This window comes from Anoplophora glabripennis, unplaced genomic scaffold (genome assembly GCF_000390285.2).
Source record: "Anoplophora glabripennis isolate ALB-LARVAE unplaced genomic scaffold, Agla_2.0 scaffold82, whole genome shotgun sequence".
In the NCBI taxonomy this organism is placed as follows: Eukaryota; Metazoa; Arthropoda; class Insecta; order Coleoptera; family Cerambycidae; genus Anoplophora; species Anoplophora glabripennis.
In genome coordinates, this window is record NW_019416227.1 from 814,485 (window position 1) to 954,953 (window position 140,469).

At 33.9% G+C, this 140,469-nt stretch overlaps 9 protein-coding genes across 25 annotated transcripts in view; 6 read left to right on the forward strand and 3 right to left on the reverse strand.

Annotated features, from left to right (window-relative positions):
- Window positions 1-6,152: 6,152 nt before the first annotated feature.
- On the forward strand, window positions 6,153-17,116 carry LOC108903457 (putative inorganic phosphate cotransporter). The gene is made up of 8 exons (XM_018705652.1): window positions 6,153-6,230; window positions 6,366-6,505; window positions 9,623-9,935; window positions 12,736-12,956; window positions 13,081-13,230; window positions 13,291-13,423; window positions 15,892-16,136; window positions 16,782-17,116. Exons 1-8 carry the CDS (start codon window positions 6,170-6,172, stop codon window positions 16,929-16,931), a joined length of 1,413 nt encoding a protein of 470 aa, XP_018561168.1. The 5' UTR covers window positions 6,153-6,169; the 3' UTR covers window positions 16,932-17,116.
- Window positions 17,117-30,057: 12,941 nt separating this feature from the next.
- LOC108903456 (putative inorganic phosphate cotransporter) lies at window positions 30,058-49,602 on the forward strand. Its single transcript, XM_018705651.2, has 8 exons — window positions 30,058-30,280; window positions 39,109-39,248; window positions 39,360-39,672; window positions 43,369-43,586; window positions 44,882-45,031; window positions 45,084-45,216; window positions 48,729-48,973; window positions 49,329-49,602. The coding sequence occupies exons 1-8, from the start codon at window positions 30,217-30,219 to the stop codon at window positions 49,476-49,478; spliced, it is 1,413 nt and encodes a 470-aa protein (XP_018561167.1). The 5' UTR covers window positions 30,058-30,216; the 3' UTR covers window positions 49,479-49,602.
- Window positions 49,603-55,333: 5,731 nt separating this feature from the next.
- Window positions 55,334-61,570, forward strand: LOC108903458 (putative inorganic phosphate cotransporter). Its single transcript, XM_018705653.2, has 8 exons — window positions 55,334-55,691; window positions 55,951-56,090; window positions 58,987-59,299; window positions 59,425-59,642; window positions 59,778-59,927; window positions 59,980-60,112; window positions 61,015-61,259; window positions 61,320-61,570. Exons 1-8 carry the CDS (start codon window positions 55,628-55,630, stop codon window positions 61,464-61,466), a joined length of 1,410 nt encoding a protein of 469 aa, XP_018561169.1. The 5' UTR covers window positions 55,334-55,627; the 3' UTR covers window positions 61,467-61,570.
- A 2,632-nt stretch (window positions 61,571-64,202) lies between these two features.
- On the reverse strand, window positions 64,203-67,536 carry LOC108903487 (phosphatidylinositol-glycan biosynthesis class X protein-like). Its single transcript, XM_018705695.1, has 5 exons — window positions 67,300-67,536; window positions 66,742-66,886; window positions 66,523-66,680; window positions 65,751-65,901; window positions 64,203-64,909 (listed from the first exon to the last, which is right to left on the reverse strand). Exons 1-5 carry the CDS (start codon window positions 67,422-67,424, stop codon window positions 64,775-64,777), a joined length of 714 nt encoding a protein of 237 aa, XP_018561211.1. The 5' UTR covers window positions 67,425-67,536; the 3' UTR covers window positions 64,203-64,774.
- Window positions 67,537-68,022: 486 nt separating this feature from the next.
- On the forward strand, window positions 68,023-73,570 carry LOC108903486 (cytochrome b5-related protein). The gene is made up of 5 exons (XM_018705694.1): window positions 68,023-68,323; window positions 71,776-72,167; window positions 72,228-72,419; window positions 72,687-72,908; window positions 72,976-73,570. The coding sequence occupies exons 1-5, from the start codon at window positions 68,105-68,107 to the stop codon at window positions 73,280-73,282; spliced, it is 1,332 nt and encodes a 443-aa protein (XP_018561210.1). The 5' UTR covers window positions 68,023-68,104; the 3' UTR covers window positions 73,283-73,570.
- Window positions 73,571-76,513: 2,943 nt separating this feature from the next.
- Window positions 76,514-81,157, forward strand: LOC108903429 (cytochrome b5-related protein). The gene is made up of 5 exons (XM_018705602.1): window positions 76,514-76,780; window positions 79,817-80,208; window positions 80,268-80,456; window positions 80,514-80,735; window positions 80,797-81,157. The coding sequence occupies exons 1-5, from the start codon at window positions 76,562-76,564 to the stop codon at window positions 81,095-81,097; spliced, it is 1,323 nt and encodes a 440-aa protein (XP_018561118.1). The 5' UTR covers window positions 76,514-76,561; the 3' UTR covers window positions 81,098-81,157.
- A 1,815-nt stretch (window positions 81,158-82,972) lies between these two features.
- On the forward strand, window positions 82,973-90,527 carry LOC108903447 (cytochrome b5-related protein). 2 transcript variants are annotated; one of them, XM_018705641.1, is made up of 6 exons: window positions 82,973-83,079; window positions 83,812-84,106; window positions 84,834-85,225; window positions 89,035-89,223; window positions 89,642-89,860; window positions 89,945-90,527. In XM_018705641.1, the coding sequence occupies exons 2-6, from the start codon at window positions 83,816-83,818 to the stop codon at window positions 90,255-90,257; spliced, it is 1,404 nt and encodes a 467-aa protein (XP_018561157.1). In that variant the 5' UTR covers window positions 82,973-83,079; window positions 83,812-83,815; the 3' UTR covers window positions 90,258-90,527. The 2 variants fall into 2 exon arrangements, with proteins under 2 accessions (XP_018561157.1, XP_018561156.1); XM_018705640.1 differs by lacking the exon at window positions 82,973-83,079 and adding an exon at window positions 83,735-83,753.
- Window positions 90,528-90,817: 290 nt separating this feature from the next.
- LOC108903445 (myosin heavy chain, muscle) lies at window positions 90,818-111,334 on the reverse strand. 16 transcript variants are annotated; one of them, XM_018705638.1, is made up of 24 exons: window positions 111,049-111,334; window positions 110,646-110,789; window positions 109,431-109,587; window positions 109,340-109,367; window positions 109,052-109,250; window positions 108,932-108,995; window positions 108,778-108,876; window positions 105,937-106,040; window positions 104,825-104,962; window positions 104,497-104,766; window positions 103,091-103,261; window positions 101,815-101,994; window positions 101,609-101,756; window positions 101,300-101,352; window positions 100,363-100,568; window positions 99,793-99,910; window positions 98,876-99,139; window positions 96,865-97,074; window positions 95,364-96,250; window positions 94,779-94,857; window positions 93,362-94,537; window positions 92,394-93,302; window positions 91,909-91,961; window positions 91,175-91,265 (listed from the first exon to the last, which is right to left on the reverse strand). In XM_018705638.1, the coding sequence occupies exons 1-23, from the start codon at window positions 111,253-111,255 to the stop codon at window positions 91,923-91,925; spliced, it is 5,850 nt and encodes a 1,949-aa protein (XP_018561154.1). In that variant the 5' UTR covers window positions 111,256-111,334; the 3' UTR covers window positions 91,175-91,265; window positions 91,909-91,922. The 16 variants fall into 16 exon arrangements, with proteins under 16 accessions (XP_018561155.1, XP_018561152.1, XP_018561144.1 ...); XM_018705639.1 differs by lacking the exons at window positions 91,909-91,961; window positions 99,793-99,910; window positions 101,300-101,352; window positions 110,646-110,789 and adding exons at window positions 99,400-99,517; window positions 101,115-101,164; window positions 110,452-110,595 and having other exon boundaries at window positions 90,818-91,265; XM_018705636.1 differs by lacking the exons at window positions 91,909-91,961; window positions 99,793-99,910; window positions 101,300-101,352; window positions 105,937-106,040 and adding exons at window positions 99,400-99,517; window positions 101,115-101,164; window positions 105,675-105,778 and having other exon boundaries at window positions 90,818-91,265.
- A 24,409-nt stretch (window positions 111,335-135,743) lies between these two features.
- LOC108903430 overlaps window positions 135,744-140,469 on the reverse strand; it is an 11,253-nt gene continuing 6,527 nt past the window's right edge. Inside the window, exons 6-8 of the mRNA XM_018705603.1 lie at window positions 138,929-139,068; window positions 138,642-138,868; window positions 135,744-136,328 (exon numbers count right to left, since the gene is read on the reverse strand). Coding sequence (XP_018561119.1) covers window positions 136,021-136,328; window positions 138,642-138,868; window positions 138,929-139,068 — 675 coding nt within the window. The 3' untranslated portion in view covers window positions 135,744-136,020. The remainder of the gene's footprint in view (window positions 136,329-138,641; window positions 138,869-138,928; window positions 139,069-140,469) is intronic.

Genomic DNA, 140,469 nt, shown 5'->3' on the forward strand with positions numbered 1-140,469 from the left:
TTTTTTTAACACTGTGTGGCAGGTACCGACTGATACTCCCACCATTTGTGATAAAACACGTACAGAAGTTCTTGGCGCATTTTCCATTATTTGTTGGACATTTTCTTTTAATTCTTCAGTCCGCTTTTTAGGTCGGCCGCTTCCTTCTTTTCTTGTTACACTGCCCGTTTCACGAAAAACATTAACACAACGCTGAACTGCACTTTGAAAAATTTTGTACTCAACGCCGGGAAATTGATTTTGAAATTCTATGAAACATTCCTCAATAGAATACTTCCATATTCCATCAATCTTGCGTCCATTTCTAAAGTAGGACTCTATGATAAACACTTTTTGTTCCTGAGAAAACACCATTTTAAACGCTTTTTAAAGCGAAAATATTCAAATTGATAGCGGCGATATAGCGCTTTGACAGATGACGTTTAAGTTCATTTGCTATACGCTACGCCCTACGTCCAAATTTTCAGAACCAGATTGACCACGTTTTTATTTGAACGCTCGTTATAATGGAATATTTAGTCCACAAGTATTTGCAGAATATTATTCAGACTAAAATAAAAAAAATTGAGAAATCTGGACTGATATCAAATAAAACCAAAGTAAGTTAATATTACGATCTTGGTTATGCGTATTACTTTATTTCTCAGTCTCCAATAGTAAATATTTCATATTATTTGTCGTACGATGGTTTTGATTTAATCAGTAACAATTTTTTTGTAGCTTTAGTTGTATCACCTCTTATATATTCCGGAACATCCATTTTATGTCATATCCATAGACTGACGACTATAATCAGTAAACGTCTCAACAACTTTCAGAACCTACTAGATAAGATTTAAAATAGATCAAAGATATTTTTCGTTGAAAAAATCTATTCCCAATATTCCAGACGTAATCTCTTAAAACCGTATCTTGCTCTGAAACTCCAATTATGCCATAAGAATCAGTTTTCGATGGATTATTATTAAAAATTGATGCTGACAGAGCAACTGCATCAGAAACTTCAACCACTTTCTGTTTCTAACCCGAATTTTATTCTCAATACAGACTTCCGACCTCTATCTCCTTTGAAGGAGGCCCAAAATCTGCTAAAATTATCTCAGAAGAAAATCACGCTTTCTTATTTTATTAATACTAACCACTTGATTTGCATGTTTTGGTAAACTTAGAATACAAAGCAGTATATTTTCGATACAACGGAATATGGAATACATTTCAAATGACAAATCTCTGCGTATGTGCCTTACTGTCAGGAATTTCAATGACAACCACACAATCTTTACCTTCAGTATCTAATGTTTAGCAGTTATTCTCTTCTACAAGCTTCCTTGAATGTCTGTTATTAAAATAACCCAAAAAACATAACTAGAGAAGCTAATCTAATGGAAGAAATCGTGAACCACAAAACTAGCCCTAATTCTTTCCCCCAACATGATGTAAAAGTAAATCGGATGCCAGGAACTTGAAATTCCGCAACTCGTTTATTTTTTGGGACACACGTAAATTCACTGGAAACCTCGTTCACCTTAAGTTATTTAGATGCTGTTCTGATAATCTAACAAAATGTTGGGTAAGGCAACAAAGCCCACAATTATTCGAAGAATCCTGCAATCGATTACAAAGTTAATTTCAGTTTTATCCCAAGCGTACAAACTTGAAATTTGCGATCGATCATTGAAGGCTAACGGTAGATTAGTAGGGGATCTGTCCGTGGATGTCATTAGAGTTATTTTAGTTCTTTTCGAAGCGAAGCATTTCAATTATTTATAAAAATAACTCAGACGAGGAATAACCTATAGAAGAAACATCTTTTAACATAAAAGAATAAGCCTCTGTTAAAATAGTTATGAGTTTTCTCCCATTTAATATTTAACATTAACAGATAAGAATTCTAACAGAACGCAAACTAAAATAAAAGTATCTATGTATTACCCAAAAGCATGACGTATTTTTTATATCTATAGAAATACAACGCATAAACTAAAATCTTAAAAATAGGTCGATAAAATCAGTTGAATATATTTATAGCTATAATAATGTCAAATTGTTTGTATATGTATATTCTCTATTATTAAATGTAGATGGAACGTATTTAGCAAACAATGATAGTGCTAAAAATGTCCAGGATTAAACAAAGCTATTTTTTTTATTCATATACTCGTACATGAATAATTACATAAAATTTAAGGTTGCCAATAAATATACAAAACAAAGTAGCATCTACGCTTTTTTAAAGATTTGATTCTTAAAATTAAACGAAAATTTAAGTAATAATGATCAACAACAACCGACCTAGACATTTCCAGACAAGAAATCAAACATTACAAATTATGACAATAAAACACACTTGTTTCTCAACGAAGGTGTTAGGAAATAAATTTGAATTGAATTGAATCGAGTTGTGTTGCGATATTGCAAGGTGCTTGTACTTATGATTTTATCCAAAGTTCGACACAGAAAGTCGGTGTTTGGATTAGTCATATCTACAGAAAATCTATAGTTCGACCACTTCTTGTTTTATTTACTCTTACACGGAAAAATATTCTAGCAAAAAATTGTTGTATAGTTGTAGTATGCTGTGCACTTTCGTATAATTCACAAAAACATGTTTTACTTTTATTGCAGTACAACTTAATATTCTACTGAATTATACTTCTTTCTCCCTTTGTGGTTTAATATGCAGTAGTATAGCATTGTGAAAATATTATTTACTAAAACATTTTTACCACAATGTTGTTTTTCTATTGAAACATTCTTTAAAGAAAATTTTCAAAAAATGTTGAAACACTGGGCAGTAAGATTTCTTTTTTATATCTGTGGTTATTAGTTCCTTCAGTTCTGTCACATAACCCATTGTCCAAAAAATAAGACGAATTTGTTTAGAAAACAAAAAAACTTCAAAGTAACATTAAGGACAGTACTACCAACCTAAAAAATAATTGAAGTTGAATACGATATTTCATGTATGTATAATTTGTTGGTAATTTGCGTCACAAATTCTAGTTAGTAATATCGTCTATATAAAATATAATCGATAATTTTGTAAATTTTTAATATATGCTGTCGAACAGATGCATTTCTGTAGGTGTTTTACAAGTTGGTCTTTAGTGACTGAAATTAATTTTTTTTTAGTCGCCAAAACATGATATAACTAACTATTTATTAATATTTGTATTCCATTACCAAAATTAACACAAGGGGACTTTTCCTTTGTGGAACATCATTCTATTAATATTTGCTACTGTAACACATTCGAATGGGATAAAAAAATGTAGTTGTCAAAACAATTGAAATTGTACGCCACTGAATGAGCTTCTACTGTATTTCCGCAGACAGGCGTTTATTTACTCTGATAATTGGCAATAAATTAATAAACGGCAATCAACGGACACGGTCTCGAAATATGCTTACTTGAACTGAACTAAAAATGCAATTATCTGTACTACTTTTTAACGATTTAAGAAAATCATGCACATAGGATGATCCTGGCATCTAACTGTATTTTCTTTCGAATGAAACAAAGCGTATTCGTTTTGTTTTTCTACTTCTGGTATTCATATATCTCAAATTAACAGTCCCAGAACGGATCCTTGAGGACTCCTAGGAAAATACGAATTAAAAAAATTAACTTATACCTACGTCACATCAAGATATACATATAGTGTTGCATATCTGACATTTTAATACTTATAATAATTGAATATAGGATTAATTAAAAAAATCTACTGAATCAGAAAAACAAAGATTTATTGCTTAACCTATATGTAATATACAGTAATGCAGTTTAATACCCTTGATTTGAGGGCAATAAATACCTTACTCGTCTCCGTTAATACTTAAATAAGAATCAATTCGTCACGAAAATATCTTTCATTAGTCCAAGCACATTGTAATTAAAATTTCTACTCGGCAATACAAAAATTGGTATCGACTATAAATAAAATTTAATACAACTATTTGTTCTTTGCTATACTTTATACAAGATGCCCAAAATCCATAATAATATTTATATTGATCATTAGTTTGATATACTGACGATATAAAAATAATGTAAAAATAATTTTAATATTCATACAATATTTTTAGTTTCAATGTTAGAGTTAATATGCTCCCTGACTATAACAATTCCCAACTAAATCTGGTTTTATACCAGATAGCACGAATATGACGTTTCGCCAGCCTTATCAAACTTTGACTGATTGTTTTCGGTTCATTGTCTTAAAGCTTACCAGCTAAAAATATATGTTTTATTTTCGTAGTCTTCTGCTGACGCGAGTACATTTTTAATCGTTTGACATACTCTAAATACTCGAAATAGGTCGGATTGTTTACGTCAAAAAAAAAACCATTGACCATTCATAGACGAAGCACTTTGTTGTATCTGCTGTTTAGACATCGAAAATAGCTGGATCATTTGTTGGTTGGCGTACTGACGAGAACTAAGAAGTTACAAACCGGTGTATGTCTGGTGGTTTTACCGACGAATGATCCTAGCCCCTACTAGATATCGCTGATATAATTTAATGGTGATCGGGATAGCACCAGTTGTTTTCTGCATTATGACGATAAAGATTTTTCTTTCCCATGAAACAGCAGGTAGCTCTTTGTCAGTTTGGCAGCAGTGACCATTCACGCATTAATTTTATATCTTATTTCGCACTTATAGAAATTTAAATACAACTATAGTTAGTTACTTATATAAATTATTTGTCCAATGTCAATTATAGAACAAAGTTAACAATTAAGTCAACTATGAAAAGTATAGAAAAATGAATATATATGATAAAAAAATATAGGTATATGAAAATAAAGAATATATGCATTGGTCTTAAATTTCAAATAAATTTTAATATAAATTTACATTTGCAGAGAGATGATATTTAAAAAATAATCAAAAGTGTGACATTGTTGATGAAGAAATAAGAATTTATAGCGATAAAACAAACAGTACTATACAGATTTAATTTAAAAAAATTAAAAAAACTAGATCACTTGGTGCAACTTTGTTTAGTGAAAGTGCAGTAAACACTTTTGATGTAGATAATTTTAGTTTATGGGGATTATAGATACACATTTTTATGGTCAAAATTCGATAACAATATATATTAACAAATACAATACAATGCTTAGACAAATAAATAAATTATCGACTGACAAATTTCTGTTTTTGTAGTGTAAGTTCTCAAAAAATCGGTTTTTGTTTAAGAATTTTTGAAGCAATACATTTTCAAAAAATTGTCACAGTTCGCGACATTGTGACTGTATCTCAAGAATTAAGCCGTTGAGGACCCATGGTCATTTTTATCTTAAAATTAGTCAAAAATTTACCCTTTAAATTTTGTACAAGTACTTAATAAACACCCTGTATAGGCTTGTGATATGCAGAAGAATGTATACTACGATGAGCTTGAAAGTCAGTGAAAGTATTGAGCATTGATCAGGATTTCATCATGGTTAGTGCACAAGGTATAAAGCAGGGTTGACGTTCGATCAACCTCTATGGTGGCTCCGTAGAGGTCCCGCAGCGATCTTCGCAGTAGCTTCGGACTTTTTACCTTTCAAGATATTCGAAAGTGAAGCGAAATATCAAGGAGCAAAGATCTAGATCCAGTTTTTTTGTCGATTAAACGAAACTGGAAAGTTTACCAATATAATTTGGCAAATTAATAAGCCAAAAAGAAACACTTATTAACTAACACATATAGAACAAATGAAACACTATTTCATAACGTTTTTGTATTGTTCAACGAATAAACAAATTATTTACTGTTTATCTTGGCAATAACTGCATTGTCTATTAATCTATCAATCAATATTATATTAGCAGAACTAGGGATTTGCCTGTATATTTTTAGCGCAGATCGGCATGATACTACTATTTATGGCCACAATCTAATATTTTTTATGTTAAGTAACTTCCAGAGGACTAAGAAAATTGTCGATCTGTAAATATTTTTCTATAAAAATATGTTATCAGTCTGGGAAGGAAAGAGGGAAGTTACTATTTTTAAATAGCACTCTGATTTACCAGGAGATAATTCCGTTTGGATCTATTTTTAAATGTGAGGGAAATCTATTGATAAGTGATTATAGGTATATATATAAAAGGTATTAACATGAATTAGAAGTCGTTGTATAGTATGTAAGGAGTGGTAAGGCAACAGTCAAGATGAAGCTGGGAAGGTTTGATATTGAAAAGGGCGAAAAACCTGTAGTTAGCGATGGCAAAGGTGAGTTGTGGGCGTAGAGGCGTTGGCCCTATATAAAAAATAAAACGTGGCACAAAAGCAGTGAAAAATTTTAATCGACCATTGACTTCTTCTTCATGCGATTGAAGAAAATTTGAATTTTGGTTTCGTTTTTAGGTCCTACCTTTGGCAAGCGTCACGTGCAGGTGATACTCTTGTTTCTCCTTGTCACATCATCATCCTGTACCAGACTCAACTTGTCTGTAGGATTGGACGCTATGACAGATGGTACTTTCAACGAAAACCCCAATATACCCGTAAGTCTTACATTTTTTTATATAATGTGTTAATTTAAAGGTAGAAATCTTACGAATATTAACGGATAGTCAACCAAAAACTAGACTATTGCGTAATAAAAACTTGCTACTACGTAATGTCTCGAACAATACTACATGGAACAAGTGCTTTTTGTGAAAAAATCTGTTACAATTATTGTAATCGTGGAAAAAATCACTTTCGTATAATTTCACATTAATTGAATTTAATAATTTATATCTATTTCCGTATTTGTAATTGAAAGTAGTACCTATATTGTTAAAATATCTACTAAAACATATTCTATCACCATATGTTTTATTTTTATTTAAAATTCTTCAACATTTTTTTTTTAATTATGAAATAGATTCGATGTAGGCATGCGTAGTCAAAGTTCTTTGTTACACCTATGACTTTTACGCCTTTATTATTATTTTTATTAAACTAGTTAGCTTTAGTGTTAATGTTGTTCTTGGTATCTATTCCGGTTGTGAATAATTTTACCAAACAAATTACAGTAAATGAATTTGCTTGAAGATTCGGAAGATATCGAATACGTTGTCGAAATTTTTTAATTATTAGCACGATGGCAAATTTTGGGACATTATTAGTAATTATGTAACACAATTGTGTGTATATTCAGCAAATTTGTAGTAAACTTAAATACAACACTATTACCGTCCTTATAGAAAAAAAGGTTAGAGGATGGAAGATTATAAGGATATTCAAATATCAAATCTCAATTTCCAACTCAAATTAAAAAAAGTTGCACTGTATTTTGCCGAGATTTTTCTTTAAATTTGTGAGATATAACATAAAAACGCAGCATATCTTTTCATTGAACCATATACGAAAGATCAATATAGAAAAAGTTGATTATCGTACATAAAAACAGTGAAATACAGAGAAAATCTTCATTACTGTAATCAGTAGGGTAATTATGCGTAAAAATTGAATTTCTCTCTTTATAAACAAATATACAACGCAAATACACGGCGAAGTAAAGAGAAACACTATTTTTCCAGTTTATTCGTTACATTTTACGAATTAGTTGAAATATGTAAGATCTGATTTATGGAAAAGCTTTAACAAAGCACTGCGCAATTTTTTTTATAATTTGAGTCACCCTGTACTGTTTGCAATATCTCGATTAGAGAATCAATCTGGCTGACAAACGTTTTTAAATGTCTGCAATCTTTTCTTTTCTCGTATTCGTTTTCCTTATTTTCTATTTTAAATGTTAAAAATTGATCGTAAAGTCTATATAAATCGTAATTTTCAATATTAATAATAAATTTTAAGTATCAAATCGTCATTTTTTGACAAGAATACTTAAATATAGTGACGTTTAGATTTCTACTTCTGCACCTGTTTTACGTTCTCCTTAAAACAAATGATCTATTTTTTAATATGTTTTTTTTTAATTATTTTAATTATAACTATAAACAATAAACTATATCGGCAAATATACAGGGAGTCTCATAATTAGCTGCCAACCCTGAACAGGCCGATTCTATAATAATGTTCCTTTCCTCTCTTTTCCATTTAAAGGATTAATTTTTTTATTATTATTTTTTTTAAAAATTAGATTAAATTTAAAAAAAAAAATTTTTTTAATTACTATGAAATTGACCAAAGTGGGATTAATTCAAGAGCGATTTTCTCAGAAACCGTTAAAGATAACGATTTGAAGCAAGAGTACCTTTTTAACGTAAAATAGTTCGGGAAAACGGAATTTGCTGTTCAATTTGTTAAAAAGTCAAAGATGAAAAAGTTACACACGCAAAGTACCAAGGGCCCCCCCGTACCCACCCCAATGGACCTCGTGGAAATAAATGGATTTAGTCCATCAAATTGCTCATCAAAATTTAGCTGTGTATACCAAATTTCATTCATTTATCACAACGCGATTGAGAGATATTGCAAAAAAATGATTCCTCCCTCCCTGTTCAATGGGTCCCTGTGCCCTTAGGAAGCATTTCCGGACCCATGTTCATATAAACTTTTTTACTTAGTTTTGATCATAGAATCGGCCTGTTCAGGGTTGGCAGCTAATTATGAGACACCCTGTATACAAGAAGTCACGTAAAAATGAACATATTTGATGGAAATTTACATTTCTAGGTATCGTTATTGCTACAAGTACAAAAAGTTATACATTTATTATAATAATATGACATCTCATTTTTTTTAATACTAACCGTAATTTGTAGAGATTAGGCCGTTTTAATTCCTTATTATTTATACGGGGAATCCCAGAATAGTTCTGTCACTTTGGGAACAAAACAATAATTTTAGACAAACTTTCCAATGCGCATACAAAAGTCAACCCAATAGTGTCGCTTAGGTATTAGAGACGTTCTCATTTTTTTCTCTCTAATAAAGTAGTCAATACTTTTTTCACAAACTGACAACTTGTAATGCCTAAGAAATTGGAGATCTTTCTCAAACATCTATCATTTGCTCCAAAAATCAGTGTTTAGTATTTAAAAATATGGTAATAGGTATTGAATTTTCGAAAGGGGGAGAGATGCACTAATCAAATTTGGATAGGACATAGCTAATACGATGAGAAACATCGCTTTAATGTTAAAAATGTTGTCACCGCCGTTCTTGGTGGTGAAAATTCGAAATATTTGGAATTATTCAATTTTCAGGACTGAAAACATACGTGCGTATGTTTACAATAAAATTCATCGAATTAAATTGAACGTTTTTGAAAAATTAAAGTAAGTAGTGACATATCGTTGGATAGTCCTTTTAAACACGAATGGTGTTTGACGTTTCTACTTTAAATGTGTTTAAACGGGCTGTCCAATGATGTGTCCATTTACTATTACTACTATTAAAAAAAATAAGGCTTAAAGCTGAATACAGATAAATTTCTTCTCCACCTTTGTTTTCTGACGTCAACGACGAATCATGTGTTCAACTGTCCGTATTCCACTTATACCTATTAAATAGTACTAACATGGTGTTAACTATTTTCTTTTTCGTTAAATTTCTCTTTAAGCTTTTCACTTTGCAGTTACGTGTCATTGAAGGCGACGGGGTTGTAACCCTCAAAGCCCCCGCTTGTGTACGCCGCTTAAAAATAATAATCGATTTCTTTGTTGCAGACTTACACTTGGGACAACAAGCGAGTCATACTGACTTCGTTCTACTGGGGTTTTGGATTTCTGCAAGTCGTAGGGGCCCAGATGGGCAAAGTCTACGGCACCAAGTGGTTGCTGACAACGGCGATGTGCATCAACTGCATGGCCTTTATAATAATCCCCGTTGTAGCGGAAGTGTTCGGTTCTACGGGGGTGATAGTGTGCAGGGTGACCCAGGGGCTGGCCCAGGGGTTCTTCTTCCCCTCAATTCAGAGCCTCATCGGCCAGTGGATCCCGCCGGCGGAGAGGCTGAGGAGCTGCGTTCTGGCGTTATCTGGTACGTTCCGATTTCCAAAAAAAAAGCGCAATAAATTCGAAATTGCTTTATAACGTGCGTTTAGCGATGCTAATCCTTGATACGAGGCGACGGATCAGAGGGCTTGAACGCGGAAAAACCAAGATTATTTTTAGATATTGAGTCAGTTGCAAAAATTTTCTAGTTTTTTTTTTATTGCTACGTTCAATTCAATATAAATTAACCGGTAGAGGGCACCAAAGTCTTAAAAAAAAAGTTATTTTCAAATAGGTAGCCTAACTTTACCACTATGCCGAAAATTTATCGGAAAAAGTCATATTACAATGTTGCTCATAAAAGCTTAGTTTTCGAGATACAGGGTGTTGAAGTTAAAAGAAATAAATAACATTCTCTTTAATATATTTCGACTACGTCGAGCTAATTTCGTGAAATTTCGTATCCGGCGGTTTTTTGGGACGAGATATTCGAATTTATCGAGGATTTCGTTGTATCATCTAGAGGGCGCCACAAGCGACCAATAGGACGTATTTAAGCTACTAAAACTTTTTGTGTCACGGTGTATCTCACTTTGGGATGGAAAAATCTTTTCCTCCCACTTTTTGCTTAAAAATGGCGTTTAAATTTGTAAATGCATAAAAAAAAATGTTGTTAATAGTTATCTTAAACAAAATACTCCAATTTTTTTGAAACATCGAAAAAAAAAAGATATTGTTAGTAATTTCAAGAGTGCTATAAACATGAAGTTTCAGTTGTTTTGTAGAAAAAAATACCTTGTTTGATTTATATCACTTAAGTAGCTTAGACACACTTATGATAAACTGCTCAATACAATGATGATTAATAAAAGTCCATTGAATTCAGATCGGGACTTCTACGAGATCATAAAATTTTACGGAATTTTTTTATCCGTTGTTTAGATTATGGATGTATTGTATTTAAAGTTGTTTTAATTATGAAATCGTGCTTGGTATTATAACAATGCAAACCGTATTGTTTTCTTGATACTTCTTACAGGGTGTTGCGTTTTTGGAAGCATTTAGAATTCCAAGATTAGATATAACGCAAAGTAGGGTTTTACAATTCCGAATAATTCAACAATACATTCATAATTCAATAATAAAAATAAAATAAAATAAAAATAACAAAACAGTAAAATTTTATAACCTGCCAGATGTCCCGGCATGAATTCAATGGATTTTAGTTAATTATATTAATATAATTATTATATTAATCTGTTTTAGGAGATTATAAATGTCTCCAAGCTATCTAATTAACATAAAATTACATTTCCCTGCTATAGAGACGAAAATTATTTACTGTTAAGAGAGAAAATTTTGTAGAAAATTAATATACAGGGTGGTCCCGAGGTAATGGGCCAAAATTCATGGGTAGATTCCCGAAGCAAAAATATTGCGATTTAGCCAAACTTACCTTAGTCCAAAAGTTGATAGTTAAAGAGATACAGGGTGTTAAATGTAAAATATTATTTCAGTTTTTTTTTATTTATTCTTTAACAAATGCAAATATCCTCACAAAATTTTGGGGATTGGAGTTCGTTGAGTAGAGGAATTGAAATCTGTTCACATTTTGGTTAAAGTTCATAGAGGGCGCTAGCTGCAGTAGATTGAATGTGTTAAAAACGACATAACTTTTTTGTGCTTTAAGGTATCTCATCTTTGGTTACAAATTCTTATTTTCCAACTTTTTTTACACAAAAAAGGTATACTTTATTAAAGTAGCTATCTCGCACCGTTTTCGAGATATTTGGCTTTGAAACTTCCAATGCTGTTGCATTAAATTACAATTAAGTACCTACAGGTATTATTAATTTAGTGGTAAAGTTTCTTAAGTAGGATTTGGACGCAAATCAAATAATTGACGTCTTCCACTTGTCTTATTACTGTCATTTGTATGCTAATTTCTATTAAGTATTATTCGTATCTAATTAAAATCACATCTTAGCTTACAAATTAAATTGTATACTCGTACATAAATGTGAGATAGAATGCCGAGGTTTTCGTTTTTGGAGTTACATGAAATCAGTTGTTTATGGAGAAACTATAAACACTTGAGAAGAACTTTAGTAGCAGGTTTTAAATGCTGCAAAGTCATTTCGCATTAAGGATTTATACTTTAAAATAAGACAATCTTTTAATAAACGTGTTGATAAATGTATTGAAGTTAGAGGTGGACATTTTGAGCAATTATTGTCAAAAAGGCATATTTTTTACTAATGTTTACTATTTTACTGTTCATTACAATTTTTAATTCTAAATAAACCCTTGTTTTTGACATTTCTAAATTATTTTAATTATTTCAACTATTAGCATTGGAAGTTTCAAAGCCAAATATCTCGGAAACGGTGCGAGACAGCTACTTTCATAAAGTCTACCTTTTTTGTGTAAAAAAAGTTGGAAAATAAGAATTTGATACCAAAGATGAGATACCTTAAAGTACAAAAAAGTTATGTCGTTTCCAACACCTTCAATCTACGGCAGCTGGCGCCCTCTATGAACTATAACCAAAATGTGAACAAATTTCAATTCCTCTATCCAAAGAACCCCAAACCCCAAAATTTTGTGTAGATATTTGCATTTATTAAGAAATAAATGGAAATAAACTAAAATAATATTTTACATTTAACACCCTGTATCTCTTTAACTATCAACTTTTGGACTAAGGTAAGTTCGGCTAAATCGCAATATTTTTGCTTCGGGAATCTACCCATGAATTTTGGCCCATTACCTCGGGACCACCCTGTATGTATTATAAACACCGTATAAGCAAAAAACATGTTTTCATTGTTTCGCTTTCATTTCAGGCACCCCCTTCAGTAACATTGTCACGATTTTGTTAACCTCTTACGTTTCTACCACATCACTGGGTTGGCCCGTCACTTTTTACTTTTTCGGACTGTTGGGATTTACATGGGTCTTCCTATGGGTATTATTCGGATATAACAGTCCAGCAGAACACATCAGCATCACTGAAGAAGAGAAAACGTTCATAGAAACTTCGCTGGGCATGAATGAAAACGCCAAGGTACGCATTAATATAAAAAAAAATTGGCATATGGGATCTTTTCTCCCTTTTTGCCAATTTTAACAAGTTTCTGAAGTCGCTTTGTAGTTTAAAATGAAACCTAACTACTTTTTTCATATTCCAGTACATAAGCACCCCCTGGAGGCGCATATTCACATCCCTTCCAGTATGGGCCACGGTTATGGCGTATCTGGGGCAAACCTGGGGCGCCATCATCATACAGAGCGAGATACCCACTTACATGAGTGAAATAATGAAAATGGATATAGCGTCGGTAAGTTATCGCACTCGAATCACAAGGGTTCTAGAAACTAACGTTCGATTTTTTTTTCAGAATAGTCTACTGGCTTCTGCTCCCTACATAGCCACGTTTTTTATGTGCTTCGTATTTTGCTTCATCGCTAACCACCTCATCGTCAATAAATACGTGACGAAGCTGTTCGCCAGAAAATTATTCACCACGATCGGTAAGTGTCGCGTCTTTTTTATAGCGTTTCGTTTCAGTGTAGAGAAAATACGGGAAGAGTCGTTTCATTTGTCTCTTGAATGTGTGTTTAAAAAAAACAGGGTACTATGTCGCTGGATCACTAGACACTTCCAAAACTAACGCGTAAGCTGTTTGGTAGTATACGAGCATAATTAAGTTTTTAAATCAAAGATAAATATAAAATAATCACTCCATCTATATCACTAATTCAGATAATTTGTGGTTAAATATATATTTTGAACAGCATCAAATTGTACAGATAAATCTGATTTAGATCTATCGAATGATTTATATTTTTAATGATTTATTGGTTGTTTCAGTGACAGGTACTAGGAGAAATAATAATAATAAAAGTTTGGGAAGTTTAATTATTGATATTTCAGGAATTGGAAAGATACAATAACAGTTGCAATAAATAGATAAATATATGATGAATTCTCGGAAATTTTAAGATGTACAGGATGATCTGTAATTCTCTTTTTTATTGCGTATTGCTTCCAAATGTAGATAGATGTAAAAAGTACAAATCCAGCGATAAACAGGGTGTTTAGCAAGTACTTGTACAAACCTCAATGTTCTATGGTTTTAATTGTAATGAATCAGATATATGTATAAGTCTGTTTGGAAATGAAAGAGAGTAATAAAACCCCGAGATAAGAACCGGCCATGGGCGTGGTAATATTTCGTTTCAGGTAATTATCGGGTAACACTAATGCTAACAAAAATGACAGGGATTGGAAAATCGACTATCTACAGACTTTTAAAGGAAACAAAAAATGAACAAGATACTGTAAATCCCCCAAAATCATCTACAGGGAGGTCAAAAGTCGTTATAGATGATTTCTTCAAAAATGTCATTCGCAGAAAAGTACACTCATTTTATTTTAAAAAAGAAATACCAACGCTAAACAAAATTTTAAGTGAACTTTCAGAGGACAACGATTTGCCAAAAATCAGTAGAAGCAAATTATGGGCCGTCTTACGAGAGTTGAATTTTTGCTGGGAAAAGCAGAACAGGAAGTCAGTTCTTATCGATAAAGATGAAATTATTTGTTGGCGAAGATCCTACTTAAGATCAATTAGAAAATTCCGTGACGAAGGGAGGAATATTTATTATCTAGACGAAACTTGGGTCAACGAGGGATATACTGTAACAAAAGTATGGCAAGATAAAAATGTAAAAAGTTTTCGACAAGCATTTTTGGATGGACTTTCAACAGGGTTCAAGGCACCTTCAGGTAAAGGGCGAAGATTAATAGTGACACATATAGGTAGTGCCAGTGGTTTTGTAGATGGCGGTTTACTTTTATTTGAATCTAAAAATACAGGTGACTATCACGAAGACATGAACGCAGATGTTTTCGAAGAGTATTTTACACAGATGTTGGATCTTATTCCTCCGGGGTCTGTAATTGTCATGGATAATGCCAGTTACCATTCACGGCAGACCGAGCGGACGCCTACGACTGCTTGGAGGAAAGCCGATATAATTCAATGGTTATCCGGAAAAAACATTTCTTTTGAAACAAATATGGTGAAAAAGGAACTTTTGACACTTGTCAATCTTAATAAAGATCAGAAAAAATATGTTATCGATGAAATGGCAACAAATCGCCAAATAACGGTACTACGGTTACCACCTTATCACTGTGAACTTAACCCAATCGAATTAGTCTGGGCGCAGGTAAAAGGAGATGTAGCGCGAAATAATACGACGTTTAAATTAAGTGACGTGAAAATTTTGTTAAAAAATTCCTTGGAACGAGTAACTGCAGATAACTGGCAAAGATGTATACATCATGTACAAAAAGAAGAGGAGAAAATGTGGGAACTCGATAATTTAATTGACGTTACTGTGGAACCTATCGTTATCAATCTAGGAGACGAAGATAATTCATCAGAATATTCAGAGGATGAATTTTAATATACCTACTTTTTTATTTTCTTTATTGTACATTTATACAACACTACATTTACTCACCATAATTTGAATTTTCAAAATACATATATTTTTGTGTGGAATAAAAGTCTATTCATTAAATTTAAATAAATATTTTGATAATAATATTGAATAATTTTATTTGAATTACTAAAAACCCTCTTAACCCGGTTATGATGCTTAAAGTAGCCTCATGTTTTGAAATGCTGTTTTTATATTGTTTACTTATAAGAGAAATGGACCGAGAAATTGAAGCGGCATAGACAAAGACGGATTGTCGGGGATTAAATTTTAGCTATCTGCTACAATTTACCCGGTCACAAAAAGTTTTCTTAAAAGTACACCTCATCTATATCGATAATACATAATATAAAAATATTGAATATAAGCACCAGTACTACATTTATTTATGATTTGCATACATAATAAGCTTTTATTACTCTTTCATTTCTAAACAGACTATAGTTAATATATTTGCAAATTACTTAAGAACTGTTTTTTTTTTTCAGGAATGGCAGTGCCTGCTCTTGTTGTAATAGTACTGGGGTACCTTCCAGAAGACGCCAAGATCTGGGCATACGCTCTACTCATTATAGCAGCTGGTGCCAGCTCTGCAATGTACAGCGGACATTCGGCCAACGTTTTCGACTTAACCCCGACTTTTCCAGGTATCATAAAAGGGTTTTCTAACAGCATTTCCAACGTGTTCAACATTCTGCCGCAGTTCACCGTGGAAATCATAGTTAGAGACGAGGTGATTATTCTTATTTTTTTTCAATAAAAAGTAGACATCAGAACGTAGCACAGTATTTGCGGTATATCTTCATTTGGTCTGTCCTTGAAATCATCAGTTTCACTGCCTAAAAAGTTATATCCAAAGCGGTACTTGAAAGTAGATCTATATTTTCAAATAGTTCGAATGATCCTTTTTTCTTAAGTGTTTGATGTAGCAATGTTTTTTCTATATTTGGAGTCATAACAACTTACGATTTAGAATATAAAACGCAATCTATATCAGATTATGTCGATGATTGACCATTATTTAAAGCTACTATTTCCGATTGATAATATGTATTTACCAAGATAAATTTTAAAATAAATACATATGTTCTTGACAATGGAGTGAATCAATGAGTCATTAGTATTTGTTTAATCCAATACACTGTAATAAATTTTATAGTTCAGATAAATTGGCCTAGAAATCGGAGATCACAGAACTGGTTCTAATTTATATGTCAATTTTGGCGACTTAATAATTATTCAGTTTTATCAACTTAAGTTATGTACATTCTAGAAAATTGTTACTTGCTTTTATTTGCAATATGTAAACAATTTATACTAACTTTTACCAAGGATTGGTGTAGAGAATGAAGTTATTCATAGTTTTTTTTTGTTGCAGACCGACCAGAACAACTGGAGCATAATATTCCTGATGTCCACAGCCCTCTACATAAGCACAAACCTATTTTATTTCATATTCGCAAGCGGCGATCTTCGGACTTGGGACCCTCTCAGTAAAAAGGAGAAGGAAAAAGTTCCAGAAAAGTAGCAACTTTGAATAAATATACTCAGTACCTGAACAATTTTTTACTGTGTTGTCTTTGGTAACGAATGTGTTCTGTGAGGTTAGGTAGCAGTAGTCTTCTCATATTTAAATCAAATAATAGCAACAAGAAACATGTAACTCAAAATAATCTGTGATAGAAATGTGATTGGTTTTGAATAAATATTTTTGTTTTTGACACGTGTATGCTTTTACTAACCGAATATAAAACACATTAACACAATCAGATGCAAATCACAATCGTAATCTTTCACTGAAACAATTGACATTCGTGCCTACTACTAACTTTCTGATAAAATAATAAAATAAAATACAAACGGCGTAGAAGGAATAGAATTAGGGCGAATCTAGTGTCTAAGAATTAGTAAAGTCCCTAGATCCATAAAAATTAACTGAAAGATCATATGAAAGGAGATTTGTAAATTGTGATGTATGACGTGATGTTTTGGTGGCACCATCTATAAATGGGAAGCCCAACTAAAATCTCAAAACATTGTCCTTCTTTTGTTTAATAACTGAGACAGAGAATAATAGTTTCATACGTTATAAATTTAATAGAAATGGCGTGCTAATTTAACAAAAACAATTAAAAATTCTAATAAAAAGTACATGAGATGTTTGCAAAATTAATTGTATAGTTCTTCTAACTTTCACTGTAGAAGTGTATTATTCAATAATAAAACAGTACGCGTTTTTATGCAACACCCCATTCTTTTCATTTATTTTCCAGTTTCAGTGTATTAGGCAACCTGTAATACAAATGAATGTAATGTAAGTTGCCTTGTCTATCACAAAATGCAAAATTACACAGCGTTCATAGAACATATCTAACGCAATATACATGTATAGATGACTAGAATATATTATGAATATACACAAGGGTCTACTCCAGTTTTTCTCTAAAATGTGAAATTTAACATACCTATTTTATTTAAACTGTTGTATTATTATTATTAAAAATATATTTTTCTTTCATCCCTTTTGGAAGCTCAGAAGATCATCCGTATTATTCAAGCTCTACTGTCAGATACTGTTAGTATCTAAAGTGATGATTAATAAAAGTCAAGTCTACAAGTATCTACATAACACATAATCTAATCTGCTTAAAAAAAATTAAAAAACAAGGTGATTTCTTTGATAATCAAGTACCTATTTCCAGTTAATTAAATTGAATTTGACAAAAAGTTTGTTCGGATGCCCAAGATCATAATATATCATTGATATTATAGAGGGTGTCCCAAAATTCACGCACGAAGTAATTTTGAAAGAAAATACAGGTTATTAATTAAAAATGTTAATATGTTTATTTATTCGTAAAGGGACGCAAAATACCCATAAACTTTAAGAGCTAGCATAAGAGTGGCCTCCCAGATTGCCAGATCTAACATCATTAGACATTTTTCTTAAAGTCGTAAATTTATGCAACACGGCCGACTCACTTGAAAAGCTTCATCAGCGAATTGTTGAAGAATGTCGCCAGACAACGCCCGAAATGTTTCGAAATATTCGTTTAATAATTTAAACATTTAACAACAACATTCTTTCATTCGTTGCTATTTTGTTGCTTTAAGAGATGATTTTATTGCCATATTCAAACCAAAATTTAAAATGTTGTATGTCGTCGTGAGAAAAATTGAAAAAGCTTTAAAATGAGGTGTCACAACATAGGGTGCCATTTAAAATTTAAGGGTATCTTACTCCCCTGCCAAAGGGGTAGTTTTCAAGACACCAAAACTTATGCCCCCTTGAAAAGAAAATCGACGTTTTATTTACGATATTTTCAAAGTTTTAATCGAAACAAAATGATAAGTTGTCGATTTAATTTAATTAAAGGGTGATTCAGTTCGAGGTTTCAATTTAAATATGGCAACACGGGTTTCCTGGCAACAATAAAGAGTTGATTTTTGACATGTGTCATTAGTAAATATTGACATTTATGATTATGGAGCGGTATTCCATAGAAGAACGTATTTTGATTGTTAAAACCTATTTTCGAAATGGAGAAAATTCACGAAAAACACGATTCGTGCATTGCGAGGTTACTTCGGTAATAATCTTTGTTGATTGGGTATTGCAGCATCACCAAATTGATTTTCAACTCCACGGATACGTAAACAAACAGTATTATCGAATTTGGGGTTCTAAAAATCCGCAAGCCATTAAGGAACACCAAATGCATCCACGAAAAGTTACAGATTGGTGCGCATTTTGGGTCGGCGGACTGATAGGGCCGTACTTTTTTGAAAATGATCGCGGTGATGCGGTAACAGTTAACGGTGAACGTTATCGGGACATGCTACGGAATTTTTTTTTGGCATGAATCGTAGAACATTGATGCGGAAGACGTGAGTGGTTCCAACAAGACGGTGCATGCCACGCAGCACCAGAAACGTTGCAATTGTTGCACACAAAATTTCCCAACCGCGTTATTTCTCGTTTCGGCGATCAAAATTGGCCACCAAGGTCATGTGATATCACGCCATTGGATTTTTTTCTTTGGGGTTATGTGAAACAAAAAGTTTATGCCAATAATCCCAGAACAACTCCAGAGCTAAAGGACGAGATTCGCCGCGTTATTCGTGAGCTTCCACAGGACTTATGCCGAAGAACAATGGACAATTTTATCAAGAGGGCGGAAGTCTGCCAGGCTGCTCGTGGCGGTCATTTAGCCGATATCATTTTTCATGTTTAATGTCAATGTCTAAGTATTATAACAAAATAAAAATATCAGCAGTTTTTCAAAAAACAACGGGTTTTATCTAACTGAATCACCCTTTATTATACTACCTTGCAATGATGCTAGTTGGCTAAAAAAAGTATTCATCTATTAAAATAACAGCATGTCGTGATATGTGACATAAATAATGAAACACTTAACACTTGTAATAATACGAAATATGTTATGTTTCTAAAAGCCCTTTTATTTATAATCTTAATGTTTTTTATGTATCCAAACTCTGATCCTATCATTTAATGGACATTAATGGAATTACTTGATTGAAAAGTACACATAATGTGAATAAAATATTTACAGATTAATAGCATCAACAAGATAAACTGATATATCTGGGATTTTTTAAATAGAATGTTGGGATCCGATTACAAAATAATTAAAAGCTAAATCTTTACTAACAAAATGAACACTTCTCACTTGGCCATAAGGTGAAGTTAGTACCAAATATAATTTGCCACTATACAGGGTGATTCATTAACAATGGGAAAGTCGAAAGCTGAAGATACTACACGTGAAATGGTGACCATTGGCGCAAACATGCCTTATCCGAAAGTTAATAGTTTCGGAAATACAGGGTGTTGAAAGTTAAAATTTTAAATCGTTTTTTTGCGATTATTCTGAAAATATGTAGGTTAGGAACTTGAAAATTTGTGAAACTATATTTTTTTAGGCGACGAATAAGATGCGTGTTGTAATTTCAGCATTGCTCATAGAGGGCGCCACTTACGACCAATTTTACCGAAAATTTAGTTAATAACTTTTTACCCTGTATGTCTAACATGAAACTTGATTCAAAACCTGAAAGAGCAATCATTTTTCCATTAATTATGTATTCTTGTTTCATTTCGGTATCTCGATCCGTTTTCGAGAAAAATCGATTTAACGAACACTATGTTTTGATAATACGAGAAATTAAAAGCGAAACAAACCAAGTGTTTCTTCGTGTTATTACAACAATTAACAATAAAACAAATAAAATACGTAATTATGATTTAAAGTAATTGTTCGAAGAATCCACCGTTGACACTGATACACTTTACACGTTTTCTGAGAGATCTTCGAGTTTGAAACAACATATTGGGATTGCGTCTGACTTCGTTGGCAGCGATTTGTATTCTTTGCCACAACTCTTCACACGAGCCAATAGATTCTTTGTAAACTATATCTTTCATTCGAGACCAAATAGAAAAATCAAGAGGATTGAAGTCCGGACTTCTGGATGGCCAAGCAAAAATGCTTACATGGCCAATCCAGCGATTTGGAAAAACTGCATCTAAATATGCACGCACTGGCCAAGAAAAATGCGGTGGAGCTCCGTCGTGCATGAACCACATGTCTCTTCTTAAATAAAGTGGAACTTCTTCAAGCCGTGGAAGCATTTTTACTTGGCCACCCAGAAGTCCGGACTTCAATCCTCTTCATTTTTCTATTTGGAAGAATCTATTGGTTCGTGTGAAGAGTTGTGGCAAAGAATACAAATCGCTGCCAACGAAGTCAAACGCAATCCCAATATGTTGTTTCAAACTCGAAGATCTCTCAGAAAACGTTGTGTAAAGTGTGTAAATGTCAACGGTGGATTCTTCGAACACTGACTTTAAATCATTATTACGAATTTCATTTGTTTTATTGTTAATTGTTGTAATAACACGAAGAAACACTTGGTTTGTTTCGCTTTTAATTTCTCGTATTATCAAAACATAGTGTTCGTTAAATCGATTTTTCTCGAAAACGGATCGAGATACCGAAATGAAACAAGAATACATAATTAATGGAAAAATGATTGCTCTTTCAGGTTTTGAATCAAGTTTCATGTTAGACATACAGGGTAAAAAGTTATTAACTAAATTTTCGGTAAAATTGGTCGTAAGTGGCGCCCTCTATGAGCAATGCTGAAATTACAACACGCATCTTATTCGTCGCCTAAAAAAATATAGTTTCACAAATTTTCAAGTTCCTAACCTACATATTTTCAGAATAATCGCAAAAAAACGATTTAAAATTTTAACTTTCAACACCCTGTATTTCCGAAACTATCAAATTTCGGATAAGGCATGTTTGCGCTAACGGTCACCATTTCAGCTTTCGATTTTCCCATTGTTAATGAATCACCCTGTATACTTGATTACTTGTTAGTAAATACCTTTTTGAAGCAATATGAATAAATAATTTTGTGGTTTGTAATTTGTTATCAAAATGCAGCACGTCAATATTATGATTCAAATATGGATATCCGTACCTAATTAGTTTTGTTTCATGTAATGGGTTTTTTTACAAATTCTATTGGAAGCCGGAAATCAAGCTTAAAACCCCACAATATCAGGCTTTTCTTATTTCTTCAAGAAAATCATTAAAAAAATGATGCCATTAAGTTATTTTATTAAACATTAGTGTTTTCTTTTCAGATCTAGACAGGACGCTATTAATTGATGTGATTAGATAAAGCCAATGGGATAAATTGAGGTGATAAGACTAATGAAATTTACCCTCCCATTAAATTAAATGACTCTGTACAAGTTAATCTCGGTATAGGAAAAAATTACACTTATTTTGCAGATTTTAAGTGCTTGAAAACAATACATTACGCAAACGCCTCTAAAGTGGATTCTATAAATCGAAATGATTATTAGCCATTAAGCTGTTAATTAACGGGGATTGTTCGCTTTAAATCTACCGGGTGGACCTAAAGTTATGTGACACAAATTAAAATTGTGCTAGTTGGTAGTTCAAATTTGATGTCATAAAATTTTTAGTAATGTGTTGCTGTCTTTAAATTTTAAAAAATGGAGGCAAATTTCGTAAAAGCGGATTCTTCTAATTTGCCAGAAGCAGTTTATGCCAGTTTAGGATTTTTTTGTGCCATTTGAACAAAAACAGTTGACTATAGCAATTCTAACATATGTTACCATGGAGACGATGTAACAATGTCATTTGATAGAGTTTGAGCGGCCATTTAAAAATATATAGGGTTTGTTATAGCTATTTGATAAAACAAAAGAGATACGAGGCCGCGAATATCAAACTGAATCACCCGGTATATAATTCTAATTTTTTGCAGAGAAATTGCAATATCTTTCCGTTAAGCAAATAAAAAAAAATTGCTGAATGAGTCATTTCCGTTTCTTGCACCATTCCATGAACATGTCATACTGGCGGTTGTATTTTTCGACTGATTTTTGTGGTAGAATTTCGAAACACAATTCAATAACAAGTGACTTCATTGTTTTCGTCAGTAGTGACATAAAATTATAATGTAAATAATGAAAAAAAAAATATATTAAACGGTTATTTAAAACAAAATTCAGTTTTGAGAAATTGAATACCACTACCAAAATTCATCTTTCATTATCGTAGATTTGAGCATCGAATACCACGACCACATAGTCGGAGACTTATATTTTAGTGACGAAATAACGTACATATAGCGATTTACTAACGTATTGATAATAATTTGATTTTGTAAAAAATACGCCAAGAAAACTTCTTCCGAGTTTCTCAATCTACAGGCTCTTCATTTACAGATTGACTTGTGAGATCATAATATCTTCAAGTGAAACAATTAACTGCACTTGTGTCACAAATCGATCAATTTTGTCTAGACTTTCAAGGCCAACCGAAACTACGACAGTGACTTAAAATTTATCTTCGTTTTCATAGGCGATTGTTTCAAAACAAAATTATTTCGATCTGGTAGTTTAGGCCCCTAAGATTTTGTTAATATTAAAGTCGTATAAAAACAATTACCAAATAATTTCACCTTGACGATAAAAATAACCAAAAAATGTATCGTAGCTTCCTCTTTGATTTCGTTATCAGGCAAAATATTTCTGGAGATGGTATCTCGTTTATCTCCAACTATTTTTCCTCTTAGCGTCGAAACTGCATTTCGAACAAACGACACGTGTTTTTTTTGTAGGAATAAATAATTTTTATTGTCACGAACAAAGAGACACGTTTTTTGAGATTGCACACTCCACTCAATAACTTTGCCTTGAAAATATAGGTAATACGCATTTTGTCTACAGGAACATACAACAAAATTATGATCCAGAATAGTTATTTTTGTATCTAGAACCCGAAATGGTACTTTTGCGTACAATAATCGAAAACTGCAATAAATTAAGACAATAATTGTGTTACATAGAACAATTTAATGTATATTTGAAACCGTTTTTATTTTGTAACCAGTGGCGGCTCGTAGATCCAGAAATAGGGAAGTCAATCGTTGTTTATTGCTAAAACACTTAACCTTTCTTGCCTCGTGTTTCTTAAAAAAAATTTTACCCTTGGAAAGTTAGAAAATTTTTAAAAGGTTCACACAGAAAACAGCTCACAATAAACAGCTGCAGTGTAACAAGTGCTCTGTAGTCTGTACTTTTACATCACTATAATAAAAATCGTTCTCTTTTATAAAGTACGTTTGTTTACTGTTGACTATGTCGACTAATTTAAGGCTGAATATTCCATTTTAATTAATTTGAAAATGTCTTGAGGAAATATTTTTCTTTTTTAAATCAATCTGCGTGAAATAATCGTGATTACTGAAGACAGGCCTGTGTTTAATATCTAATGAAATCTTAAGTTTTCGTTTTACATTTGTTGTTTATGCATCAGTGTTGCCTTTTATCTGTGTATTCTGTGCAGATAAACAATAAGGCCGTATCTTCGTTCAAACACACAACAATTAGATGCGTCTAATAAAATTTATGGTATTCAACATAATGACCAAGTAATCACAGAATTATCCGTATCTGAAACATTAAAAGTGAAACATGCATATGATTAATAGGTGCAAGGCCTCTTCCGGACAGTATGGCAAAAAAAATCAGTGAGTTAGCGATAGTTACAATGTGCGTAAGGTCTGGGGAAAATGTTCGTAAAAAATGACGGTAAATATAATTTTTTCTTGTATTGAGTGCAAATGTGTGTTACTGAGGTAGTTTTTGTTGTGAATTCTTGCGTTTTTTTATCTCAACTCAGAGCTGTTAAATAGACTAAAGGTATTTTTCAGTGGAGATTTAAAATTTTTGAAAAAAAACGGAAAAATTGGAAAAAATGAACATTTAAGAAGAAACTATTTAAAAAAATACTTGTCTTTCCACGTAGGTACGTTTTGCTGGAATAAATATTAGTGAGCACGAAAATGACAAATTTTAACAAAATTGATCACCCTGTGTTCTAGAAATTAGTGAAAAATTATTGGAGGGTTATAAAACGTAAAAATAATAACATGACATTTTTTGCTATGGTCATTTTTTTCAATCAAATTTTAGCGATACCTTTTCCAAAAAGCAATGTATTTCACAGAAATTTGGTATAAATTAAATGAAACAAAATTATATGAAGGTAATTGATATAATTGAGCTCATTTGTTTGCTGGCACTCTGTATATTGAGGAAGTTTTATGATAATCAATCACGTTGTTCTGAAAATTTTTCAGCGATACATGAGTATATTCTTAAATGAAATTTAACATTCATATACAAGACACACTTTAACGAAACTTAACCTCAAGAATTATGTCATAAGACTTCAGAAAAATGGAAATAACGCCCTCTAGCAAATGTTGCCTGTACCAAATTTCCATTGTTTTTCGGAATACATATGGTTAAGTAAACAACAAAAATGAACAGAATATCAGTTTCCTATTAATAAATAACATTTAATGTGGGCTATCATGTTGATTAACTAAATTTCATTACAACAGAAAAAGAAATCGAGATGAAGATACTTATAATTATATATTCCCATTTCTCAATGATTATTTTTTACTCAATATGCATAAATGCCAAAAATTGCAACAGAAACTTGGCAACATCACACGAGTATACTTAGTTTATTACTTGTCAGTTGGCAGTCCCTGTCATGTATATAGGGTGTTCTAAAAGTCCGTCAGGAAACTCAGGAAGATGATTCTACGGATTAAAATAAGAGCAGTATGTAATGCAATTTTATTTTAATTTGTTAATTGTTTCATTAAGCATCGCTAGACACCTAGAACTCAAAATTAGTTTTGTTCATAACTTTTTTTTCTTGCTAGACATCATTGAAATTTAAACATTATTGAAAAAGAGAAACAATATCAGAAAAAATTATGTACTCTTTGTTCAAGCCGCTAAATGTAACTGTTTACCAGGAAATCGCTAATAACATGTTATTAAACATCAAATTATTGATAATTCTTTCTGTAATTAATCAAGTTGCCATGCTTCAAATAAATATCATTAGTAATTTTGGTGTTGCAAATTGTCATAAAAATTGTTTAAAGCAGGTATGTTTGATTTTTCACCATAATAATTTTTTTCGGCTCTGTAATAACGTTGTGGAAAAATAAGTCGAGGATAATGAATTTATTAATAAAATTTTATTTACTAACGAAGTTGATTTTACAAGAGATGGTATTACAGCATGGCAACTTGATTAATTGCAGAAAGAATTACCAAAATTTGATGTTTAATAAAATTTTAATAGCGATTAATAGCGATTTCCTGCTAAACGGTAACCGTTTAGCAGGAAATTAACTTGAATTAAGAGTACATAATTTTTTCTATTATTTTTTTTTCAACAAGGTTTACATTTCTGTGATGTCTAGCAAGAGAAAAAAGTTATAAACAAAACAACACATACTGTGATCACGAAGTGGTTCGCGTGGAAAAGTTTAAATATGATTTAGTTACATGCATAAATAAGTAGCATACTACTATGACGCACTTCTGAGAATAAAAAACTTCCTTATAAGACAAGGGTTTAAAACGATTGCATTTATGAAAGTATAATACAATCTGATATACAAGGTGCGGCATTAGTGCATCGAAGTACGATATCTCCGTTATTATAGAGGATATCAAAAAAAGTTATTCACAAAAATTGTAACCAAATTAAAACTGCACATTTTAAAATTATTTTCGTATATACAGAGTGTTACGTATTACCAGGGTGAACCAAATATACTATTTTTTAAATGAGACCCTACATATTAATTCAAATTTTGATTAAGCTCATCTCTCCCATGCTTCCAATATTGGGTTTAATTATGTTATACAGGGTATTTCAAAAGTTATGGTCAATTGTATACGAGAATCATTTCCATTTAAGCGTCCTCTATACCCTAAATAAAACAACTTCACAATAATTTTTTGCAGGAGTAACATTTTAATATTGGTACAGTTTTACTAGAAAGTGCTATTTCTTTATTATTGCAACAGTTGGATATAGGGCGAGCCAAAACTCGAATACATAATTTTCTCAATTTTTTTAAATGAATCGCCCTGTATTTTATTTTAAAAACTGAAAATACACTTTATGCTCTTTCATTTTTAAAAAGCATTCCCTATAGCTAAAATCGTTAATTTCTGAGATATGTACCACTTAATAACAAAAAGAGAGTTTTTAAAAATTCTTATTATAACAAGTTGGCCGTGGGCAAATGACAGTGTGACGAATTGTTATAAAACATTACAAAATATCCGTTGTTAAGACGAAATTTTTATAATATTAACCAATTTGTTATAATATGATATATAGTGGAAAATTTTAAACTATCACAACCGAAAAGTCATTTATCATTAGTAAAGAAATAATTTTAAAAAATTTCAAATNCTATTAATAAATAACATTTAATGTGGGCTATCATGTTGATTAACTAAATTTCATTACAACAGAAAAAGAAATCGAGATGAAGATACTTATAATTATATATTCCCATTTCTCAATGATTATTTTTTACTCAATATGCATAAATGCCAAAAGTTGCAACAGAAACTTGGCCACATCGCACGAGTATACTGAGTTTATTACTTGTCAGTTGGCAGTCCCTATCATGTATATAGGGTGCTCTAAAAGTCCGTCAGGAAACTCAGGGAGATGATTCTACGGATTAAAATAAGAGCAGTATGTAATGCAATTTTTTTTTAATTTCAAAATTTGATGTTTAATAAAATTTTAATAGCGATTAATAGCGATTTCCTGCTAAACGGTTACATTTATCAACTTGAATTAAGAGTACATAATTTTTTCTATTATTATTTTTTTTCAATAAGGTTTACATTTCTGTGATGTCTAACAAGAGAAAAAAGTTATAAACAAAACAATGCAAACTGTGATCACTAAGTGGTTCGCGTGGAAAAGTTTAAATATGATTTAGTTACATGCATAAATAAGTAGCATACTACTAGGACGCACTTCTGTGAATAAAAATCTTCTTTATAAGACAAGGGTTTAAAACGATTGCATTTATGAAAGTATAATACAATCTGATATACAAGGTGCGGCATTAGTGCATCGAAGTACGATATCTCCGTTATTATAGAGGATATCAGAAAAAGTTAGTTACAAGTCTAAGTACAAGGCTGTGACGGTTGGGAAATATTTTTGAATAACTGGTACAAAATGTGTACTACCAAGACCTGGAGGAATAAAAAACGGCGGTACATTTTATGCACCACTGAGACTGAAAGAGTTAAATGCCTTTTTTTTATAATATTTCATGATAACTTTAATAATTTTACCTGAAACTGGAGAAAAAAGTGTAATTATAACATTTTAACTTTGAATAATTTTTATAGTAGATTTATCAAAAAATGTTAAGGGACATTTTCTGTAGAACGTTCAATTCCCTACAAGAATAAGATTCGGTCATTTAAATCCGTCTATTGGTTTTTAAGATATAAAATTCTGAATTTGAAGAATAATTTTCCCATGTTATTTAAATGGTAAATAGATAATCGCGATGCGCGCCCTCTGAATATTTATAATAATCCGGTCAAAATAGACATTTCAAATAACAAAAATTCCGACAGAGCTAAATTTTGATGGAGACCTTGGGTACACCATTAGGAATAAAGTGTCAAAAGTCCCCATCGATCCCATATGTGCTAAAAAAGTTATTCGGGGTCAAAAGTTGGATTTTTTTTCGAAAACGGTAAGTTTTATCAAAAAAGTAGTCCAGACCCAGTCCCCGGTAGGCCTATTCCACGAACAGTTAAGGCGAAATTTTCAAGGACAATACTCTTTTCACTGCATGATGATTATTGATATTGATATTGGTTATTGACTTTAACTGTAGTTCTGATTTCTTTTGATATTTTCATCTGATTCATCAATTCATCCAAAGTATTATCTGTTAATTTCCAATCCTAGTCTTATGGGTTCAGTTGATTGCCTAGGCATGTTTGAACTTGATAGTATACTCGATACAAGTGTTGATCAGCAGAAGCCGATGTTGGAGGAAGACAAGATAGTTGTACTTGTTTCTTGTTTCGTGTATTTTTTACAAAAGTTTTTACAATAGAGTAGCCAGATGTTATTCAAGGCCATGCGGGTAGAGGAGATAGGCATCTTTACTTGTATTAAGTGTCTGACTATGTATATACGTGGCATATAATATGTGCATATCGTGTAGAACGTGATTCCTTCAACTTTTAGAATCTCAGGAATGGTGATTCTTAGAAAAAAAGATAAGGACCATTTTTGTAGATAATTTTAAGATCTATAATTTTTGTCTGGACTACTTTTTTGATAAAACTTGCCGTTTTCGAAAAAAATCCAACCTTTGACCCCGAATAACTTTTTTAGCACACATGGAATCGGTGGGGACTTTTGACACTTTATTTCTAATGGTGTACCCAAGGTCTCCACCAAAATTTAGCTCTGTCGGAATTTTCGTTATTTGACCGTTATTTTTATGACTAATTTGACCGGACTATATTAAGTTCCGATTTTTACAGGCATCTCTTCTCACCTACCTGAATCTATTTCAGAGGGAATTTAAAAAAAAAATAGTCGATTTTTTTTATCAGACTAGAATATTCAAATTTTTGGCATTAATTAAAACTAAAAAACCAATAGACAAATAATTCGAGAATAATTCACAATATATCTCAATACGAAGTTCGCTGCATTTTTTCGTACCAAACGAACCCCCTTAATACACTGATTCTTTATCTTTTTAGCTAAAACATTTCATGGGAAGTGATTTTATCCATTTTTTGATGTAATACTAAACAGAACCATAGCCTATTGTTCAAAGACAGTCCGTTTTATTTTCTAAAATATCCCTCCAATTCGTTTTTTCTATGGAAATACCCTTACCTTCATCACCGAATCGTCACGGGATTTTAACTGAATAACAGAATATTCATTGCTCAACAGAAAAATTGCAAATTTGCATTCTGTTATCAGTGACATGCAACCGAAAAAGGTGAAGATTTCTGCGAACCTCCCAACCGTCTTCGGGAGTCCCTATTAGCGAACTAAAGGTTTCGGACATCGTATATATAGGTATAAACACGATGTACGCGCGCATATATCGATATATTAATTCGCGTTTATCACCGTTATCAATTAAAGAAATTGTTGTAATAAAACAATTGAAGTGCTGACGAGATCCGCCTATAAAAAGTGATTTAATGTAAACAAAATTATTACATTCTGTAGGTAACCCCTGGCGCGGGCGACATTGCCGGTAATGTTCGAAGAAATGTCAGATATTTCCACGGGATACCTTTGTCGTTGCTAATTTGCCTCAGCCGAAGGGTCAGTATGACTAATTTCAAGGTTCTGTGTTGTGCCAAAGGTGAATCTCCCGAGAAAAAGGTTAACAAGGGTAAGCCGATTTTTTTTGTTATATTTCAACAAATCCGTTCGCGTCGAACAGTGTCGGGCTATTAAGGAATCAAATAGATAGGAGAGGAATGTGTGCGGTTTCATCATCAGGCGACGTGTTTTGGTAAACTGTTGGCAAAAAATTTATGGGGATTAATCTTCAGCGGATTTATTCACTTTGAAGCGATTCTATTTGCCAAACAGAAATTCTAAGCTACCGAATATCTCGTACGTAACACTTTTGGTAGGCGATTTTGTCAAATATGATGTACAAAGCGAAAATAATAAAAATAATTTTTGTACCACTTAGGTAGATGTGTGAAATATGACACAATGTTATTTAGTTTATCGCTATTAAGAAGAAAATACATTTATACTTCCTCGAATGAAAATAAATCAATTTAAATCAAGTTAATTTGATATAATGTTGCTTTCTTAAAAAGTCAGCTTTGTATTTTTTTTATATTTCAGTGAAATTCAGTACGGGCAGTTGAATATAAGCTTATCACTTGCCTAAAGTTTGGAGGTCGCCAAGAATATATAATAATTTTTAAAAACGGTATTTTAGTAAACATTTAATTTTTTAATGTAAAAAAATAGTATGTTTATTTCATGTTGCTAAAATGTATTTCAATTTGAGTATTTTGGGCTTCTGTTACCACATTACTGTTTTTTTTTTTATTTTTAAAATGTTCTTTCAAATATTTCCCAATTACCTTGGGATATTGAAAAAAATTTGTCATAAGTTATAACCCAAACAAATTTTATTTAAACTATAATTATATCAATTAAAGTTGAAATAAAATGCAAACAGTATTCAAATCCAGTCAACCAACGAATCTGGATACACTGTTAAATATGATTACTATTTCTTATCTCTTTATACAGTAGAGTACAAAATGTAAAATGTATCAAATAGTGAAAGATACGAAAAAATTCTTGATAAAATGTTTTGCTTGTTTAGAAAATACGAATACCATAACGAACTTCAATTTTGTTGCACAGGGTGGGCAAAAACACAAAAATGTTACTTTGTATAAGAGTAAACATTCTTTATTTTGACAATATATGAAAAAAGGCATTCTTGCTTGAAAAATGAACAAGAGTCACGTTATCAAAAATATAATTTTTTATACAGGGAACAAAGTACAAAACAAATACGTCCTATTCAAGAGTAATTTTTAAATAAAACGAACATAATTACAACATCAATTAAGATAAATAAATAAATAAAGCAATACGATGAAGATGTTAAATTTCAAAAACACCACCCTCATATTGAACACATTTTTCTAATGTCTAATCTAATATATATGAAGGAATTTCTAATTTCTTCCTGGGATATTGAACGGACAGCCTGGGTAATTCTGCCTTTTAGCATTTCAATATTATTTGGTATTGGAGTAACAATAGAAACATATCGGCCATGTTTAAGTCAGGGTTCCCTAGGGGCCACAAAATTGGACTAATTCTACCAATCCATCTTGGACCATGTGTTGCGTGGTTGGGCAACTAATAAGATGTTCTTAGTAGAAGTATGTATTTGGTAAAACTTAATAAGTAGTTACTATGGGAGCGTACAGATTATTGTTGGTTAACTTTGCAAGTGCACTAGTCGAATTCAGATAAACTGAACTGATGTGTGTGCCAGTACTGTCAGTTACCAGTACTGAAAATAGTACCTGATTTTTAATTACGGTCTTCTATTGTGACTGTTTATTGCAGTATCTGTTATTGGTTCTAAGGCGGCTTATGCGTTCTTAAGTACGGTCGCCTATTGTAGCTGTTTTTTACAGTATTTGTCGTCGACTCTAAGGCTTAATATTTGCCAATACTATTAAGCCATTCTGGACAACCATCCTGTTGAAAATATATTTTTTGGTGAATATTTAAGCATTTCTAAGTACGATATTCTATTGCAGGTGTTATTGTAAAATTTTGGGCCTATAATCCTATGGACATATATCGCGCACCACACATTCACTTTTGTAAAATATTGTCTTCGGGTCATTATTCTAAATTCAGGGTTTTCTGGAGACCAGTACCTGTCATGCTGGGATGCCACAGTTCCATTAGTAGAAAATGTACATTCATCAGAACACAATAAATTTATAAAAATCAATATTTCCTCTTAAAATTTTGTCTTCTACCCACAAACAAAAATCTAGTCATTTCACTTGATCTCCATCTTCCAATGTTTGATTAAAGTGTGGTTTGAACGGAAATATTTTTCTTTTCTTTCAAAATCTTCTGAATATAACTTTTTTCCACAACTTCTGACGAATTGACAAAGCTGAGTGTGCGGGTGCATTGTCATCGCCACAACTCTAGTTTCTTTTTGTGTCAATGTCGTAACCGTAAACCCAATTCTCGTCTCCCGTTATGATTCTTTGAATGAATGTTTCATCGTCATTAGATCGTTCAAGGAATTGTCGACAAAAGTGCACACGATTTTATTATTGTTGTTCAGTTTCAAACGAGGAACAAATGCTGCAATTTTTCAGTAAAATTTTCATGGCATGGATCAACAGAGATGCTAACCTCTTTTGACAGTCAATTTACACGCACCAGATCTTTAACTTTCTTTAACGTAGGAGTCGTCAGTTAAGTCGAAGGCTTTCCTGGTCGAGGACCATCTTCAGATGACTGACGACGATCCAGAGCATCATCTCCGTAAGCTTAGTCTATTCATTTTTTTTTAAATCAAGTTTGTTGCATCGAAGAAATGTTTTTATCAAAAAACGACAAGAACGTTTACAGATTTTCTTTACGATCGTTCGTTTCCGAGTAACTAATTATCAGAGCCAAAAAGGCCATTTTTGCTTTGAACGACGAATCATCGTACAAAGCTCGAATTAAAGAGGATGAATCAAACTAAAAGAGCTGATAAGTTCGAAAAGTAACCTACAGGATTTTGAATATCACCGAAAACTTCAGGATTTTTTTTATCATTTAATTTTTCTGATTAGTTTATGTTACATAAATACTAAATTGAAATTTGACTAAATGCGTCGAACTTATTACCATATCTTCGCCCAACAATAAAGTGGATATAAGATGTAATCTAAAGCTTTTACTATAAAATTACGACTGTGATTTTTATTGTTACTAATCCCTTCGCTTACGATTTAACGTTATTACAATTAAAAACTATAAATCTCGTTTAGCCGTTTATTGTTTATACGACCCAGACGTCTACAGGAGGGGAAATTAACAGGGGAAGTTGTGAAATAAAATAATAATAATAAATGAAATTGCCTGAGACAATTACTATCAGATAAAAAGTATGTTGTAGTTGCGCATTTTATTATCTGGTCTTGTACATCACAAACGACTTTTGCAAAATTAAAAGGAAATCGAAGAGGATTATTATAAACAAAGTATTGCTAGTCATGTATTATAAAGATTAGCAACATACATTTATTTGTTTTATTTATTTATTATCGAAATATACCCAAAGTTGTAAAAATTTAGTTAGCGGAATATGTAAAAAAATATATATATAAATGGAAATATAAGAAGAAATCTTGGATATTGGTTTATTGTGAGATAAAATATAAACCGTTCTTTCTTTTGTTATTCTATACATTTCTGAGTCATTGCGATAAGGGCCAATCCCGTATCTCAGTCCAAAGTGTGACTAACTGAAACCTCTTACTTTTTTAAATACAATGGAATGTTTTCCCGCGATTATAATTATTTCTCGAGTTTCTCGAGTGCTCAAATTCAAACAAATTTCCATCTAATTTTTTTCAGGATATTCATACAAATATATCAAATATCTGACATGCTCTTTCACAGTTGCGGTTACAGATATAATAAATTCCGATCATATTAAGCTTATCTTCATTTTAAGCATTTGCCAAAACGGAAACGTTTTTCAACATTTACTGTAATCTTTTAAAGTATAATATTCATTTGGAGTTTTGGTTATTCATATGCATGTTTAAGAATTAATTTGTCATAATGCAATTAAAATTGTAATAATGTTTTAATTTTGACGGACAACTTATCGAATTATGTACCTACAGGTATGACCCAGTGATGGAGAATAATGTTTTATTGTAACGTGTGATGGTAGATAAATAGTTTAAATAACTAGGTGGATTTCACAGGGTCTAACGACACTTATAGTGTACGATAATTCAATAAATAAAGAAATCTAAATAAAAAAATTACATAAATTTGGAACGAATACACTGAAGATGAATTTTTCGAGACAAAACGTCTGAATCTGGTTCGGCTGAGGCAGCAGTACAGTATTGGGGGTCAAGAAGCCTTGCAAAAAATTTAATAAAATTTCCAGATTCGTATTTAAAAAAATGAAGTTGATGATGGTCTTGGAGAGACGAAACGTTACATATAAAAATTGATTATGCCATTCGAGAGAGAGCAAAAGGTTGTCACGAGAAAGTGTTCTTCTTTTTTCAATATCACCTCAAACAAGGTTGAAATTAAACAAAAACGGATTTCCAAAAGTTCGGTTTTTTTCAAATATTTCGAAAACTAATCATGTAAGCCTTGATTTTTTAGAGGCATAATGTTGGTTCTCTGATTATGCAACTTTGCCCCCATTTAAGCTACTTCGTATCTCTTACTGTTTCCGAGATCCCTGTAGTGAAAAGCGAATTTGTAAAAACCTGTATATGATTTTTCGCGTTTTTTTGACCAAAAACTGCCAATATCTCCATGAAGACGGATGTTTTCGAAATAATGTTTCAAATAAAACTCGTTCAAAATTAAATTTCCTACCAAATTGTCCTTATGATAAATTTCAATTTTCCCAATAATTTTCCGGTATTTTTTTTAAAAGAAGTACAGATGTGAAAATATGTATAATGTTTTGGAGCCAAAGTAATGGTCAATTCATTTTTAAATAACAAAACAAACAAATAAAAGTGAAGCGTACATTTCGAACTGATTTTGCACTTTTTAATATTTTTCAGAAATATGTATTTTCTTTGAATTTTTTTGCGACAGCGATGAAGCAGTTTTACACAAGAAACGTAGATATGGAAGCCCATAAAAAATTGTTAAAAATAATAAATAAAAAAATTGTTTTTTAATTATGAATAAATGAAGAAAAATTATATTGATATAAATTTATATTTTATTATTCTTTTGCAGTTCCAGAAAATTCCCTTTCTATTGTCATCAAATTTAAATTTTCAATTTCATTATATTACAAATTTTTATTCAAACATATTTTTCTGGAAATATTAAAAAGCGCATAATTAAGTCGTAATGTACAGGGTGGGCAAATAAGCGAGGTAAGCGGCTGTATCTCAGAAACTAATGATCGTAGAGAGCTACGGTAAAAAATTTTATAGGTAAAGTGGGCAAGGGAAAATGCTGGAAATTATTTTCAAGTTTCCAAGATGGCCGCCAGTGGGCGTTTCCACCATCTTGAATTACATAAAGTTACGTTTCTCGCGATTTTCCCCAATGAATGTAACAAAAAAGTATTTGCGTTTTAATGTTAACTTAAAGTCGAATATTTTTTGTAAAAACAATTTTTCTCTATCTTTCGAAATAAAGTGGTGGGGGGTATTTGAATGTTGTTTTAAATAAATGCCTGTAACTTCGAAACGGCTTAATGGATTTGGATAAATTTGGTATCATTGAAAAGAGCATTTCTTGGGCTTTTAGGTTTCTCGTAATCATGACAGTTGCGACCTACACGGCCGCCGATAGAGGGCGTTATTCGATATTATAACCAAAATATTGGATTTTCTCAAAAAATTTAAATGCGATGATATGACTTTTTTTAGACTAGAAAATAGACAAATGACCAACCAATAAGCCTGCGCAAACCGCATCTTAATATCTTTTTCCTAACTCAAATTATTAAAAAAAATACTAAACCAGGAAAATTCATATATCCCCATTTAAAAATGCATCGGTTGCTTTCGATAAGAAGGCAAGTAGTAGGCCATGGACACGACAATCGCCTAACAAAAATATTGCCAAGTAACGTCAAACTTTTGTCACACGCAGCCTAATATTGTTGATTGCGTATAATTTGAGTACTTTTTAATCAAAATGCCTCTCACAAATAATGAAGCCGTTGACATGATTGCGATTTATTTCGAGTGTTTTCAAAATGCAGCTATAGCTGCAAGACAGTACGCGGCACGGTATCCAGATCGCCGTCATTACGGGAGAAGAATGTTTCCGCGCTTGGTACAGCGATTACGCGATACTGGAAGTTTTCGTCGTCCTAAACGTCGCAGGCGTCGCAATGGAAGGACCGAAGAAAACATTATCAATGTCTTGGCTTACATAGAATTTGATAGACATGTAGGAACTAGAACATTGTCTCTAGACTTGGGAATAGCACGAACAACTGTTAGAAATATTTTGAAAGATTATAGGTAAATAATTTTATCTTATTCCAAGTATCTTAGCACATACTCTCAAATACACAATTCAGTGTTATTCTGATTATATTATTTTTACGCATATGTTGTTTTTTACTTTTAGATTACATCCTTACCACATAGTTTTGCACCAGGCGCTAAATGAACAAGATTTCGATAATAGATTAAATTATTGTCAATGGATGCTAGGCATGCTTGAGGAAAACAGAAATTTCTTAACGGAAATTCTCTGGACCGACGAGGCTACCTTTAGTAGTGATGGTAGAGTAAACCGTCATAATATGCATTATTGGTCCGCTGAAAATCCGCATTGGTTAAGAGAAGTGCAGCACCAGGGACGCTGGAGCCTAAATGTGTGGTGCGGTATCATTGGGGACAGAATTATTGGACCTTATTTTTTTGATCAAGCTTTAACTGGTAACCGCTTCTTAGAGTTTTTGATCAACGACTTGCCAATTTTGTTGGAAGATGTGCCACTCGAAACTAGGAGAACTATGTTTCTGCAATTAGATGGTTGTCCGGCACATTATTCAATTAATGTCCGAAACCATATTAACGGGACCTTTCGAGAACGCTGGATAGGAAGGGGAAGCCTATTTCCTTGGCCGGCAAGATCTCCGGACTTGACATGTCTTGATTTTTACTTGTGGGGACGCTTAAAAGACATTGTTTTTCAAACTCCACCAACAACACGAATGGATATGGAAAACAGAATTCGAAACTCAATTCGTCAACTATCAGCGGTAGAAATCGAGGCTGCGGTTCTGTCGACTCAAGAAAGACTGGAACAATGTGTGGAATATGACGGAAGGCAATTTGAACACAGAAGGCATTAATCTTTTTTCAAAATCGGTCCTTTTCAGGACCACAACTTTATTTAAAAGGAAAATCGCTTATAAATACGAAAACGTGCGACTTAAAATCACAGCACTAAATAAACTGACATTTCTTGTGAATATTTTAGAGAGGAGTTTGTCTTTTATTTCCATGGCCTACTACTTGCCTTCTTATCGAAAGCAACCGATGCATTTTTAAATGGGGATATATGAATTTTCCTGGTTTAGTATTTTTTTTTAATAATTTGAGTTAGGAAAAAGATATTAAGATGCGGTTTGCGCAGGCTTATTGGTTGGTCATTTGTCTATTTTCTAGTCTAAAAAAAGTCATATCATCGCATTTAAATTTTTTGAGAAAATCCAATATTTTGGTTATAATATCGAATAACGCCCTCTATCGGCGGCCGTGTAGGTCGCAACTGTCATGATTACGAGAAACCTAAAAGCCCAAGAAATGCTCTTTTCAATGATACCAAATTTATCCAAATCCATTAAGCCGTTTCGAAGTTACAGGCATTTATTTAAAACAACATTCAAATACCCCCCACCACTTTATTTCGAAAGATAGAGAAAAATTGTTTTTACAAAAAATGTTCGACTTTAAGTTAACATTAAAACGCAAATACTTTTTTGTTACATTCATTGGGGAAAATCGCGAGAAACGTAACTTTATGTAATTCAAGATGGTGGAAACGCCCACTGGCGGCCATCTTGGAAACTTGAAAATAATTTCCAGCATTTTCCCTTGCCCACTTTACCTATAAAATTTTTTACCGTAGCTCTCTACGATCACTAGTTTCTGAGATACAGCCGCTTACCTCGCTTATTTGCCCACCCTGTACACTCTTAAAAACCCATAAAATGATATGTTTGATGCTCATAAATATTCAAACCTCGGAAAACTATGTAAGATTTTCCAAAAATTTTCAGCAATTTTCTTTTCTCAAATTTTTGTTATTTAAAAATAAATTGACCGTTATTTTGGCTCCAAAACATAATTTCAACATAATCAGTACTTCATTTAAAACATATACGGAAAAACTATTGGAAAAATCGAAATTTTTCGTAGGAGCAATTTTGTAGGAAATTTAATTTTGAACAACTTTTATTTGAAACTTTTTTCGAAAACATGCATCTTCATTGAGATATTGGCAGTTTTTGGTCAAAAAACGCGAAATTCATGTCTATATCTCAAAACTCTGTATGTTGCTGGTTATTGCGTGTGTGACACATGTTTCCTGACCTCAGAACCTACACTTTTCTATAAAAAAACCTTAGAGTAAAAATTTCATTTTCTCCTTATTTTCCTGGAATACAACTGACAACGCTGGCAGTGCTGTGATAAAAATTACCATGCTAATTCCGGTAGCAACGTAAATAGGAATTAAAGAGCAGTTTAAAAAAATACTACAACTCGACTATTTCTATGATAAAAAAATCAGATTCGTATTCAGGGTAACACATAGGTACTATTATCCGAAAGAAACTGACCCTCGCGTAAGTATACACCCTGTATAACAATCAATTTTACAGAATCATAACGACATAAAGTAATCCTCAAATGTCACACACACTGAAGCAAAATCGTTTCTAAATTAAATTTTAACTTCCAGGGCCCACCTTTGGTTGCAGACACTTCCAAATGATACTATATTTCTTACTGATGACCTACACCTACTGCATGCGAACAGTATTATCCGTGGCAATAGTGGCTATGAACGACAACAGTACATCTATTAACAGCAACGTGCCCGTAAGTATATTTCGAAATGACTTAAAGCGTTCCGTACACTTCCAGTTTTTCGCCCCGACTTAACCGCAAGTTTGCGCGATTGAACATAATGTACACCACGTACGTTTCCAGACCTACAACTGGGACAACCAGAGCGTGGTTCTGTCCGCCTTCTTCTGGGGCTACGTGATGCTGCAGATCCCCGCCGGCCAGCTCGGTAAGAAGTTCGGGGCCAAGTGGATGTTGGTGTGCTGCATAACGGTGGACTCCGTGGCCTGCTTATCGATCCCAGTGATCGCCGAATATTTCGGCGCTACAGGGGTGATGGTCTGCAGGTTCTTCCAGGGATTGTCGCAGGGCTGCATTTCGCCGCTGCTCCATACGCTGTTGGGGTATTGGGCGCCACCCTGCGAGAGGTCCGTCATAGGGACGTTTTCCTACGCAGGTACTGGTTTTGTTTATTTTGAAAAGCTAAAAAAATTGGTACGGAATGCCACGATCGGGTAAACAGTGATCAAGGACGTGCTGATGCAAAACTATTGGTAAAAACACAATAAAAGGACAATCCTCGACTGACACGGTTAACAGACCTAAAAGAAATACAATGGATTAATATCTGGGGTTCGTGGTGGCCAATGTATGGGTCCTCTTGTACCAATCCAGCCGTCTTCAAATGTAGCATTCAAATAATTTATGTTTGTTTGGGCATCATGTGGAGGTGCACCGAAGGAGGTGAAGGATAATATGGATATAGTTAATTAACTTAATTCCGTTGTACCGATATTTTATACCGTTCCTTTATAAACGCATTTGCTTCGGTAATTAAATGTCTTTTCGTTACCGTCGTGTTCCTCAATTCATTATCAATATTTATTTTTTGCTCCCTAATTCGCGAATAATTTGATAACAAAAAAAGATATCGAACCCTTTTTGGCGTTAAAATGTAGCTATTTTTATGCTCTTCGAACAAATCTATCAAAAATTTTATCCTGCTCTTTAAAAAAAACGTGAAACAACTTAAACTTGGATAAATAGCACCAATAAATAAACAACACTCTAGTTACAAATTTCAAACTTATACTATATTCATCAATTGTTTGTGCTAAATTCATTTATGTAGAGGAAACTATAGCACTGCATTTAAAACTTTTGAGAAAAATCCATAAAACGGCATTATAAGTTTCCATATTGAGGTAAATGACTTTTACCACGAGATAAAGCATGAAAAGACCTTTCCAACGAGGTATAGCACTATGGGCTTTTGATGAGCCAAAAAATACATTTTTCTGATCAGACATTAGGGGCTTCCCCCACCCTTTCTGTCGAGAGACAGAACATAATGTCAATAACAAAAGTTATGCGCAATAAATTCGGCTATCCATATTTGTACTATTTAATATACCTGAATAGGAAACATTTCTGAGAAAAATTCAGCTCTATGTTTTGGTACGTAGATTGCGCCCCCTAGCGGCCGAGCTACGAACTTGAGAACTATTTTCAGCGATTTCTCTTGGTCGATTTATTAATCAAAATTTTTTTCCCGAAGCTGTAGGACCTATACTTTCTCTAACATCGTACCTCACCGACTTTAATGGGACACCCTGTACAATTCAATCAATGTTAACCAATAGTCGCAATCATTTTCAGTAAATTGAATAAAAATTTTCAGATTACGATACGTTTATTTTTGTTGAGAAGCAGGTAGCTAGTCTCTCATCTTATTCAAACCCCTTCAGTGTCATAGTTTCTATTAATCAGTTAGCTTGAACGTTTATCTCTCTCGATTTTTATCAAGTTAGTATCTGTTTATGGCATGTTCTTATCGGTAGGCTGCCTTGACTTTTTACGAAATATTGATTTTAATTTTCATATTTTATGTTATGGTCATATATCGCTTGTAGGAATAAGAAAGGATCAATGACCTTATTTCAAATATTTCATATTTGTAAAGCAGTAAATAATACATTAACTGTAGTTTTATCACCAGATACTGTCAGATAATGTACGCGTAAATGTTATTCAGAATGAACAAGGTTCAGGAACAAATAAAAATCTCACATCCACGTGTATACATATAAAATCAATCACTTTTTATTTACAAAAAAAAATCGAGTAAAACTATATTTAGAAACAACAGCGTATAGTCCGGTCAAATTAGTCATAAAAATTGTGGTCAAATAACGAAAATTCCGACAGAGCTAAATTTTGGTGGAGACCTTGGGTACACCATTAGAAATAAAGTGTCAAAAGTCCCCACCGATCCCATGTGTGCTAAAAAACTTATTCGGGGTCAAAGGTCAAAATTTGAGGTTTTTTGGATTTTTTTCGAAAGTAAGTAAGTTTTATCAAAAAAGTATCCCTGACAAAAATTATAGATATGAAAATTATCTACAAAACTGGTCCTTATACTTTTTTTTCTAAGATCCACCATTCCTGAGATATCGCGATTCTAAAAGGAGTCGCGTTCTACATGATATGCACATATATGCCACGTATATACATAGTCAGGCACTTAACACATGTAAAAATGCCTATTTGTGTCTCTTGTATGTATAAACTATACTATTCTGAGAATATACACTCAAAAGAAACTCAGTCCCTTTGACAAAATGACGCAGATGTCCTTATAATTGAAACAGCTATAGAACAATTTAATGCAACAAATACAACTATTGTAGTTGGTGAAAATGTTGATTTGTTAATACTACTCACTGCAAGGACTCCAATTGATAAAATTATGTACTTTTTAAAACCTGGAAAGGCTCAACAGCGAACATAAATATATTCTTCAAAAAGTTTATCTGCTTATCCAAAATGCCAAAACCATATCTTATTTTTACATGCGATAATCGGCTGCGATACTACATCAGCAATGTTCAGAAGGGGTAAATCATCAGTATTAAAATTATTTGGAAAAAAAAGATTTGATTGATTGCAGAAATTGATTCTTCACGTCAAACAATAATCACAAAAGGAATTCGTTTTCTCCTTGCTGTTAAGGAGCTCCAAAAAAAATTGATTGTATAGATAAATATAGATATTTAACTTCTGTAAAAAATACACGAAACAAGAAACAAGTACAACTATCTTGTCTTCCTCCAACATCAGCTTCTGCTAATCAACACTTGTATCGAGTATACTATCAACTTCAGACATGATTAGGCAATCAACTGAACCTAGAAGACTGGGGTTGGAAATTAACAGATAATACTTTGGAACCGATTCAAACTTTACTTCCACCTGCTCTGGAAAAACTCCTAAACACTATTTTTTGCAATTGCAAAAAAGGTTGTAGTGCTAAATGTGGCTGTAGAAGAGTAGGGTTACTGTGTTCTTCAGCGTGTACTAATTGCCAAAGCCAGTCTTGCTCAAATGTCCAATTGAATACAACAGACGAAGATTCATGTGATTTCGATGAAGAGACAGCTGATTCATCTTCATTTGAACAATTTATGAACATCCAGCAAGAAGATGAATAAGAAGAAGAAGAAATCGAAGAAGACATGACTGTTGAAGTCGACTTTGAAGAGTATGAATCACATTAAAATATCAAAAGAAATCAGAACTTCAGTTAAAGTCAATAACCAATATCAATATCAATAATCATCATACAGTTAAAACAGTATTGTCCCTGAAAATTCCGTCATAACAGTTCGTGGAGTAGGCCTACCGGGGAAACCACGTTAAAAAACGCTCCAAAGTACACTACCTCACAGGTGGTGTAGAAATGTGTGCATATCATATAGAACGTGACTCCTTCAACTATTAGAATCGCGATATCTCAGGAATGGTGATTCTTAAAAAAAAGTATAAGGACCATTTTTGTAGATAATTTTAAGATCTATAATTTTTGCCAGGGTTACTTTTTTGATAAAACTTACCGTTTTCGAAAAAAATCCAAAAACCTCAAATTTTGACCTTTGACCCCAAATAACTTTTTTAGCACACATGGGATTGATGGGGACTTTTGACACTTTATTTCTAATGGTGTACCCAAGGTCTCCACCAAAATTTAGCTCTGTCGGAATTTTCGTTATTTGAAATGTCTATTTTGACCGGGCTAGTAGTAGTCTTTTTATCTACTACGTTAGAATATATGGAAAATTGTATATTCAAAATTTTATACTATCCATTTTCACAGGTTCTGTTTTTGGAAACATCCTGTCACTACCAGTGACAGGCTTCATATGTTCCACTTGGGTAGGTTGGCCTGTCGCTTTCTACCTATTCGGAGCGTTAGGGTTGAAATGGGTTATTCTTTGGATACTATTCGGTGTCGATAGACCAGGATGCCACAAAACTATAACCTCATATGAGAAGATGTACATTGAGAGCAGTCTAGGCCACGAGGAACACAAGGTATTAAGGTTAAAGTTAAAGAAAAAGTTAAATGTTTTGTTAAAGACGTTCTATGAATTTATAAAATCGGAAAAGTGTTGTTTTTATAAAAACAAAATCAGTGTCACAGCTTTGCATATACATGTTTTTTGAACAATAGATGCTTGTAACCTTGAACAACTGACAAGTACCAGTTGAATCACATTTCACAATAACCTATTTGAGAGATACAGATCGGTAATTAATTGAATAAAAATTATACGAATATTTCAGATAACGAGCTACTCATAACGTAACTAGTGTTTGTTATTTTGAAAACATTAGAGATATCTACCGGGCGCGGGATGTGCAAAAGTGCATAAAAATGAATTGTGCGCCTCAAGGTTATTCCACCTATAAATCCTCTATTTACGATTTGAGTCGATATTATAGTTCATCACGTGTATAAACAATGATTATAATGTAAAAATTATCAAAAATTGAGTTTCTTAGCTGTATTAAAAAGCTCTCTCCAACAGGAGTTTTTGCTTTTGTTTATACTTATAGGTTTTCAAAAAACGCTTCATTTGAGACCTGCTAAATTAAAAACCATTAACAATTTGTTTAAATAATTGCAAAAATCCAGCGAAATTTGAATTTACTATAAATAGAAGAAAAGAGCATAAATCGTCTCTAAACTGCAGTAAAAGTTGTATTTTGTTGCGCTTAAGAAACCCTGAAAATTTGGTAAAAAAATATTTATTTGTTTACGAGTTTTTTCATTTGTTTATTAGAAATAGCATTTTTTCAGTTGCAAAAACGCGGTTGTTAGCGTTATAATACAGCTAACAAACTTCATTTTTGGTCATTTTTACATATAATCATTGTTAGAACAATGATCTTGTTATTTTAAACCGATACTTTTTGGAAATATTATTTCTTTTTGCCTAAACTAACGATTAAATCAAGTTTCAATCTGAAACGAATTTTTGTACAGTTTTTTTTCATTTACTGGGCTAATGACTTCCCAAGATAATTAGATCGGAAATGCAGTGAACAAGACGAAGGAATCCAAATCTGTTCACTGCATTTCCACTCTCATACGGTTATGGGGCTGTGGGGTTCTTGGGTTTATGAGGTTCCGGTGATTATAGCGTTACTTAGTTCCAAGGTTAGTCAACCATCTATATCACGATCATTTGAAATCCGTCGTCCTGTTCCACTCCATTTCCAGTTTCATAGGGTTTTCGAAATTAAAAATGTCAAATTCATTTAATTTTGGAAACTTTGGGGAAATATCCTGTGCAGTGCACTCGACACATGACATTTTTTTGTAGGTGCATCGCACGCCTTGGAAGGCCATCTTAACGTCCCCGCCATTTTGGGCCGTCACTTTCGCTTTTATGGGTGCCAACTGGGGTAGTTCGGTGTTACTGACACAAACTCCCACGTACCTCAACAAGATTTTAAAATACGACATAAAATCAGTAAGAACGTGAACCGAAACGCCGAGGCAGTTTTTAAGTCATTAAATTTCAGAACAGCCTGTTGTCCGCCGCCCCTTACGTCATGATGATGATGTGCTCTCTGATGTTTAGCCCCATCTGCGACATGCTGATCAACAGGGAGATATTGTCCAGAGGAGCCGCCAGGAAGATATTTAACAGTATAGGTGAATATTAGTAATACGCCAGCCCTTCTGCCGCATTAATGCATTATACGAGATCAGTTCTAGATTGCAACGGATTCACTACTTATCTTTGTTATCTGATACGGCTAATTTTAAAATTATATTCAAGGTTTCGTGACGTTTATTTAGAAGAAATAGTTGAAAAGTAGTGTAGTAATCAAATTATCTGTTTAAATTCCAATTTACGTGCCACAGATTAAAAAAATGTAACAAATAAGTTTCCACTGTTTAGCGATCTTGATTAGTTATCCAAGTCAAGGTTTTAGTGAGTTAAAGATCAATAAATAAAATATCACTATATTTTAAACCAGTGCCAACGTTTCGGTGTTATTTTACACCATCCTCAGGGCTCGAAATTTGAAGTGTCTTTTGTCCAACTTAACTGTTCTAAATATTAAGAAAATGGTATCTAGATACTTATACCTATGTGTACTTATAATTCATGGAACAAATTCAATGCGGTTTTCTTTCACAGTATAAATTGTTATAATGTCTTAGGTACTGTTCAGCAGAATGACAGTAGAAAAATTCATTCAGGAATGTTCGTTGTTTAAAGTGCATAAATGTCATTAAGAATAAATAAAAGGATTAAACTCGATAATTCTTTAATACAGTTAAAACAAAAGGTGATGATAACAATAACTAAACTTAAAAAATAAGGCAAACGCTTTCACACTACATACATATTACATCTATTCTCTATATACAGGGTCGGAAAGTCCCCATGGTTCATCGGCCGTTACGTGAGAGCGATAAAGAAAGTCATAGAAATCCGTGCGATAGAGAAAGATGGCTATAATAAAGGCGTCTAATAGTCACCGCCCATTTCGCCCTTCCACAAATAAGATCCACTTCTTATTTCTATTTGCCGATTCAATAATTTCGCTGCGCCTCGTCTATTAAATACCAGCCGCGGCATTAAATTTTGTGCTTAGTGTCTAGTTAAACAAATAACTATTAGAGTTAAGAGAATATAAAAAAATATATATTGAAATATACAGGGTGTATCTAAATAACACCGAAAAAATTCAAGGGGCGATTCTCCGATGAAAATTAATAGGGGTCTTTGGTATAAAATTTTTTGAAAAAACCCTCCCCTGAAAAGTTACGCCCCTCCTAAAATTACAAAAAAAAATTGTTTTTCTTTTTTATCTTCCACGTACATCAAGCTAAAGAAACCAAACTTGGTGAACATTATCTGTCAATAAAACTACACTTTTTGAATTTTTTTCAACCCTGAACTATTTTTGTAAGGGGTTGAAATAATCAACCCCTATGACATTTTTTCTTATAATTTTTTTTTCGATAAAATTTTTTCCTTTTAAAAAATATGTCTAAAAAACCCCATTCATTTACTAACTTTTTGATCTCTTCAAGTTTCTTCGAAAAGTTAAGGATTTATGACAAAAAAAAATAAATGTATTGTAATGTATTTTTAAAAAGATGAGCTGTTTAACGCGAGTGTATTTTGCCGAAAGATCTAGTGGCCTGTTCTTTACAATGGAATCCGTAGAAACAAATGTCAATGTCATTTATTGTCATATTAAATAACATTTTATTAAAAAACACTCAACCAAATAGTTGACCTATGATTCTACTAGGCTAAGAAGTTTGGAACTTAGACTAAAAGTGAACAAATGATGAATAATGTTATAACAGTAACAAAAAATAAAAATCTGTCGGATATTGACAATACAATCTACAAAAAATGTTGAAAATGATTGCCTTCAGCTTCAATACAAGCATCTACTCTTGTTCTCATAGAATTGCGTATGCGTTCAAATATTCCTGGTGAATTTTTTATCGTTTCACACCCTGCTACAATGCGGTTTCGCAAATCATTGATATCTTCAACTGGCCTTGAGTAGATCAAAGATTTCAGATATCCCCATATGCAAAAATCCAAAGGATTAAGGTCAGGGGAGCGGGCTGGCCAATTTACATATCCTCCTCGACCTATCCATCGATTGGCATACACCTCATCCAAGTGACGTCTTGCACGTATACTAAAGTGGGCTGGTGCACCGTCGTGCATAAACCATAAACGTTGCCTAATTTGAATGGGAACTTCTTCAAGAATAATAGGTAATTCTTCGAGAAGATGACAATATGAGTCACCATCTAATCGTCGTGGAAGAAAATAGGGACCAATTAAATGATCGTCGATAATTCCGAGCCACACATTTAATGAAAATTGATACTGATGATTTCCTTCAAAAAAGTCATGAGGATTTTCCTCAGCCCAAATATGATTGTTACGAAAATTTCTAATACAGTCTCTTGAGAAATTCGCCTCGTCAGTAAATAAAATATTTCTTAAGAACTGCGGCGCTTGGCCGATCATATTAATAAGCCATTGACAAAAAACCACACGTGGTAAAAAATCTCGAATCAGTAACGACTGCACCCGTTGGAGATGATAGGGATATAACTGTTGTTCTTTTAAAATTCTAAAAACTACCGAATGGCTTACATTTAGGACACGAGCTATTTTCCTGGTACTAGTTTCTGGGGATTCCTCAATTAAATTAAGTACGGCTTCATCGACAGCTTCAGTTCTAACTTCTCGGCTACGGCCACAGTCATGACTTCTCTTTTCAAATTTTCCAAGTTCCCGCAAGCGTTGGTGAATATTTGTGAACGTAGTATGGTGGGGTAATCTACGCTCTGGGTACTGTTCAGCATAAAGTCTTTGCGCTTCCAATGCATTACCGTTAGCATACCCATATGTAAAATGCATATCTGCCATTTCTAAATTCGAATAGTTAACCATATTTTCGGTTTATTAACTAATATTTTCTACACAAAATCATGAAACTTGTGAAATAGTAAGAAACAGTAACAATAAATGACATTGACATTTGTTTCTACGGATTCCATTGTAAAGAACAGGCCACTAGATCTTTCGGCAAAATACACTCGCGTTAAACAGCTCATCTTTTTAAAAATACATTACAATACATTTTTTTTTTTTTGTCATAAATCCTTAACTTTTCGAAGAAACTTGAAGAGATCAAAAAGTTAGTAAATGAATGGGGTTTTTTAGACATATTTTTTAAAAGGAAAAAATTTTATCGAAAAAAAAATTATAAGAAAAAATGTCATAGGGGTTGATTATTTCAACCCCTTACAAAAATAGTTCAGGGTTGAAAAAAATTCAAAAAGTGTAGTTTTATTGACAGATAATGTTCACCAAGTTTGGTTTCTTTAGCTTGATGTACATGGAAGATAAAAAAGAAAAACAATTTTTTTTTGTAATTTTAGGAGGGGCGTAACTTTTCAGGGAAGGGTTTTTTCAAAAAATTTTATACCAAAGACCCCTATTAATTTTCATCGGAGAATCGCCCCTTGAATTTTTTCGGTGTTATTTAGATACACCCTGTATATGCTATATGCAGAAAATAAACAAATTAAGTGGAACCAACACCCTTGTTTGTTTCCCTGTGTCCTCCCATTTTTAAATACACCCCATTAACGAATGTCATTCATTCCAGGCACCCTTTGCCCCGCTGTGAGTCTCACCCTTGTGGGATTCATCCCTCAGGACGAAGCAGGAATTGCGGTGACCCTCCTGATCCTAACGGGCGGCCTCAGCGCCGGAGGTTTCTGCAGTTTTCAAGTAAACCACATGGACCTGTCGCCCAACCATTCTGGCGTCCTCATGGGTCTATCCAACGGATCCACCAGTATTTTTTCCATCATATCGCCCCTTATCGTCCAGTACATTGTCACCGATCAGGTAAAAATAACAACGAGCCACTAGTTAGATATACAGGGTGTTCAACCTTTTCTGCACTAATGGCAATTATTAATTTTGATTGTGTACAGTCTGTTTAGGATAAGTTTGCAATGACGCCACAGTGTGAAATGGTAAAGCGTTGCCAGATTGTAAATTTCAGCATATTTAAGAAAATTTATTTATGATAGTTTTCAAATGAATATGTTTTTTTAATGATTGACATTAATTTAAAATCGATATAAACTGAATAACATTTTAACTAACTGTTATTGATTGTTGTGGCACTCGGATGTATAACATTTTTAGGCGATTTTTAATATTCTTGGGTTCAGCGTTGATAGGTTTGCTTTTTCAGACGAACCAATCGATGTGGAGGACCATATTCGTCACAGCGGCCTGCGTCTACGCGGCAACGGATATTTTCTACGTCGTTTTCGGTTCCGGCGAGGTCCAGTCGTGGAATGAGGCGAAGGAAAAGGACGATAAAGACTGCACGAAAGCGTGATGAAAAGAAATGTTGCGTAAATACTCAGCCCAAGTGTGAATATTTTGTATATAGTCAATTTCTGTCGCGTTGAATTGTTGTATATAGTGTATTTTAATAATAAATGTTTTTATTTTAACAATTACTTATTCATTGTTTCAATCCGTGAAGAAATGAGAATGGAAATTTAAAAAAAATGAGGATGAATGTCCATTTCGTTCCCTAGATAGACAAGGCGAAAACCTCGAATTCGTGGGAGAAATTTTCCGACTCGATTTTTTTGCATATTCAGATTCGAGAGATGTTCCTTATCATGAATAAGATGATGCCGGCCGGAAGCGCTTTATTAACAATTAAAAAACAAGGCTTTAGAATAAAGCGAGGCCCAAAAACTCTTCGGCATCTTGTAGGGGGGTGTTTAAACTTTAATTTAGGTACCTGGCAACATCAAAAATAACAATTTTTAACCCGGAAATCGGCCGTTGAAAATTAATCATTTTCGCATTTTTAGCAACTTAAATTGTTTATAACTTTAAAGCTATCAATTTAAGAGGCATAGTGAATAGGAACTTTTTTGTTTATAATGTGCCAAAAAATCTTCTTCCGAAGTGAAAAAAACAATGTTTACAATTTGTTTAAAAAAAGTTTGTTTAAACAAACAGGCACCAGATTTCCGGCCGGCATCATCTTCATTCATGATAAGGAACATCTCACGAATCTGAATATGCAAAAAATCGAGTCGGAAAATTTCTCCCACGAATGCGAGGTTTTCGCCTTGTTTAAGATGTGACGCCAACAGATTTTTTAAAGGGATTATGCTAACGAAAGACGAAAGGCAAAGTAGGAAGAGCAAATTGGAGGTACTTGTTGTTGCTTTTTGCCCTAAGCCAAATGCAATGACAACGATGTACGGCGAATGTCAGTTTCCAAGCTTTTACCGAGTTTGTCTTATTGCCTGAGTAGACAGAAAAAAGTAGTAGTAAGATATCCCAGGGATAATTTATGAGAAACATTGAACAACGAAAATAATCAAATTTTAATTCCGCATCAAGATAAACCGCCGTATAGTAAATTTGGCCCAAATATCTGCTGCGTCGAAAAATATTGAGAAAACACGATTTTCTTTTCATCTTTGACCACCTGTATGTTTGTTATACAGGGTGTTCCAATTAAAACTTTCCATCTGGAAAATATCGGAATTAAAAAACAAAAAAGAAACTGAGACACGTCGATTTTCTTTTCAAGGGGGACATGTGATGGCGTAAGTTTTGGTGTCTTGGAAACTACTCCTTAGGCCAACAGGAGCGTAAAATACCCTTAAACTTTAAATAGCACCCTATGTTGAGTGACATCTCGTTTTAAAGCTTTTCGGGCATTGTCTGACGACATTCTTCAACAATAGGCCCCTTGCACATGTTGGATTTTTTATATTAATTCACATATTTAAATATAGCCTTATTTAAAATTATTAATTATAAAATATTTTGTGAAAAATTCTTCTACTCGAAAATTGACTAAATCGTACGTTGAAATTTGGAGATGAGCATCCTGTAGGGGCGTGTCGTAGAACGAGTTGCTATTGGTGCGACGTACATTAGAAAACGATGTCCTATTACTTCTTAAAAACATTTATTATTTTTAGTTTACATACGATACGATAACGATACTGATGTGCTGTTTTATTTATTAACTGGTTTCCATTCTATTATGTAGATATACCTAAATATGCACCTATGTAGCAAAATAATTAAGTCTGTGTAGGTATAATATTTAATTTTTTCGACGTTTAGTTCAAGTGAGCTTTCCTCGGGTAGCATAATATTATTTACTACCTAAATAATATTTTGAATCTAAATTTGTTATTTTAAATAATCATGATTAGTTTTTAGTTTTTTAAAAATTCTTAAGAATATTTGTAACATGACCGAACAAGGTTATGCTAAAGCCCACTCAGATAATTTACCGAATGATGATTGTGGAGTTTTTTCGAAAAGCATTTTATTTTATTCGGCAGAAATAAGGGGAATAAAAGCAAACAGTTATGAAAATGTGATTTATAGATATCCACATAAATTTATTTTAAAATACATTTTTTCTGGCGTTTTTACTGATGTATTTTCACACATCGGTACAATGGGTGAATCGTACATCTACGGAGATTTTTGGCTTTTTGGCTTTCAAATATCACTAGAAATGAAAATTTTTCTATGCTCTCCTAATTGATGGATTCGAATTTTTCAAAAAGCGTTTGAAAGCTTGAGAGCCCTTCTATAAATGATTAAATTTTCAAGTATCTAAGGGCCTTGGTTTTTGCTCTGAAAAATTTTGAATATTTGCAAATTTTTTTTTCAAAATCTGGATTGCAAAATTATTATGCAGAATCTATCTAACCGACTTTGATGAAATTTGGTGTGATGATTCTACATAACATGAAGTTTTCTTGAGCCAAGTATGAAATTCCCAACCCAATTTAAAGACCTCAAAAAAATTCCCTAAACGGTAATGTTTTTTAACCCCATATTTGGCGATTTTTTCGATTTTTACAAAAATAATCATGATTCATTCTATTTGTAACTAGTCATATTTTGTAAAAAATTTAATTACAAACATTTTTTTCCTCTTCCATTTTCGCCTAAAATGAACTCTTGAAAAGATACATAATTAATTAGGAAGAAAAATATGACATTTTTCGATTTTTTTTTAACATATTGTGCCGCCAAAAGTTAAGCCCACGTTTTTTTATGCCCATAGAAAAATTTTCATAAGTTTAACTTCACAAATTTACAGTGTATACAGGGTGATTCAGTCATAATGTCATTAATTTTAACCACGTATTCGGAAGGCTTAATCAAGACAGAAAATCGGAAAAAAAAATTTTTACTCGACTTTTAAAAATGAAGGAAATCAACCCATAACTCCCGCTACGAGGGCTGCCCTGCCGATGCCCGGATGCTCGGAAAATTTTGTAACGTAATGTCACGAACAGTTGTCGGCTAAAGGAACAGCGTTGCCAAGTTCAGGTTCAAGCTCGCCAGGTTAGTATTTGACATATAACCGACCACTTCGTACACTCGATGCACCTGGGCGACTACAGCTACTACGAAAACATAGCCGGTATTTTAGATTTTAAATTAAATTTGTTGATACGATTTTCCTTTGATAAAAGACCGACAACTTTTTGCTACTACACTCGTATTAGTCTAGGGGCTAGGGGCCAGATAGGTTTCCGTAGCCAAACAGAATTCCACGGCTGCAAATAACTTATTTTTAAGTATTTTGACTTCTCGAAACCAAAAAACTTGGTGGCAAAGCCTGAAAGTGGTCAGTTTAATTGTTGTTAACAAATTGAATGTTTAAATGGCTGTAAAAAGTTTATTTTTATAGCTAGTACAATTTTTTATCTGTTAATTATTACGTTTTCTCACAACAAACATATATTTTTTTGAAAATTAAAAAAAGATTAACTTTAACCAAAGTTATTGCAAATTTAGTGCAAATATATTACATTTTCCGTCTCTGCGCGCACCAATTTTACCATATCTCTGGTTCAATTGGACGGATTGAGACGCACATCTCATTTTAAAACTTAAACTTTATTTTACAAGATAGGTAAGTTCCATTGATTAATTAATTTATTTAAAAATTAATGGCAGCTTAGAAAGTTGTGGAATTTCAACGAAAATGTTGGCTTTATTGGTTTATAAAACTTTTTTTGTTATTCAATTTTTATGAAAAGCCAAAAAAGTTACCGGTTATTGTTCCTCGCATCCTAACAATGATTTCATGCCTTGCTTGATTGTTAGAATGCAAAGAACAATATCCGGTAACTTTTTTGGCTTTTCGTCGAAGTTGAATAATAAAAAAAACCTTATAAACAATTAAAACCGGCATTTTCGTTGAAATTTCACAACTTTCTAAGATGCCATTAATTATTAAATAAATTAATAAATAAATGGAACTTAGAACCAGATATGGTAAAATTAGTGCGCACGGAGACGGAAAATGTAAGAAATTTGCACTAAATTTGCAATAACTTTGGTTAAAGTTAATTTTTTTTAATTTCCAAAAAAATACATATTTGTTATGAGAAAACGTAACTATTAGCGAATAAATTGTACTAGCTATAAAAATAAACTTTTTACAGCCATTTAAACATTTAATTTGTTGATAACAATTAAACTGACCACTTTCAGGCTTTGCGACCAAGTTTCTTTGGATTCAAGAGGTCAAATATTTAAGAATAAGTTGTTTGCACATCGGGCTCCTGGACTATATGGTGCACGTGTGCAAATTAAAACTGGGTTAAAAGGTTACTGAACCACAGGTTACCCTAGGTCGGAAACACGACGTACCGAGTTGTTTATTTGTCTCCGTCCCATTGTTTTTTTATGGAATATACAAGTCTCTCTTCTAATTGCAGTCAATATTTAAATACTGCATACAATTTATCCTCTCTTTATAATTTATCTAGTGAGTGTTGGTTTTTTATGACATTATTTCTGTAACGAAATTGAAATGGTTATGAAATGAAATTTAAATTATTTGAACTTTTGGGGTTTTGTAACTTCAATATTAAATCTTATTTAAAGTGAAACAGCTAATTTCTTTGCAGCCATAATAGTCACATTTGGTCAGATGAAACACACTACTACCCGCACACTACTCGTCGGTGGTATAGCTTTCAGAGGAGATTCGGTGTCAATGTCAATGGCGATCGTTTAATTGGGCCGCATTTTCTACCTGAACATCTGAATGGGCCGCGTTACTAATTTTTAGTAGAATTGTTTGAAAACCTTCCCCTTCGGGCTTACAGCAAATGTTGTTAAAATATTAAAATTATGATGCTAATAAAAACTGATTTTTGGCAAGGCATGCTCAGACCTCGAGGTTCTTGCTGGGCAACAATAACAATTTAATATGTTGATTGCATAAATAAAAAATAATTTATAGCATTTTAAATTATTATTGGCTGACGTGAGCAAAACCGTTTATTTATTGTCTTTATATGAGCGAAAATATATAAATATGGCAACGTTGCATCTAGGGCGCGTTGTTCATAGGTTCATATCGTAGCCGTGCATAATATTGTGACGTCAGCCGGTCAGTAACAGCCTGAAAAGGGGGTTAAATAATGATTTGAAAATATTTTTTTTCAGCTTAAATATGCATTTAAATTTTTTTTTAATCACGCCATCGTATTATACTCATTTTTCTCTATCTGCTCTTAAAATTAATGACATTATGACTGAATCACCCTGTATAAGGTATCATACTGCTTATTGACACCACTCCACACATTTAATAACCAAAGCAGTCAGCTGCACTGTCGAAACGCGTTATTGTATATGTCGCGCTTGCCATTTACTTACCGATGACGTCAACGTATCGACATCCCAGTCCATGGCGTTTGCGCGCGAAGCGAACCGATTAAATTAATTAAATTAAAAAATAAATTAATATAACAAAACCTTTACACATCGTTTGTAGTATTCAGTGTAGATACAAAAACTATTAAAATATTTTTTTCTGCAAGATGCCTATTCGCCGACGAAGCTCCTCATTTAATTGGAACACCCTGTATTTTGCACTAACAATAAGACAAGTTGCGTTAGATCGAGCTGTTCTGACTCTAGGTAACAAAACATTCGTAACAAAACCCCCTGTATATTTCATTTAAACCATACAATTTTACATTAAAAACATAAAAGTCTCCCAATCAATGTTACACAGCGATAATATTTTCGTTTGGAACACATTTTATGCTAAGTAACAACAACAATAACATGTATACACAATTATTTGTTGAATTACAACAATTTAGCTCATAACCTTCAACGAGACACGTTAAATATTCACGGAACCTTGTTTGCGCGAAACAAAGTCCGATTTATTGTTGAATTTAAAAACAAGAAACCACTGAATTAAAATGTTATGAATATTTGCGGGTAGATAAATATTCGTAACTGTCTATTTAGTGTTGTTTGATAATTCTCAAAAGTAACAATCGTTCATAACTCGCAGTCGTGGGCATTGTAATGAACGTAATCGGAATCTTATCGTACCTACCGGGCTATGTCTGAGCGTTTATCTATTTATTAAGTTTAGTGCGTGTTGGATTACAAGCGACAATTTATTAAAATGCGAATACCTGTCGCAGTTCGTATTGTAAAATGGATGTGTTGAGTTTGTTGTGCTGCCGAAACGGCGAGGCGGACCAAGACCTACACGCAACCGGTAAGCTCATGCGATATTAAGAAATATTTTAGGTGTTTGGACTAACATTTTTATACAAGATAACTCCAAGTAAAAATTTCACGCTTTCAGACAAGTTCACACAAACAAAACAGTATTATTATCTGTTCAAGGCAGTGATTGTTTACTACAGCTCTTGTTTTGTTAAATAGACTAAAAGGTAGAAAACAACTTTGGAAAATTGTATAATCATTGTGTCGACTAAATTTGTTTCTGTAGTGTTTAATTTCTGTCATTTTAGGGCAAAAACTTGGATACCGCCACGTGCAGATGGCGCTGTACTTTTTACTTATGACTTACACCTACTGTATGCGATCTGTACTCTCTGTCGCCATTGTGGCTATGAACAGCAACTCTACAACCCCTAACCCCGACATACCGGTATGTATATCGCTTTATTTAACTTTTTAACCGATATGGCGAAGCAACTTGCGCATTTTTTAAAAATAATGATAATAGTCCGTAGACCAGCATATGAACATCTCCCAATTTGTACATCATTATTTGTGTATTAATTATAAAAGTGTTGGTTACCGTAACATCATTTAAAAGTACAACCGTTTCCGCGGGAGAACTGTGACGTCACACCGTGCGTGGTAAGTTGTGTCATATCCTAACCTAATCTAACATAAGCATTGCAAGCCGCCGGTCCAATAAATATTTCCATATGTGCTCATTCTATACTCTTGGTTTTCAATTTTAAAAAACTTTTACATTTTTTGAAGATAAAAAAAATTACTTTGAAAAACTGAAATCATATATTAAATATGTAGCTATCGATTTGCTGCTGAATCATAGAACTGAAAGCTAGGAATTTTTTTAAATAAAAACTAATTAATTAAATAAAATAGTTTGGTTGTTACATATTAAAGTAAAACTAAGAAAACAGGTGTTTACCTATTTGTTTTTACTCATAGTACACTCATTGAAGCTTTTCACCTCCGAAATATTTGAAACTGAACAGATCTACTTGAAATTTGGCAGATAGTTAGAGAAAAAGTCACGGAACAATAGTGACATAGCGCCGATTGACGCTTCCAGCCTGTTGGGGGTGGAATTTTTTTCAAAAATAATGCTGGAAATCGATAGAGAATCAAATTTTGAGCAAAAAATATTCGAAGAATTTTTTCGAGAAATCAATAGTTTTTTAGTTATTCACTCAAGAATTTGAGTGAAAAAAAAACACTGTCTCAAAGTATTTTTCGCGAATAACCCAAAAACTACGCAATTTATTTAAAAAAGTGTAATGAACAAAAATGTAGCTTATAAATAAACAAAGAAAATCGATTTTTAAAGTGTTGTACGTCCTATACAAAGCGAAATATGGTTAGTGGAAGGGGACTTGTTTTGGGGGGAATGCTCGAATCGATGTATTCAACGTCAAATAACGAAAAAAAGATTAATTTTACGTGTATAACGCTCCTGCAGTTTTTTGTAGTACTCAAAAAGACCTTCAAAATGAGCACTTATAAAAGTTAATTAGAGCAAAATTGAAGGAGTTATCGTCAAAAACAGATGGGTTGCTCATATTTTTTAAGGAAAAATGAGCAGTAAACGCGGTACCATTTCCATCAGAATTAAAATTAATCGTAGACCATTTACAATTAGTTTAGATTTAGTGTTTTTCATACGATCCTGAAGTTAGACCGGTTTAGAATGCGTATTTTTTGAATAATGCACGGTAAAAGTTGAAAACGTATTTTCCATTATTCAAAAAAAATTGCCTTACCTATATAATAACTCTGAAACTATGAAATATACGTAAAAAATGATAGACAACAAATATGTAGCTTTTTTTCAACAAATATTTTGCTTTTTTATTCCTATAGCATAAAAAATAAAGGAGATATCACCGGTTGAAGTATCCATTTTAGTGAAAAAACGACCTGTCTCGAGCCCTTCCATCCATTCCCTTTAAAAAATGAAGGACTTAAAAGGTTTTATATGCAAACGATCTTACAACTCTTGAAATTATCTTTAAAATACTTTTCTGTAGGATACTATAGCTTCAAATTTAACCGAGTTATGGTAAAAAAACCAATGACATTTTTTCGGAGCAAAATAGGCTTTCTCATTTTTATATATTTATACCTATATTATATTATACAAAAATAAGTAAAAAAATTTAGTGTGATTATTGGCGTAGCAATTTTTTTTGATAGATTATATTTAAAAATCGATTATAATAAAAATATTTTACATTAATATGGGTAAATGGGTAGTTTATAAGAGTTGAAAATGGCAACAGTAAAATATTCTTTCATAAACAATATAAGGGAATTTTTATTTTAAATTATTGCACAATTATTGCAATCCAAGATTTAAAACGTAATTTTTTATCATTTTTTTTAGCACAAGGATGATTTATATGGGTTGAAGAGTGTTATGAGATACAAATTCTTTCATAAGCAATGAGGGAATTTTTATTTTAAATAATTGCACCGTTAAAGCATTCCAAGGTTTTAAAAAGTAATTTTTTATAATTTTTGCCAATACAGGGGTGGTTTTTAGGGGTTGAAAGGGAACATTTTTTTTATTAGCTATAAGGTAACTTTTATTTTAAATAATTGCACAATTTAATCATTCTAAGTCTTTAAAAAGTAATTTGTTATCATTATTTTTTGCATAGGGGTAGTTTTTAAGGGTTAAATGAAGGGTCGAAAAGATCAAATATATCATAAAACATGTTCGAGAACATAGAACATTATTTAATTTTTGTGCTTGAACAAGATTTTTATCAATAAAATGCTTAAAACTTAATTTTTTTCACTTAGGGGTAGTTTTTACCCCTAAAAAACAAAAAGCGTCAATCGGGCTTGTGTCACTTTTGAACTTGAGCCCAAGATGGGCCTTATTCTAAATTTTCATGCAAATCCATGCAGTTTCAAAGAATTCGGAGGTTACAGCTGATTTTCAGCTTCAATGACTGAACTTTCTTAAGATCAAAGCAGTAATTGGCGACCCTCATATTATCCACAAATTGTCCATTTGGGATATTATAATTCTTTCTTCAACATTATTGTTAATTAATAAAGTTTACAGAAACCGCAAAATACTGCTTACTAGCATAAAAGAAATGATATATAGGTTAGTAAATGCGAATGCAACATCAACATGTGACGTGTCGATGTCGATAGAACGGTGTGACGTGAAAATCGTCCTGCTTGTCGCGTTTGAATTTTGTACTAATATTTTAGCTTATTATAAAAACACAAGACCTTCACCTTTTATATTTCTATGGGAACAGTTTAACTATACTGTTAAGAATTTATTTTAGATATACCACTGGGACAACCAAAGCGTGGTACTGTCGGCCTTCTTCTGGGGATACGCCGTTCTGCAACTCCCGTCGGCTCAGCTAGGCAAGAGGTTCGGCGTGAAATGGCTTCTGGTTGGGTGCACCATGACCAACGCCGGGTTCTGCATTTTGATACCGCTCTTCGCGGAATACTGCGGCTCGGTGGGCGTCATAATATCGAGGTTCTTCCAAGGATTAGCGCAAGGATGTATACCCTCTTTGCTTCACAACTTGCTGGGACACTGGGCGCCTCCTAGCGAGAGGTCTGTGATCGGAACCATTTCGTATTCAGGTAAGAAAAAAGGGTTATTTTATGCAACTAATTTGTACTTTTACCATCAACACTTTTATGAACTAGCACAGTCTTCTATCAAAATGTCACTAATAATTTGCATAATTTTCCAAAGTTCTTTCTAGGCGCTGTATTCGGGAATATTCTGGCTTTATCCACAACTGGCCTAATTAGTTCGAGTTGGGTGGGTTGGCCCTTCGCCTTTTACTTGTTCGGAGCGCTAGGGGTGAAGTGGGCGCTGCTTTGGATCCTCTTCGGTGCCGATAGACCGGGTCTACATAAGAATATATCGGCTGCAGAGAGGACTTACATAGAAACCAGTCTAGCTTATCAAGATCGCAGGGTAATTGTTTCATTTTCTATGCCCTAGGTGACGCTAACTTTCTGTGCTCTCTGTCTAAAGCAGATTTTTTCAAAATTAATTTGGAAAATCTTGATATGTTCGACTTCATTAGGATTTACAACAGGTAATTTTTAGGTAATTCCAACTCCGTGGAAAGCCATCCTGACATCCCTGCCCTTTTGGGCCATCACACTGTCCTTTGTAGGGGCCAATTGGGGCAGCTCGGTGCTGATGACTGAAATCCCTACCTACCTGGACAAGATTTTGGACTACGACATCAAGTCGGTAAGAAACGGAGGCGATTTTCGTATATACATTTTCTAAATGCAATTTTCAGGACAGTATTCTGTCGGCAGCACCTTACGTGGCTATGTGGATTTGTTCCGTGATATTCAGTCCCATCTGTGATATGTTAATAAACAGAGAGATCGTCTCTAGAGGCGGTGCTAGGAAGATATTCAGCAGCATCGGTAAGACGAGAAAAAAACAAAAGTATATTCCCTTTAATTATTATTTATTTGTTGCATTTCCAGTTACTCATTTTATTAGATCGGGTATTTTTTCCACAGTAAAAAGGAAGAAACATAACCTATTACACCAAAAAATGGAGATTGAAGGGTTGATTTTTATAAAATTTGTTTCAAGTAATTGGAAATATCTCACATTGAGAAAGGAGGCAACAAATGGGCTCAGTCAGTCATATTTTTGTAATTCGTTTCTATATTTTCCATAAGCACAAATCTCCGTAAATATGTGTTGAAAGTCGATGGCTTTAATATTAACCACCATCAATTATTTTGAATTTGTGAAATATTTGAAACAGTTCAGGCCATTTGCAGAGCATATGTGACGTCACACCACTCGACTTGTTCGATCCGATAGCTCAATGCATTATTAGCTGTTGTCGCAAGCTATTTCAAATTCCTCAGATCTTATTTTGACACCCATATTACTTAATATTGGAGATAGCGGCGATTCTATGGAAATTCGTATCGTTTTGTGATTTATTTTTGTCAATGTTTAAAGTTTTATTAACTGGAATATCGATAAATAGGTTAATTATATCAAAATTCGCCCTTACATGATTTATATTAAAACTATTAGATACAAGTTTTTCCAAGTTATTCATTTTCGCCATCGCACTAAATGACGTCACGAATTAGTGTGTCAACAAACATTTTGGGCGCCGAACTTTAAAAATTAATTATTTAACTTACAACCTCTAAGAGATTTCTAAGGCTATAGTGTACTATATTGTGGATTTAATAATTGTTTTATTCATTGTTCAAATGACTAAACATTTGACTTTATTAATTTTGTAATGAAAGTTTATCCAATCAAACAAAAATGTCAGACTGTTTTCTGCTTTCAGGAACTATGATTCCCGCAGTGAGTCTAGGCCTGGTAGGCTTCATGCCAAAAGACCGCCCGGGGCTCTCGGTAGCCCTTCTTATAATAAACGGGGGGATATCCGCCGGAGGCCTATGCGGATTTCAAGTCAACCACCTGGACTTGTCGCCGAACCATTCCGGCATCCTCATGGGGCTCACCAACGGGTTTTCTAGCATCTTTTCCATCATATCTCCGTTGATAGTGCAATACATAGTTACCGATAAGGTAATCCGGTTGACTTTAATCTCCTGATACCATCTTTCAATAAATTTAATACTGTTTCAGACCAATCTGTTATCGTGGAGGATAATATTTATCATAACCGCGAGCATTTACGCGGTCGCGAATGTTTTTTATTGCATATTCGGCTCTGGGGAGGTACAGGCGTGGAATGATGTGGAAGAGGACGAGGAAGAAGTTCCTATTTTATGAAGGTCTGGTATAGTTTCAAAATGGAGGACGGGTATGAGATTTGCGAGATCCCCAAATGAGATTATTTGTTATAAACAAAAAAATAAATAAAAATAACACAAGAATTCAATGTGTGGTCGACGAATCCAAAGTAAATACGACGGAGTTGGCTCTGGTTCAAGGTTATTTGAAGGTCAACTCTTATTTTTTATGGTTAATAACGAGCGTTCAAATAAATACGTGGTCAAGTTGGTTCTGAAAATTTGGACGTAGGGCGTAGCGTATAGCAAATGAACTTAAACGTCATCTGTCAAAGCGCTATATCGCCGCTATCAATTTGAATATTTTCGTTTTAAAAAGCGTTTAAAATGGTGTTTTCTCAAGAACAAAAAGTGTTTATCATAGAGTCCTACTTTAGAAATGGACGCAAGATTGATGGAATATGGAAGTATTCTATTGAGGAATGTTTCATAGAATTTCAAAATCAATTTCCCGGCGTTGTTGAGTACAAAATTTTTCAAAGTGCAGTTCAGCGTTGTGTTAATGTTTTTCGTGAAACGGGCAGTGTAACAAGAAAAGAAGGAAGCGGCCGACCTAAAAAGCGGACTGAAGAATTAAAAGAAAATGTCCAACAAATAATGGAAAATGCGCCAAGAACTTCTGTACGTGTTTTATCACAAATGGTGGGAGTATCAGTCGGTACCTGCCACACAGTGTTAAAAAAAGATTTGCGTTTGTTCTCCTATCGTTTAACTTGTCAGCAAGAACTTCATGAAGTTGATTTTCCGCGACGGGCTGTATTTTGTGAATGGTTTTTAAACAACTACGGTGAACTTCATAATATCACCTTTTTTTCTGATGAAGCCTGGTTTCATTTAAGTGGTTACGTAAACTCACAGAATATGAGAATGTGGTCTTCTGAAAAACCAGATAACTTTTTTGTCGAGGGCCCTCTACACGCTCAAAAAATTGGAGTTTGGTGTGCTCTCAATCGAAGGAGGATTTATGGACCTATTTTTTTTAATGGTACTCTTACTGCGCAAAGGTATAGAGAAGAAATTATCGCTCCTTTTGTTAACCAGCTGGAAGAAAACGAAATTACAAACTTTTACTTTCAACAAGATGGCGCAAGGGCACATACGGCAGGCGAGACGATGAATATGTTGAGGGAAGTTTTCCAAAATCGACTAATAAGTCTCAATGCTGAACATGAATTTCCACCGAGGTCATGTGATATTACGCCGTGTGATTTCTTTTTGTGGCCTTACCTTAAAAACACTATTTTTGAACTGCCTATTCCTGATTTAAACCATCTGCAGGCTCGACTTATAGACAAGATTCGTGAAATTAACAATACCCCGAGCATCTTAGAAAATGTCTTTAATTCTTTGAGGAACAGGTGTGAAAAGTGCTTGGAACAAGGAGGGGGACACTTTCAGCAGCTGCTTTAATTTATTGTTATAACAAGGAGGGGGACACTTTCCGCAGCTCCTTTAATTGTTTGTTATTGTTATCACGATTATTCTTTAAAATAAAGTTATATAGTCATTAACGTTATTGAAACTGACAGCTGCTATACAGCTCGTTGAGAAATGAGGTTAAGTTGGTCGCTATAAGCTACTCCCTACGTCCAATGTGTCAGAGCCAACTTCGACCACGTTTTTATTTGAACGCTCGTTACAATTTCTGACCCCGGATATTGAAGGAGAGGAAATTTTACGTTCGGAGATGTAATTGAGACATTTTTTAATTTTTAAGGTCGGATGAAGGTCAAATAGACCTCTCGAACTTCTCAGTGTACTATCTCGTGAGGATAACAAGATATTGGGAAAATAATCTGTATAAAATTTGCTTGGGTCACCAGGAACCACCATCTGTTGACCTTGAATTTGACTTTGAAGGTCATTCGATAGAAATCACTAGAACTGCCTCTAAAACAGTGAGATGATTTTTGTATCCATGAGATCTGGGTTTCATGATTTTGAAGGCATAAAAATGTCAACGATATATGTATTTCTTATTCGAGAATTTGGTGCTATATACTCTCAGTTTGTAGCTTTAGAATAATTGGTTCCACATATTTCAAATCTTGCTACCTCAAAATATACTGGAAATGTGACACTTCCCTGAAAGGGAACGTGTGGTACGACCCATTCTACAGTATATATATCTCGCTATCCTAAAGAGATAAACAACCTGCGAAGTTCAAGAGATTTGACTTTCGAGTGACCTTGAAATGAAAAAATAACAATCACGTCTCCGTCTAAGGATTAAAAGGCTTAACATGAGGTATTATGGGTTATACAATAGAAAACCATAGATTTTTATTTAATATTTATTTTGTACAATATATACTATACTGCAAATATACCTATAACATTGCAAAATGAGAAAACAGCAAAGTATATACAGGGTGTCCCAGAATATGTGGGCAATCTCTCGGATCTGTACAGAGGACGTTAAAATAACATAAACATAAAAATTTTCCCCAGAGGGCCCCCCTGCAGATTTTCAGGACCCTAAAGGACGGTCCTGAAAATCGATTTTTTTAATAACTTTTAAAATACTTTGTGTAATTTAATTATTTTTTAATACGATGGATAACAGACCAAACTCTTTAAAAATTGACCCATGAAAACAATTTGACTTATTTGGTTTGCCAGAGATGGACTAGCTATATCACAATAATGTCAATTTTTTTACACGGTTTACAATAAAGGCACAAAAATAATATTTTTAGATAGCTTGAACCTTAAACTAAAACACTCTTGGTTGATATCGATAAAATGAACTGTTTTCGAGAAGAAACTATTTTGTTTATATAATTTTTATTACATCCGTCAAGAGAAATAAACCGCTGAAATTTGCATTCTTTCTGTGCCTATCTAAAAAAATGCCACTTTTATTTATGTTGTTTTTCCTAAAAATAATTTAATTACACGATTATTAAAAAAAATCGATTTTCAAGGATGTCCTTTAGGGGCCTGTAACTTGTCATGTTAGTTTAACGTCCCCTGTATAAATCCGAGAGATTGCCCACATATTTTGGGACACTCCATATGTATAACAAAAAAATTCAAATGTGCATTTGTGACGTAATTAAGTGAAAATTATATAAGAATTTTTTTTAATAAATTAATTTCGTGACTAATTATGCAAAAAATTGCTTGAAATGGTTATGAGCAATTTCAAATTTGGTTACATTAAAACCGGTCAGCCAGAAATTTGTCACCTTATCACAGAAACTGAATTGATTCGACTAGAACAATTACTGACACGAAATTCCACAATTCCCTCAAACGAAACAGGAAAAAAATTCCTCACAGCCTTTAAATATGTGTCATAGACAAAATAGACAAAACATAAATGCACCCTGCACATCCCAGCAGGAGCGTAACAATGGATACCAAAGGATAATCGTCCAGGTCTCCAACTGGTACGAACAGTTCTACATCATCGAATAGCTGCAAAAATATTTCGTTTTAGCATTAATTAAATTTTTCCAAAAATTTTGTAGATAACTTAATTTTGGAGTAAAATGGTCAAAACTTAAAAGATAGGTATATGTATTTTTCAAAAAATATGTTGGATTTTTTACTAAAGTCTCAGTAAAGGTCAGGAGGTGTTTAGTTTCCAATATACAGGGTGTTCAAGCAATTCATCATAACATTTTTTTGAATATATCCAAAACACCGAAAGGCAAACAAATTTACAGAATAAAAAAATGTCTTATTTAATTGTTGCCCAATAATGAACACTCATTTGTTCTCGGCATTGTGTAATTTACGTAAACAATGCATGAGATGGTTTTTGTAAAAAACAAATACATTTTTTTGGTTTTAAGTGAAAAAAATGTCATTAAAGAAAATTAGGTGCTACACTTTTTCCAACTTGTGTCTATAAAAACTTTTTCCTTATTCTCAGGAGTTCTATTACTGGGTTTGTTTTATGTAACCGGGACACCCTGTATATAATAAAAACAGAAATAGGAATATTACCGGAACAATTTAGTGACACTCAGTGGCACCATTTCGTAAATAAAACTGACTACATCTAGATTTAAACAAAAATCCAGAAAATTTTTTAAAAATCCCTAATATCCCGGGATCTCCAGATTTTCCTTGTTTCCCAGATTGGTGTACACCCTGCTTATATAAAAATTGGTTTCACACAAGCAATTCAACACTAATGCTGCAATTTTAGATTATAACAGCAATTGCAATGGCTATGAACGAGTGACAGGGTCTTGGTATAAACATAGCACAGTCTTATACGTGAGAAATGTCTAAAACTACTGAGACTTACCGCTTGATAAGTAAAATTCTTCCACACACACAACCTCGTAGCAGTTTCGTCACACGGGGCCTCTACTTTTAAACCCTTTCCGCAGATTCTGTCGAGAGAATCTGGACACCAAGAAAGAAGACTTGGTTTTTTCAAAGGAACTTTTCCAAAGCTATAAACGAAATAGAAATGTTTACAAAGATATAAAGGTAAAAGTACTGCAATTACAGCGAAATTGTAAGAATTACATAATACCATCGTTAGGCTTTAAATTTTGGAATAGCTTTCGTTAAGGTCAAGCTGTATGTTTTCCTAACAACTATGTTACTTTTTATTATTAATTTTTTATTAGATACAATTTATAAAAATTATTATTTTGATGAGGCGCCAAACTATATAAAAAAGTCAGCTATTATTTCCAAGACGTGGTATTTGCCAGCAAAAAAAAAATGTATACATTCAAATATAATTTACATTTTTATCTATTTAGTGATAACCTTAAATTTGTATACAGTCGTAAAAATATTAAAAATTTTCAACATTTCTATAAATAACACACGTGAACGATAATCCTCGAGTTTCGACTTAATTTTTTTTAACACTAGATTACCCAACACTTCAGCTAAGACTTGTTTGTTGGTTACACCAAAAGAAAATTAATCAACAAGATAATTGCAAAAATACAGAGAAAACATTATTATAAATTTTATAGATACAAGCCAAGCAATGTAAAATATATAACTCTAATTAACTAAAAATGTGAATTTATCACTAATAATAATAGTTCACTCACCCACCGGTAATCTGGCTTCTCTGGTACCTCAAATGAACGGGTAGATCGACCGATATCCTGCCAATGTCACTGCTATTGAGAAAAATATATACAACGTGTTCGGTGGCCTCATGAGCAGGAGCTTCAACGTCTACGCTACCGTCGATGTGCAACAAAAGCTGAAAATAATGGAAAATTACATAACACGTTCATAAGATGAATGTAATCAATTTTATATACTTTTCGGGTACGATTCGTCTCTGCAACCTCGTCGGGATTAACGTACATCCCGGGGGAGACATCGAGTCTAAGTGACAGCTTACAACCAGATTCCATCCATATCTTTTTCGAAGGGGATGGGGTTTCTACTAACCACCTGATTTCTCTAGAAAAAATATTGATAATAGAAATTATGTTTACTACTATTTATATTTGGCTTATCAATTTCACTTGTTATCGACTAATTATATTCCTACTATAATGAGGCATTGTTAATAATTAACATTTTCAAATAATTAGCTTTAAAAATGTATAACGAGGTGAGTTTTTAGTAAATGCTGATTTACTTCCATTTTTCAATTTTTCTTGATCAAATCAAGACAGTATTTATATAAGACAGCATTATTTGTTTGTTTTTGTGATGTTATCATTACATTTGGAAACTTTAGGTAGGTATTAAAGATTCTGTCGACCACAAAGTTGGAAAGATTTTATCTTTGGTTTAATAACCACATTACACAAGCTATTTTATGCACACGAAATATTCCGATACGTACTAATATTTTAAAAACCACTGACCTGTGAAATCCTTCATGTTCGACCTTTTGAGTGATGGAAACATCCAAATTTAAACATAGGGAATCACTATTTGTGCAATAACTTTGCTTTAGGATAAGAAAAAATAAACACACTAGGGTTATCATGCCAATAATGTTTAGTTCACTCAAATTCCACGAACTTCCAACACAATTTTAAGAAGTAATGCTAATCTATAGCTTCAATTTAAAAGGTTAAATCCACAATTATTACAGCATTTGCTTTGATAATTTATACATCTTTACGATGTATAAAAAAGTTGGGTTATAATTACAAAACAAATGAGCTACAGTCAGCCGGCCGAATTTCAAGGATTTAGGCACATTTTGGCGATAATTATAATCTGATAGCTGAAGGTATGACGTCACACTTGCACTAAAATTAATCAGACATTTAAAGTTAACGGATTTTATTACCTTAATTTAAGTTAATATTATCAAATTATCATAATTTTGCTTTAATGCATGAGGTTTAAAATTTTAAATGCATTAAAAAAAGTGCTGTATTTGTAGATGAAGCAATTAATCTAAGGAGGGTGATATTTAACTCTCAAATTTTTGTTTCAACACTGATAAGGCTTTAGTTTACTTAAGCTGGTCATCGAGCCGTGTCTTTTGGCTCCTTCTAGGCGTTTTGGATCAAGGGTCATTGTTGTTTACACAACAAAAGTAATTGTTTGTTTAAAGCAGTATCAAAAATAAGACTGTGGAGTCAGTAGTAAAGAGGCATCAGTCTGAGGATAACCCAGCAAACTAACAGATCTCTCAGTCTAGACGTTTCGGGTAAAATGCCTCCTCAGTCGGATTTTGTGCCCAAATCCACCCTTGGGATCGTACCGCCGGCTACTAGAAAACATGGAGCAGCTCTTACCGTCGACTTATGGCTGGAAGAGAAGCAGGATACAGATGGTGCAGAAGGACTGTGGAGGGTTCATGATAACTTGTACGATTTGTCGGATTTCATCGACAAACATCCCGGGGGTGACGAATGGCTTGTAGTGACAAAGGTAATTTATATTTAATACATTTCGAACAAAAGAAATATAAGAATTAAGTATCGCATAGAATGTTACCACTTTATGGTGATTTATAACGTTTAATTAATTTAAAGTAAGAATTCAAGGGTATGCATTTGCCGTTTTGGTATACCGATAGATCCATTGTACAACTAACAAAATTTCAAGTATTTGCTTTATTCGCGAACATATTTCTTGTTTAAAAATCAGGTGTACCTCAAGATTCGATACTTGGCCCACTGCATTTTTTACTTTTTATTAATGATATCTCGAATGATTTTAATGTCCACTCTTTGTTGTAAGCTAATGATTTGAAAAATCGACTCTCCACTAACTGTTTACATTTTGTTCAATATTATTTTTTTATTTATGTATAAAAATATTAGTATTTGTTTTGTTTTTTATTCACTGACAATTATTTTTTTAATTCATAGTTTTGCTCTGCTTTTAGTAGGCCAGTCAATAGAAGTCAGTGATTTTGTGTCAAAAGTAGTACTAGCAAACGGACTGTGCCATCATATAAAAGACAGTCTCTAGAAATATGCTTAGGTATATATTGCCTACTCCAGTTTACCATTAATGTATTTTTTATAAACAGTTTTATCCAAAAAACGCATTTTTTTAGTTTTTTGTTTATAAAGCCTCAACTAACCAAGCAATCTGTATATTATAAAGAGACAATTTGTAGAGAATCGAAATACAAATAAAAGAGAGGTCGATCGATCCGATCAGATAATTAGAAACGAAGAAAACCCGGAAAACTTGGAAAATTTAGCGTTTTTTTTTTAAAAAAATTATTACTTCGCCATTTTTTTAAGTTGTAGAGCTGACCCTGTGCACAAAAGTAGTGAATTATAAGTACTTTAAGTGCGCACAAAGCAGGCGCTATCAGACCATTACTTTTGGCACAATTGCAATTTTAAATTTTTGGTGCAAGATTTTGCAAAATTTCTGGAGATTTATCGTATCACCACATACATAGTCCAGGAACTATAGAGTTGGACGCGACCTTTTGTTTCAGCAAGCTGAATTTATCTCTATAGACGCTAAATATTATGTACAATAATATATTAGATTCCACAGTAATAAAAATGGGGGGAAGATTGTTTACAGGGTGGTTAATTGTATAATTTTTACTTAAATTCACGTTTTTCGCTTATAATTTTTTTCCGTTCATTTTCACGAGAAAACAGTGATGTACTTTTTTTTTTCGTCTTCAAAAGACCTACAAAACTAGCCCTCCAGCATAAAAAAATATTGATTACATCAAAAGTTATAAATAGAAGAAGTTTATTTATGACTTTTGAATTAAACATTTATAAACTGCGTTATTATTACCAGAACGATTTGGCATCGCATCCTCTTATTCCTTATCACTGTCTAAAAACTCACATGAAATCTGGAATCGGTAAGTTGAATAGTTTACAAGTTATGGCCTAATAAACAGATTAACTAATTATTAGTCTGGACGATCCAGAGCATCTTCCACAATCGCACTAATTTTTTTCATGGTAAATTTCATAATAATACATTGAAATCTATCATCTATTTTTTTTAATATCAAATTTGCAACCTGTAACTTCGTTGTTTTTCAACGAATTTTGACGACTTTTTTTTAACTTAAAGCTCTTTTCATAAACTTTCCGAATATGTAATAATATATAACTACATATTGCTCGTGCGTCGTATATTTCATTTTGCAACTATGGCTAAAAAAAAAAAAATTCTAGGTTGTAAATTTGAAATTAAAAAAAAAATTATAGATTGTGAAAGATGCTCGGGATCGTCCAGACTAATAATTAGTTAATTTGTTTATAAGGCCATAACTTGTAAACTATTCAATTTACCGATTTCAGATTTCGTGTGAGTTATTAGACAGTGATAAGAAATGAGAGGATGCGATGCCAAAACGTTCTGGTAATAATAACGCAGTTTATAAATGTTTAATTCAAAAGTCATAAATAAACTTCTTCTGTTTATAACTTTTGATCTAATGGATATTTTTTGACGCTCGAGGGCTAGTTTTGTAGGTTTTTTGAAGACGAAAAAAAGTACTTTACTATTTTTTCGTGGAAATGAACGGAAAAAGTTATAAGCGAAAAACGTGACTTTACGTAAAAATTAACAATCCCCCAATTCCCCCCATTTTTATGACTGTGGAAACTAATATGTTATTGTACATAATATTTAGCATCTATAGTGATAAATTCAGCTTGCCGAAACAAAATGTGGCGAAATGGTAATTTCTCAACTTATTTTCCTGGACTATACAATAATATTAAACTATGCTATAACTAACAATATTCAAAATTGTATACCTATATATACACTGCCCCTCATATCCCGATATTCCCCCACTACTCAACCACGTACGCGCGTTAGGCCGTTTTTGAGCAAGTTTAAAGGAATTTTTTAACTATTTCGCATCATTTTATCTGAAAATTAGAATATACGTATTATACTTCTACTTTTAAAATTCGGCTGAAAATTTTAAATCGGACCACCTCCAACGCATTCAGAAATTTTGCAAAATAGTGTACCAAAAAATTCAATTTGCAATTGTGCCAAAATTTATGGTTCCGACGGCGCACGGCGCCTGCTTTGTGCACACTTAAAGTACATAAAATTCACTACTTTTGTGCATAGGGTCAGCTCTACAACTTAAAAAATGGCTGGGTAACGAATTTTTTTTTTAAAACGCATAATTTTCCTATTTTCCGGGTTATCTTCGTTTCCAATTATTCGATCGGATCGATCGACCTCTCGTTTTATTCGTATTTCGATTCTCTACAAATTGTCTCTGTATAGCATTCATATTGCTTCGTTAGTTTAGGTTTTATAAGCAAAAAACTAAAAAAATGCATTTTCTTGTATAAAAATGTTTATGAAAAATTAATTAATGGTGAATTGGAGTAGGAAACATATAAGCATATATCTACAGACTGTCTTTTATATGAAGACACAGTCCGTTTGCTACTAGTATTTTTGTCACAAACAAAACCTCTATTGATTTCCTTCCCCCGTTGGATGAATAAAATAAAATTAATAAATGCATACACTAATAATCAACATTTTTACAAAAGCACATGTTTTCATTATTATTGTTATAGTTTTGTTATTAATATATTGGAAGAGACAAAAATAATTTGACATAATTTTATAAATATGTAACTTGAAAATGGATTTATAAGAAAAAATAGACTATATTCCTTTAATTGAATTTAATTTTGTCGACATTTGAACTCAAATGGACTTTTTACATTAATAATATGCAAAGCAATTGATGATATAACTCTGTTTCAAGTTTCCAGGAGATAAGAGTCGTTGACCTTTGACCCCTATTCAAAAACGTGTATAGGATAATCCTAGTAACTGAAAACCGTCGTTATACTTTTATTCTAATTATTTATTTTAGTCAATAAAAGCAAGGTGACTTGTTCTAGGGAACAGACATCACCGAGGCCTTCGAGGTCCACCACTTAAGCGCAGGCCCAGAAGAACTGCTGAAGAAGTACTTCGTGAGGAAAGCTTCCAAGAAAAGAAACGCACCATTCACCTTCAAAGAAGACGGGTTCTACAAAACTCTGAAGAAGGAGATCCAAAAGGAGCTGAAGAACGTCCCGAAACAAGCATCTAAGAACTCGGTACTCTTCATTGACGCCTTGCTTTTCCTTTTGTTTCTCTTTTCGGTCCTAACTGTGAGATACTGGAGCTATGGATTGGGGGTGATAGCAGGAGTACTCCTTGGGATGGTCACCATCGCCTCCCACAACTTTATTCACAGGAAAAATAACTTCAGGATGTACTACTTCCAATTTTCTCTGCAGCAAGTAAGGTAGGGTTCTTTGGTCAAAGGTATGTCGTATAAGTAAATAAGTTTTGAATTTTTTTGTAGAGAGTTCCGGATCAGCCACATTCTAAGCCACCATCTCCACACGAACACTATCGATGACCTTGAAATGTCCCTTCTAGAACCCCTGCTAGAGTATCTACCCATCAACAAGACGCCTTTGAAGCGATATGGTCAGGCCTTGGTCATTGCCCCGTTGGTATGGCTGACATTTTTCCATGCACCGTTTGTAAAGAGGTAGGTAATGCTAAGATTTTTGCGAAGTGGGATGTTTTTCAACTTTTTAAATATGCAAAATTAAAATAAGTTAAAAAATATGAGACCTCCTACTCTACAATGTGCTAAGAAAGGAGTTTTTGATCTGCGAAATGAATGACCGGGATGTTTCCGGATTTTCTAGTTTTAGAGGTCTGGCAATAAAGCGACCTCTAACGTAGAGCAAGGAATAGTTGCATTAATAGAATTGCGATCGAAGAAAACTACACTTTAACATTATTTTTTTAGGTATAAGGAAGCTTTATCCTGCAAGGGCAAGAACTTGAGGATTACAGACCTGAGCAGTTTCCTCCTGCCCCTTGCTATGTACCTATTCGGAGGTCGATCATTTTTGGACGCCTTTTGGATGTGGAACTACGTCCTCGTCGTCGGCGCCTTGCACTTTGGATTTGTCGGTCTGCACGCTGCCCACCACCACCCGGATATCTTCCACGATGGCGATGTGCCAAGGTATAAACGAAACTCAATTAAATTCCCATGAAAAACAAATTAAGGTACGCTAATTTGTAATTTATAGGTCGACGACGGACTACGACTGGGGTATCAGTCAATTGGACGCAGTTATGGACCGCAAGGAGATCAGCGGATCCCACTTCTTGGTGTTAACCAACTTTGGTGACCACTGCCTCCACCACATGTTCCCCACGTTGGACCACGGCACCCTAGATTACCTCTATCCGGTTTTCAAGAAGGTTCTTAACGATTTCGATCTCGATTTGAGGATGGTCTCTCAGTGGGACACCATCACTGGGGGCTTCCAACAACTGGTGAAGGTCGAGCCTAACACCGCTCCTCCAGATCTAAAGAAGTACAAGAAAAAATAAGTCTAGAATTAGCCGTAGCGTAGAAACTGAGTTTGTAAATATTTGAAATATAGTTGATTTTGGGTTATCTCTTTTAGATGACAAATACAAAAAAATAACAAAACGTATCGTCAATGATTTTTTGGCTAATTTGTTATATTTTTTTTCGTAATTGCTGTAACGATTTTGTTTGTTTGCGTTAGCAGTGGGGTTATCGCGATCGTTGATGTTATTATAAATTATATGGTATATGCGCAAAATGAGATAAGACTTGTTTTATTGAAGATAAATAAAGCTGTAAATGATTTAGCACCTCGTTTTTTTATTATAACAAACCCTATCATGGAAATACAATTTTGATGGGGTCAACTAATTTAAATTTAAGGATATCTTTCTTTATAGCTTTTGCAACCAATGCAACTCTTTCCATATCATAATATTTTTAAATATACTCGTATAAAAGATAGGACGTTTTTTTAAAAAGTTTTTAGCGAGTCGTTGTTGAGATGTTGAGTCAAAGGTGGGGTATTTCCCAACCTTTGAAGTACATCACAAAGTGAAAATAGGTTAAAAAATGTGAAACCTGTACTTTTTGACTTTTTTTGACTTTACTTAAAATATACGTTGTGACGTAATTAACCGAAAATTGAAAATCCAGAATTCTAGAATATTTTATTTTATTACAACAGTAACATGAGGTCTAATTGTTGACAGTAGAATAAAATCTTACACTACGCGCCGTTTCGAAGTTATTAAAAAAAAAAAACAATTTTTTGTCAACTTTGATATTCTCTCTAGGCTAAACGAAGCCACTTAGAACAAAGGTAAGTTTAATCAAATCTGATTGTTTTGATCGCAGAGACCTATACGGAATATTGGCATATTATGTTTAAACAAAAGCTATTAAAAATTAATATTGCGTAATTAATCGTTTAACATATTATGTGAAAGTTAATTATGTAAAAATGTATTAAAAATTCAAACTTAATTTTGGGGTTGACAATATTGTTTTGCCCACATACCTAGTTTTGCCGCAAAATGGTTCGGTTTCATTAATATCTATAATATATAATAGATACATTATTGTCTGTGGCAACCTCTATCGAAGTGCACGGACACACTGAATTTATAGAATCCTACCTAAAAAAAATCGCTGCAGAAATCATTAGTTGTACAGGACAAGAGGGTTGCAGAAATCCCTGAGTATACTATTTATAGGGGAGCTTATACATACAACCAATGGCACATATCATTAGTTTTATACATAAGAGTAAATAAATAAGAGGATTTTTTGACTGTCGGCAGCAGTACAGTGACTTTCGTCACTGTAGGCAACTCTAGGCAACAGCGGCAGAGTGCGCCATCTGTAATTGGTATAACAAACGACGCACACGGAAACCACAGACCATAAAGCCATAAAGTAATTAAGGAGACTGCATGAGAAAACACAATTAGAGTAACCTCTAATTCTACTGTTTAATAGATGTCGCTGCACCATAATGCGGTAATGTAATAAAATTGACCAATATTTCATAAGTAATAGATTACAAAACGGCTTTGATAATTAAAATTAAGTGAACCATTAACATATGTTTCATGACTCATTACTTATGAAACTCTTTAATTATCACTTGATTAAATGAAAAAGTTAAAGCAGTTATGTTTAAATGTGTGACAAATATATAAATTGTTATGAAAAAAATGTACAAGAAAACTATTGTTATTATTTTTTGAAAGAAACCATTAAAACTGCAAATTTTAAAGAATTATTTACCTGCTTTTATGTAAAATGCATCGTACAGTTGCTTGCCAAAAGTTATGATTAAATACATTTGTTTCGAACTAATTGGTTCTCATCAGTACGATGTACTGCAGATTTCTTTTAAATGTGGGAGTTGAGGTACTCATAGTATGTACAACATGGTACACTTATAGCACTTACAGTAAATTACTATTTTGAATATGTGTATTTAGGTTTTTTAAAAGGTGGAGGTGAAAAAGTTTGGCAGCTCGTACTCTGAAAATTTTGTAACGTTACGTTAACAAACTGTTTTCCTGAATATTGGATACTATCGGAGGTGATATATTATTACAATTAATAGCATTCCTATTACTATTTTTAAAACATTTTTAACTCAAAATGGTCTTCACAAAAATAATAAACTGTGTTTGTCAGAGTAAAGTCTGGTTTACATAATTTTCGAACTGATTCTATCCACAGTAATTGTCTGTCTATTGGTTTATTGTAATTCTGAGAAAAATTTTATGATGTGCATTTGCAATTTCGAGCACAACATTGGCGTTTAGTTATACCAGAGGTGAACTTATTTTGGATAAAAAAAACTAAATAAAAAGCAATAAAGTAGTTCAGATGATTGATTCAATAAATTACATTAATCTAAAACGAAACAAATTTATTAATGCACAAAACTCAATAGCCTACCAAAATAAACTAATAAAGATAATCGCATACTTTCTATTTCTATTGATTGAAAGATTGGAAGATTGGGAATACGGAAATATTGGAAATACAGATTGGATCTGTGATTGCAGGTTTTCGTTTAAAAATTTCTATAAAGAACAATGTTTTGCCACACCAACACGAGATGGCCTCAGCGAATGCATACTCCGTCCGCCCTATCCAATCAATCCTCTTATTCATTTATTCATCTACAAATTAGTACAAGTAGAAAATAAAAGGAGAGTATGACCTACCCGACAAAGCCCGGTGCCTACTCCAGAAAAAAAGATCTAATATTATTATCTTTGTCATATCGGTAAGTCGGTGACTGCGTCCTTTTTCTTAGAATCAAATATGCGGTCGCTGATTTCGAGAGCTTTTTTTAGAGGCCACTATAGAGCTTACAGCCCTGAGCCCACTCTAAGCAAAAGTTACAGCTACGCCCATGTCAAAAATATAAAAAATTCATGTTATTAGGAAAAAAAACATATCTATTTAATTCGCGGTTGAAAGAAATCTCCTCGTTTTATTTTAACTTTGTCCTGTCTGTAATCTAACTTTTTTTTTTTACTTGTCTGTCACAAATCCATCACGTATCGAAGTTTAATATACACATTATTTACGATTTAATTGGTTCTTTATAGATTTTTTTAATACATTAACACGGGCTGGCACTTGATAAGAGATGGAAAGCTAAGACGTGGTTACCACTCTGCACTATAATCTCTCTTATCAAAGGCCAACAAGTCCGATAAACAGTAGGTACTATATATATATATCGATGTTATTATCGGCAACTATGTATATACGAGTGGCAATGGTGATTTTTCGAGCGAAAAATGCCTCCTCAGTCTGATTTTGTGCCGAAATCGAGTTTGGGAATAGTTCCTCCAGCTACCAGGTCTCGCGGTTACGCTTTAACTGTCGACGTTTGGTTAAATGAAAAACAAGACACAGACGGCGCGGAAGGACTATGGCGGATTCACGATGGCATTTACGATTTGCAGGATTTCATCGAAAAGCATCCCGGTGGGTCGGATTGGATTTCTATAACCAAGGTACTCGAACAGCTTTCACTACATAAAATAATTTCTTTGAAATTGTCAATTTTAGAAAAACAATTATTTTTCGAAAACTGTCATAAAAAGTCGACATTTTCGTTAAATTTTCAGTTGACAAAGTGAGTCACCTAGCTGCAAAATACTTTTATATTCTAGAACTCCAGTCTTTTTCGTTCTAGAACATATAGTCCAGTATACAACGGTAAAAATGGGGTATTACCTCCGAATTCTTGACGCACGCACCGATTTTCATGAAAATTGGTGAGTAAGCTCATTTCACCCTCCTTTACAAAAGTTACTTATCCATAATATGTGTTTTTTGCTTTTAGGGGGTGAAAACTACCCCTTCTTGCAAAAGGCGTAAAAACCATAGATTTAAGTGTAATGTCAATAGAATAAGCATTCTTTTATGTTTTGAATAATAATTTTTGGTTTGTAGCAACATTTCAAGGTTTAAAATCGACCCTTTATGAGGAAAAAAAAATTAGTTTTCGCAGCTCTGAAATGTTTTGACGGAGCAATAATGAAGAATTGAATATTTTTTTATGTTTATGAAATAGTACATGATTTATTACCACCCTTATTGCAGAAAATAAAGCAAAAAATGTTTTTCACATCTTCATAGCATTTATAATGAATGAAAGACTCGTCACTGTTTATAATATTCATTGCAACGTTTCAATCCTTAATGAGGAATTTGAGAATTTTTACCTGCTTCAAAACACTCAACGATACATTACTAAATTCAACGAGATTACTTAAAACTCGAAACATAAATTATGTAATTAGTGAAAGGGAAAATAAAAATGATTTGTGTATTATACAATAATTATATTTTATTATCAAAAATTTACATATCATCTAAAGAACTATCATCACTGTCGACTTCCTTTGTTTGGTCCGTAATTGGAGGACAACATACATGCGTGAGCGTATTTGTACATGTATTACGACTCGAAAACTATCGGAAATTAAGCCATTTACACGATCCGACATTTTCACTGAATAATACAATTCGTTTTTCCACGATAACTTTTTTAATTTTTAATATTTTTCATCGCTCCAAAAAGCAATTTGCAGGGAATTGAAAGAGATACAAATCAACCTTTATAGTTGAAGGGTCTTGAACTCTTCGTTTTCGAGATTTTTAGGTTTTAAGGGCTCAAAGAAGGTAGTCCTTGCACGCAAATGCAAATTAAAAAAAGGAATATCCCAGTTAATGTTAAAAATTGAAAGAGAGCAAAAATAGTATTTAAAAAACCTTTAATTTTGAACTCTTGCATTTTAAAACTAATTTTTTTTTTTCATTATTTCAAACTTTTTTTTAAATTTAGTCATTCTAAACCGGTCAAATTTGCAGAGCCTAAAATTAGTACCTAAATAAAGTCAACTGTACATGGATTACGCTTAGTTTCAATTTTTATGGTTCAGCCATAGATTTTATTGTTGATTTTTCTCCGAAAAAATGAGATGACCATTTTATTTTCATCATTACTCCGCGAGTTTTTGAGCTACGAAATTTTTTCAAAAAGCATTTTAAAGGTTTTTTCCAAGCACTTTAAAAAGGTTATATTAATTTTCTTCGAAAAATTAGTTCTTTCGCCATTATTTTACGGTAAAAGGTTCGATTTTACTTTCCGAAAAATAAACAAATAATCACCTTTAGAGAGTGATAACTCGGTTATTATTACATCTACGGTAATCAATCGATTCGTTATTTCAAAAGCTTTATTTTTGCTTTATATGGATTTTTCGATAAAACGCAAGGTTTTCGAGTTATTTATCAAAAATTTTTTCTAGATGTTACTATTTTCAACTTTAAACAGTAAAATTTGATATATCTGAGTTTTCTATTAAAAATGGTAATGTTGTTTTATATCGAAAAAGTAATCCGTTTTCGAGAAAAATCGATTTAAATATTATGTTATAACACATTCCAAATTGTGTATTTCAAAGCACATAAATCAGTTTTTCTTGGAAATGGAGCATTTTATCGAAAGAAATAAATAATTATGTAATAATTATTTGAAAATTTCGACAAGCAAAAAAAATTGGGACGAATATTAGCCGACGACCCCCTCAATTAAGACGCCCCTGATCAAAATATTTAAACAATTTCATGATAATCTATTTCGACTATTAATCAGCGTTCATGGTGTCAAAATTCATAATTTTCCTTGAACCCATTTCAGAAATATTAAAAAAAATGATTTTTTTTGGGGCCCCATTTAGGGGGGCATATCTCCCTTAGGATGCATTTCTCGACCAATATGAAGAAATATTCTTATTTTTGGCAATAGAATCAATTGGTAAATTATTGGGCACTAATTCTGGGACACCCTGTATATGTATCCGCTACCGTACTAGAACGCCACCACCCATAGTGGAAATATCAGCCCTTGCGTTTAAGTTGCTATTTCTTTTGGCACATTGGTTAACACATTTTTCCTAACATATAAAAAACCTTCGACTTGTAGGATGTAAAGCACAGAATTTGCGATATATTTTCAGTTGGTCTGGACTTGAAATCACAAAACATCTTGGAGTATTAGTTTTGGAATCGGGAATTCTTATAATAATAATTGAATCTTTGTCTTCTATATCATCTATCGTTATCTTTAGTGGCTCGTCTCTTCTCAAAGCTCGACAAACACCAATTATTAAAATGACCAGAAAAGTTGTCCAAAAGTAGTTAAATCGATCGCTTTATTATATTAATTTAAATTACCTTTTCTAGCAGAAATCTATTATCAGGTGCTTCTTGTAAAAATCTCTTAAATTCCTCTTTCGTTACAAATTTTTATTTTCTGAATTTCGGACGATATCCAACTGATTTGCTTTTCAAATATGGTATTAATTTATTAATTTTGGAAATTTTGTGATATTTCATTTTTTTGATATTCAGTATACTTTTTAACATTGAATTTACTGACGTCGAAATTTTTTGAAAAATCTCGAATTGATATTTTCCATTCTTGAATGGAAAAGTACCATTACACGGTTATCAGACTTTAACTCTACCCTTCGACATAGGGCACAGACATCACAGAAGCCTTTGAGGTCCACCACCTGACGTCTCTATCCGAAGAACTAATGAAGAAATACTTCGTAAGAGAAGCGAAATCCAAGCGAAACTTTCCCTTTACATTCAAAGAAGACGGATTCTACAGGACCCTGAAGAGAGAAGTAAACAAGGTGGTGAAAACGTTACCAAAACAGTCACCGAAAACCTCCGATTTTTTAATCGACGCCATGGTGGTGCTCCTGTTCACTTTTTCAGTTATGGCGGTGAGGTACTGGAGCTTCTGGTTGGGGATACTGGCAGGGTTATTCCTTGGACTTGTAACTGTGGCCGCGCACAACTACATCCACAGAAAGGACAACCTTAGGATGTACTACTTTCAGTTCTCCTTAATGCAAGTGAGGTATGTATGAGTTCTAGAAGATGTTTTCTGATTAATACTTACCCTACTGAATTTTGTAGGGAGTTTAGGATTGTCCACGTCCTAAGCCACCATCTTCTCACGAATACCATCGACGATTTAGAGATTTCCTTATTGGAACCTTTGCTGAAGTACTTACCCATAGATAAGACGCCATTAAAGCGATATACCTCTTGGCTTATGGCTCCCCTGGTGTGGTTTACTTTCTTCCATTCATCTTTAGTTCGAAGGTAGAAAATATTTCGTTCTTCCACCTATATTTTTTTTTGTATTTTCGCTCTTTTTAGATTAATAGATGCACACCACTTCAATTGTAGAAATTTGAAACTCACAGACTTAACAGCTTTAATTTTACCTGCTGTTATGTACTTTTTTGGAGGACGGTCACTATTCTCCACCTTTATAATGTGGAATTTCATCATCGTCGTCGGATCGTGCCACTTTACTTTTGTTGCTTTGCACGCTGCTCATCATCATCCAGAAATATTTCACGATGGCGACAGCCCTAGGTAATTTCTACCAGAATCACATAACAAACATGTCTATTAAAACACTTTATTGTGGTTTTAGGAGTCAACAAGGGTACGACTGGGGTCTGAGCCAATTGGACGCGCTTATGGAGCGTAAGGAGACCACTGGGTCACAGTTTATGGTACTCACGAACTTTGGCGACCATTGCCTCCACCACATGTTCCCAACTTTGGACCATGGGTCTCTGGAACATCTCTATCCTATTTTTAACGATGTCCTCGACAAGTACGGCGTCAATTTGAGGATGATTTCACAGTGGGACGCCGTAATCGGAGGATTCCAACAGCTTGTGAGGGTTGAGCCCAATTCCAATCCACCTGATTTGAAAAAGAATAGATAAATAATTACATAGCCACACAAAAAAAGAAAAGTAGTCTGTACTTTTCAAGCGACATATGTTATCTGTAGTATTTTTGCCTCCTGATCAACAAACCCGGGGCAAAAATGAACCAACAAAACAAAAGAAATTCCCAAACCCAAAAAAAAAAAGGAAAAAAATAGCAAAATTTCATGAAAAAGTGATAAGAAAAATACAAAAATTTTTTTTTCTATATTCAAATGTTCATTTATATAGTTAAGACCCCGCCCAAGGTGAATCCACGATCAGCATTAAAGGTACTTTTTCTAACCTCAAAAGAAACGGGTCAATTAAAGTCAGATATCACGAACTTTCAAACAATAACAGATTCGCGCCAAATTTGGTATACGGGGGTTTTCTGGGCCGCTGATCACGGATCCGAGGTCAATTTTGCAAAATTCAAGATGGCGGATCCTAGATGACCGACCAAATTTTCAAAAAATAACAGATTCGCATCAAATTTGGTAAACGGGGGATTTTCGGGGTCGCTGATTACGTATTCGAGGTCAGAATTGCGAAACTCATTTTGTAATATTTTACTTTATAACCTGAGTACTCAATCATGTGTTAATTTATTTTTTTTCGGCTATATCTTGTTCTTTTTTCTGTAAAAGATCTATTCACAGGTTGAATTTTGTAAATCTGATCTCGAATTCGTGATCAGCGACCCCAAAAATCCCCTTATGCCAAATTTGATGCGAATCTGTTATTTTTTGAAAATTTGTGGGCCATCTTGGATCCGCCATCTTGAATTTTGCAAAATTGACCTTGGATCCGTGATCAGCGACCCCGAAAATCCCCGTTCACCAAATTAGGCGCGAATTTGTTATTTTTTGAAAATTCGTGATATCTGACCTTAATTGACCCGTTTTTTTGAGGTTAGAAAAAGAACCATCAATTCTGACTGCTTCACGTTCGGCGGGATCTTAACTATATAAATGAACATTTGAATATAGAAAAAAAATTCTAGTTTTTCTAGCACTTTTTCGTGAATTTTTGCTATTTTTGACCTATTTTTTGAGGTTAGGAAATTCCTGTGATGTGATAGCTCAATTCTGACACCGGATTCGTGATCAGGAGGCAAAAATACTACTGGCAACATATGTCGCATGAAAAGCACAGACTACTTTTCTTTTTTGTGTGGCTGTGTTATTTTTCAAATATATTCTTATTGTATTTGCAAGTAAAGGAAAAAATGTTTTTATTAGTTCGATAAATTTATAAAGCTTAAACAGAAAGGGCCAAATATTGTACCTTGAGGTTCTCAACATCGTCGTTTAGGTTAAAAAAATTGATTATAAACTAAAATGAGAGTACACTATGAAACACAAGCAAGTGGTGTGTCACTTTAAGATAAATACTAATAAATAATTAATTTTTTAATATTGTTTTCTTTATTTAAATTATTCTTCAACCGTCACAAAACTATGACTATGACTGTCGCAAGTCTCTAAGATTGATATTTTCCTTACTGAGAAAAAAAAATGGTATCTTAGCAACAAAAGTATTCACTCTTAATCCTAGGAGCTGAAGTTGACACTTTTAATTTTAATCCTAATATAACAATATACCATTATTTCACTAGTGATTAAAATTTGAATTACGTCGCTAAAAAACAACTTGCCAAATACAAAACTGCAACCGACAAAATCATTTATGCTACTTTAATTAGTGTGCATGTATTTTTAACAAATCCCCTGTGTGTTACGGATCTTTAATTAGTTTATTGACAGCTGCTGTTTGATATTTAATAGCTCTTATTATTCCTCTCTGATAATTACAGCCGTTGTACAGTGACAATGCGGTTTTCTATCATATCAAAGTTCATATTCAAGTAGGCAGTGTTTTGATATCTGGTTATAAACATTGCTAACTCTGTTTATTGTGTTTATTTGTCATGTTCTAGTTAGCCTGTATATGTAGACAAAGTTGCCTCCAACATATATCGTAATTTATAATGAAAAGTAAGTACCTACAAAAATTAAAATGCTACCAAAAACTGAAATAAAATCCATTACAACTTTTTTTCAAATAACCACCGTACTATAGTTTTCCGATAAAATATCATTCGACCTATTGTTTTGAATCATTAAGCAAAATCTACTGTTTAAATAGAATTATTATTCTAGTATTGCGTTGAATGAAAGTTACATTATAAATAATGTATATAGAATAATGATTTACATATCTAGAATAATTAATTGCAAGGAATTTATTTCGATTGTAATACAGATCAATTGATACCTATTATACAAAGGTTTTGGTTATCAATTTTATCTTAATGAAAATAATTTTGTTTTGTAATGCAAACTTTAATAGGAGTAGGTTAAATAAGCTTTTTATTGACACAAAACTACATTTTTGGAATTATCACAAAAAATAAAGGCTTAAGGATATATTATGAGAAGATACATACAAAAAAATATATTTTAAAGATGTTTTATATGAAAATTTTCCAATTAACTTTATTAAATCTCTTTACTAGAGTCAAAGGCTGTCAGCATTTTTTCTATTCACTAAGAGCAAACAATATTGATGATTAATTTAAAGTCACAGTATAAATAGGTTTTATATGCATAAATGTTTTTATAAACGATATTTCCTTCAACTGGAAACTTACGTGAAAATAGTAAGCAATGTGCGACACGCACCTTAGTTGGTATCGTCGATAATACAACTCACATTTTTCTTTCTAGGACCATGGGCAGTTTTTTGGACCAAAAGTTTATCCAATCAGCGAAAAATTATTTGTCGAAGCAACTGTTTCCACCGAACCATAAATCTCGGTCAGAAATGAACAAATTGTCCAGTCTTGGAATAAAATATCCAACTCTAAGGGACCATCCCCTCCACAGTGCCCTAACCTGGTTGAACGGGAAAAGGGCTGACGATGGAGCCGAGGGATTTTGGAGGATCCACGATTGTTTGTATGACTTTACTGAATTCATTAACATGCATCCTGGAGGGAAGGACTGGTTAAAATTAACCAAGGTAAAAATAAATGTTATCATTACAAAATAGTCCAAAAGGTTTGTCTCAAAATTTTAAAGTGATGTTCAAGGTTATTTGAAGGTCAACCGTTGTTTTTTATGGTAATACAATTTTTGTGCCTGCATCCTGAAAGAGCGAGATATATAGTTTTGCAGATATAAAAATTTTGTTGAAATAAAAGTCGTAGTGTTTTTTATGAAACATCTGTTTGTAGCAAAAAAACAATTCAAATTTAAATATCGATGTTTCAGATACAACTTAATATTGATAAAGTTAACTTAATAAAAAAAACCTACAACTTTCACTTTAACAAAATTTTTTTTTATATTTGCAAAACTAATCGAGATAAGTTGGGTGGGAAAGTTAAGTGAGACATCCTGTACAATGTAACTCATTATTTTCATCTTGAGAATGTTTATACAATTTTATTAATCATGCGTCCTGTGTGACGTTTTATAACATGACCATGGCACAAACAATTTGGGAAAAATACAAAACCACATTAACATGCGTCATATGTTATATAATTATTTTCCGTTTTACCAAATTAACTAACCATTTAGCTGTAGGCGACTAGGCGTAGTCCATTACAAGGCCAAAAATATTTAAACAAAGTTGAACTACGATTTTGATAAAAGTAAATTGTAACAACAAACTGAAAATCCTTCTTCCAATTCTAAAACATACGGGAAAAGATTTATTTATATTTTATGTCGTATTCCTTCAGGGAACAGACATCACAGAGGCCTTCGAATCCCATCACGTCTCCCCCGCCCCACAAAAAATGCTGGCAAGGTTCTTCGTGGCCAAGGCAAGGCAACCTAGAAACTCACCATTCACCTTCGAAGAAGACGGTTTCTACAGGACCCTCAAGAAGAACGTCTACGAGAAGTTGTCTACTTTACCGAAAAATCCAGTACATAGATCTAAGTATATCACAGACTGTTTGTTTGCTTCTTACATCGTATCGGCCTTGTTGTCGGTGTACTTGAAAAGTCTTTTGGTAGGGACAGTGGCTGGGTTGATGCTTAGTATGGCCGCTATAGCGGCTCATAACTTTTTTCACCAAAAGGACAGCTTTAGGATGTATTATTTTGACTTTACCATGATGCTGTCCAGGTAAGTTGGTTTAGGTTAATAGATTGCATGAAAAGGTGGCCAACAGATGGAAATCGTATTGACAGTAGTTACTGAAACGCTACTTATTACACCGATAAAAAAAATACACGTGCTGTTAAATTAAATGAGGTAAGCTCCATTTTCAATCGAAAAGGTATGGGATTTGACAGAAACGACTAATAACGTCATCAATAATTATATTTTTTCCAGAAACATTCCCAAATTTTTTTCCTGTTAAAAACTCTCTTCTTTCTAATTTTAACTTTTATTACAGAAATTTTTCTGTAATACCTCCCGTTTAAAAGTTACAAGCAATATCGTCCTAAAGAGTCTCAAAAGAAATACCACCTAAAAATCACATTAACGGTGGAAGAATCGAGTAGTCGATGGAAAATAAATGCATAAATGTCACAAAATACTTGTATTGAGTAATATACGAACGTCAAACGTTTAACTTTTGTGCTTACAAAATGTTTTCTCATTCTGAAAAAGTTGATATGTTGCTAATTTACGGCGAGTCACAAAAAAATTCAAGAAAAGCTGTAGAGTTATATCGAGAAATGTATCCAGAGCGCCCCATTCCTGATCATAGATCTTAATTGGAGGCGACCTTGCGACGAAATGAAGACGCATTTTGTGTTCGGAAAAATCAAATAATTGAGCGAAGGGTAAGAAACAATGTTAATACAGCTATAGTACGATCGTATACGATGCAAAGTAGAGCAAAAAATTGTCGGTCTTTTATCAAAGGAAAATCGTGTCATCATTTTTAGGAGGCGTAAGATGAACCGTTTCAAATTTAAAATGAAATTGAATGTAAAATCTGAAATACCGCCGCATACGCACTGTGTTCTGGTACTAGCTGTAGTCGGCCAGGTGCATCGAGTATACGAAGTGGTCGGTTATATGTCAAATACTAACCTGGCGAGCTTGATCGTAGAGCAGGGAACAATAAACAGTGGCGCGTACAGAGGTGAAATGTAGTACATATGTGGAATTTAAATAACGAATTGGATTTATAATAAATTACATTTAAAACAAATAGTTTATGAGAATAAAGGGATTTTTGTAGGAACAGGGTTCCAGACGTGAACTGATCTCTTCATCGCACCCCATTACGATTCTTTTTTTTATAAGGAGAACGAAGTTTCAAAGCAAAAACCTTGTATAACAGATATACTATAAATATTTACAGAATGAAAACAAAATATAAATCCTTTGATATGATTCTATCAAATGAAAACACTAACAACAATTCTCTACCAATCTCAACAAAATAAGTTATTTTTCTATCGAACAAGAAATGTTAACAAATTATAAACAAAATATAAATTCTATGATTTATGTACTGTACGCCAAACTCCATTTTTCTCATCTTCATTTAATATTAATTTCTTCTTTGCACCCCCTTTTTTAGGTTTCTTAACGTCTCCTTCAATTTTCTTCTCTCTTAAAATTTTGAAAACAGATAATTCGCTTACTCCAGTATATCTAGAACACATTTCCACCAAACCAGTCTTCAGTTTCATGGGATGATCCTTTTCTAAAGGGTTATAGACATTTAATATTATCGTTTTTTCTCTGTAACTTAATATAGATTTTTTGTACCCACAGCAGTACATCCGGCTCGCGAACATCCAGGCACCGCCTCCATTTATCCATATAACGACAACAGAGCAATAATAATACAAAAAACTTCACTTCACTAGCACAGAAAATATAATAGCATTTACGATTCACAAACAACAGCCCGAAACACACACACAGCACACAAATAAAACACTAAAAACACTTTTGTTACGGAGCACAAGAAATATGATTTCACTCACAAATTCTCAAATAATAGCGCGAAACACACATATAGCCCGAAAGAAATATAATTGCACTTATAACAGTTATAACCTCACAAATATCGCGAGCGAGAAACACGCAGCACCAATACAACCGAAACGAAACTGACCACGCCAGGCCGGTACGCGCGCCGCCGCAAAAAACACAAGACACAAGTCATGTGAGGGATAATAAAGGGAGTAATAAATGTATTGTTGTCCTGCCGCCCAATGTGCGAAGGAGATGCCTTTGTTTTTCATTTTGTCCTTCATAAATATATAACTGTTAATCCATAATGCATAAAGAAATTATTCAATTTCCAAAACCCCCTATAAAATGTGTTGCACTGATTCCCTTGACAGGCAATGATTTATTACTTTGCATCGACTACGATCGTACTATAGACTGTTACAGTATTTCGAACAAAATCCACGAAATTCTATACGGCGGCAAGCTAGCCGGGAATTGAATTTGGATAAATCAGCCGTTTAAGGAATTTTAAAGACCAATGGGTATCATGACTACAAAATTCAGAATTTGGAGTAAGAACAGATTTAATTTTATAGCTCAAACTGTAGTAAATGTAGAAACTGTTGATCAGAACCTTTTTCGGTACGTTCTTTATATCGACGAAAGACGGTTTTCGAGTGATTCAAAATAATAAGATATTCTGTTTCTACAATACTTTTTTTCCGATTGCAAAATAAGAAATTTGATATTTTTCATATAAGTAACTATAAAAATTTTACTTCAAAAATCAAAAAGAAAGTTGTAAGTTATTTTAACAAAGTGAAAACTATTAAGCCAGTATATATATTAAATGTTTTATTCTTTTATATACACAAAATAAAAAGTAGATTTATTATAATGGTACAATCATAATTTATCGCAAAATTAATAATTCAATCGTATAGAATTACAATCAGTTTTCAATCAATCAGTTGAACAACTTTATTCAACTTTCTGAAACAATCAACAAACTTAGCACAATTTAAATACTTGAAATTGGCCGAAATGTCAACATTTTTAAGCAATGTTTTGCAACCATTTCCTGCAAATGTTGGGCTTCCATAAGTACACTGGCGCTGAACGTTGCATATATTTGCCCATTGTAGACTTAATTCTTCATTCTCTTTTATCATATGTTCGAATAATGTGTACTTAATTTTTTCCATGTTAAAGATTTTTGTTAGGAAAAACAGAGGATTAACTTATTACACCGAACAAGCTACAGTATCCGCACATTCAGATTTTTCAAAAATATGGAATCGATACAAAGCATCAAACATTCACCCTGAATATTCTATGAAATTATTATACGTGTTTTATACGATTACAATGCCTCTCATGTATAACCGTGTCATCTATTAGTTGCGTGTAAAAATACACTGAATCATTTATTCAACTGATTGATTGAAAATTGATTGTAATTCTATACGATTGAATTATTAGTTTTGCTATAAATTATGTTTGTATCATTATAATAAATCTACTTTTTATTTTGTGTATATAAAAGAATAAAACATTTAATATATATATATTGGCTTAATAGTTCTTATTTTGCAATCGGAAAAAAAGCGCCACACCAAATATTTTGGTTCAGGGCTTAAAATGATGTTCAAGTATTGTAGAAACAGAATATCTTATTATTTTGGAGTGACTCGAAATTTCATTTAAATTCGCTCAGGAGCACCGTGAACGGTAGTGGACTTAGAAAAAACTTTTCTACGCGTTTTTTTGTTACTGCATCCCTTTAGCTCAATGACGTGACATTCAAAACAGCATTGTTCTCGTCTATCGCTTACTCTATTGGCTATTCAGTGACAGTGTCACACGTTGGCATCTACCTGTAGAAAAGCAAACGCATCCTTCATTTCGCATTCCTGGTAACCAGATCACGATGTTTATTTCCGTCTGGGTTTATTTAAAAACGTTATTTGTTCCACCCCGTTCGAAAATAACCGTCCGCTTATTTTTAGGGACTGGCGGATAAGTCACGCCCTGAGTCACCACCTGTATACAAACACCGTGAACGACTTGGAGATCTCCTTCGCGGAGCCATTTCTACGATACTTGCCCACGAAAAAAAATTTCGTCGTACGATATTTGTCCTGGGTCTACTCGCCTGTCATTTTTGCCCTGCTCTTCCCAGCCAGTTTTACGAAAACGTAAGTGGCTAAATTGGAAAGACGATATTTGATATTGTTCGCATGACATTCTACACCAGTGAGGTTTCTTTATAGGGTCGTTTGGCCAAGGACTGAGTGCTAGGCACCTTAAATTAATCCTAAACGACGTACAACAGCAACGAAATTAAACCGCTAATGATACGCACGAAATGAAAACAATTATATGTCGTGAAGTACGGAGATTGCGCCATTCTGTCCGTTCCATCGACCAATAGTTTCGTAACGACATGCTTGATCATTCATGACCAAAATATAGAAAGATAATCATTTTTTTCAAGATAGAATGTCAAAAAATATAAGGGTGATAAAATGTTATGTGAATATCCCTGGACATATACGGTGTGTTTTTTATTAGTGAACCAATTATTACTAATTATTTATCGTGAACAATTTTCAGTTTGTTACAAATGGTGTTTGTAGGACAGGAATTCACATGGCCAATAATTTTACCTTTAACTGTGCCCGTCCTAATGTTGCTGGTAACAGGAGAGTCGGCAGCATTTTGTGGCACCATGTTTTTCTGGATCATCACAGTCGGTGGTCTACATTTCGGATTAGTAGGAATAAATGCGGGTCATCACCATCCTGATAGGTTCCACGACGGCGACAAAGCAAGGTAAAAAAAAACGTTTCGGTCTTGTTGAAATTTAGAGAGATATACTCAACACCGAGAAGATTTCTGTTTGACTTTCTTTTTTAGGCCTAAAGAGGAACAAGACTGGGGTATATTCCAGTTAGACGCAGTTATGGACAGGAAAGATATAACTGGTTCCCATTTTCTCGTGCTTACCAATTTTGGAGACCACGCCCTGCATCATTTGTTTCCCACGGTGGACCACGGCCTACTCGACTATTTATATCCGGTGTTTTTGGAGACTTGTAAACAGTTCGGGACCGAGTGGATTCTATCCACGCAACTGGAGACGACGAAAGGGCAATACAGACAGCTGGCCAAGGTCGAACCGAAAAGGTCTCCTCCCAAACCAGTTGGTAAAGGGAACAAACTGGAATGAAAAACACGGGTTTTTCTATGAATTCACTAGTAGTTGGATGGGAAATTGTTTGATGTTACTATATTTTATTGAAAGAAATGGAGGAGTTGATTTTATTTACAATTAAAGTTTAATTTTTCTAGTTTACTGGTTCTTATTCTAATTCTGCCCTTTTGTTGTTGTGATTTTGTTTAAGGAAGCACTAAGTTCATATCTGTATGTCTATTTTAGAAAACATTTTGGTGCTTAATCATTTTCGTGTAATCTTAAATAAAGTTCAAACAGTGCATATGTCTGGAAATATCTTTATTTATTGTTTCTACAACATTTCATCCTATACAAAGAACACGATGAAAATTTGTTTGTTTAAAAATTGTGAAAGGGGTGTCGAAATTAGAACTGGGATGTTTATAATTCTCTCGCGCTTGTTTTGAAAGGTTTCTGGAATGAAATTCATATTATTAAATTAATATAATCTATTTATTTTACAATAAAATTATAACAATAAACAACAAAATAAATACAGAGAGTGTAAAGAATGATAATGGAAGGATAATAATTGTAAAATAACACTCATAAAATAAATACGATAACGATATAACTTTTTGTTTATTGGTGCCTTATATCATACAACATGTCACACATACGATAATTTAGAACCTATCAGTTTTTAAAAAATACAAAGTTGGCTTTGTGAGAACCAAGAGACCAAAGGGCTGTAGGTGGTAAATACGTGTCTCTGAATATCCCTTTCTTCTCCTACTTCTCGCACATTTTTACGTAATTTGACAGCGGAATCATACTTTCCTAATGTTCAACAAAAAAAAAAAGAAGAACGAAAATAAAAAATAATTAAAATAAATGTGAGTAAAATTAAGCGCGCGGACTAGGTGGTAACTCCACGCGTAAATGTTCGTATTGAGTTATCATAACACAGCGCTAGGTTTACTCCAATTCAGGGGCTAGGTCGAACCTGGGAGGGAAAGGTCCTCCAAGGGCGTCTCCCATTCCAAATGTGGGGCGCTGTCTCTGCAAAGCGAAAACACACGTTAGACTCCTCGAAACACTACGGATATAAGACCGGGAGTATCCAGAATAAGTGAAAGCGACATCGCACCTAAACGTCATCGAAACTAATTTCCATCTACTCAAAATTACCTTCTACTGACAAACCTTTGAATTTTACGCACGCTTTTTTTCATATTTTGACAATAGGTGTGTTTTATTATCTTAAACCATTCAGAATAGCTCAGGTAGATAAATCGTTGCTGATAACGTTGCAATTAAACTGAATGGCACAAAATATTTGTAGATGTCGATTCAACCATTCTAGATTTCTCCGTACAAGTGACAAAACAGTGAGGAGCGAGATCAGACAGAGGTCTGACTTTAGTTTCAGATTTCATGGTCTTTCACTGAAACTACTAGGGGAAAGAGACCTAGAAATTCGCTTTATTCTCGTATCATATTTTTTTTCATTACGCGAACTTATAAAGCAGATTTCTAGGTCTGTAATCTACTGGTGTACATAAAATTTCCGTTATATCGTCCAAATATATACGGCAAATAATAAAAATACAGTACAGCTCCAGAGATTGAAATGGTTCTTTCTGTAGAAACTGTGAACTGAACAGGGGACTATCACGGGAACATCGAAAAACCCATGACTTACAAAGCTATATAGAGTTACTCCAATTGAACTGCCAAACGTGGTGCCTGTTTCGGCTTGAAAAGATAGAAAATATCAAGAATATGTTGGGGGCTAGTGTGTAGTTGTGGTTAGGTGAAACCTATTTTACATTTAGGTTTGTACCTCAGTTTCAATAAATTAGCCAAAAAATCGGAGACAATAGAACTGGTTCTATTGTCATTCTACAATTCTGACAATTGTTTTTGCAATGTTTTGGTTTCCATCCAAATGTATTAAACCAACATTTTACTATTATGATTTGCTGTTAATATAATGTATAAGAAGGTGCCACAAATATAGAGAATTGTCTTTCTTGGCCAAAAATAGTTAAATGTAAAACAGGTTTTAGTACTTCTTTTTAAAGGTGCAATATATTAGAGAATAGACGTATTAAATTAAATTGCCTCAGTTTCTTAACGATTGTTTTCAAAGTGTATCTGTAGGGAGTGTGTAAAGGGGCTACTTACTGGTGCAGGGCTGGCTCCTCTGGCCGTTGATCCGGAACGTCCCTTCGCGCGGAATTTAGCGATGGCCTGTTCTGCGAGGTCCGCGCGTTCTTCTGCTTCCTCGAGTTCCTGTTGTGCCTTGCGGAATTTGGCCAAGTTGAGGGCGGCGATTTCTTCGGCTTCCTCGATCTGCCTCTTGTAAGTCTTGATCTTCTGTTGGAGTTTGTCTACGAGGTCCTGCATGCGTTCGTGGTTCTTGCGGTCCTCTTCGGCCTGGAAGCTGAGCTCCTTGATGCGGCGCTCGGATTTCCTCAAGTTCTTCTGGGCGTCGGCGTGTCTCCTCTGTTCACCGTCCAATTCGTTCTCAAGCTCCCTGACGCGTTGCTCGAGCTTGGCGATAGCCTTCTTGCCTCCCTTGAGGGCGTTGGCTTCGGCTTCGTCCAAGCGGACTTGGAGGTCCTTGATTTGGGCTTCGAGGGCCTTGCGGAGTTTCTCCTGGGTCTGGGCGTGGTCTTGTTCGGCGCGGAGCTCGTCGGCGAGACGGGCAGCGTCGACCATGGCCTTCTTGGCCTTTTCTTCGGAGTTCTTGGCTTCGTTGAGGAGTTCGTCGAGGTCGGAATGGAGAGTCTGGAGTTCGGTTTCCAGTTTCCTCTTGGCCGCGGACAAGGAGGCGTTCTGGGCACCCAAGTCGTTCAGTTGTTCGTGAGCATCACCAAGTTCTTGTTCGGCTTGGCGGCGAGCACGGTCAGCTTGTTCCAAGAGGGTGCGGGATTCTTCAAGTTCGTTCTGGAGGGCGTTGGCGCGACGTTCGGAGATTCCGAGTTGTTCGCGGGCCTCGTCACGGGCGCGTTGTTCTTCCTCGAGGGCGGTTTGTGTGTCCTTGAGCTGTTGTTGGTAGCGTTTGATGGTCTTTTGGGCTTCAGCGTTAGCCTGAAAAAAAAAAAAACGTATATCAGTACGTGGTTGTTTATGGGAAACGATTATATTACCTTGTTAGCGTGGTCCAAAGCGATTTCGAGTTCGTTGATGTCAGCTTCCAACTTCTTCTTCATGCGAAGGGCCTCAGCCTTACCCTTGGCTTCGGCTTCGAGGGAGGCTTGCATGGAGTCGAGAGCGCGTTGGTGGTTCTTGCGGGTGTTTTCGAATTCTTCCTCCTTCTCTTGGATGCGCCTGTCGATTTCTTGGCGGACTTGAGAAAGTTCAAGTTGAGCGCGGAGTACCTTGTTCTCTTCTTGTTCAAGAGCGGCTTCGGCTTCTTCAAGGGCGGCTTGGAGTTCGTCCTTTTCGGCTTCCAAGCGTTTCCTGGCCTTTTCGATTTCGTGGATGTTGCGGCCGCCTTCACCGATTTGGTCGAGGAGGTCCTTGACTTCATCGGCGAGGTTCTTGTTCTCGCGGCGGACGGCTTCGAGTTGTTCCTGTCCTTCTTCGTAGGCTCCCTTGAGTCTGAACAGTTCGGTGGAGTAGTTTCTGCATTCCTTTTGGCTGGCGTCGAGTTCAGCGGCGAGATCGTCTACCTTGAGTTTCCATTCTCCAATGATCTTGTCGAAGGCCTTCTGTTTCTTCTCGGCGGCGTTGGCGATGGCGTTGGCACGGTCGACTTCGAGTTGCAAGTCTTCCACTTCGGTGGCCAATCGTTGTTTGGTCTTCTCGAGGGCTACAACCTTCTGGTTGAGGGACTCGATGGTTTCCTCAGCCTCAGCGAGACGAGCCTGGAGTTTCCTCTTGGCTTCCTCGAGTTCTTCAGAGCGGGCGATACCTTCAGATTCGTATTTCTGGCGCCAGAGTTGAGCTTCGGCGTTAGCTTTGCTGAGCTGACGTTGGATGTCGGCCTTGGCTTCAGCTTCCTCTTCGACCTGTTCGCGGATGTTGTCCAAGTCGTGTTCCAAGTTGCGGAACTTGCCGAGAAGGGTGGCGCGTTCGCGGCCTTCTTCATCGGCCAATCTCTTGGTGTCTTCCAATTGGGTGGTAAGGGATACCTTGATCTTGCTGAGTTGGGATACCTGGGATTCAGCTTCTTCGAGTTGTCTAAGGAGGTCAGAGTTCTCGATGGCCAACTTCTTCTTAGCGGCGTCGAAGTCGTTAAGAGTGCGGTTGGTTTCGTCGAGTTTGCCTTGGACGTCGTTGAGTTGTTGTCCCAATTGCTTAGATACCTTTTCAATTGCAGCCTAGCAAAAAAAAATCGATTAATAATCCAATTTTGTTATAGGTGGACGACACATAAAGCCACAAGACTTACTGGGGTTAAAAGAGAAGGATATTAGCGATTGAATAAAATATGAACGCATTAATGAAGCAAATACTGTAGTAGTAGACTGCATCTAAGTGGTAAGTGGTCCTGAGAGCTATACTAAGCTAGCTAAAATAAAAAAATAAGGCAAATTATCCACTCTGCGGTTTCCCTAGTACCTTTTCGTTAGCCAAGTGGTCGACAGATGCGCGGAGGTCATTGAGTTCACCAAAGTATTGAGCCTTTTCCTTTTCAGCCCTGTGGAATAAATTTAATTATATTACACAAACGCAAAGACAGTCATGGGTTAAGTGCAGGTGGAGGGACAACGACAGTACAGTACAGGGGTCTTGAAAGACCTTTGTACCTTATCACGACCGACATTCTCTACGGCAGCACGAGTTTGTTGAAGTTCAGAGTAAATGCTGGCACGGTCCCTTTCAGCCCTACATTAGATGAAAATGTTATTAATACATGTATATAGGCGTGGTCTGTCTAAATTTGATTATATTTTAAAGTATTTCTGTGGATTCGTTTGTGTAACGGTGATTCATAAACAACCATATGTTACGAAAATACGTTTATTTGTGATTCACTGGCGAATTTTAGGTAATCCCGTTATTTTTAGGAAAATGTCTTTCGGAACAAGCGAAATATTATTTTTAAATCATGAGAAAGCCGCTATAAATAATTTCAATGGGAAACACGTGTAAATATTTTTTTTCTAGGAAGAAAAAGATGTTTGAAGCGGCGTTTTAACTTACTTGGCCTTGAGTTTGTTGAGTTGGTCGATTTGTTCGCCCATCTCGGAGACGGCATCGTTGTGCTTCTTGCGGAGATTGGCGAGGGTACCTTCGTGTTGGATGTTGGCTTCCTCGAGATCGCGACGGAGCTTGGCAAGTTCAGCTTCACGCTTCTTGTTGAGCTCGATCTGAGCAGAGGTAGCGCCTCCAGCTTCCTCAAGACGTTCACCGAGCTCCTCCAACTCGCGGGCCAAGTCAGCGCGCTGCTTCTCAGCCTTGGCGCGGGCTTGACGTTCCGCTTCGACTTCCTCCTCGAGTTCTTCGATGCGGGCCTGGAGTTCCTTGACCTGTTTCTGTTGCTTGCTAACCACGGATTGTTCGTCTTCGAGTTTGGCGGTGAGAGATGAGATTTCCTTGTCTTTGCGTTGGATGGTCTGTTCGAGTTCCTTCTTGTTGCGTTCCAAGTCAGCGACGGCTTCCTGGGTGAGTTTCAAGTCGCCTTCTACCTTGCGTTTGGATTTCTCCACGTCGCCGCGGAGTTTCTTCTCGCGTTCCAGGGAGTCTTCCAATTCGTCGAGGGTTTGTTCGAGCTTGGCCTTCACCTTGTTCAAGTGGTTGACTTTGTCTTCGGCCGCCTGGAGTTCTTCGCCGATCTTCTGGCTGTTCTCGCCGGAGAGTTTCTTTTCTTTGTTGAGCTTGTTGATGAGCTCGTCCTGGTGGGCGATCTCATCGTTCAAGTTCCTGATTTGATGGTCCTTGGTGGCTTTGTCCTGCTCGGACTTCTGAAGGCTGAGTTCCAAGTCTTCGATGTCCTTCTTGTAGCCGGATACCTCCTGCTCCAACTTTTTCTTTTGTTGCTGGAGTTGGTTGCGGGCGTCTTCCTCCTGGCTGAGGCGGTCTTGAGTTTCCTGCGGGAATTTCGAGAATGTTTAGTCTGCTTAAATATAGAAGTTTAAATGAGTAAACAGCTAAATATAGTCGACGTGCGCGAGTAGATCCGCCGATACTAATCGATTTCATCAAATTATGCACGGCATTGCACCTGTTTATTGGACCGTATCCAATAAAGTGTTTTTTTCGTAATGCTGAAATTATCTCACCTAGTTATTAAGTTGAGAGCGGGCCAAGTGATATTAAAATAAGGCCGGATAAAAAACAAGTCGTGAAAGAAAGCATTGATACTTTTCCAAGAGCGATCGGTGCGATAAACGACGGTTCGGGTAAAAATATCCCGCTTATAAAAAGATTTCGAGTGCAGGTATCAAAACAGTTTACATCATAAACTGGAGGATTTAAATTTTTCTAAATATAAAAACAGATTCGTGGAAATATTCGGCAAAACATGCACAACTGTAAAAATACGCCGCGCGAAGGCTGATTTATGACGCTCCAAAAATAAATTTAATGCCGGTTTCTGTTTCGCGTTAATGACACTCCCGCTAATTGGAGTGCCTCGTTAGAATAAATCTCCGTCAGTTAATGGAATTTAAGTCTAATTTATTGAAAGAAAAGTTGTACTTACGGATAGTTGAGACTCGAGGTCGTTCTTCTGGGCCTGGAGCTTGCCGGCCCTCTCTTGGGTTTCGGAAAGGTTACCCTTTTCTCCTTCCAAGGTGGCTAAGAGCTCAGTCTTTTCGGCCAAGAGCTTGGCGTACAAGGCTTCTAGTTCCTTCTTGGCTTTTTCCTCGCGCTCGTAGGCTTCCTGGGCCTTGGCCGCCTTCTCTTCCAGTTTCTGCAAAATTTCCTTCTTGTTAGGACATGTGTAATCAATGTCGACCATTTTGTCGTGTATTGTTATAACTGTTTCGATTTGTTGAAAGGATTTCGTTCGGATCGGTCGTATATCTCGAAGATACTGTAAGAGGTTTCCAACAGTACCTAGAAGACCTAGGATCGTTCTCGGATGCACCGCACTATGTCTCGACTAAGACTAAAGCGTGGACTTACTGGTGGAGAGGATGTAGAGACGTGCGTAGGTCGGATGGGAGGGTTCGATGAAAGATTAGAAAAGTATGCGATGCCTCATAACTCGATGACAGATTTATAGGAGGGAGGTTATATATTTAGATTAATATAGGACAGGTAATTTTATGTTAAGCTATAAAAATCCGTGTTTACCGTCTTATAAACACTCGCGTCGATTACAACAACCATTTCGACAACGGGTGTCGGACTTTATGCGGAGAGCCATTCGGGCGAGACGCAACTGTAAACAGTCGCGTTAATGATTCAGTTTTATTTTTGCGTTCTCACCCATTAACGGAAACCGAAGACGAAGTCAACCGCAGACAAAAACATTCGGGATTTTTGGAAATGTTGCGAAAAAATGTATGTGCGTTGCATCGCGAGCGAAAAATGTGCACCCAGGTGTGTGCACCGCGTGATTCCAACATATCAAAAGGTGACGCTGTCGTGCGGGTTTTATTTTTAGCCGTCCATTTTTCTGGAAATGTTCTAATAAGGACTCGACGCGATGGCGTTTACTCGAAAAAACCGCAAGTTATTGAGCAAATCAGTGGACCGCAAACTGTTCACGTGAATTTAAACCGTAACTAAGTTCTTTATAGAGCCAGAGGAGTTATACGAACGGATTTTAATCAACAAACTGTTAGTAAAAGAGTGTTTTATAAGATTTAGGAGGTCTTTAGGATTGAGATCGAGTCCGAAATTTCATAAACTTTGGGCCCCCTTTCGGCTGTTACGAAAGCTGCCGAGTTGCGACCGATAAAAAGTACCATAAATGCAGGGATTGATGGAACACCAAAACTCGAAAATATTTTTTCCTATGATATTTTGTTTCTAAAGTACAGTGCTTTAAAGACAATTCCTTAAAATTTTAGTCATCTTTTCCAAAAAAACAATGTAATGACCATCTAGAGGTCGCTAGCTACGATCTGTCCTATTAACATTTTATGCATAACTTTTTTGAGGTTAGATTTTTTACTGTGTTTAATGTAACATTTCATTTTACGTAAAAAAGCCGTAATACAAAGAATATTCGTAAACATGGGTCCATATTTCTTGGATGAAAATTATTCGATTTAGATCAAGTTACTTTATATCAAGTTTCCTTAAAAAGTTATGTTAGTAAGTGTTAAGTTGAAATACAGAAATTCTGAAGGCAGATAACTTCTCAAGCTAGTAAAATTTTACTAACTTGATCTAAATCGGTTAATTCTTATTCTTTTGCGACAACCAACAGAGTATAATTTTTATGTAAAGTGAAATTTTGCATGGCAATATATGACCATAAAGACCTAATCTCAACTAAGTAAGGTCATAAAGTTGTTTTTTTTGGAAAATATATGACGAAATGAGATTGAGATGAAAATGATTGAGATTCTACATTTAATCCTTAATTTTGTGACCATTTTCCATAACATTTCGACGGTTAAAAGTTGGTTCTATGTGTCCTAATCGGTTAACCCGCTCGAAAGTTGCGCGCAGAAGGATTGTTCCATGTATCCCCCGTTCCTCGAACGATTTTATTAGACGAGCCCACATCAGAACCCGCGCAGAGATAAAATACTCACCGCGATCTCATCCTCGATTCGGGTGACGTTGAGGAGTGGCCTGACTTTCTGCCACAGTTTGTACCATGGCCAGGTACGAAGCTTGAGGTATTTGCGCAAGTTTCTCTGGCACACTTGGAGGGCCAAGCGTTGTTCCTGTAACTTCTTGAATTCCTTTCTCGAGAGGTAACCGCGCACCCAGGATTGCATCCAGGTGACGATCTTGCCAAGACGTTCGTCACGAAGTTCCTCCATCTGACCCAGGACACCGGCACGGAAGAATACCTATACGGTGACATCTCTGTTAGCGGAAGCCCTTGTGGAGACTTGAGTGAGGACAGCTAGCTTCTAGGCGTTGACCGATTCCTTAGAAGCTGTTCTCACCAGTACCACAAAGGGCTGAGAAGCAATGCGCATGTTATTGCTGAGCGGTTAGCACATTTCTGTGAAAACTCGTATACACTTGTCTAGTTGACAAGTGGAATTCGCCAAATGTTAATCGTAAGCATTAAGAGTACAATATAGTGAAGTATATTTTATTGTACCTTGGTTTTACCCAATCTATATTGTTCTGCATCTAGCGCGACAATATCCAAAATAATTTGTGCAGCTTTCTCTGGTGTGTAGCTGTCCTTTATTTGAGCTGCAGCCAGAATTTTGTATCTGATTGTGCAAGGACAGAAAACAAATTAAAAGTAAGGAAAAGGGTTTTAATATGTACATAATAACACAGTTAAAAGTCACACAAGTCTTTCATGACCCTTTCGGTATTACACAAAACCTATTGTCCGTCCAAAGACAACAGTAAAAAGGCTTACAAAGGTAACAACCATTGTCCGTCCAGAGACAAAGGTAAAAGGTGTACAGAACCATTGTTTGTCTTGAAACAACGTTTAAGAGGGGCAAAGGAAACAAAACAATAATCTAAAGGGACATGCCTTAGTGTGACCAAGACGGTACAGTTCACTGTCAAGACCAGTGGCGTTCAAGATAATTTCGGCGCATTTCTTGGGGTCAGACGCCTTACTAGCACCAGCAGGATCCAAAATCTTGTAACTAAAGGTAAAAAATCATCACATGGACATCGTACTAACTACTACTACGTTTTCTAACAATCATTCTCTCGACGATACCTGGGGTAGCTACAAAAGAACATGCAAGACCTTCACTAAACATTAAAACTAGATACAATTTTCGCAGACGAGGCACAGGGGTGTAGGTTTTAAAAATAAAACCCCTTGCCTTTGTATGTCCAACTCGATAGCTGTCGGCATCTAAGCCAACTTCTTCGAGACATTTTCTGCAAGCTTCCTTGGGATCTTTCTCTTTGGCCATTGTAGCTGGAGCTAGGATCATGTAGCTAAGTGATAAAAAAATATATGAAACAGTGTCACCACTCTTACTTTCATACAGCATTTACAATTGGATTAAACCTATCACTTCAAATACGCCTGTCTGTGTTGATGACCAATTTAGAAGTGGTAGGTTTGTGTGGATTCGGTTCTTACCGGAGTTTGAAGTCTGGGTACACCATCCTGTTGGGGAAACCTTTACGACAGATACGGATACCTTCAAGTACACCGTTACATGTCAGCTGGTGCATTACCAAGTGGGAGTCGATCATTCCGGGTTGTTTCAATTCATTGGGAATGATACAACGGACGAAGTGAGGTTGGGTGGACCTCAAGGTGGTCATCAAGTTGTTCAATTGTTCCTATAGGAGTACAGACAGGAGTTCATCAGTAAACAGTACGTAGCTTGATGAATGGTTAGTGTTTTAATGTTTTAGTAGCATTAAGCTGGTGAAAGCACGACTTTAGTAGGTTAGGCTTCACTCGTTAATTGTTATCAAATTTCTACACGAGAAGTACCCGTCGTGTATTTGTTTGAAGTTTCTGGTGGTTAAAGTATGAATAAAAATGAACATAATCACCGCTTTTTTGGCTAGTTCAAAATATGAATTCGAAGAATTTGTTGATGACTTTGGTACATGAGGTGTACTGTTGTACCAGTCGCTATAAAGAAAAACCTGTACGGGTGTTCTTCTGGTTAAAACATATATGATGAACCATACTGGGTGTACGGTAGTGTCCAAGGTCTTGGAAACTTTATATTTGAAGTGATTTAGTTACGAGACTAAAATTTGGATTAATTTTTGGTACAAAGTGTATCGGTTGGTACCAGTTCCACAAGATAAAACCTGTCGGGTGTTTGGTGATATTGAAACTAAATAACGTGATTTTTTTTTTCTACCACGTACCTTGTAAGAGGACGAGACAGTAGCGAAACCACCACCCTTCTTACGACCTCCTAATCACAAGCATAACAGTTAAAGCATTTTGCGAGACAATACAAAGGGGATGTGTTTTGGGGTAAGAAAGGAAGGAGGGTGTTAAGGTAAATACTTCAGCTCAGCGTCTTGTTTTAGAGCAGAAATGTAATTACCCTGTATAAACTGGATACAGTCTGGAAAGCAGAACCCTTGGTTCTCTTTGCACCTAAATTATCAAAAATATATCAAAAATTTGTAAAGGAACGGAAGAAAAGTAAAATCACTTTCAGGGGAGGGAAATGTGACATAATCATCTATAAAAGAAGTGTTGAAAGTTAATTTTGTTTCGTTTTAAATACGAACTCAAAAATATTCTTTTACCACTGCAGTCTAATTTTTTTTGTCTTTTAACAATCGCAGAAGAATATATTTGCTGAAACGTGGATTAAGTGGTGATATGTTATAGTAAACTACATATTTACCCTTTTCAGCAGCACCACCGGATTGTCCGGGGTGATCGGCGAAGATGTCTACTATCAAGGCGTTGCTGCCCTTCTTGAACAAGTCGACAACGGTGTCGTTAAGGGGATCCTTGTTCTTTTCTAACCAACCGGTGATGTTATAGGGTACCTAGGCCAGAGTACAGAATTACCGAACCGCTGGAAATACGAATCGAAGTTATACTTACATTACCGGCATAATGGCCCAAGGTGAAGTGGGCAGCTTGCTGACCGGGCTTTGGTGGTTTAGGTTTCTGGAAGTTGGGTGATTTGCCCAAGTGGTTGGTGTTCAGTTTCTCCTCAAAGGTCTTGTCGGTGGCTTTGGGGAACATAGATTCTTCTTCAAGGATGGACAAGATACCCATAGGCTAGTGGGAATAGAGAATATATTACAAAGAGGTATTGTGGGAGCTTGGGAACAAGCACTGCTACTGATCTGTGAGACAACAAAAATATCTACTTGTTTTCTGTAGAACACCAAACAGGTAATACGTTCTGATAAGATCAACTGGAAATTTATTGCTACTCGTCTCATAAGATCGTGCAGTTTTTCGACTTTGGCTTCATCTGAGCATAAAGTCGAAAGTTTTTCCTCGTTAATACGATACCTCGTGTAGTGCTAAGGATTTGGTGCAAACTTATTTGTTCGTGTCTGTGCATATACTACCACTTGAATAAATGTGCTGTGGGGGCTCCGATAATAAGTATGGGGGTAAAAGTACCTTTTCTATTAAGTCAATACAGGGCTGTAAGTCCATGGCAAAATCGATAAAAGTCCAAGGAATACCCTCTCTCTCATATTCCTCCTGTTCCAGGATGAACATGTGGTGGTTGTAAAACTGCTGCATTTTTTCGTTGCTGTAGTTTATGCACAGTTGATTGAAGCTGTTGTACTGTAAGTAACACTGTTAGCCAACTCAATCTACCCTGTTCTGTAAGGGTATTTGTTAAAAATGTGTTAGCACCGTTAATAAGCGAAGCTCGGGACATTTAAGGGATGTTCGGGTGGGTAGGAAGCGTCCTCGGTCACCGATGCTGTACCTTTTCGATGAGTTCGATAGTGGCTGCTAAGTCCATACCGAAATCGATGAAGGTCCATTCGATACCTTCCCTTTTGTATTCTTCTTGTTCGAGAACGAACATGTGGTGGTTAAAGAATTGTTGCAACTTTTCATTCGTAAAGTTGATGCAAAACTGTTCAAAGCTGTTGAACTAATATGCAAAAAACAAACAAACACAATAACTACAAAGGCATTGATTCGCATCCCTGTTCTTTGGGTGGAATCGAGAGAAGTAGGGGGCACAAGGGGTAAGTTTATACTCTACAAATACTCAAAATGGGTGGGGCAAGACCTGGACCGTCTGTATTCCAAAAGTCTTTCGGTTATGTACACATAAAACAAAACGCGCTGTCGCCAAACCTCTGGTCTGCTCTGCCTGCCGCGACCTGCTACACAAAATTACCTTTTCGATCAATTCGATACAAGCGGCCAAGTCCATTCCGAAATCGATGAAGGTCCACTCGATACCTTCCCTTTTGTATTCTTCTTGCTCGAGTACGAACATGTGGTGGTTAAAGAATTGTTGCAATTTTTCATTGGTAAAGTTAATGCAAAGTTGCTCGAAACCGTTGAACTAAACAGGGGACAATTACATGTATTAGCCTCACTTTTAACACTGTGTCGTAGCGACGCGAGCCTTGCGGGTGCTGTTAGTAGCCTTACCTTCGTCTCGGCGACGTCTAGGGGTTAAAAAGCATAGCAAACCTTTTCGATAAGCTCGATACAAGCGGCCAAGTCCATGCCGAAATCTATGAACTGCCACACTATGCCCTCTCGGCTGTACTCTTCTTGTTCCAACACGAACATGTGGTGGTTGAAGAATTGTTGCAGCTTCTCGTTAGTAAAGTTAATGCAAAGCTGCTCAAAGCCGTTATACTGAAGCGCAGAGGAAAAGAGGGGTCAGTATTAGAAGAAGCATATAGTGTTTCGCAAATGAAATAGAAAGTAGAATAAAATGTTGATAAACAGCGCTCATATCGCAAGAAGCATAGTATTTTGCAAATTAAATAGAACGTAAATTACAAATTTTTATAAACTGTACTCATATGGCTCATCTGAAAATTGATTTCCATAAAGAAGAAGAGAAAAAGAAATATCTCTCTAGAGTACCTTTAGATTAAAGCATTATTAAAGTTTCCTGCATTCTTAAAGAAGTAGTGTATGAGTCTTCTTTTTCTCTCTTCAAAAATTGGCATAATTAATATAAACAAGGGTGTTTTCTAAGTTTATGTTCAGGAGATTGTTTCTTAATCAATTTTGCACCAAATAGTTTTAATGAATTAAGTGTCTTCAAGATACGGGAAGTTGTACTTGCAACTTCTTTACAATTTACCCAATTAAAGAAAAAACTTATCTAAACTGGCACAGTAATAAATCTGTTAAGGTTATTAAAGACAGAGACCATTCAGTTCAAATTTCATCGAACTTCAACACCATGTATCTCAAAAGACCCTTAGCCCATTCAAATATGTTTTGGTTTAAAACCACTCAAAGGAAAATCTCTTGAACATACATTTCTATATTGTTAAAAATAATGCAAAACAATGGGAGCAATTCTCCTGAGGTAACATTTCGGATAGTTAACGTTAAAAAAATGGAATTTGTAGTTCTTTTCTATAAAAACATATGAGCAAATCATGGGACTCGAAACTCCAGAAACGTTGAACTGACCATTTGATTCAATGAACACAAGGGAGCAGATTTTTTGAGATTTAACGGAGAAAAATATACGCATTTGTAGAGTGAGAGGTCCACCATGAACAGATTTGATACATTTAAGAAAGTGAGGGTGTGTTTTGCACAACTTACGTCGAAGATTTCAAAACCGGCGATATCCAGTACACCGATGAAGTGCTGCCTCTTCTGCTTGGTGTCCAAAGTCTCGTTACACTTCTTGACGAGGTATTTGAAGGTTCTGTCGAACATGGCCTTAGACATGGCACCGACAGAGTAGTTGACCTGGGCGACGTTACGACCTTGGGTAACGAATTCGTTACCGACCTTGATCCTGGGCTTGACTAGAGCGTTATATAGAAGCGCTGGTTCGACTCCCAAGAGTTTGCCGACGCGGTCACCTTCCTATAAATCACGCGTTATCGATACATCAACGAGAAAATACGACGTAGATTTAACTCACCTCGGTACCATCTGGTTCAGCCTGTTCTTCACGACCCCTCTGTTTGAACTTCATGCAACCCATGTGCATGACGGCGGCGGTAACCCTGTAGACATTGTCCTTCTCTTCTTGGGTGAAACCAAGGATGTCGAAGGCTTCCTACAGGGAGACGGAGAATGAAGAGTCTAATATGCGTGTTTGTGATGTCACACTATTTACATTTGGATGTATCGTATATACAGCAAGAGTGAACTTACCCTTTTCGGTTAGTCGAACACAGACACAAGCTTGAAAGGAATGAATCAGCATTAAATCGTCAAAGAGGTCAGGTCTTGGTTTAAAGTAACGACATAAATTGACGGTAAGGGTTTGACGTTAACAAACATCGTGTTGAAATGAGAACAATACAAATTATATCTAGGTACACTTTTTTACTTACATCCGTTAACGTCATTTCCTCGTTATCATCTACTCCAGCAATCTGAATTTTGCCCTGGGACACATAATTATAGTCGTAGACGTTGTCGGAGAGCAAGCATTTATCTACACAAATCGATGAAGAGGTTATGAAATTTTGAATATGTACAGTCGGTTGCTTTTAAGCTAAAATATACAGCATAACAGTACCATTTTTTTTCCTGTAATTTCAAAACTATTTACATAAAAGTGACGTGTTTAATGGTTTTGAATGGTTCAGGGCGAGTGTGAGAAAATGTCGTCACTTTGTCAGTCGGCGTCGTTTCGTACTGTCGGCGTTCATGCAGCATCAGGGAGCCAGATATGCCTAGTATAGCCAATTGCCGCTGCTTCGTCTGTAATTTCAAGCATATCGGTGCTCCCTGAATACAGGGCGTTCAATGAAACTGCTTACGTCGGTGGCAAGTCCCTCTGCGAAGTCATTGACGCCTGGTATTCTGGTTTTACCTTGGCAAATGTAAGGGTAATCGCTGATTCTGTGACTCAACCTACACAGCTCTAGAACACACAACGGTGAATGTTTATACTAGGCATAGCCGCTTCCCGGGGTTTAGTACTAGAAAATGAAAGTTAGGACACATAAAAGAAAGACAGAAGAGATAGTGGAGTGCTCGTTCGAAGTAGGTATGCTTAGTGCTCTGCTAGAAGAGACTTACATCGGTCAATCTCATTTCTTCGTTGTCATCTACACCGGGAATTGAGGTCTTTCCTTGGGATACGAAGTAGTAGTCGTTCACGTTATTGGACAACAAACACTTTTCTAGAGGGTAAAAAAAGGACAAGTTCAGTCGCGTCTCGACTCGACTTTACAATCTACAGAGACAAGGGATAGGTAGACGAACATGTTACATCCGTCTCAGTTGTAACACTTTCAAGAACAATACGTGGTAGGTACAAAACAACTTTCTACGACTTTACAATAACACACTCGCGTCCGAAGGGGTATTGTTTTTTTTTCCAGCACCCACTTACATCTGTCAGTTGCATTTCTTCGCCGTCGTCCACGTTAGGAATAGTAGTTTTTCCTTGAGACACATAGTGATAGTCGTGCACGTCGTTAGACAATTGACACCTCTCTAGATTTGTAAAGACATTTAGAAACGATTGGTTGGGGAAAATGTTCAGTAAGTTGGGTGTGCGGGTGTTAGGATTTCTTTGGTGTAAGTTGATGATGTTTTAACGGTTAAAAATTGTAAAGTAATTCAAGGAATTGAATAAACAGTGAAGAAATTTAGATGTAACTGATTTTTGAAAAGTAAAGCGAGGTGTTAAGAACGGGGTCGTAGAGTGGTTGTACATTGTTCTCTCAAAATAACAAGTCTCTTATATAAATGTTACAGTTCATATTGACAGTCGTCTCATTCCTTCTGTTCCAATAGTTATATTAGTCAAATTGTCGAAAATACCTTGTTTTTTCGCCAAAATTTAGTTCAGTAAACAAAAACACGTACAAATTAGGAATAATTCCGTAGAATTGAATGAATTAGTTTACCCCTGCTGAATGTTAGGGCTTTATTTTCAGAATGGCGTCCAAAGTTCGCAAACAACAGTTTTTTTCATTCCAAAAAATTTAACATTTTAGAAAAAAAAACGTTTTATACAAAAGTTGTAGAACTTTTAAGCCCAGTCCGATGTGAATTGGTAAACAGATTTGTTATTGCAAAAAACGACTAAAAATCGCATTTTCTTAAAAAACTTCCGTATCTTTAAAACGAAAAAAGATCTTTTTATGATATTTTCAGAATATGTAGTCCTTGGCAAGTACAATAAGTGCATTTTTGTAAAATTGCAAAATATTTTATAGTTTTTGCAAAAGTTGAGTTTTTCAAAAAAAAAAGAAATGTTTTTCAAGTTTTAATAAACCATAAAGTAATGCCCTTGCGTGACCCATCTTGGGCTTAAAACTTTTTCTAAGTGTTGTACTTTCCTGTGCAAATTGTGCGCGTATTGCAAAATAATTGGAAACATGCGAAAAATCTACCGAAACTTTAAGGTACTTCTTTTTTTGGGTCGAAAAATGTAGATCTTTTTCTTATCGTTGAAATAATAACTTAATTTCGTCTCCAGTTGGTCAGAGGACAATTTTTTTTTTAATTTGTGGAAAAATGTTAGGTTTCAAACGGCAGTAATGCCAATCTGATTAAATTTCAACGATAAGGAAAAGATCTACATCTGTCAACCCGAAAAAAAAAAAGTCAAAGTTTCGGTAGTTTTTCGAATATTTTCAATTATTTTGCAACGCGTGCATAATTTGCATGGAAAAGTACAACTCTTCGCGAAAATTTTAAGCCCAAAATGGGTCACGTGAGTGCATTACTGTATGATTTATTGAAACTTGAAAAAAATATATTTTTTTCGAAAAACTCCATTTTTGCAAAAACTGCCAAATATTTTAAAATTTTACAAAAATATACTTATTCTACTTGCCAAAGACTACATATTCTGAAAGTTTCGTAAAAAAATCTTTTTTCGTTTCAAAGATAGATTTTTTTTCTAAAATGTTTAGTTCTTTTTTTAATGAAAATAAAGCCTTGAGCTGGGGCAAAGTAGTTTATTTAATTCTACAGAATTTCCTAATTTTTGCTTGTCTTTGTTTAGTGAACTAAATTTTAGCACGTAAAAATCTAATTTGATTGGACAATTAGTTTAAGTAATAGTTTTATGCAAAAGGAGCTTTGCAACTTTGTTCTGAAAGCATCAACAGGAAAGAATTCTCAAAACTGATGGCATATTTGAAAAGTAAATCTGTTGAAGATCGTCCAAAGAGGTCTAAGATTTTAACGAAAGTATAAATAGAAACATTTATACAAGAAGTCCCTGATAAACAGTTTTTATTAAAAGTAGTCAGTTATCATATTCTCTAATTATGTTTTTTTTTTAATATTATTTTAATAATGGGCGTTCATGGGACTAGAAGAGAAGAACTGCTAAATGTGACAATGCAAAACATTGAAGGCAAAAAGTTGTTATGAAAAATCCTAACAGCAAGACACATACTCAGAGGACATATTACATTATATGGAAAATATTCTCCTTAGTTGAACTGAAAATTGAAGAAGTTGCAGTAGATCTGTTAATGGAAAGTATGCCAACAACCACTACAAAAGAAACCGCTGAATTTTCGAAGAAATTGAAGTAAATAAACGAAAATGTAGACATTTTGTAACAATTTGCGAAACACATTTTTTAGTGCTAACATACAGAAAAATTTTTTTTGAAAACTAAAAGTAGAATGTTTGGAACAGAGAAATTAGACGCCCTGTATAGGTACATTCGGTAAATTATTAACAGTATTCTATATTTCTAAGATCCTCCTGGAAATAAAATAAAATATAAAGACTGATTTTTTTTTCAATTCTTAAGTTGGACATCCACCAATTTTTCGTAAATATTGGGCGAAGCAAATATTTTGGTAGCCTTTAGTAAACTTAATAAAATAAATTATAGATCCTTGGTGGATATCCCCTATACTGTGTAAGAACCTCAAAATAATTTACCCTTCAATCCAGGGACAGCACCAGACATTATCTGGTAGAAGATGTGGTAAGATCTTTCCAGTGACTGTTGAGAAATGACACGGGCTTTCTCGAGCAGATCTGCAAAAACAAGTCGTTATTCCAGTCATTCACTAAACTTCCCTTCCAAACTTACAAGTCTCGATGTCAGCACCAGCAAGTTTTCCGGTAGGACCGAAGTGGATACGGATGAATTTACCCTAAACAAGTGCATAATTAGATATTTCTAAGAGGAACAGAATCGTCCGTAACTTACGAAACGAGAAGAGTTGTCGTTACGGACAGTCTTGGCGTTACCAAAGGCTTCAAGAACAGGGTTAGTTTGTACGACTTGATCTTCCAAGTTACCCTTCTTGGCTTGTTCTTCGGTTGGTTTCTTGGACGAGGCACCGACGGTGGCGAAGTAAGCGATTACCTTTTTCGTGTTCTCAGTCTTTCCGGCACCAGACTCGCCACTGGGGGCAGAAATTCAAATTAGTAACTCTCGGTGGTGGAGAAAGACCGAAAATAATGTCTTCTCCACAAGTTTTCTTGGGATACTTACGTAATCAACATAGATTGATTTTCGTGGTCTGTAAAGGAGGAAGGTAGCCATTAGAATAATTTCATAGTTTCAACAGCTTATATATACTTACTGGTCAACATGTTCACGTAGGCAGCGTCAGAAATGGCGAAAATGTGTGGTGGTACTTCATTACGCCTCTTGCCACGGTATAGCTTGGCACAACGGTTGGTGTATACGGGGAAGCGCTTGTAGGGGTTGATAGCAACGCAGAAAAGACCAGAGTATGTCTGCAAGTATTGGGCATGTGATAACAAAGGACTACGTACAAAACATTCAGCAACACATGGAAAAACATACACAATAATATGCGTGGTGAATATAATCTAGAGAAGCTATTATGTATATTTTTTCATTGTTTCATTGTACCATATTCTATCATATTCTGGTAAAATATGGTACATTTACAACACACAAGGACCAAATACGTATAGCACAGGTAAAAGTGTCATAAAAAGGTAAACCACGAATTCCTCAAGTGTTCCTAATTATGAGGAACTCGATGATGAATCCTAGAGGTAGTTCCAAGAATCTGGCTGGGTAAGACCATTTTCCCAATGGTTACCATAATGATTATATGTGAAAAATGTGGTTAAATGATTGTCGAATGGAAACGAGTTTTCTGGTGGTGTTATACTTCCCATCATCGTAATTTTGCGGGAATCTTTGTTTGTGTTAAGAGGGTGTTGAATGATTGTTATGTAGAGGGAAATGATGTGAAATGGAATATGTCTTTAATATGAAGAAAGATGAATGGAAGCGTAAGAGAAGAATATGGGAAAAAGCGGCAAACCAGCAAATTCCATATTGCCTTTGTTTGCCAGTTGAATACAGTCCCTACATACATTTCTGTAGGGACAAGGACAGGATACATTTCCTTTGACTTAGTCATACTCAAAGGTTCCCTTAGTTCAATCAGGGATCGATGAATTTTATAAACAAAGGATAGAAAAGGAGTTATTTCCATCCCCATGACGTTCTTTCGATGGGGACAAGGACAAGTATTTTGAAAAATATAACACACTGGAAGGAGTAAATCCAAGTTGCCCAGTGGAAGGTCTCGAGAGGGCAAAAGAAAACCTTTCCTGACTTACGTAGATGAGTTTGTTATAATAACGTTGTTTCAAGTTATGTAATACGGAAGCGTCATTAAGATATGTCAAGTTGGACATATCCTCGCATTTTTCATATTTGGGCGGGTTGACCTGGGTCACTTGTTCCTTTTTGAAGGCCTTTTCCTGTGCGAGAGAAGAAAAACAAGGTTTAATAGCAGTATAAAAGTACTTACGTAGATGAGTTTGGAATAGTAACGCTGCTTCAAATTGTGTAGGACAGATGCGTCGTTAAGGTAGGTTAAATCGGCCATATCTTCGACCTTTTCGTACTTTGGAGGGTTGACTTGGTGCACATTTTCCTTCTTAAATGTCTTTTCCTACTCTCACAAACACAGTTAATACATGTGATGGTAAAATTTCGTTTTAAAACTAATTTGGTAATATAAACAGGTTTATTTCATCAAACTCTAGAATTTTGAAAACACTGGCACTTATCCAATGAGATTATGAAGATCAAAAAACGTTACATCAACATTCGCAAACGTTGAATCATGATCTCACTGGGAAAATACCAGATGATGACCAAACGTGATATTTATCACCTAAAAGACTTGTACTAAAGTGGTTGGTATTTACCTCTCCTCCGGGGATGCCAACGGTAACAAGATCACCCTTGGTGCCCTTGATCTCTCCAAGTAAGAAACCTTCCTTTTCGTCCGGTACCCAGCACGACTTTTTGGCATCATAGGGCTTGGTCTGGTCGATACGTTTCTGTTCAAGAGAAACGAACAAGTATGGGGTTGGATCGGGATCGTCCCCTTCTTGTGCAGCGGGCTTAGGCATGGTGTACGGACTTTTGAGGGGCTATCGAGACACGTTTAACAGCCCTAGAGCCTTCCTATGAAAAAAATACGCTCTTTGAACACACTTGGTTGTTTTTCAACTAGTGAGGATTAGCAAAAGCACAAGCAGGCAAGCTTTAACTTGGTTTACAGGCTCTCCTCTTCAGAAGAAACTCTGAAATTGGAGATTAAGTCCGCTGGTTGGTATTTATATTTGTTGTGTACACTGGCCCATGTCGTTCTGGTATTTGGTTTTTGTGGACAGGTCGTTTCTAAGTTCCAGGTAATGGAAATACCTGAAATTATCTTTTTTTTAATCAGTAGGATATTAGCTCCCTATAGAGACATAGGGCAGATACGGAAGACGCGACAAATCTAATAGAATTCTAGTGTGAGCGAGAGATTTATGAGAAGTTAGAAATGACTCATCCACAGAAATCAAGAGAACGACACAGTTTCAGTTTTTTTCTGAAGATAAAGAAAATATGTGTCTAGAAACGTCAACAGCATAAAGAGATCAAAAACTTAGGTTTCTTTCCTCTCAAGAACAGCAATAACGTTTTTAGGAAAACTAGCCTTTTGCCTAGTTTGAATTTTTTTAATTATATCAAAGATGTATTTTTCTTTTTTTTTCCTAACTGAAATACGTGATACAGTGGCACGTGCTTTGAATTTTTTATTTGTACGAGAATGAGCTTTAGGTTAGGCAAGAATGGTTTCATAAAATAAATAAAAATCTTCTAACTCATCTCCACAAAATGTAAAATAATTCTAGAACTACCCATTTTTCAAAAAAAGTTCACGGAATTTCCTTTCGAGATAAAATCAATGGCATAGAAAGTTTGCATTTTGTTAGAAGTAGAAGTACCCTAAAAAAAATGTCTTATTTTCTCGGAATTAATAAAAGTTAAAAAAAAAGCAATAAATCCTTCCTTTTTGCAATAAAATAAAAGATATATTTTCCCTTGGAAGCACTACAAGCACTTGCAGGTATTGATCGAAAATATCCAGATTAGATTAGAACGGGCGATTTTGTTTTTTTTTCCAACACTATTGAAAACTATTGATTTGTGACCCATGCTTATATAATCTTTTTGGCTTTAAATCACTTATTGTTTGTCGACGTAATTAATTAACACCTTGTATGTATTTTTTGGTTATCCCTGATAGAAAGAACTCAATCTTTAACAATTTAGAACAAATCAGAAATTCGAATAGTGAAAAATTATAAAATTTGGTCTTATTAAGCATTATTGATTCATGTCTATAAATTTTACCAAAGCATTAAAACAAAAAAATAAATTTCTTAAAAGTAGATTATTGTTCTTCAATAAGACATTGAATAAAACAAAATTCAAAAAATTGTGATATATTTAATAGTGTGAAAAATATTTTTTAATTGACACTGAAGAAAACTTACTTATAATGACTCGAAAGTTTTGAGACAGCTTTTGAATAAGACAAACTTTTTAACTACGTCTCAAAATGAATAGATTAAAAAATACGAGACCCGTATTTTTCCTTTTTTATTTTGATCTAGTTTTCCATTTTTTTTGCTGTTGAATACTTTATTAGGATTTCTACAGTTTGTTTCTAACGAGGTTAGGCCAAAAATTTATTGCAGTAATGACGAATCTTGGAAACTGTCAAGATACACCGATATAACTCCTGTACCGGTATCAACTTTAAATCGGACACCGACGAACTGGCCCACCAAAACGAAGGTTAATCGCGGTGTATTATTTTCAGTTACTAGGTGGTGTTAATCGCCCCATAATGTAAATTAACAGGAAATACGGTCTCCTCCGATGAACGCGGTCTATTTTTAGCGGCCCCTAAATATAGCACAGAATGTGTGGCATACTATAAACAGACATGCTGAAAATCCACTATCGCCCATGCCAAATGATTACCAACAACCTCAACTATTTTTCAGCTTCGGGTCCATTTTTAAAACGATTGTTACGTAAATTTTGGAGCGCCCGAAACATAACATGTTGTGTGTGCGAATTCCTTGCGAAATTGGAACCGGTTCAAAATGTGTAGTAAGTAGTAGAATCATTCAAAAAGTTACGGGGTTTTTGGGCGCGTTAATGAATTTTGTCCTCACGCAGAAAACAGGTGTCGGGATCTGGTATTTTTTTATTATAACAAAAACTAGTGTAGCAAATGGAAAACAATTTGAGTATATATAAACGTTGCCTTTCTTAAACTGCCTTTTCTTTTTTGAAAACGTAAATGATTTTTGTTGAAGTTCCAGGATGTAGGTATATCACTATTCCATTCAATAATTTATGACAGAGGTGTTAATTTAACAAAAGTTAACTTGAATTTAACTCCAGTTCTGCCAGCCATACATTTGCAAAATCAAATTATTTTCCAGGTCACAGTTCTATTTACGATTTAAATTTGACAAAAACCGATTCCAGTGAAATAACAATTGCGAAATTAAAACGTTTCCCCATCGACTTCACGATCGCCGTGAGCGCCCCGTTTCAAAAATAGACCAAGCACATTTCAAGTGGATCGAGTGAGCCATGTAAGGTGCGAGAGTCACCGGAAAAATTCAAGATGGCGGCCTCTGTTTCCACAAATACATGTGCCACATCCAGGCATTGCATAACGAACAAACGCAAATGTTAAGTTTGGTTGAAGTTCTTGACTGCCTGTCATTAAATTTTGCCAAATTCAAGCTTTACTTGTGAAATATTTCTAAATGTTTAAGCGGCGTCGAGTCGATGTTGGAACCACGGGTCGTATTTCAACCGGAGTTATGTCATTGGTAATTTAAGTAGGTCTCAACTGGCATCCCACACCATGAAAAAAAGCTCACTACTCTTTTCAAGCTCACTACTTTCTCCTGACATTCCATGTCATACTAGCACTGTTAAATCTAAGCTACAAGGTAAAAAAAAATAGATCTAAATAGTTGTGTTAAGCTGATGAAACACAGACCACTTTGGCTCAAAATCCAAACATTAACAAAAGGGTACGCACAGGACGCCACTTTCGGAAAAAACCTGCTAGTATGACACTGAATGCGACGTTATATCGAAAAACCATCCACAGGTCAACACATATCACTATATGGCATCGGGAAAAACACTTCACAATCTTTATCAGAAAAATCCTTAAACCAAGACACACAGATTTGTGTTAAGCAGTGTACACAGCAACGACGCACCAAGTCACTTACGTTCGAAAGGCGATCTGAACGAGATTTCGCACGTTACGACAAATATAAATGTCTGACACTAGATCCTGAAATATAACGCCCGTCGGGATTGGCGCGGCGGCTCCACCAATCGCCAATAGGGTTACAAGATGGTCTGTCTCCCTTTTTAGGATCACAATACTAGTGTATGACTAGTGAGATAGCTAGAAATACATACGGCGAGCGTTACATCTAGGTAACCGGTTCGGGGCGGGGGACGGGGGGCTGCGGAGCTGGTTTTGGGACGGCGTGGTGGGGGGTGACGGGTGCGTTCACCTACTGCTTCACATTTGATAATAGTTTCCAGGAGAGAGCTTATGAATCGAGGGTTTTGAGGGATTTTTTTCCTTCTTCAGGTAACTCTTTCCGCACCAACTTTGTCCCGCCCAAAGTGTTGTGTGTGAAATGCCCTTCCCATTGAACTCGTCTTCTAAATTTTGTTTTCAGTTCTGTTTTATAGAATTACCACACTATCACCTCCTCAGTTGGTTTAATAACCGTTATGGACATCTATCAACGACATTTACTTTCTTTTTTTAGCTCCAGATAGTCCCAGTGCTGTTGCATCATCGTGTATAGTGTACATTAATCTCAGTAACGGTAATTAGAGGTTCCAGAATGTTATGGTCATATTTTTCAGGAAAACCATTTGTAGAAATAGCAAACAAAAACAACTGTTCTTTGATGATGAACTTCAATCAAGATGGTTAAAAATTTATGAACCGATATCAAGCGTTTTTATTACAAACATAGTTTATTACCTGTAGGTAAATCAATCAGTTTCTCATATTCTCCATATTTCCTTCATTTTGACAAGGTCGAAATGTGGAAAGCAACATTTTTCTTACAAAACAAAATCATTTTTATTATTCTATTTGTTCCACTGTGATGTAAAAATAAGCTAGGTACTCCAAAAATACGTTTGTTAAGTAATAAAATGTGTTTTTTTTGCATTCAGGTATTCAAAATCAAAATCTGTTTCAACGTATATTTTTTAATAAATATTGCATTGTAAATGAATGATAATTATTTTCTACATACAAGTTCATATGAAAACCTAAAAATAGTACATATTTCACCTGATTCCACCTTGCTCTACCGACACCGAGTAATATCCATCAATAATAAAACCAAGACGTTAATTTTGAACTCGTATGTATTCTTTATAGTTAAGTATGTCACCTTTATTGCATTGATAACGAAAAAGAGACTTTAACGCGTTGGATATTCCAATATAATTTACAATATTCAATTCCTCATGAAAAATATATGTTGGTATTTTTCTAAATAGTATAAGGTTTTAAAACTGTAACTATTTATAATAAGTGAAGAGAACTATTTTTAGGAATCTAATAATATTCCGAAGACTATTTCTAGGTATAAGCATTTAAAGGTTACTTGATTAAGAGTGTTAGGCACATTATAATCCTTCAATTACTCCAGGACAAAATATATTTTTTTTCTACACTTGTTCCTTTGTAATCTTCATGATATTCTTACTGAGTGAGTTGGGTGTTAATACAAAAAATTATTGAAATTATCTGAATACTAAATATCCATAATTACTCCAATCCAGAATGTTTCGTCCAAATCATTTTAGATTTTGGCATAGACTGAATGCTATAAAGCTTATCAGAGGAAGGCAAGGCTGAAGTCTAATTTGTAAAGTTTTATGATAATCAGTCTGCCATTTTGCTGTTGCTAAAATGATTTTCAACAAAATTACAATTATAACATTACCAAACAAGCAGGTGCAATATTTAAATGAAAGTCCTTAGTAATTTCTTAACTACCTTTTAGCAAAGTATTTGAACATTGCTAACAAGAAGATTTTTAGTCTTAACAACATTTTAGCGAAGTAAATAAATGTAGCAATGTGTTGCAAATTTCTTGCAAAACGGCCGTAAAGACTAATTGTTTAATTACTAAACGATAATTTTAGAAGTTAATATCGTAGATATAGGTTCTAATTGATCCAAAGAAACTTATCGAAAAAGAAAAGTTTCAAAAAGTTGGAATTAAGTTGCCTTTTACAACTAACAAAATAGGACGTACAAAACAGTGTTCTAGAGTTAGGCAAAAGCCGCTCGGGAATTCGCCCTTTTTGCATTAAATAGAGCTTATTTTTACGGTAATTTCAAAAAAAGAGAAATCAACTACGCCCCTTTGTTTCCAAGATAACTTTCTAATTCGACTGGAGTAATGTTGTAACAACCATCTGCAACAGAAGGAGGAAGAACCTACATTGGCAACAAGTATCTGCGGATTTAAAGACAAAAAAAGTATTCATACACTCTCCATCCTAAAATTCCAGCATAGGTTTGTCGGCCCTGCTAACCCACTTTATAAACTTAAGCGGAGCTTCTATTTTCAGGACCCACATATTAACTTGGTATACGTTCATTTTGTATTATTTATGCAACGGGAATATCTTGGCAGCTTGCATATCAGATGTGAAGTGATGATTATATACCTGCGGAATATTTGGCAGGTCTGCCTCGATATCGCCTCATCTATAGCTCAATTTGTCCTGGTCGTATTAATCAAGTTTAATCTTGAATTATTAATTGATGAATAAATGGATCAAAATATTTTAAATTATTATAATCAGTCTTAGTTGAACACGTTTCGTGTAACGGTTTCCATGGAACTCACTTTTTGTAGCCACTTTGTTAAGAAATTGTCTACTTTTTGCCTGTGTTTTGAAAGTCGTAAATTTTGACCATGTAGCGGAAAGAGTTACGGTAATACAAAAAATTTATTTATAGCTAGAAATCGGAAATGTTAGGGCGCTGCAAAGTGGTGCGGGTTGGCGTAGGCTGGATTTTCTTTTATGTAATTTTATTCAAACAAAAGTGACACAACTGTTGCCTTCTTACCTGCACTCTTTATATTATAATGATACATATTTAAGTATTTGCATAATACTATGAAACATGTAACATGGATAGGGTTAGTCACTATAATCTGACAACTTATTGTGAGTTTATTATTGAAATTACAAACAAAAATTTTAATACAAAAGTTTTAGCTTGAATTTTTATAATACAGTATTAGAAACAACAGCTGAATAATGGATATCACTAAATTAAAGAAACATTTTTTTTTAATGGAACACCCTATATATTAGAGCCTATCAGCTTCGCTGATCGACTATACCAATTTAATTTGGCGCCTTCGCATAGAACCAGAGCAGTACAAAATTACTTAAATATGTAATAGGTTTGATTTGTGGATTGGTAATGGAGAAAATATTCAATGGCCTTCAAATAGCCCATACCTTACGCCATTGGACAGTTTTCTGTGGGGTTACTTAAAAAACGATGTTTATAAGGAAACTAGTGTAAACTTAGATGAACTACATACAGTTGATCAATGTATACAGAATTTAAGTGAATTTAATTCCCATTTCATACTAAATACAGTTCTGAAAATTAATGAAGGTTATACGACACGACACATTATAAACACCATTTGTGTTTTAGTTGTTTTTTTAATTAGGTATTAATATTCTGTTAAAATTTAGAGTTGCTAAAGTTAAGAATGATTTTTATTATTATCATAAAATAAATGGATAACTACAAATTTTTCGTTCTCACTAACATTATTTCTTTGTTAAAATAGTTTGTTATAGGAAATAAATTAATGATGATAAATAAAGTTCTGTCAAAGTCATTTTTTTTCCTCGTGTCTCGTCCATAGCCACTGTGATCCGTCAGACATAAATTTCCCTCCTGTTTTTTCAAATATAGTTTTAAACTGAAATATGTCGAAAAGTCCTGAATCAAACAGTAACATATTATATATTTTTGAAATGAGAAAAATTTAACGAAACTACGTATGCACTAATATAAGTATAGGGTGTTCCATTTAAAAAAAATTCTTTAATTTAGTGATTTCCATTATGCAATTGTTTTTTCTAATACTGTATTATAAAAATTCATAAAAAGCTAAAACCTTTTTGTAATTTCAATAATAAACTCACAATAAGTTGTCAGATTATAGTGACTAACCCTGTACAGGGTGATTCACTATACTTTCACCCCTATATAACTTTTTTTTTATAAAAAAATGTGAAATACAAAAGTTGCACGAGTTTTTATGAATTTTTCGAAAATGATAGTAGAAAAACAAATGAAGTCCAAATAAAATGGCCGCGGATGTCAACTTTGTTAATTTAAATGGAACACCCTGTATATTTTTACACATTTGGATAGAACGTTCCCTGTCGAGCACAGTCATGTATGGTTTGTTGGGTTCATCTCTAACAATAAGCGAGATCTATTAAAAACGAAAAGAAAGTTTATTATTAAGAAATTAAGACATATTGTAATTGTTAAACCTTTTTCAGGCATTTCTGCCTTTTTTGAATTACGTGAGAGGCCTAATTACTCATGGACAATGTTATGGTAGGCTGTGACAGTGACATGTAATGTCATAACAACATTGTTATTGTTTGACAGTTTGTATTATTATTTAATTAAAATGGGTTACACAGAAGTAGACAATTGAAATATTATAGGAATTAAATAGAGCAAAGTTCTTCTCCACATTACTACCTGTCACTGTCACGACCTACCATATAATGTCCATGAGTAATTAGACCTCTCACAGCCTATAATTAGTGAGATTTCGTTACATTACCTATACGCATTTTGGACCGTATCAATGTCCGATATATCAAAATATAACTAAATCTGTACATCCTTACGTAATTGGCCTGAAAGAGGTCTAACAATTACAAGATGTATTATTTCCTTAATAAAAAACCTTCTTTTAGTTTTTTAATAGTATCTTGCTTATTGTTAGAGATGGACCCAACAAACCCTATAATATGACTATACTCGAGAGGAAAAGTTCTATCCAAATATATAAAATTATACAGGGTGTCCCATTTATTAACATCCGCGGCTATTTTGTTTGAATTTCGTTTGTTTTTCTACTATCAGTTTCGAAAAAGTTATAAAAAATGGTGCATCTTTTATTTCACATTTTTTTAATCTTTAAGTTAATGGGGGAGTCAAAATATATTTAATCACCCTGTACATGTCTGCCTCTGATCTGAAGTTTCGCATCGATCAATTTATTCGCGTATTGACGCTTAAAATCATTAAAAAAATTTGGAAATTTTTCTTCTCCTTTAATTTTTTACTGAGTTTATATTGACAAAAAAGAAACACAACAAAGATTGTGATATTACAAATACAAAAATTATACAAAAGAGAAATCCTGTATCTACCTACGATCCCAAATTCAAAACTGCCCAGGACCTCGTCATAGTACAACGCATCTCCAAGGTTGTCCTGCTCAATTTCAGAATAATAACTTCCCCCGCATGTCCTTAGATAACAGTATTAAATGCGCTAAGTGTATGAGTAATGTCTTTTTCATCCATGTGCGCTCTTATAAGTAATTAAATGAACATAATCTTAATGGCTTGGCGTCGTTCTCTCATCAGGTGATGTCCCGAAACAGTTGCTGTAGTATGTTAGGCACGGAAAAGCGAATTTTGCGTTGTAAAATCGTACGGTTCAATGAATGGTTCCCTTCTACACACACTGTACGACTTGGTGACAACTTATTCGGAAACCTTGGCAAGGGAAAATACAGTGCTAATTTAGGCACGTGCATTTCGTACATGTGCTCGGGACATTATAATTATGTTTGCTATTAGAGGGCTATTTTTAGGCCGCTTGGTCCAGCAACAGACGGCAGAAATCCTTCAGGAAATCGTTGGAGTGTCAGGTTTTTTTGGGACTCCCTGTTTATAAATATCATTGAACACGGCAATGTCAGTCCTATACAAAATTGTGTAAAAAGAAATACATTTTAAACACATTTGATGGTAATGTTAACACAAATTCTATAGTCGTATATTCTGCATAAATTGTAGTCAAAAGTGTGTAAGTGTAATTTTTTTTCAGAATTTTGGATAAATCTTGGATAAAAAGATATCTAACAATAAGTCTTTTTCTTTAAATATGTTGAATTAACACCAAAAAAACTTTTTTGCCAATAACTGCTCAAAGTTACATTTGCTTCCATTTCACATTATTTAATTTTTTTATAGATAAATAGTCTATTTTCAGCTTTTAAACGAGATTTTTTGTCATCAATCTTGGAAAAATGTTGCCTTAGCCAAATATTTCTATTAATAATAATCAATACCTACTAAAGGTCTTTCAACTTTTGGAATTAACGAAAATCTAAAAAAAGATAGAAATTAAATACAAGAAAACACGTATTAACTGACACAAGATTTTAACAGTGTTCATTAGAAAACAATCAAAAAGTCAGTAGTAGGCTTTATCTTTCAAATTTAACAATTGGCCAAATAAATTTTACTTCACTTCTCTCCTAATTCTACAAAAGAAAACAAGTACCCAGGTAGTTTTTAAATAAGAAATATTAAGTAAAAAACATAAATAAATAATAAATAATTTTATTACTAACTAACAAGTTTGAAAAATAAATTTATTGCCTACTACTGACGTTTCGATTATTTTCTAATAAACACTGTTAAAATCTTTTTCAGTTTTTCTTGAAAACCAGTTTTTTTAAATTTAACAAGAGTAAAACATTTTTAAAATTGAATTTGCTGTGAATTAATATTATTATTCGGTCAATGAAAAAAAAAGTTCGGTACAATTTTAGGGGTGAGTCATCCCCAATGAACATCTTGTAGTGCTTCAATTAATTTTAAATCAAATTTAGTTCTTCTGCGGTGGTGTTGTAGATATATTAATTTTTTTTCGAAATTTAGGGCAACTTTGTATATAGATAAGTTTGGTTAAATTGCAATATTTTGGACACCCCTACATGCACCTACCCTGTGTCGGTTCTTATGCGGGGCACCCTGTACAGTAGTAGCGGAAAATATACGTATTACTGTAAGTAGTTATTCTGTTATCTGGCTGTGTAGACAGAGGCACATCTTTGTTCGTCACAATCATTGAAAATAGCTCGACAAATGACACCACAAGCAGTATAATTTAGAATGTTTTATGATTTACAATTAGTGAACTGATATAATTTTTGGCAAATATTAATCGTACTGGATATATTCCAAGTTACATTTTGAAATTTAAATGGGTACCTACACTTCGCAAAAATTTAATACCCTGAAATTGATTTTCTGCGAAGCAAGTAATGTGCAATTTAAAGTTGGCTTGCTCGATATGTTTTCAGGTTTAAGAATGTTAGGCAATGTGTAATGTGTTTTTTTTTATATAAATTAAAACTAACTAACTAATTTAACTAAACATATATTTTTTTCAATTTTAAAATTGTTCAAGTAGATCAAAAAAAATATTAATGCCACTCTTTTGAAATAATGTCAGAATTTCACAAATTTCATCGTTTTAAATACATAACCACAGTGTGGGAATGATTTATTCATTAAAATGAACGAAAATTGTTTTAAATCTTCAAAGCTCAACTCTATCTGCATGAACTGGAACGCCCATCTCTACATTTAGCCTGAGCCAGTACCATACTCTCACAGGTCCTTGTTGTCATGCGGAGAGAACCGAACGGTACCGATTACGGCCGACTTATGGTAAAGCATTGTTGTTTGTTGTTTGTTGTGTCAATCAGAATACATTAAATTTTTAAATGTATTTCGCAAATTTAAAATCATTTTAAGCATTTTTGTAATTTTTGCAAATTATCAATTCCTGTAATTATTTTCTATTCTACCATGTAGATATTTCTGATAGAATTACTGAATTTTAAATATTTCTCGAGTTGTTTTGATTGAACACAACACGAAAATATTGGTTCTTGTGAAGCTTCACTAAACAGTAAATATGCAGTTCTTATTTTCGCATTGTAAGGTTAAAAAACATACTCAAAGGTGACCTGGAAAGCACTGCCATGAAGTGCTGGCCAGAAAAAAAATTGTCGCGACGAAATTAATGTATTAAGAAAGCGAAAGATATTTACGACTCTATATGTCAGTTGTATAAATCTGAAATGTTTTTTTCTTCGTATAAAATTAGTCCTAGCCAAAGGGAATTTTGTTTAAAAAACAAAAAAAAACAAAACATTAATTTGCGAGGTATCCAATATTACACTGTATTCTAAAAATATAGTTGTTTTGTTAGACAAATTTGAGGTCTAACGTAACGTAATCTAAAAAAAATACATTCTCCCATCATAAAGTTTTGAAAATGAATTTCAAATTAGTGCAATTTATACAATTAATTCTCGAACTTTGATTTGCAAGAAAATCCACTATAATTGTATACAACTTAGGTAGTAGCAGTTACCATAAATCACGATGAAAATATTATTTTTTTTAACACACCTACTGGAACATTTAAAAAAACTTGTAGCTGACATCTACAAACAACTTTCTTGTTTGTGTAGAATTTTTTCCTAAATTTAAAAAGTACGAAAATCAAGGTGGCGTGGCATTTATTAACCTACATAACCTGTTCCTAATTTCTTTAGAGTGAGATAACTTGGCCCCAGTACGAATCATTGTAAAGGCATTCCGCTAAACAAGTCTTGCTTGCGCACGATACGGTATTTTTAGGATGGCCAGCAAAATAGTTTTCTTCAATGGGTCTTATTTTAGGATAGTTGGGATACTAGTTAATTATCTTGGTTTACGTTTTTGCACATAAAAATGTTTTGAAGAGCGCTGACTTACGACCAAACGCCGGTTAAATGAAAAACGTTTTCCGTTGAAAATTTCACGCCAATATACAGGGTGTCCCTGAAAAGAATGGACAACGCTTGACCACAGGTTCCTTGGATGAAAACAAAAGTGCACGCCTACTGAGATATAGCCTTCTAAATATAGAACAGATAACGTAGTTTTTTTTTCAAACAATTTGAAAACTATTTTTCTTAGAAACTTCAAATTTGGTACACTTATTTTTTTATACAAGGGCAAGGTAAATATAGAATTTGGAGAGAATACATATACAGGATGTTCTATTTCTAGTGCCTGTGCGCCACTGGCTATCCCGTAACTTTTTTGTGTGTATTCCAATGACGACAGAATTTATATTTTTTAAAATAAGCACTATTTTAGAACTCCAAATCGCAAAACATTTGCTAAACGAATTTTTTTTCGTGTCTCGTGAAAATATGTTAGTTTATCAAGTTTTAAGAGCCCCCTCAAATCAGGTCAAAAAAATCTTTTTAGAGGTAGCTCAAGATTTTAAAAAATTTCCAAAATCGTCAAATATAAAATTTTCTTTTTTTTTCTCGGAGGTTATCGTAGTCCAAATTATTCGCATGATACTAACCAGTGCATTCCATATTGACCATTAACTGACTGGAGTATTTTTAAACGGAGCCTAACTTTATGTTTTGGCAGTGAAGTTATTTTTTTAAGTGATTAATATTTTGAGAGGGAACCGCTAACACGTTTTAATGCAATCATTTTAAAAACAAAAAAATAGATGTAAGTTATTTTAAAAACCACAAATTAATAGCGATGTGGCAATTTTTTAAAGAAAATGTAAATAGCTAAATGCACAAACATTTTGTCGCAACGTAAATGTAAACAAATGTTTTCACCGGTACTACAAAATATTGTTCAGCTGGAAGCAAAAAAATATTTTTAACAATTAGGGAATAAATTTTGATTTGGTAATAAAACTCTTCGCAACAAGAAGACATTTCACGCAGCTGTTATTAAAAAAAAATCACTCGTTTTATCGTCAACATGTTGACATCAACCTAAAAATGTTACGCACTCTAGACTAGCCTGCAACTGCTGTTTTCAAGAGTAATTTTGGAAGACCTTTTATAACATTTGTAATATTTGCTCGTTCTTATTTTCTGTTGTATATTTTGGCACTAAAGTGCTTGCGAGAGTTTTCAAAACATCTCACATTTTTAAGGTGCAATTAAGTCTATAATGAAAAGCTTTATACACATTTTACAGGCATTTAATAACAGCGCTCAATTTTATGATCGATATTAATGAAAATATTAGCTATACAGTTTTTATGAACACAAATATACTCCAGAAAAAGTTTCACATTAGCTGAAGAGGATATGTACAGGGTGTAGGAAATTCCTTGAATCATTTCAAGAAGAAAAGTTCGTATGAACGCATTTATCTCTGAAGATGTTGGATGTAGTCTAGTGTCAAAAGTTAAAAGATATAAAATTTCAAGCAAAATACAGTATGTTCTTATTCTTTTTTCTTATTCAACCACTTTATCAGCCGAAATCGGCGACAGACATCTTAAATTAATCCAAAACAGCATTAAAATTAAGCCACGAATGATACGCACGACCAATATTTTCTCAACCGCACGTGTTTGATCATTGTTTTCACCATTTTATTTTGGTGTTCAGTTTATCGATACGTACGTTATATTTGTGTGTCTTCGTTAACATCTCAAAGGTGATTTTGGAAATGCGATTATTTGATGAAGTTTGATTGTTGATAAGTGTATTTCAAAGAAGAAATATTTCTTTCATTGTATGAGGAAAACGAGTTATTTTCAAAATATCGGTTTACCACACATGTGTAACTCTATAATTATCCGTATAACAGGAAAAAAATGTAGGAATTTGTTTTAATTACGATTTTAAGAATAACTTAATCATAAACAAATCGTTGGCGTAGAAATTTTCATTCTTTCAGGAGAAATATAGTTCTTTAAGAACTCAAAATTTCTCACCGATTATTTTTTAAAACTTTATTTGGGTGACTAAATTGTATTCAAAATCTTATTTGTGTAAGAAACAAAAGTCCTATAAATTTTTTCTGGCAAATAAATAATTTAAAATATACTTACGATTTATTAAAAAAATGATAATATCTTGTCATCCTACTAAAATCGAACATGTTTATTCTTTAAAGTCGTATGAAATGATAGAATTTACAAAATATTCAGTGCTATTTAATTAGTTAGTTCATATGAACTATTTCCTTAAAAATGTATACATAATTTCACCCTTTATTATCGAAACTTAAAGGACAACTTTGTATAATCTTTCCGATATCAATGACATAAATAATTAAAATATGTTGTTGGCCAAATGAACATATAGAAATTTTCCACACATTATATACAAATTTTATTATAATTTTTGATCTTTAGCGGAAAACTTTTTTATGGACGCCTATGAAAGTCATTAAATTTTATTGCCAGGCGTTTTTTTACTTGTTCAACTGACTTCGGAAAGACTTTACCTGATTTGTTTATTTTTTAAATAGTGAAAATAACTTTCAAATTTATAATGTTCGATATGTTTCAGACAGTTTTGGCACCGGAGCAACAAACTATTGCTCCGGTCCTATCTATTGCCCTTCTACGTATTTTTCGTAAAACATTCAGAAAAAAAAATCATTTTTTTACACAAAAATAATCTGTTACTCTTAAAAACTTTTTATTACAGTCTGAGTTGTTCAGCATGTTTTATTACCTACCAGTTTTATAACATTTGCAATTACAACAGAAATTCTTCAATTCATTCCTCCTACGTTTTTTGTAGATGTCTTTTGTAGATGTCTTCATAGAAAAATATCTAACACTTCAATCCGCATTATTTTCGGGCCAGTTAGGTTATAGAAAACGTCCTTATTTCGCTTTATTTCTTTCGAATTTTATCCCCAATTTCATTTGACCATGAAAAACTATTCCATTTGGATAGACTCGAACGACAGTTCATTGGCCAATCGTCCAATTTCGCCGATTTGGAATCTGTCCACGCGAGACTATAAATTCTAAGATAAAAATGGACTGCAGCCTTTAAATCGATGTTGTATTATTATTACCGGTTTACATAATTTTTGACGCAAATTAGATGTATATAAAATTTGGCAGAACGTTAAACTCCAAATTGAAAAACGGTTGTGTATCTTTTCTGAGGAAGTCATAATTTGCGTTTGTTTCTTTTAAGTATTTTGAGCTTGTTTTATAACACTTTATTATTCACTACTTAAGCACACCTAGATTTCTGATATCGAACTCGACTTCATTTGATAAAATATTTAAGCACATTTTCTTTAATTTGTCTCAATTAGCTTAGCTTCAGAATAAAATAAAAATTATTTGTTCTTTCTTAAAGAAACTGAGGTTCGGATGAGTTCTGCCTATAATTTGTACTTCTACTTCAATTTTACTTTTTAATTGTGACTACATTTATCATCTTAATCGATAGTTTTTTTTAACAAAATTGTGTTACTAAAATAACGTATGAAACATAACATTGCATTTTCATTTTTCAAATATACTAAAACAACCATTCGCCTTTACTGACTCGAATAAAACTGAAAATTACTTCCTAGACAAGGGATTTAAATTAAATAATTGATAAAACTGCAAAGTTACGCAAACCTTTGGCACAGTTAATTCCCTTGTAATAATTTTCATAAAACGGTATGAGGCATAAAAATTCGAATCCCCACAATTTCAGTCAAACACATAAATAAAATTGCCGGTTGCCAAAAATATATCTCGTGACTCAAGACCTGCTCGATGAACCAGGGGCGTAGTTAAAATATTTTTTAATTTTATTTTTTTTTAATAATTAACTATACTTTCTTCAGAATGTATGGTCTGTTTCAGGCATAACTAGCACTAACTTAAAATTTTAATTTAGATAATGAAAATAATTAAAAAAAGAAATATTCGGAAGTGGAAATTTGAAAAAAAAACATTTTCTAAAATACCTGCGTGATGTTGGAAGATAAAACTTGAACTACTGACTAATCTAATTAGAGGTAACAAATTTGTTGGATCCGGATATAAATACTAACCAGTGGCGGGGATATTAAGATTCAGTATTACTAAAAATCACCGAAATTCGACGCCGCTGAGTTTCAAAAATTACATTATTGCTTTTTTAACATCAGAAAATAATTTTTAATGTTATATTTCAAAGTACTCTTTTGCATAAAAAAGTGGGGAGCTTTTGAAAAAAATCATTGTGTCTATCAAACAATATTTTTTCGAAAATTGCTTCGAAATATTAAAATCAGCGAAAATTTTAGTTATTAATCTCAACTACCCATTGACATTTTAAAATGTGACTCAGTTGGTTATTTGTTTAATATTTTTATTTTAAAATTTGTTGTAGAAGAAAAAGAATGTTATACAAGATGATAAAAATATTATTTATCTGCTCCCACTATTGTAAGAAATAGACTATTCTGCATATTTTATGAACAAATAAATAGAAATATTTGATGAACATTACATTTTATTAATTATTATGAATGAACATTTATGGTAATTGAACAATTATTACATTTAGTAACATTTATAACATCTGGATAATTATTCCCCTCGCGTTTACTAATTGTCACATTTTTCTCAAAATGATTTGACCGCTCCATTTCAGTCACCCGAGACTCAATACTATCTGACTGATCCATTAAACAGCATGATGTACTAGTAGAACCTGGAGTTGAAGGGTCATTGAAAAGAATCCTGCTGGCTATTTAATTTTTGTTACTTTAACTGTTAGCAACATAACATTCTGCAATTGTGGCTAATTTCCACCCGCCATGTCTCTTGATTGCTAATACATCAACTCGTGTATTAGCCAGTAACGTTGCCGATGTTCTTCGGAATGAATGGCCTGTATATGTTTCAGGATGTTCTAGTTTCAAAAACTGTGCAATCTAATTAGGAATCATAGAAAGGTATTCTTGCCGACTGGTTGGTTGTAACATCTACTACCTGCTTGATAGCGCATAAAAAACGTGAAATTTGCGACATTGCAAGATTACGAATAATGTCAAAATGAATTGATTAAGAAATGTCAAAAAATAAAATCTAATATTTATTTCATGAACCATAAAGGACTGTGGGAGCAAATAAAATGTTATACACCACGCAGCAGTTGAGTATAATTTACCAGTCTCGGACTTTACTGCCAGCCCTCGCTTCGCTAGGGCGCAAGATCGTCCTCGACTGGTAAATAATACTTACCTCCTTTATGGTGTAAATAACTATTTATCATCTCGTACAATAAATAGCTATAATATATCGTCATTGCCCTCTAAGCGTCTACGCCACTGACGAGAAATGCAAGTTGGCAGCAATTTTGTGTTCCAATAACCTGACAGATATGCGAACCTAGTCTCCGTATCACTATAGCTTTGATTTTCAGTCCCCGTTGTGTTATTTTTAAGCCGGGCCAAAACCGAATGAGACAAGCTAAAAATATGCAAGGCCCCCGTAAACAACTACTATTCCACTAGGCTCGAATCGGACTTTCTAGAAGAGCAGAAGGCCTTCAGGGGATCTAATTAGATCAGGCTTATGTGGGCAAAATACCTAGGTGTTTGTATACCCAGACGTCGCGAAGTTTTTATTCTAAATGATATTTTTTTATTACTACTGACATTCTAGAAAAGAGTTAAAAATTATTAACTGATTTTATGCGGAGATTTTATTATTCCTTTTTAAATTTTGGACGATAGTACATAATTCAAAAATTGATTTTAGCGTTACTACTGGGTTTTAATTTACGTCAGACTATTTTGGAGCCAACAGAAGTCACCAAAAATACAAAATAATTACTGTATAAAACTTTTATTATTCATGACAATCCACATCTAGGTGTAATCTGTAGCACAGAGTCAGCAGATTTTAAAATTGATTGACACGAACTATCGATATTAAACTTAATATCAACATACCTACTTCTCTTTTTTTGTGGAAATGCTTTTAACTTTATTAATAAGAGTAAAATATCAAACTTCACTTGTTAATGAACAAATCTTTACTATGAAAGCAAAATGAATATCATGTGAACCTATAATAGTTTGTTATTATTTTTATTTAAATATAGACTAAAATAAACATAGACAATTTACTTTTTATTATATGTAGATAAAATAATATTACGATTAATTTCCAAACCATTGCTCTTCGCTGCAAATTCAAATTAATAAATTAGTACTTTGTTGTTATCAGTTCACATTATTTATTGTGTTTGTCTCTATACCAGAAAATATTGTCATGAAAATTCAGACTTTTGTTCTTAAAATGGCGATAGACATTGAATCAAACTTTTGAAAGTTTGAGAAAATCTACAATTTGTCGATAATTTCAGTATGAAAAAATAATCACAATGTAAAAGTCTATTTAAATATTATCACATAGACGTACCGATCCAGATACTTCGAAAACGTGTTTTGTAAACGGTTTTGTTTCAACAACTAACTCTTACCAGTTATTTATATCGTAACTGCAAATTATTTATATTTTTTGCAAACGTAAATATTTTTTAGTATCATATTTAAGTATATACCTATGTACTATGTAGTTTATATTGGAACACTATCAAATAGATATCATTGACATCCAAGGTGTTGCTTAAACAAATGATTTGTTGACAGCTCAAATATACAGTTTAGATTTTGCAGTCTGTTAACGTGAACAAAATGAAATCTTATCAGACAGAGAAAAATAACGTGCTGTACATGCTTATTTTAGACCTTGTTGATGAAATACTAGTATACAGGCTGTTACAAATACAGGGGGCAAAGTTGCGTAATCAGGGGACCGACATTATGCCTCTAAAAAATCAAGGCTAACATGATTAGTTTTCGAAATATTTGAAAAAAAACTAAATTTTGGAAATCCGTTTTTTTTTTCATTTCAGCCTTGTTTGCTTTTTGCCCTCTATCGAATGGCATAATCAATTTTTGTATGTAAGTTTCGTCTCTCCAGGACCATCATCAACTTCATTTTTTTAAATACAACCCTAGAAATTTTATTACATTTTTTGCTAACCTTCATGACCCCCAATACTGTACTGCCTCAGCCCTAACCAGATTCAGACGTTTTGTCTCGAAAAATTCATCATTCGTTCCAAATTTATCTAAATTTTTTATTTAGATTTCTTTGTTTATTGAATTGTCGTACACATGTGTCGTTAGACCCATCTAGTTATTCAAACTATTACCACCACGCATTAAAATTAAAACATTATTAGAGTTTTATTCCCTTTTTATTATGTCCATAGTTATTTCTAGGCTTCTCGAGTGCTCAAAATTCAAACAAATTCCGATCTATTTTTTTTTTCAGGATATTCATACAAATACATCTGACATGCTCTTTCACAGTTGCAGTTACAGATATAATAAATTCCGATAATATTATGCTGATCATTTTTAACCTTTGCCAAAACGAAAATGTTTTTGAACATTTACTGAAATTTTTTAATGAATAATATTCAGTTGGCGTTTTGGTTGTTCATATGCCAACTACACTTAGAACATAGATGGAGTGGAGAGAGAGAATTAACCCTCGACATCGTGTCAACAAGAACGGCGAATATACCTAATTACCGTAACTTTGACGCTCTCTATCTCGAAAACTATGAGTTTTTGGACCTTGTGCCCATTGGAACTTTTGATCAGCACATCAAGAACAACAATATCCCAAAGTTTGAACGAATTTGAGCGGGAACCATTTTCCATAAGGTTTGTGCGGGGTCCTTTCCAGGGTCGTATTTAAAAAAAAGTTGATGATGGTCCTGGAGAGGCGAAACGTTACATATAAAAATTGATTATGCCATTCGATAGAGGGCAAAAAGTGGCCATGAGCAAGTGTTTCAATATCTCCTGGAACAAGACTGAAATTAAACAAAAACGGATTTCCAAAATTTCGGTTTTTTTCAAATATTTCGAAAACTAATCATGTTAGTCTTGACTTCGTATCTCTTACCGTTTCCGAGATCCCTGTAGTGAGAAACGAATTTGTAATAGTCTATATTATTTATAAAAAGAACGATAAAAGTTTGGTCAACTCAACAAAAAATTTAACTGGAATCATTAAGAACAGACTGGTTTCTAAAAAATCTTGTTGTACTTGCACTTTTTGCACTTTTGCATTTTGATTTTAAGTGTAAATAATGTCGAAAAATCTTTAGCGGCGTGTTGATCAGAAATTACACTTTAAAATTTTTTGAAAGCCACTCCGTTGCCACCGGTTGCTGTCCCAACTAGATTATCGACAATGTACAACGTACACCGGGTTATTTTTGGATTAATTGGGAAAGTAAAAATGTACGAAAATAAATTTCTAATAAAAACCGCCTTGCGGCTTGTAGCCGGTTCACTTGACATTGATATTTGAAAATTTCATGTGCCAGATCTCTACTATTCAATGTTAATACAAGTTTCGCTGGCTTAGATTAAATCCGATCGATATTTATTTGGATCGCCTAAGTGTATCCTTGCTCATTTTTCGACGTCTTCAGTCGAGGTAAATTCGTAGCATCTGTCGGAGAAGTAAAACTAGCAAAGAAATTAATAGTCCAATTAACTAAGCCTTTAAATCGAAATTTTGCCAACTTGGCTGAATTTTTGATATGAGTTAGTTTAAGGTATATTATAACAATAAGTGAGAGTAATTTTTTGTTCAACCCCCGGCCAAGGGTGGAAAAAGATAAAACAAAGGGCTTTTTCAAGATAACTCAAAAAGGGTAAGAGCTAGAAAAAAAAGTTCTTCATGAAAGTTGTAAAGCAGACAATTCTACATAAAAATGGCCCCTTAACTTTTTCTTGTACTATTACAATTAACAGAGTTAGGGAGGCTAGAAGTTAAGGGAAGATTTCAGAAATTTAAAAAAAATCATAACAAACAGAAAAATGATTGAATTTTGTAATTTTTTTTTTCAATCTGCTCTAAAATATGTAACTTTTCTTTTCAGAGAAATAGATATATTTTTTAATTTTTAATAAGAAAGTTATAACAAAAAATCAAATTTTTAATCGTTAATTTTAATGATTTAACAAAATTAAATTTCTGAAATCTTCCCTTAACTTCTAGCCTCCCTAACTCTGTTAATTTTAATAGTACAAGAAAAAGCTAAGAGACCATTTTTATGTAGAATTGTCTGCTTTACAACTTTCATGAAATGAATTTTCTAGCTCTTACCCTTTTTGAGTTATCTTGAAAAAGCCCTTTGTTTTATCTTTTTCCACCCTTGGCCGGGGGTTGAACAAAAAATTACTCTCACTTATTGTTATAATATACCTTAAACTAACTCATATCAAAAATTCAGCCAAGTTGACAAAATTTGGATTTAAAGGCTTAGTTAATTGGACTATAACGCGTTTTTTAAACTATAAGCAAAAATTTCATGCACAGGCATTGAGAAATCGAGATTAAATAAAGAATACAGTTTGTTAAATTTGAAGATGCAATACTGATTTTAAATTTCGTCAGCTTGGATGCCAGATTTATTTTATAGTATCTACAAAATTAATACTAAATCTCTATTCAGCTGCTTGTAAAACAAACTTTTAATCAGTAAAGTATTATAAAGGATCATAGTTATTTTATTTGTCAGAAATTGTACATAATGTAACATCGTGTATATAAAATTGTGTACAACATTTTAGCACGAATGTTTTAAGTGTTAAAATTACACCCGACAACATTGAGTAATCAATGAATCAGTTAAGTACAAGTCATAACATTCCTAGTCGTTACTGGTTTTCAGGATTTTGCCAAAATTTATATTTGGCAAAAAACCAACGTCTCTTCCTTATAATAGCAATATGTTTACAGGGTTTCTGTTTGTTTATGGTTTTGGTCCACCTTTGTCACCCAAAAACCGTTACGTAAACAATTGTGTTTCGTTTTCCCAGCGTAAAATCTAAGTTTTTATGTAACCCTCGCAAAAGTATGACATTTTTTGACTCTCAGAAGTCTCTAAGTCTAAGGTTAACTTTTTCCTTACTCAGAAAAAAAATGATACCTATCTCAGCAACAAAAGTATCACTTTTATTTAATCCTTAGATTAAAACTGTTAATGAAGTTTTAATTGATTCAACAATATTTACAATAATTTTCGTTTATCCACACTTATATTAAATACACAGTTTGGACAAGTATTAAAATTAAATAAACCACTAAAACTACCACTACCCTCATTCTTGGAGCAATTCTCAAAGCAGTCCAACACGTTTTCATGAATAGTTATATTATTTTCAGATGTTGTGAAATCAGAAATGACAACGTTGCTCGATCTCCATCCTCCGTGTCATAATGCGTGTCCACTGAATTCTATCCAGTTGTTCAGCTTCCAAAATTTTGTCACATCATGCGAGACTGCACTGATTTTATGAATACCGACCACTTGGTCTTCCAGCACAGTAAAAGAACGTGGTCTCTTGGTTTTGGTATTGGGAATTTTTATAATTAAGGCGGATTTTACATCTTCAATATTAATTGTTAAATTGACTAATTCATCAGAAGGGCATGCGCCTGTAACTCCTAATATTAGGACAACATATAAAGAAACTATTTAAAAATGTTATTCTTTTATTTTTGAAACGTCTACCTTCATCATCACATATAAATTATCAGATGCTCCTTTATAAATTCTCACGATTTTTTCGGTACATATCCCTCATTTCTTGAGAAAAGCACGTAACTTTGAATATTTGTTTATATCAATCCCTTTCTTTATATGCAACCTTGATCGCAACATTGAATATTGTGACCAAAGCATTGACGGTTTCATTTTTGCTAATTTTGATAAATACTCCATCAATCATCTTCTTAATACAACTTAATGTTGTTTTCTTTGCACTAATCCATAAAACGTTGGTAGATACATTCATACATTTCTCGAGATTTCTTTGAGAGAAGATTCAAAGAAACCTCTTTGCACACTCCAGTATATCTTCAGGTACACCTAAATCTTCATGAGATTCCATTTTTACATAGTTTTCAGCAAATTGAACCACAAACAATCACAAATGAGTTCAATAGCGACTAATGTTTGACCAAGTATCCACGACTACATCGATATATCCTACTCATTTTTTATTTTTTTGCTCGAAAAAATGACCACAGATACGAAAAAATTGTAAGAGGCAAAAAAGTTTCTAAATTGAACAGGGAATGAAACCCATGTTCTAGAAAACACCAGTGGCGTACCGGAAGAAAGTTTGAGGAGCTGAAAGGAGGTCCGACTCCAAAAAACGTATCACCCTGTAGATCGTGACAACTATTAGAAAGGATTAATGATGCAGGTAATTTAAGTTAGCCTATGCTTTAAATTTGAGCTACATATCTCAAAAACTGTGAGAGTTGCAAAGAAAGATACAGACAAATCATTGAAACTTTAACGCCCTGTATCTTGGTAACGAAGCATTTACAGACATATGTTTAAATGAACTTTTTTTACTTAAAATCATGCGCACATTCACCCCCCAATTAAAGATATACTACATATTATGAAACATCCTATATACAAACTTAGAAAGTTCCTTTTAAAGTAGTTGTTAATTATTTTAAATCTCTTTTTAAATTAATACATGTATTTCTAATTTCTAAAAGCTGTAAAAAAAGATTTTGATAGTATGCTCTTAATTTCGAAAAAATGAATTTCCTCTTCATATTCGTGTTACTTATGTTACTGATTACTCCTGTGTACAGAAATCGATGTTAAGACCACCTTCCGCCGAGCAGGGTTCCTTAAAACTGGACTGGAGCCTCTCAAACGGATGCGCAGGCATACCGAGCTTAATAAGGTGGTGGCACAATGCGTTCTCCATCTCCTTTCCTCCTGTGGGAACTGATAACGCCAGCTCCGATTTAGAAAAACTGTTGCCATGTCTAGAAATCTATTCTCCCAACTCGCCACTGCAATTCAAAATAACGACGTTCTGCCGAGGACCGCATCTGTTTTACTGTTTCTCGCGTAATTTTTCAACCTTCATCTTCCGTTCTATACGTCAAAATTTCGTCTGAGGAAGAAGCGTCGTGAGGAATATCCCTAGATCCTGGATTTGGTTCGGTTCTTGGCAACACCGCGGCGATGTCCCCATTTTTCATTCCCCAACCGACACTTGTTTTTCTTGCCAGCGCCTTGTTTAAAAATACATTTTTTATAAGCTTATATTTAGAGAATGTGACGTGGTGAAGTTCAATAGCAACGTTTTGTGATAGAATTGTTACGTTACTTCTATAAATTCGGTGAATCTTTTTCCAGCGCGTGCCTCGAAAAAATAATAAATCCGCGTTCGATAGGAAAATACTTATTGGTCTTGATATGTGTTTCGCATAAATTGCAATAATTCTTTCGATTTCATAATGTTTGCAAGATATTCCAAGGATTTTGTTTCACTTGAGGCATACTTTTTTCATCGCGAAATGCAAGGAATTGCTTCGAAATTGACTTGTGAGTCTTCTTTATATTTTTAGAGACCGCATTTTTAATTTCTTCGTCAATTTGGCCGAATTCAGTGCCTCCATAACGTTGCATTTAAAAAATAAAGGCAATAAAAACAACGCATGCGTGTGGAAGTTCGATGCACAATAGCAAGGAAATAATCAATAGCGCCACCTTATTTTATTACACGAAATTACAAAACACGCTTATTAGAATTAAAAAAATCTTTTACAAAATTAGTACATCGGCCATATATGTTCCAGTAGTGGTAATATAATATTTATTTTAATACAAACAGGTACGTATGTATTTCACAAAGACATTAACTAATGTACAAAGCAGGCCAAATCCCATTGAATTTAGCCTACCCTGTACTATATCTAATATTGAAGAATACAATAAAAATAAGCCACATAAAATACTACTCTAAAACTTATTCTTCTTGTCATGATCTTTGTCAACCAATGCCTTTTCGTAGTAGCTATAATCGGCGAAATAATCCATCAAATTCTTATAGTTGTGGTCGTCCTTTGTACAGTTTTTCTCATTGACTACATCTTTATTTTCAGTACATTCCACTTCGTCCCTGTTACTCTCCTTTTCCTTGTTGTCCTTACTGAGCTCCTCGTTCTGCTTGTCCTCTTCCAACTGTTTATTCTTCTTTGCGAACATCCACCTGAACAGTATCTGACAAATCTCCTCGGCCATTGATATCAGCCCAATCACGGAAAGACCTGTATCAGTTAAAAACACTATTAGTCCAGACGGTATCTGTTTCAAAGAGTCCATATTTGGGTGAATCGTATATCCACGGAGATTTTTGGCTTTTTGGGTTTAAAATATCACTAGAAATGAAAATTTTTCTGTACATAAAAAAACATTTGCTTAACTTTTGGCGACACAATATGTTAAAAAAAAAACTCGAAAAATGTCATATTTTTGTTCCTATTTAATTATGTATCTTTTCAAGAGTTGATTTTAGGCGAAAATGGAAGAGGAAAAAAATTTTTGTAATTAAATTTTTTACTAATCGAATGATTTTTATTGTAAAAATCGAAAAAATCTTCAAAAAGGGATTTAAAAAACATTACATTTTAGGGATTTTTTTTGGGGTCTTTAAGTTGGGTATAGGATCTTCATTCTTGGCTCAAGAAAAGTTCATGTTATGTAGAACCACCACACCAAATTTCATCAAAATCGGTTCGATAGATTTTGCATAATAATTTTGCAATCCAAATTTTGTAAAAAAATTTGCAAATTTTAAAAATTTTGCACAGCGAAAACCAAGGCCCTTAGATACTTGAAAATTTATCTCTGAAGCTTTCAAACGCTTTTTGAAAAATTCGATTCCGTCAATTAGGAGAGCTCTGGTGCTTGTTAAAACGTTGGTCGAATTTTTGTACTATAATTTTGTATTTTTGTAATATAATGAGTTAATTTCTCATTTGCTTATATTTTAAGCAGTAAATAATATTTGAAACACTTTAATCACAAAAGAAATGATGATTAAATTAATAATTAATCAATTAATTAATTAATTACTAATTTTCGACATATTTTGAAAATAATTGTTGTTTAAACAATTTTAGAATATTTAAATAAATTTGTTTTTGATCCTTGATAAACAGTATATAAGTTTACGCACTTACTTTTGACACAATAAAAAAATAAAGTTGATAATTAAAGGAAGTTTAAAGATAAATAATTAACGGACTGTTGAAAGACCAATAATTATTAACGATAGGCATTTGAAAATAAGCTAACTGTTTTTTTTTAAATCGCGAGATATCGATTTAAAAAAAAAACATCGAAATCGGACCTCTAGAAGCTGAGATATTAAAAATTTTTAAGCGCGTCGCTTGCATAAATAACTTTAAAACCGTTTTAAAGTAGGTTGCCAATGAAGAAAAGTATTGCAAACTTAGACCTGGTAAGTACTCGGAATACCAAAGGTATTTTTCGAAAAATTAGCCCGGATGTCCCACTACATTTAGTGTAAATGACGATTAACTTTGATCGGTTATAACTACGTAACTAATTGACCAATCGATCTGTTTTTTTTTTAAAGAAGCGTCTTTACAATAACTTTTAAAACCTGCCTTTAAAAAATTTGATATGATTGAATATTCACAAAGTTATTTTAATTGTTTATAAGTACAAAAGTTCTACCAATGTTTAAACAAGCGCCAGAGCTCTCCTAATTGACGGAATCGAATTTTTCAAAAAACGTTTGAAAGCTTTAGAGCCCTTCTATATGTGATTAAATTTTCAAGTATCTAAGGGCCTTGGTTTTTGCTGTGCAAAATTTTGAATATTTGCAATTTTTTTTCAAAATCTGGATTGCAAAATTATTATGCAAAGAACCGATTTTGATGAAATTTGGTGTGATGATTCTACATAACATGAACTTTTCTTAAGCCAAGTATGAAGGTCCTATACCCAATTTAAATACCCCAAAAAAAATTCCCTAAAAGAAATTGTTCTTTAACCCCATTTTTGGCGATTTTTTCGATTTTTACAATAATAATTATGATTCATCCGATTTGTAACTAGTCATATTTTGTAAAATGTAATTACAAACATTTTTTCCTCTTCCATTTTCGCCTAAAATCAACTCTTGAAAAGATACCTAATTAAATAGAAAGAAAAATATGACATTTTTCGGATTTTTTTAATATATTGTGCCGCCAAAAGTTAAGCCCACGTTTTTTTCTATGCGCATAGAAAAATTTTCATTTCTAATGATATTTGAAAGCCAAAAAACCAAAAATCTCCGTGGATATGCGATTCACCCAAACCAAAACAGATACCGCCTATTCAATATTATAATATGGTTCCAAAAGATTATGCATAAGTGAATTTAAACCAAAATTTGTTAACTATTTATTAATCTCATAAAATAATATTGCAATACTGTAATGTGCCGTTCATTTCGCATAGTGTTCCGATGTTCAGCTTGTGCGCGCACTTGTATTATCATCGCAAGTGTCTAGATGTCGAGCCTGTGTCACTGCCTACTATTTTGGCTTGGAATACAATATAATTACCTAACAAGAAGCCTAGAGATCCTCCAATATCGGACAGGAACTGGTTCCAGTCATATCCGACAACCTCGCTCAGTTTGGTCACCAGGTTGGAGCTGTAATACAGCGCGATCATGCTGTTGGGAGCGTTCAGTTCGTCCATTTCCCTTCTGTTGACTATTTTCGTGCTGAAGATGGTTATGTTGCAGTTCATGAGACAGTCGCAGTTTCTCACGTAGGCTGCTCTGGAACTGGAGAAAGAATTATACGTAAAACTTTTCAAAGATCGTTCCGTTTGGTTGCACACTTACTTTCTTAAGTCGGCTATTAAATTCCGTACACTTTCGAAATCCGAGCATTGGGGAAAGGTCACATTTTCCGGCAGTATCAGCCAGGGTAAGGTGCAACCAGCGGTTTGCGCAACTTGCAAGTGGACGCAGTATTCTTGGCACTATAAAGTAATAGTTATTTACACCATAAAGGAAGTAAGTATTATCATTGTATAAGTAAATATAGTAATATAATCCCCATGCAAATTTTGTTAATCAGTAGAATGATACGAAAGATAGTGTGGACATCTATCGGCTGTCTCCTTATTAATATTTCTGAAATTTATGCTAAAGAACTAACTGTAGGTCTAGGCGGTCTCTACTATACTGTTATTATACAAGGGGTATAGTAATTCGTTTGTAGATGGCTCTAGGTAAGACTGGAATAAAAAAAATCGCCACTACACAATGCATAAAAAACTGGTGTTGAATCGGTGTTCTGTTTACTGTATACATAGGTATTTAAAATAAATTAATAATGGCAGGAAATATATGTCAATATTATAAATGTGGGAAATTTAAAGCAAAATTTCCCAATGTAATATTACATCGATTTCCATCGGAATGATGTCTCNCAAGTTATGTAGAAAATTCTTAGAATTTTGGAAAAAACATGACCTCGAAGAAGTTGTATTAACTTTCAACTACTAAAACTTGGAGCAAAAATATTTGACAGAGTTATAGTCAAATGTTATACAAAGACTCCTATATTAGCTAATATCGATATTTTATACAGGTCATTTTTTTATAAAACGATAATTTTTAAAAAGTTTAAACTTGATTTTCTAAAATTTTTCAAATGGAACACCCTATATTTTATTGTTTTATTTTATTTGCATATCACTCCACTTCAACTTTTATTAAGCATGTTCTATACCTAAAATTGTTAGTTTTTTAGATATGGCAACATTTCTGAAAATACCTACTTAATTTTTATTATTTTCGGTCGCATGAGATGGCTTTGGAAAAAACTGTCACATTGTGTCAACTTGTCAGTTCATAATTTACCATTCCATTTTGCGTCCATTTTATTAGTTTATTAGTGTCTATTAGTTATTTATTAGTTGGTATTCATAAAATAATTTTATATTACAATGAATTTTTCTAAAGAAGAAATGGTGGATATGATTTATGTATTGGGAGCTGCTGATAGAAATTGTTTACTCGCAACAAGAATTTATAATCAGAGATATCCAGATAGAAGACAACCACGTGCAAATACCTTTGAAAAATTAATGGTACGTTTTGATACTAGTGGCAATGTTTCTTATGAAAAACATGATGATGAACTAAATGTTCTGTTAAGTGTGTTAAGTGTTACTGAAGATCCGCATATAGGCGCTAGAGCAATTTCAAGGCAAACAGATATAAGCAGGACATCGGTAAGGCGGATTTTAAAGAAGCACAGGATGCATCCATATCATATCCAGTTTCACCAAGAATTGAATAACCACGACTATGAAAGTCGCTTGGAATTTTGTAATTGGGCCCAGAGAAAAATGAATGAAGATAGGCTTTTTTTT

Coding starts and splice junctions, on each gene's coding strand:
- LOC108903487 (XM_018705695.1), bottom strand. CDS start 67,424: ATGATAACCCTAGTGTGTTTATTTTTTCTTATCCTAAAGCAAAGTTAT. Junction 66,681..66,741: donor AGACGAATCGTACCCGAAAA/GTATATAAAATT, acceptor CATTATTTTCAG/CTTTTGTTGCACATCGACGG. Junction 64,910..65,750: donor AGAATTTTACTTATCAAGCG/GTAAGTCTCAGT, acceptor ATATTTTTGCAG/CTATTCGATGATGTAGAACT.
- LOC108903458 (XM_018705653.2), top strand. CDS start 55,628: ATGGATGTGTTGAGTTTGTTGTGCTGCCGAAACGGCGAGGCGGACCAA. Junction 55,692..55,950: donor CCAAGACCTACACGCAACCG/GTAAGCTCATGC, acceptor CTGTCATTTTAG/GGCAAAAACTTGGATACCGC. Junction 61,260..61,319: donor AATACATAGTTACCGATAAG/GTAATCCGGTTG, acceptor ATACTGTTTCAG/ACCAATCTGTTATCGTGGAG.
- LOC108903429 (XM_018705602.1), top strand. CDS start 76,562: ATGCCTCCTCAGTCTGATTTTGTGCCGAAATCGAGTTTGGGAATAGTT. Junction 76,781..79,816: donor ATTGGATTTCTATAACCAAG/GTACTCGAACAG, acceptor CCTTCGACATAG/GGCACAGACATCACAGAAGC. Junction 80,209..80,267: donor TTCTCCTTAATGCAAGTGAG/GTATGTATGAGT, acceptor TGAATTTTGTAG/GGAGTTTAGGATTGTCCACG.
- LOC108903486 (XM_018705694.1), top strand. CDS start 68,105: ATGCCTCCTCAGTCGGATTTTGTGCCCAAATCCACCCTTGGGATCGTA. Junction 68,324..71,775: donor AATGGCTTGTAGTGACAAAG/GTAATTTATATT, acceptor GACTTGTTCTAG/GGAACAGACATCACCGAGGC. Junction 72,909..72,975: donor CACGATGGCGATGTGCCAAG/GTATAAACGAAA, acceptor TGTAATTTATAG/GTCGACGACGGACTACGACT.
- LOC108903445 (XM_018705628.1), bottom strand. CDS start 111,255: ATGCCTAAGCCCGCTGCACAAGAAGGGGACGATCCCGATCCAACCCCA. Junction 110,790..111,048: donor TTGGCATCCCCGGAGGAGAG/GTAAATACCAAC, acceptor TTGTGAGAGTAG/GAAAAGACATTTAAGAAGGA. Junction 96,251..96,864: donor ACCTCGAGTCTCAACTATCC/GTAAGTACAACT, acceptor AAATTCCCGCAG/GAAACTCAAGACCGCCTCAG.
- LOC108903456 (XM_018705651.2), top strand. CDS start 30,217: ATGACTAATTTCAAGGTTCTGTGTTGTGCCAAAGGTGAATCTCCCGAG. Junction 39,249..39,359: donor CTATTAACAGCAACGTGCCC/GTAAGTATATTT, acceptor GTACGTTTCCAG/ACCTACAACTGGGACAACCA. Junction 43,587..44,881: donor TAGGCCACGAGGAACACAAG/GTATTAAGGTTA, acceptor ATTTTTTTGTAG/GTGCATCGCACGCCTTGGAA.
- LOC108903447 (XM_018705640.1), top strand. Junction 84,107..84,833: donor ACTGGTTAAAATTAACCAAG/GTAAAAATAAAT, acceptor GTATTCCTTCAG/GGAACAGACATCACAGAGGC. Junction 89,861..89,944: donor CACGACGGCGACAAAGCAAG/GTAAAAAAAAAC, acceptor TTTCTTTTTTAG/GCCTAAAGAGGAACAAGACT.
- LOC108903457 (XM_018705652.1), top strand. CDS start 6,170: ATGAAGCTGGGAAGGTTTGATATTGAAAAGGGCGAAAAACCTGTAGTT. Junction 9,936..12,735: donor CTGCGTTCTGGCGTTATCTG/GTACGTTCCGAT, acceptor CTTTCATTTCAG/GCACCCCCTTCAGTAACATT. Junction 13,424..15,891: donor AAAATTATTCACCACGATCG/GTAAGTGTCGCG, acceptor TTTTTTTTTCAG/GAATGGCAGTGCCTGCTCTT.